This window comes from Hyaena hyaena, unplaced genomic scaffold (assembly GCF_003009895.1).
Source record: "Hyaena hyaena isolate Hyena2069 unplaced genomic scaffold, ASM300989v1 scaffold_153, whole genome shotgun sequence".
NCBI lineage: Eukaryota > Metazoa > Chordata > Mammalia > Carnivora > Hyaenidae > Hyaena > Hyaena hyaena.
Window position 1 is genome coordinate 443838 of NW_024080785.1, and position 112070 is coordinate 555907.

The 112070-nt window shown below is 35.9% G+C and overlaps 2 protein-coding genes across 2 annotated transcripts in view; both read right to left on the reverse strand.

Annotated features, from left to right (window-relative positions):
* Nucleotides 1–4144: 4144 nt before the first annotated feature.
* Nucleotides 4145–91821, reverse strand: DPY19L2 (dpy-19 like 2). Its single transcript, XM_039239128.1, has 22 exons — nt 91373–91821; nt 86711–86735; nt 85037–85124; nt 83069–83206; nt 71664–71784; nt 69070–69163; nt 63993–64050; nt 62275–62366; nt 61431–61530; nt 52887–52964; nt 52011–52097; nt 45409–45468; nt 40148–40228; nt 37898–37999; nt 36688–36759; nt 33612–33658; nt 21524–21548; nt 13264–13383; nt 12184–12358; nt 8992–9091; nt 7518–7643; nt 4145–5739 (listed from the first exon to the last, which is right to left on the reverse strand). Exons 1-22 carry the CDS (start codon nt 91728–91730, stop codon nt 5589–5591), a joined length of 2298 nt encoding a protein of 765 aa, XP_039095059.1. The 5' UTR covers nt 91731–91821; the 3' UTR covers nt 4145–5588.
* Nucleotides 91822–107816: 15995 nt separating this feature from the next.
* The window catches only part of TBX20 (T-box transcription factor 20), a 58854-nt gene continuing 54600 nt past the window's right edge, over nt 107817–112070 (reverse strand). The window contains exons 7-8 of the mRNA XM_039239127.1: nt 110031–110143; nt 107817–108256 (exon numbers count right to left, since the gene is read on the reverse strand). Coding sequence (XP_039095058.1) covers nt 107916–108256; nt 110031–110143 — 454 coding nt within the window. The 3' untranslated portion in view covers nt 107817–107915. The remainder of the gene's footprint in view (nt 108257–110030; nt 110144–112070) is intronic.

The following is a 112070-nucleotide window of genomic DNA, read 5'->3' on the forward strand; positions in this document are numbered from 1 at the left end:
GCTCTCAGTTTTTCCCCATTGAGGATGATATTTGCATTGGGTCTTTCATTTATGGCTTCTATGATCTCAAGGTATGGTCTTTCTATCCCTGCTTTCTTAAGGGTTTCTATAAAGAAAAGATGCTGTATTTAGTCAAATGTTTTCTCTGCATCTATTGAGAGGATCATGTGGTTCTTGTCCTTTCTTTTATTAATGTGATGAATCACATTGATTGTTTTGTGGATATTGAACCAGCCCTGCATCACAGGTATAAATCCCACTTGGTTGTGGTGAATAATTTTTTCAATGTATTGTTGGGTCTGGTTGGCTAATATATTGTTGAGGATTTCTGAATCCATGTTCATCAGGGAAATTGGTCTGTAGCTCTCCTTTTTCATGGGGTCTTTGTCTGGTTTTAGAATCAAGGTAATACTGGCTTCATAGAAAGAGTTGGGAAGTTTTCCTTCCATTTCTCTTTTTTGGAACATCGTCAAGAGAATAGATGTTAATTCTTCCTTAAATGTTTGGAAGAATTCCCCTGGAAAGCCAGCTGGCCCTATACTCTTGTTTTTTTGGGAGATTTTTGATTACGAATTCGATTTCTTTACTGATTATGGGTCTGTTCAAATTTTCTATTTATTCCTGTTTCAGTTTTGGTAATTTATATGTTTGTAGGAATTTGTCCATTTCTTCCAGATTGACCATTTTATTGGCATATAATTGCTCATAAGATTCTTTTATTATTTTTATTTCTGCTCTGTTGGTTGTGATTTCTCCTCTTTCATTCTTGATTTTATTTGGGTTCTTTCCTTTTTCTTTTTGAATAAACTGGCTAGTGGCTTACCAATTTTGTTAATTTTTTTCAAAGAACCAGCTTCTGGTTTCATGGATCTGTTCTACTGGTTTTTTTTGTTTGTTTCGTTTTTTGTTTTTTTGTTTTTTTTTGGTTTCAATAGCATAGAGTTTTGCTCTGATCACTATGATTTCCTGTCTTCTGCTGGTTTTGGATTTTATTTGCTGTTTTTTCCACCTTTTTGAGGTATAAGGTTAGATTGTGTATCTGAGACCTTTCTTCCTTCTTTAGGAAAGCCAGGATTGCTATATACTTCCCTCTTATGACTGGCTTTGCTGCATCCCAGAGGTTTGGGGCTGTGGTGTTATCATTTTCATTGGCATCAATGTACTTAATTTTCTTTTCAACTTCTTGGGTAGCCCATTCATTTTTTAGTAGAATGTTCTTTAGTCTCCAAGTATTTGTTATCTTTCCAAATTTTTTCTTGTGGTTGATTTTGAGTATCATAGCTTTGTGGTCTGAAAATATGTATGGTATGATCTCTTTCTGTGCTTGTTGAGGGCTGATTTGTGTCCCAGTGTGTGATCTGTTCCAGAGAATGTTTCATGTGCACTGAAGAATGTATATTCCACTGCTTTAGGAAGAAATGTTCTGAATATATCCCTTAAGTCCATCTGGTCCACTGTGTCATTCAGAGCCATGATTTCCTTATTGATTTTCTGCTTAGATGATCTGTCCTCTGCTGTAAGGTGTTGAAGTCTCCTACTATTACAGTATTATCATCAATGAGTTTCTTTGTGACAATTTATATATTTGGGTGCTTTCACATTTGGACCATAAATGTTTACAATTGTTAGGTCTTCTTGGTAGATAGAGCCCTTAATTATAATACCCTTCTTCATCTCTTGTTACAGTCTTGATTTTAAAGTCTAGAATGTCTGATATAAGTATGGCTATTCTGGCTTTCCTTTGTTCACCATTAGCATGATAGATGGTTCTCCATCCCCTTACTTTCAATCTGAAGGTATGTTTAGGTCTAAACTGGGTGTCTTGTAAATAGCAAATAGATGGATCTTACTTTCTTATCCATTCTGTTATCCTATGTCTTTTGATTGGAGCATTTAGTACCTTGATGTTTAGAGTGAGTACTGAAAGATAAGAGTTTATTGCCATTATGTTTCTCGTAGAGTTGGAGTTTCTGGTGGTTTTTCTCTGGACCTTTCTAGTCTTTGTTGCTTTTTGTCTTTTTTTTTTCTTTTTTCTTTTTGTCTTTTCTCCCCTCAGCGAGTCCCCCTTAAAATTTCTTGCAGGGCTGATTTAGTGGTCATGAACTCCTTTTTGTCTGGGAAACTTTTAACCTCTCCTTCTATTTTGAATGACAGCCTTGCTGGATAAAGAATTCTTGGCTGCATATTTTTCAGATCCAGCACATTGAATACATCCTGCCACTCCTCTCTGGCCTGTCACGTTTCTGAGGATAGGGCTTCTGCAAACCTCATCTGTCTTCCCTTGTAAGTTAAAGACTCCTTCCCTTGCTGCTTTCATGATTCTTTCTTTGTCTGAGTATTTTGTGAATTTGACTTTGATATGCTTTGTTGATGGTTGGTTTTTGTTGAATCTACACTTTTATCTGTGTTGATTAAGTCCCTGACTCTTTTCTTTCTTTTGGGGTGAATTCCTTTGTTTCTTCGTTTTGAAGGAAGAAAAGGAATAAGGTAAAAAAAAAAATCTCTCCACACACACACACATACACACACACACACACGGAGTATTATATACTATTATGAAAAATAGTCTCTGTAAAATACTTCCATATGTATTTATAAATAATAAAACATAAGTGTTTAAATTATGTTAAAACAAAATATGCATCCCTAATAGTAAAGTTGGAAGAAAACAATGACACGATTGTGTTTGTTGAGTATTTCCCTTCTTTCAAATTTCTTTATTCAAAATTAAAATTCTCAGTTTGTATATATCAAATTAAATATAATTTTTATTATTAAAATTAACAGGAAAAGTACTCAATGCATTTTGCTGTAGCATCTATTACTGGAAAAACAGTAGAAGACAGATCAGTCACTGAAGCTGTACATCAGAAGATGGATTGATAGAAGATGGAGAGGATGGTCGTAGCTTGTGTGCAACTCACTTCTAGCCATAGTTTCAAATAAATGTGCATATATATGATCACAGGAAATCAAGGGAAACACTTCATTGGATTGGGGAAAATCTACCTATGACTCAACCCACAGTGTTCATGCAGAGTCTTCACATTTCAAAAATATAAACAATAAAATATATGCGGGCAAGAGGCCAATAGCATTTGTACAAATGTAAGCTGTAGCCCAGTATTTCTATTTATTGACAGAAAATAAAGGTAGAACTATTTGAAATTCTGAGATGAAATAACTGACCATGTAACTTGATATTACTAAGTTGGTTATTTGGTGAATAGAAAGAATGAGCAATGGAAATAAAATTTTTGAGTGCATATCTGTAAGTGCCAAACACTTTACTACATTATCTTATATTACCTCATAATGATGCTACCAAGTAGGTAGTTTGAGTTCTGATTTACAGGTGAAGAAATTGAAGCTCACATTCATGTGACATGGCCAAGCTTAATTAGCACAGTGCCTGGCATATAGTAAGTGCTCAATAAATAACTTTTGAATGGATGGTAGGTAATACACCCAGTAAATACAAGTGCCAGGATTTAAAATTCGACCCAACTGGTTACAAAGCCCACATTACTTCATTCACAATACACTACCTTCTGTGTGAGACTGTGCAGAATTATTTTTAAATGGCAAAGAAAGATCATTGCCAATGTAAACATGGTTAATACATTTAAGAACCTATGATTTCTACCTTCATACCAGAATTATTTCAATGTCAAAATGTATGCTTAGTAAAGGATGAGAAAGATAGAAAACACACAGAGGATCTTCAAGGGCTTTTTTAATTTTTAAACATACATAGTACATGAAAGTAACACAAATCCATATCAATACATTATATTTGTATGAAACATTTAATTAGTTAATATTGTTCTTCCCTTTTTTGGTTTAACTCTACCAACTTCTTTAAAAATATTTTTATGACAATACCATCAAAAATGTGTTACTTTAATTTTATGAATGTTAGGTGTTATGTCTCTTTTCCTTCTTTGCCGTACACAGCAAAACAAATTATTTGAAAATTCTAAAATAGTAAAATGTGGCACACTTTCTTAGCTGCTTTGCATTTGGTGTCAAACTATTTGACAACTATACAAGTTGAAGACAATAAATCCATGTAAGAACACTTGTATAAAATATTTTATTAGGTAATACAGCTCTTCTTTTAAAGAAAATTCTACCAGCTTCTTGAAAATATTTCCTATGAAAACATCATCCAAAATGTATTTTAATTATTATGAATGTTAGGTTGTCCCATACCTAGGCCCAAATTACTTGAAAATATTGATAAAATGTGATATGCTTTCTTAGCAGTTTTGCATCCTGTATTAAGTATTTTACAATTATAAAAGTTGAAAAATAATTTTATTGGTTTTCTTGAATATAATCTGCTACCTACCATATATAAACTAATCTATGAAATTAAGTCATTTGTTATCTCAAATTTAGAGAGCCAAGAACATAAGGGAATTCTAAAGACTCTGAGGTGATTAATTTAAAGTAGATAGGTATGAAAATACTACAGATGTGGCATATTTACTATGTATCAAGCAAGACTGCATTTGGCAACATCTTCAAGATGACTATTTCCCACTGCCAAAGCATTATTGTTGCGTAGGTTTTATACTGGAGGAGAAGATTTATAAAACATCAACTTCCTCATCCAAACCCAAAAGTAAATGAGGATGTAGAAATATGTTATTATAAAAGATGATGATCGGAAAGACGGTAATCAAAAAGAAAGACTGTCTAATAAACTACAGGGCTGTCAAGATGGAAATGCCTTTGCTTCATTCAGGATCTAGAATCTTAAAATCTCATATGATAAATTTAACTGGATTTTCTTTTCTGATTATGTGTAACCCCAAAATTTGGTCACGCACCATTGCCATTTTTCCTTTACCTGGATGTTAAAAGAAAAATCACTAGATTGTAAAGATAGATTAATAACCTGTTGAACTTAGGTTGGGAACTAATCAATAGAAAAAGTTATCTGGTTGGGTAAATAAATTTCAAGAGATTCAAAACATTACAAAATAAGTTATTTAAAAAAATATTTAAACTGAAATGATAAAAAAAATATTAAAAGCTATCAAAGATCTTTCCCGAGGGCTAGTAAAAGCAAAAACAACCTTAAGAGACACATGGTTACACACAAATTTCTTCATGGAGGTATAGAAGTTGTGATCAGTATCAAGATTTTAAGGAAGTGTCATTTCAGAAAGTGCATTAAGTCTATCTGAAGTCGTTTAAAGAGTTTGAGCTGGTACATGCTGGTACTAGGTAAAATCTGAAGCAATTCACCTCGTTGGATACAAAAGGACTTACATATACCCTTGATTTACTAACTTTCATTGTTCCTTTACATATATTTTTCTTTAAAACGTTAAAATGGACATTTGTTTCTGCAGCATGAAATGATTTCATTTAAATAACAAGCTTAATAAGGCTGACATTCAATGGAAAACAATGAAATAATTTACCTTTTAGTAATCAGAATAACTAAAATATTTTTATTATCTTCTTTTTAAGGATCCCTTATTAAAGCTTGTGATTTTCATTAATGTAAATAAGACAAAGTGATTGATTTCTACACACCTCTTTGCATCACAGTGTGATGGGCAGTCTAGCTGTCAGTTAACCTTTAATACTCTGTACATACTATTTTGAAACACTGTGGTGAAGTAGGGCCTCGGGTCCTTGAGCAAGACGCTACATAAGGGAGGATTAGGTGTATTGGAAGGGTCTTCCACATCCCAAATTTCCAGCATGCTGCAACCAGGCCTAAAAAAAAAAAAAAAAAAAAAAAAAAAAGGCACATATATACCTGTATTAAAAATGCATTCAGATACAAGGGAAATAGGTAAATTATAAAGTAGCTCCAAGTTTTTTAGAGGCTAATTTATTTAATAAAGATTTTAAAGCATCATTTCAAAAAAATGTAAGTTCAACAATTAGAGACAGACACTAACTTATGGTCCACTTTCATGTTCCACGTACCCAGATAATCAGTATATTATTAATCCTACCAATAAAAGTCCAATATACATTCAGATATACATATTTAAATTTTTATTTTCAAAATAAAATTAAATAGATATATTTTCTAAGTGGTATCACCATCCAAACATAAAGCCCATGAGTAGTAGGAGACAAATTAAAGGAAAGCTAATCTGATTCTGGATGAATTTCATATTCTTGAGCTTAACCTAACTTAGACTAGCATGAAAACATATAGTCCAAGGCAAAGAAGGAAAGCTCTTTTATCAGATGTGTTCTCCTCAAGTCTTTCCTATTTTAGGTGGCTCTATGATTCAACTGTCTGGGATAATATTTCCCACTAGAGAATAACCCTGCATGAGAGTGAGGAAAGGGAAGAAGTCAGGCAAAACTGAGTTTTATTTTTTTAATTTTTGTTAAGTTTATTTATTTATTTTGAGAGAGAGAAAAAGAGAGCACATGAGTAGGGGAGGGGCAGGGAGAAAGAGAATCCCAAGCAGGCCCTGTGCTATCAGCACAGAGCCTGACGAGGGGCTCAAACCCACGAACTGCAAGATCATGACCTGAGCTGAAGTCAAATGCTCAACAGACTGAGCCACCCAGGTGCCTCCATCTTATTAAATTTTAAATTAATGTGATGTGCATTTGCATTATGTTTCTGCTTCTTTTACAAGATGCCGTATCTTCCTAGATATGTTTATTAGATATTAAAATTAGATATAAAAATTGGCTACTAAAACTTGTAAACCTAGTTTTTCAAAAATGTTTTATAGTCGAATTCCTAGTTATCTATAGGAGAAACGAGAATTTTTAATGTGAGGCCTAACACGACTAAGATTCCTTTTAGTCAAGGAATCCAAAAAAAGGCCTCAAGATAACCTTTCAGGATTTTGTGACTTTTAGAAATTCAAAATTTAGAAATTAAAAATTGTACTTAAGAATGTTTTTTTTTTACTCTGTTCTCTTGAGTTATCTGAAACTTTTCTCACAAGTCTTATAAATTTAATGTTATCCACCTGTAGCAACAGAATGCTAATGTCTCTATTGCTGTAAATTCAAATCTGTATTTCACACATCTAATAGAAATTATCATAAAAATTTGAAACACTATGAAAGAAAGCTACATTTATGATGCTAAATTTAAATGAAAACTTCTGGAAGCTAAAATACACTATAGTTTTTTGAAATTAGATTCTACTTAAATGACATTTAGTTTCATACATTCAATGATTTTAAAATACAGTATTTTTAAAGTTTATTTATCTTAAGAGAAAGAGAGAGAGCAAGCAGGGGAGGAGCAGAGAGAGCAGGAAAGAGAGAATCCAAAGCAGGCTCCACACTGTCACGGGGCTTGATCTCCTGAACCAGCAGATCATGACTCGAGTAGAAATCAAGAATCAGATGCTTAACTGACTGAGTCCCCCAGGCGCCCCTACCACAATAGTATTTCAATGGAATTTATTTAGAATAAAAATTCTTAAAGAATCATAGCTACTGTAATAAAGTAAAACAGTTGTTGCTTAAAGAGACTCCATATTATAGAGCATAGGGCTCATACTCACTTAGTTCTCACAACACACCACGCCTCCTCTAAGACGTAATAATTCACATGTAACTCCAACAGTTTATCTCTCACTTCTTTTGCAGATTTTCGACTATATGCAGAATAAACAATTTTTGTCCGGGCCCTTTACATTCAAAACACAAGTTGAATTTTTTTTTTTAAATAAATTATAGTAGAATGGACTAGAGAAATTTTGCTGGCAAATTAAAATCTTAACACTGACTGTGTGGAGCATTCATATATATGACCTCAAGCAGCAGGAATTGTTTTGGGGATAGCATAGATTACTTTTGGATAGCAGTTTCCACATTTCTACTTAAGTATGCATGTGCTAAACCTTACAGTGGTTTGAATTTTGTATGTACTGCTTGTTAGTGTTTACTGGAACAGACAGACATAAATTGGTTTAGAGTCTAGAGCTGGGTAGCAGGATAATAGTTCAGGATATAAAATTTGCTTTGCATAATGCATAAAATAATTAATCTGCTCATGGAACGCATTCAGATAAGAGGCTGAAATGAGTGGAAACATTTCAGTAGCTAATTTCATCTGTAGAAGCTCTGAAAAGCATCTGAGTTGAAATTGAAATGCAGCAAATCGAACATTCAGACGGAGGGCATCTAGGATAACAGTCAGGTAGAGAAAATATCTTAATGGAAGCTTGAGAAACAGGATTACTCACCAAAACACGGTACAAAAGATGATTTGGCCTTAAACGGGTGTTATTATGAAATCCCGAAAAATTATCATTTACGCATTGGGCATTTCTTAAAATTTCAAGCATATGGGATGTCCAATGTCCACAACCAGACATAAAACTTTAAGTAATTTAAAACGCTACCTCTAACAATAGGCCAAAGATGCATTAACAGGAAAAGATTACCCTGACAGTGACTAAAATGATTAACATAACTTTTAAAGTCAGTTATTTAAGGAAGACATAACTTTCACACCTCAGTGAAAACCTGAGTTCTCATAACTGGCTAACACCCTAAATTTACATTAAAGCACGTAATATAGCAAATTGCATGCACTTTTTCTGTTTTTAAAAAAGGCTAGTTATAGACCGCCAGTAAGATGGAGGATGGTTTCTCCAATCAGGCAGAGGGGCTGTGGAGTCCAGAGCAAGGGCTGGCAAACCACGGCCGTGGGCCAGAGCTGCCCCATCTGCTATTACTAGTACTCAGTAGTTCTACTGGAACAGATAGACACACACACAGGTTAGTCAGAAATATGTGACATTTCCACTTTGAGAATAATTAACCTGTTTTCATTCTTCGGAGATTTATTAAGCATCTTTGAGAGCCAACAGATACCTAATTATAATTTCTGGATGGTTATTATACATTTTTAATCTTCCATCATGAGTATGAAGATGAGAATATGTGCATGTGTATAACATTTTCCCTAATCCTAAGAGTCAATATAAGTTGTAAGCAGGTCTAGTTGAAACATTTTAATCAGTTGCCAACCTCAAGTCTGCATCCTCATAATGTGGGTGATTCACAATGGGGTGAAGGGTAGACAGCTTGACACTGGCCATTGTAGGCATGGCACCTGCAAAAACAGCATCTGGAAAAAAAGAACATATTCCTTAATGACATGTTTTAAAGAAAACCAAAGGTTATTTTTCATCAATAATATTTGAACTCAAGAAAGACAATACATTTAAATAATAACCATTGGCACTATTCTTTTTCTTTGCTCAATATTGTCTACTATAATAAGAGCCAATTTTGTTATCTCTGTACTGGGAACTGTGTGAAATATTTTTACTAGGATTAAAAAATCTAATTTGCACAACTTTATAAAATGGGTTATATGTTATTCTTGTTTTGTAAATGAGGAAGCAAACAGCAGAAAGTCTTGACTTGCCCAAGACTACACACCTTGGTAGTACTGGAGCCCACCCTCTTATCCTCGTTACTACAACTTTCTGCCATGTTCAAGGTCAAGGTAAAAGATGATACTAAGGGCACCTGGGTGGCTCAGTCAGTTAAGCGGCTGACCTCGGGTCAGGTCATGATCTCCCGGTTTGTGAGTTCCAGCCCTGCATCGGGCTCCGGCCTGACAGCTCAGAGCCTGGAGCCTGCTTCAGATTCTGTGTCTCCCTCCCTCTCTGTCCCTTCACTGCTGTGCTCTGTCTGTCTCTCTCAAAAATAAACATAAAAAAAAAAAAAAAAAGATGATACTAGGGGCACCTCGGTGGCTCAGTTGGTTAAGCATCCAACTTCAGCTCAGGTCATGATCTCATGGTTTGTGGGTTCACGCCCCATTTTGGGCTCTGTGCTGACAGCTAGCCCAGAGCCTGGAGCCTGTTTCAGATTCTGTATCTCCCTCTCTCTTTGACCCTCCCCTGCTCACGCTCTCTCTTCCTCTCTCTCTCTCTCTGAGAAATAAATAAAACATTAAAAAAAAGACAATACTACAAAAACACACAGGACCAGAAAGAACTGTCAAATTTTATATTTTATTTCAATAATTTGAAATGCTAAGAACTGAGAGACTGTTACAAAGGGCAAGTCTCATGCTACATCTTTTAAAATGACTTTCAGGGGTTGTGAACTATAGTTTCTTGGAAGACAAAAAGACCAAATGCTTACCTCCTGGCACTTTTGTATAATACATTATATAATTTTGAAGGTTATCATTTTTAATCAGCGTAATAAAATCACTAATAAGAACAAGACAGGTCATTCAGATCTACTGTAAATAACTATTTACTTGCAAATATAACTAAGTATTCTAAATTCTAAACTTCAAATGAAAATCTCTACATAGGAATTAAATTTACAAATATATAAATCAACCAGTGTAGACATGTGTATTTATTATCACAAGATTCAACAATTAATGATGGAAAGCTCTCAGGCTAGAGCAGTGGTTCTCAACCAGAGGCGATTTTGCTTCCAAGGGATATATGTGGTCAACTTCTGGAGACATTTTTGGTTTGCATGCTGTGCAGGATAGAGGTGCTACTGGCAACTGGTGGGTAGGAGGAAGGGATGCTGCTAAATCCTTTGTGATGCACAGGACACTCCCTAAAGCCAAAAGTGCCAAGGTAGAGGAAACCTGGGCTAGAGGGACTCAAAGCCAAGGGCCACAGTTCTCAGGAGGAAACGAGGCAAGCCTCTTCAGCAAGAGCTGTAATCACTAAAGAGAACCCATCTGTGGCAGAGATCGGGGGAGAAATACCCTGTACACTCTTCTAGGTGGTGAGATAAATATGAACACGGTGGCAGAAAGAATATGGTATTTTCCTATATGTATACTGAAGTCTCCATATACACTCGACTGACTATATTAGAAAAAAGTATCCTTTCTGACTTGACAGAGCTTCACTAATACATGATTAGACCATGGGCTGGATTTCAGTTCTTACTTGTTCTCTCAGCTGAGCACTTTTATGCAGTGCACAAACCAAACAATGCTACAAGGGGGACCTGAATGTAAGCACTAGTCTCACCCATGTTATAGAGTATATGCTGATTTTAATAAACATGCGGTAACCATAAGAGAACTCAAAATACAAGGATGAAAAAGACTTGTAAGAAGATCAAAGAAGAGCAGAAACTGTGCTGGGAGTTTGTGAGAGTTATCTTAGAGGAAGTTGCCAAATGTAGGCTCTCTCTGCCAGGAACCTAAGACAAACACTGGAACAAAAAAGACACACTAAAATATTTTAAAAGTAGGTACCCGGTAAAGCTTGGGAAAAATAACTAACTGGGAAGGGGTAAGGGAGAGTAAAGGGGGCACCTATACCTTGTACTTCTATAGGGAAAATTCACAAGAGGATTAATTTTAAAATTCTGACTAAATCATCTTGGCAGCTATAAAAGATCAGGTACTGTCACCTCTGAAAACCAAATATCTGAGTTGAAACTTATAAAACTTACTTAATGATGGCTAATTAGTAAAATGGTGACTACCAAATAAACGATAAGAGGAAACTGACCCAAGGAGTCACAGGATGGATTTAAAGAAGCCATAGTGATGAACTAGTGCCATAGAAAACTACTAAATATCAAAAATAGTCTGGGACAAGATTATAAATTACTTCTAGAAAATACTGTAGAATACACTTATTCTCTGGAAAGGTATTTAAACATGAAATACGTTATCTCTGCCTGACGTAGTTGTGGATAAAGACAAGGGGGGAAAAGGTAAGTTAAAAATGATACTTTGGAGGATTTATACTCATCTCTTTGAAATGATTTAGTGAAGAAAAAAGAGGATATGAGATTCTAACTCTTCTGTGTGGAAATGGTTTTACAGAGTTTGATCAGAGAGTCAGCACTGACTGAAGTGAAGAAGGGGTGTTGTTCACATCCCCACGGTCAGAAGTATCCTTTCCAAGTAGGAGTGAAATTTTGTTATTAAGGATTTCTTTTATTTGTCATCGTTAAGAGTTAAAATACAATAAGGATGTCAGGTTTTAGTATGTAACTGTGAACAATCATTAGTTCCTCACGTTAATTAAAATTCTTGACAGTCATCTAGGAGGTATTTAAAGAGGGCACAACAATGTTTTTTGAAAAGGTTTGATTTGGTGGACACTGCAATTAGCGTGCTCAGAATCTGTGAGCGTATAAATGTCACTCTGTGTGTGCATTGTTAAATGTGTGTATATTACTAACTATACATATACGCAAACAGCTACATACCTGGTCTAGTATTGTATTTGATCCATTGTATCAATTGTTCCTGAGGCAAATTGTTAAATTCTCCTATTATGCTCCATTGATTATGGAGGTTCACACAACCCTGCAGTGACATCATTGCTAGAAGGCCAAAGATAACATTCTCAAAGCGAACTCTGCAAAAAACCCAGCCAAAGAGCTGAAATGAAAGAAACCATTTATTTTTAATTCTTATATGAAGAGTGCTATAGGGCAAATAATAAACTCTCACCTTGCTACTTTAACCAGGGTGGATTACCATTTGATACTATTAATGCACTAATAATATACGGGACTACCATCACCTACTGTTTGAAAATAGCAAATATTTTGGAATTACAGGGCCAGTAAAAATGGAACTTTCTTTCCTTTCAAAAGAATTAAGGCAGAAACACACCTTATCTTTCTAGTATTGATTTACCACCAAGGATCAGCAAATCACAAAATTATGGAACATCCTAGAACTAAATCCTGTAACATCTGCCTTTTATGGCCATCTATGGAAACCCCACTAAGCAGTAACACATATATTCCTCTTGGGAAAATAAGCATTATGATATAATAAGACAAGACTCTTGTCATCAAAGCTAAGTAAGATGTTTCTAGAAGTGCGTCAGTCCCCAAATTCTAGCTGCTTTGTATATAACAATAACAGAACCCCAAAACTGACAACTTTTCTTAGGGGTTCTCTGAGCCACATAGGACAATATGAGAGCAATTAGCCTGCATCTCCTCTAGTATCAGAAGAACATCTGAGGACAGTCTTGGCGGACCAAGAAACTCTTTCACAGACCTAAACTCTAAATAACTATGTCTGCGGATAGAATACTAACAGAGAGTAAAGTGTGCCTCCTTTTTTGTCATAAAAGTATCAGTTAAAATCTAAGAATAATTTTCAAAGCTACTCAAAGTTGCTTTTGTTGTTCATAGTTAATCATGAAATAACATTTTAAATCATTTAAACCAAGTTTTCTTATGTTTTGGATTACTCGGCAAAACCATGGTTAACCACACTGCTGTTACTATAGTTGCTACAGTACAGTTACACAAGAATGAGCACCTTACCCGTCGAGAGCATATCAAGGAAGCTATAACACACATGTGAGGTGTTAGAAACAACTTCAGCCTCATAATTAAAATGGCAAGGACAGTGAATGCTAACAGTTGCAATATGTGAAAAATCAGCTGTAAAAACAAAACAAAATGACAATTTCACTTTATATATTTTTAAATTAATATAAACTATGTTAACACTATTATCATTCACTAGGACAAGGCCCTTTTAATTGAGTTATAGCCTGTTAATATTTATTCATTCATTCATTCATTCATTCATTCAAATTCAACCTATTTGCCAGGTACTGTTCTGGGGGCTCTGGATACAGCAGTGAACCAAACAACAGTGAGCCATTTCTGCCCTTGGGAGGCTTACATGTTTAGAACACTTAGCAAGGAGAAGCAAATATGGTCATAGCATGTAAATGAATCTTACAGAGTCTATCAAAAAGTGGTAAGTGCAGTGGAGGAGTGTACAGCGAAAGGAGCCTGGGAGCACAAGGTGTGGAGTGAGGCCCCAGGTGGGAGCAGTTGCGATTTCAAGTAGGATCATCAGGATGGGCCTCGAGGAAGAGGTGGTATTTGAACAGAACCCACACAAGGTAAGAGACTGAGCCACAGACATATAAACATGGAGCAGTTCACAAATTAGAGTGTCATTCAGTTGGCAACAAAACATGACTTTTAAAGCAGTGGAATGATATATATCAATATTTGTACTGATTAGTAGGACACCCCATTTTTATTGCTCAGTTCCACTGAGCAAAGGTTTTAGATGAAATTTTTCTAATAGACATATTTATAAAATATCAATCGATTCTTCACTAGAAAAATAGAGTTAATGCAACCAAAAGTTAAGTGGCAACTGAATATTAATGTTCTAACTAATTTTCAAATTAAATATTAAAGATAGTCTCATCTATAAAATATTAAATCGATACTGAGTGTTAGAGAAGATGCCATGAAAAGCACACTGAAATAGGTAATGGGTACATTTCTGTAATTTGGCAATATTTATCAGGAAGTTACTAAAGAGCCAACCCCCTCCCCATGACTTAAATTTCCATTCTAATTGAAGGGAAAATCAAGACAAAAAAATGCTTCTACAAATATTCATTGCAGTGAATTTTTAGCAGCAAAAATAGAAACAGCCTATGTGACCAATATAGAGGAATAAGTAAATCCCCACATTTCCCACATGTATATGGCCATTAAAAGATTACATGTTAGATTATGCAATGGCATGGAAAGTTTTCAGTATATTATGATGTACATACAAAATATTTTGTGAAAACTATCCATGTGTATATAGACATACATGGGGGGAAAGGCTATGAAAATATATACCTAAAAAGTGAACAGAGGTTATTCCTGAATGGTGATTTTTCTGAACCTTCTAAAAATTTTAAAATGTATTATTTTTATATCTAGAAATATATAATTCATATAAAAAACAGAATGCAAAACTGTTCCCAAAGCTGGTTTTTTCCTTTTTAAGTAAAGATGTTTAAAAATGAAATGTTAATTTTTTCATAATTCTTAAACCCAAAGCTGGAATGTGGAAGACTTATTTCAAAATCAATCCTTCAGGAGTGCCTGGGTGGGTCAGGAGGTTGAGCATGGACTTTGGCTCCAGTCATCATTTCAAACCCCACACAGGGCTTGCTGCCATCAGCATGGAGCCTGCTTCAGATGCTCTGTCCCCTTCTCTGTCTGCCCCTCCCCTACTCGCGCTCTCTCTCAAAAATAAACATTAAAAAAAAATCAATCCTTCATTTTTATTTAATTATTATTCTTAAAAAATTTTAAATTTATTTTTGAGAGAGCACGCTGGTGGGAAGGGGCAGAGAGGGAGAGAGAGACAAAGAATCTGAAGCAGCACAGGGCTGACAGTAGAGAGTCCAGGGCAGGGCTCAAACTCACAAACCGTGAATGAGATCATAACCCAAGCCGAAGTCCGCCGCTCAACTGACTGAGCCACTTAGGCACTCCCTTCATTTTTCTCTATTCGAACTCCTTTTTTGACAAAATCGGGGATATGATGCGGAGAGAACAGAAGACATCAATATACTTCACACCTGAATAGGTTCTTTTGTTTAGGACCATTAAATCACAGATTGGTAGATTACATGGGCCATCTTCTTTAATCATCTATCCAAAATAAAGATCTCTTCTGTAAGTCTAAGAACTGGATATTATTCACTAATTCTTGAAAAGAAATATGCCAAAGAGAGTACCTGTTATAATTATAATTATGAATAGCTGAAAATATTGGAAAATCTTTGAACCAATGTCTTCCCATAATTTCCACATCTCTGCAACTAGACAAAATTAATCTAAACCAATTCGGTACACATGACAATTTTCGATTATCCAAATACTATAATCATGACTTTGCAGTAACCCCACCTTCACCCTTAGAGAGCTTTCTATTTTTAAGCTAAATATTCAGAAACTTGGATTGTTAGTTCTGTGTTGTCACAATTCTGGTTGCCTTGCTCTGGACATGGTACAGACTACCCATGTTTTTGGTTAAAATGTGGCATCTAGAAATAGACTACCACAGGTATGGTCTAAGAAATGCAAGTACACATCTGACTTCTCCCAATATGCTTTCCTTTGGTTATTCTGAGCCACAGGATGAGACTATCATTGTCTCTCCTAAATCCCATCATTTCTACTTTATTTTTCCATCACTTCTACTTAGGACCAACTTCTCCTATGACCAAAATGAAATCCAAAGTAATAATTCTCCTTGATTTTACTCTATCATCTAAAGGCTGAAAGGACTTTGTTTTCATATAGAAACCTGAAAGATCCCTACCATTTCCTTATCTTCCCTGCATAATGTTTTTTGTGGGTGAAAGACCGAGAATAGCCATCCCACATGGCACCACTTATGTCTGTTTTTTATTGTCATCCACATGTTCAACCACTCTTCTACTCACTGGCCACTGACTTTCTATAGAGCTCTCTTGCCATAGTTATTTGATCTCCTAAACTATCAAATAGCTTTCTTTTTAACTACCAAATGGAAGACAGAAGTCTACAGTCAAAAAGTACAGTTCAGGGGGCACCTGATGGCTCAGTTCGGTAAGCGTCTGACTTTGGCTCAGGTTATGATCTTAGGGTTCATGGGCTTGAGCCCAGCATCAGGCTCTGTGCTGACAGCTCAGAGCCTGGAGCCTGCTTAGGATTCTGTGTGTGTGTCTCTCTCTGCCTCTCCACCATTCGTGCACTCTCTCTGTCTCAAAAAATGAATAAACATTAAAAAAAAATTTTAAAGTACAGTTCAGGCATGCCTGGGTGGCTCAGTCAGTTAAGCATCTGACTCTTGATCTTGGCTCAGGTCATGATCTCAGTTTGTGAGTTTGAGCCCTGCATTGGGCTCTGCACTGGGGTTTGGGGCCTGCTTGGGATTCTCTTTCCCTCCCTCCTTCTGCTCCTCCCCAGTTCTTTCTCTAATAATAAATAAACTTAAAAAAAAATACAGTCCAAAAATCTTTATTGTATGTACAGTTCATTAGTACCTCTTTCGACATAAGAAGATAGGAAAATCCTCGTAACATCTTTTAGAGGCTGGAAACTAGGAAAGAAGAGAAGCCCAGGAAACTGTTCATTACCCATCTTTGAAGGAAGTGAGCCAACTGGGTAAAGTGTAAGGTAGCAGCTACCAAGCATAAAGAAAACAACGACTAAGTACAGAAGGCCAGTCCAAATGGCAAACTGTCCCAGTCAAAACTACCTCCCACAACAGTGTAAAAACACCTTGAGAACATGATGGAGATGTCCTTCACTGGCACAGGTAACAGAGGGCAGAGTGTTAGCTGGAGCCCCTGACATATTGGTCCAGAAGGGACACAAATTTAAAAGTGGGAATTTACACAGCACTTAACTTACACTAGGTATTAATGTAAGTGTCTTACATGGAACTCATTTAATCCCATAGCCACCATTTGAGTTAAGAACTGTTATTAAAATTTTTTTTAATGTTTTTTTTAATTTATTTCTAGGAGAGAGAGAGAGAGAGACAGCTTGAGCAGGGGAGGGTCAGAGAGAGAGGGAGTCACAGACTGAAACAGGCTCCAGGCTCTGAGCTGGCAGTCAGCACAGAGCCCGACGCGGGGCTCGAACCCACGAACCGCGAGATCATGACCTAAGCGAAAGTCGGACGCTTAACCGACTAAGCCACCCAGGCGCCCCAGAGTTAAGAACTGTTATTATTGCTGTTGCTTTGGTTGTTCCCAAAAAGATGTAAAGCAACTTGACTAAGATCACACAGCCAGGAAGTGGAAGAACAAGGATCTGAGGCCAGCAAGCTCCTAGGTCTGTGTCTTTAACCACTATGCTTCCTTTCCAAACAATACACTATCAACCGCATGGTTCTAGTAGTCTGCGAACACAGACTTGCACAGACCACCAACTTACATCACTCAATCCATTTTCCAAAAGAAGTAATTCTTCCCCCTAATTCTGTATTACTTCACCCTTTCAACAGAGGTATTTCAACCAATACCTCCATATTGGTTCTGATAGCTTCAGCTGTATGTCACAGAAAACCCTCTGGCTGGCTGTAGAAAAACATTACTTGTGATACAAAACACAAACTCAACTGACTTAAAATATAAAGAATCAAATATAAACTAATGAAATTGGTTAGGGATTAGGAAAAGAGTGAAGGCTGATACAGGACTGACCATCATGGGCAAAAGGAAGTATGAGTGGGTCAAAAGAATATTCAGGAGTGAACACCCTCAGTGTTATCCCTTGCCTATCTTCACACTAGCTCCTCATTGATACTATAAAATTCTGGCATTAAATATTGCTACTAACTCTTTCCCCTCTTTTTCCTTCCTGTGAATTACTAGGCACTCCACCAATTTCTAAGCCCATAAAATAGAAAAATTGGTTAAAAGAAATGAATTTATGAAATAAATAAAATACAGACAAATATGTTAAATTGTAAAGAAAAATCACAACAGAATCCTTTAATCTAATAAACTTTATCAATTATCATGAGACTACTGAGGTAACTCAGGGGTTTATTTAGTGAGGGGAAGGTTGCGAACTGTCCCTGATTCAGAGGGTTGGCACAAAGCAAGGAATTTAGAACTTATCCCCTAATTATCCTAAGGAATCCTTACCTAATCCTGAAACAAGCTGGAATGTAGAAACTTCTGTTATCATATCACATCCAGAGTTAGATGCTCCCTGTACCCCTCCCAGGGCTTATGCCTTCCATACCTTATCATCCCTAAGGTGAAAACAGTCCTTGTCTCCTAAACCTTGTAAGGAGACAGATTTCTCGAGTGTGAGTGGGATGAGAAGCCAGCCAGACATAGGACCACATGGGCCCTGTTCAGCAATCTATCATAATTTCCTTCCAGAAAATCTACAGCTTTTAGAAATCTAATCTATGTATCAGGAGTTTAACATACTCTCTTTAGTTAAAAAAAAAAAAAAAAGTCAACACATTTGCTATCACTGTCTTTTAGTCTGTTTGACTTCTGGTTGCCTTTTAAAAAACTATCCTCTCTGTTGCCAACAGGGTGAAAATATCTACAGCTCAGATCCGACTATACCATCTCTTCTTAACAATAAAGTCCAGGAGATAGTCCAGCATCTTGGCATACAATGCCACCATAGTCTGAATGTGTGTCATTTTCTGCTACTTCTTGTCTTTTCTATGCATCAGCAATACTGATCTGCCTGCAGCTCTGAATTTATTACTTTGTGCCTTCTTCATACATGCGCATGCTTTGGCCGTGGTAAACTCCTCCTCAAACATCATTAATAAAATCTTTCCCTAACTACCCCTATCTCCTCTACACAGATTTACTCACTCCTTCTGCACTACTTTTATATCTACTTCCTCTGTCATAGCACGTATAATTATGTGTTCACATTGCCTGTCTTCCTCCACTATACATTAAATTCCAGAAAAGCATAGACCTGGTGTGTAATAAGCACATACTAAAGATTGAGCTGATTAATATACAGAACTAACAGAAATATTTTAAATGGGCAAAACAAGGATAAATGGAGAAATGAAAGACAATAAGAAAGCAAAATAATGTGAAAAATGAGGGCATAAAATTGAGGAATACTGTGTTTCTAAAAAGAGGTGGGTTTTTTATTTTTAATTATTTTATTATTTATCTCCTTTCAGTTTATTTATTTATTTTGAGAGAGCAAGCAAGCAGGGGAGGGGTAGAGAGAGAGGGAGTGAATAAGAAACCCAAGCAGGCTCCATGGCAGCAGTGTGGAGCCCAATGTGGGGCTTGAACCCACGATCTGTGAAATCATGACCTGAGCCAAAACCAAGAGTCAGACACTTAATGGACTGAGCCACCCAGGAGTATTGAGGTGGGTTTTAAATATAGTATGATAAAATATGAAGTATGAATGTGCGCTACTAAGTAAAAGTGGGCAATGTGACACGGCTGACTTGCATAAGAACAGTTCATGTTAGATGGGAGCATGTGGTGAGTGATTAACAGCATGGCGTTTGCTGCTACATGGCCTGGGTTCATGGCCTTTGGTTCCACAAAGCTAACGTCACTTCAGCTTTGCAACCCTAAGGTACTCAACTTCTCCATGCCTCAGTTCTCTCTCACCTGTAAAATATACAAAATTAATAGTACTTACCTCCATGGGTGGTTGTGAGAATTAAATTTTAAGTACACATAAATCATTTCCCCAAAATGCCCTGCACACAGGAAGCAGTGAGGGCTGACTACTACTTTGAGGGTATTGGAAATGGACTGCTAGTGTTCAAATGCAAGCTTTAGTACCATATAGCTGTAGAACGTATGAAAGCTACTTAATTTCTTTAGGTAAAGCCCAGACCTCTTTGCTTTTCTTCTCAGGCAGCCAGACTCCATTTCCCAGGGTCCTGGCAGTCAGGGGTGGCTGCCTGCCTGAGTTCCGGCTGCAGGCAGGAAGTTCACATTCCCATTTCCGGGCCTAGTCCTTACAAAACCTCCAGTGCACCCTCTTCCCTGTTCTCTCTCCTTTTCTGGCTCCATGCAGACAAGCACATCAGTCCTCCAGTGCACGGTCTTCCCTGATGCAGACAAGTACATGGGCTCGGGAAGCCACACGCTGAAGATGGCAGAGCTGTAAGTGGAAGGAACCTGGGTTCCTCAATCACTGCTTGTTGGAGGGCCACCTGCCAACCAGGAACTCCTAGTTTTAACTTTATGTGAGCAAAGAATTAGACTTCTACTGAGTTAAGTCATTGAAATGTCAGTGTTTGTCTCTGCAACGGCTACTAACATCTAATTAACATAATTTTCTTATTTGCAAAATGGGAATAATGTTATGAGAATTAAACAGCACAATACATGACACACAGTAACTACTATAAAATATCTGTTATCATTATAGGCTGTTTTTATTAGGTTCAAATTCAATTGCCTTCTCTTGTAAATTTGACCTTACCCTTAAGACTCAAAGTGATAATACTTAGGAAATCATATTTCTAGCCCCTGATGAACTTTCTTTTCTTATGCCACAAAATAATTTAGCACCATATAAAACATTGTGTTAATTGTATCATGTCTGTTGAAAAATTATACACAACTGAGGGCAGAAACATTGCTATTCCATCTTCTGTACCTGGGAAAACTGCTAAGATCATAGCTGACTGACCATCAAGCCTGTGTGTGGCAGAAGGCCACCAGTCACAGGGCCATGGGTATCCACCCTGATGGGCTCTAGCTGACTGGCTCAGTGGGCTAGGAATTAATGCTTCCATTGTTGAATGAATAAAAGAAGGTTTTTAATTATGCTCTGTGGTCATAAATGAGCCTTTTGGTTTTCAAATCCTTACTACTGTTCAAAAGAGCAGACAGAAGCATGGGAAGAGTCATACATACAAGGGTCATACAGACATACAGAAATGTATTACCAGTGCTGAATCACAGAAGCACGGCTGACAGTGCGTCAGCAGCAAGGCAATACCTTTGTGAATTACCCTTGAACTAGAATTTAATACACAAATATAGCAGAGATTAGGGGCACCTTGGTGGCTCAGTCAGTTAAGCATCTGACTTCAGCTCAGGTCATGATCTCACGGTTCGTGGGTTTGAGCCCCGTGTCGGGCTCTGTGCTGACAGCTAGCTCAGAGCCTGGAGCCTGTTTCAGATTCTGTGTTTCCCTCTCTCTCTGACCCTCCCCTGCTCATGCTGTGTCGCTCTCTTTCTCATAAATAAATAAAACATTAAAAAAATAACAAATATAGCAGAGATTAAAATGAAATCTTTACCTCACCATGTTCAAGGAGCTGTTTTCTGGAATAAAAAATATTCTGTATTTATTGAATGTCCATTATGATTACATAAAAATAAACTTCATTTGTTCTTAGATTTAAAAAAACTTGATTCTCTCTAAACTACTCAGTAACATAAATAAAAAATAAAAATGTTAGACAATATTACTAAAAATTACAGCAATACGAAGGCAGGATTGACAGTCATCTTATTTAAGGTATATAAAAAAGCCATGCTTTGGTTAGGATAAAATAGGTTTTACTGATGGCTGGAGACTGTACCTCTGGAAGAATTTTTAAAAAAGAATTTATATTAAATATTCAACCATGTACAGTATATACACTGCTTTACATAAGTACTGCTGGATTTTTGAGTTGCCTTTTTTTTTTTTTTTTTTTTTACAACTATATGTATCATGAACATCCTTGTACATAAAACTCTGAGCATCCCTGAGTATTTCCTTAGGATAAATTTCTAGAAGAAAAGTTATTGGGTAAAGCATATNTTGGTTAGGATAAAATAGGTTTTACTGATGGCTGGAGACTGTACCTCTGGAAGAATTTTTAAAAAAGAATTTATATTAAATATTCAACCATGTACTGTATACTGCTTTACATAAGTACTTCTTGTTTTTTTTTTTTTTTTTTTTTTTTTTTTTTTTTTTTTTTACAACTGTAAGTATCATGAACATCCTTGTACATAAAACTCTGAGCATCCCTGAGTATTTCCTTAGGATAAATTTCTAGAAGAAAAGTTATTGGGTAAAGCATATAAATATTTTTAGTTCCAGAAAAGTTTATGTCTAAAAGTTTACTAGATTTTTATGGTGCACCGACCGAGCTCTAGGCACTGTGGAGGGAACACAGCATGAATAGTGTAAATATCACCCTTCTCCTCTTCGGCTGCATGTTAGAGTCACAAGAGAGGTACCGAACTGCCTATTTCATTGTTCCACTGAGAAGATTGGAGACTTCAGTTTTACATGCAGAGAGGCCTTCTAATATGGATTTTGGGGTTGGAGAGAAAAGTAAGACTGTTCGAGTAAGAAAGTAAGAAGTAAGGGAAGTTCAAGGGCACACACAAATCCAGACACTTTTTTTTTTTAAAGGCTGGTCAGGGGAAGGCCTATGAGGAAAGCATTACAATCGCCAAATTGCTACGCCTCCATTGCGGCTCCTTCCTAACTTGAGCAGTGGAGGGAGGGGCCAAGGGGCGTGGCTTCCCAGGTCCTGAAATCTACTGGGCACAAGGGAAGGCTGCAGCGAACTACAGTGTGCAGACGAGAGGCCCTGACAGTAACTGTTGATGTGAATAAACCTAGCAGCTAATTTAAAATGTGAATATACAACCAGATCTGCAAATATAAAAATGAAATAGAGAAATTAAATTGATAAAAAGCAACAATAGATATTCAAAAAAGAGAGGCTAAGCAAAAGATGGAGAGCCTACAATTCTGAGATAAAGAACGATGTGAACGTTCAGATTTAAGTGTCTGAAGAACATATAAATACACACGCACCACACGTACATGTGCATATGCATATCTTAAAACTCTATAAATTTCCAGAAAGCAAAACTTTATATAAAATTTCTCATATGTAGGGGCACCTGGGTGGCTTGGTTGAGCATCCAACTCTTGACTTTGGCTCAGGTCAGGATCTCAGAGTTCATGGGTTTGAGCCTGAGATCAGGCTCTGTGCTGACAGCATGGAGTCTGCTTGGGATTCTCTCTCTTCCACTGTCTCTGCCCCTCCCCAGCTTGTGCACTCTCTCACACTCTGTCTCTCAAAAAAAATAAATAAACTTAAAAAAACCTCTCATCTGTAATGCTCAATGCTAGGAAACAATAAAGCAATATCTACAAAATGCTGAAAAAAATCCTAGAAATACCTATTAAACAAACCATCAACTTAATGTGAGGACTAAGTAAATGTATTTTTCAAACAAGAAAGCACTCAGAAACCCTTGGGAAGAACACCCCACAGCACAGCTGCCGTTGCACTACTCTGAAAGTGGCCCTGCTGTGCGTGTGACAGTGGCCCGCTGAAGTGGCAGTGGCGTGCTGAGGCGATGCGGACTCTGTGGACCTGAAGTTGCTACGTTCCCCAAATGCACTCGGGTTGTATGGCTGCTTGACCCCGGCAGATCTCGGGCTGTGACACTTCTCCACCTCCCCCATCCCCCACTCAACCCCAGGCAACAGGGAAGCAGCGACCAGTGGGACTGTTCAGGGCTATATACCAAAGCCCGCGGACTGGGACCTGGAAATGTGGCAGAGCGTGGGGCATAGAACTCAGCCCACCTTGGCTACATCCTCAGCACAGGGAGATTGGACCCGAAGAAGTGATTTGCAATGCTTGGTTGAGAAGGGACTGGGGCGACGCCATTTTTCTCCCTACAACCACCAAGGAGGGGCCTCAGGGAGGCCAGCGGACACAGTGGAGACAAGACCGGCCTACACCAAGCCATGCCCATCCCCTTCAGAGAGCTGTTTTGTTGTTATTGTAGCTGTTTTTACCTGAGCCTGAGTTTGCATGTTTATTGGTTTTGTCTGTGCGTTTGTGTACCTGTGTTCCCTCTGTGGTTGTCTGTTTTCTTTTTCCAGGGCTGCCTCAAGAAACAAGCCAAACTACACATGGTGGAGAGTCCCAAATACCACTACCAGTAAGGAAACAAAAAAACCAAAAGCTCAACAAGAGAAACAAAGAGACACCATCCAAAGAACACTTCCTGAACAGACAGGCCCTGAACAGTCAAAAGAGCCCTCTCTAACACAGCAGAACTCGCAGGGGCTGAGGGTACAACAAGCTTTTAAAAGTAACAAGAGATAGGAAGCTAACCAAAATGATGAAATGGAAGAACTCTCCTCCAAAGAAACTCCAGGAAGAAATGACAGCTAGAGAACTGCTCAAAACAGATATAAGCAACATAACTGAACAAGAATTTAGAACAATAATCATAAAATTAATTGCCGGGCTTGAAAAAAGCATGGAGGACATCAGAGAAACTATGGCTACAAACAATATGGAGCTTAAAAAGTTATGGTGAATTAAAAAATGCGATAAATGAGATACATAATAAACTGGAGGTGTCCAATGCACGGACTGAAGAGGTAGAAAGGAGAATAAGTGATTTAGAAGACACTATTAAAGAAAAAGATAAAAGTGGCCTTGCTGGTCGCGCATAAGCCTGCGCACAAGCCCTTTGCATATTAGGTAGAGAGATGTGGCTACTCTGTGTATATCGGCATTTCAGACCTCCATGGCTACTCCGCAAACACCAATGCCTCAGGTGTGAAAGCAGTGCTGCTGCAGGCTAGCCAGAACCCCACACCCACAGTTGCTTTATGAGTATGGCCACTTGATGCACACCCATGTCCCACAAATCGTCACCAATGTGAGCTAGCCAGTGCCCCACACCCTGAGACCATTGTTGCTCCATGAATGTGCATGCCTGCAGTCCCTGAATTGTGCCTGTTCTGTGTACACTCACATCTTAGGAACTGGATCCACCACTACAGTGGGCTAGCCAGAACTGCTGGAGCCCAGAGCTGCTATTGCTTGTCAAGCACACGAGTTCCAATTCCTAGCAACACAGCTGTCTCATGGTCACCCATGTAGCAAACACCAGTGCCACCACTACCACAAGGGCACCCACAAGACAAACCCAGTGCCAAAGGAGATGCCCTTTACCACAACATGAACCACGGGAGAAAAGAAGATCAAGGGGCCCCTGAAGTTTTACCACTGTAGATCCCAGCATATCACCCCCCATTACAGATATCCACAGCTGTGGTCCTTGAAGACGCTTGCAATCTTCACTGATGCTAACCTCAGCTGAGAGGGCTGCACAGATACTACAGTGTTGGGCCTTCCCCGGGAATGGAAACAGCACACCTTACCTGACTCCTTGTACCCACCTCTCCTCACCAAAACCAGACCCTAAAGTCTGAAAGAGGTGATTGCTCCATAAAATATGAAGAGACTGGGGCAAGGCTACAAGAAATGAAATATCAAGAAAGTATAATACAATCAAAGAACACAATAATTTTCCAGTAACTGACCCCACAGAAATGGAGATCTGTGAATTGCCAAATAATTGAAATAATTGTTTTAAGAAAGAGCAGTGAACTACAGAGAATACAGACAACTAAATAAAATTAGGAAAACATTATATGAATAAAACAAGAAGTTCAACAGCTGGGAATTATAAAAAAGAACCAAATTCTAGAGCCAAAAAATGCAATAAATGAAATGAAAAATGCCATGTACAGCATCAATAGCATACCTGATCAAGCAGAAGAAAGAATCTGGGAACTTGAACACAGATACTTTGAAATTATCCAGTGAGAAAAGGAAAAAAAGAAAAAGAAAAAGAAGGAAAAAGAGTGAAGAAAGCTTATGTGAATTATGGAACACCATCAGAAGAGACAATATTTACATTATGACAGTCCAAGAAGAAGAGAGTGAGAAAGGACAGAAATCTTATTAGCTAAAAACTTGCCAAATCTGGAGAAATATCTGGATGTCCAAGCACACAAGACTCTAGGTACCAATACAAATTAACCCCCTCAAAATTCATTAGACACATCATAATGAAATGTCAGAACCAAAGACAAAATATAATTGTTGAAGCAGTAATTATCTCATAAAAGGGAACCCTCCTCCCCAAGGCCATTATCAGATTTCTTAGCAGAAACCTTGCAGGTCAGGAGAGGATAAGAGGATATATTCAAAATCGTCAAACTAAATAAAAAATCTGCCAACGAAGCAAGGCATCTGGGTGGCTCAGGTGGTTAAGTGTCTGACTCTTGATTTCGACTCCAGTCATGATCTCATGGTTTGTGAGACTGAGCCCCACATCAAGTTCTATGCTGACAGTGCAGAGCCTGCTTAGGATTCTCTCTCTCCCTATCTCTCTCTGCCCTTCCCCCACTTGTGTTGTCTTTCTCTTTTTCTCAAAAATAATAAACCTGAAAAAAAATCTTCCAACTAAGAATATTTTACTCAGGAAAGGTATCCCTCAGATAAAGTGAAATAATAATTTTCTCAGACAAACAAAAGCTGACGGAGTTCATCACCACTAGATTTGTCTTCCAAGAAATGCTAAAAGGAGTTATTCATGCTGAAATGAAAGAATGCTAATTAGTAACCTACACATATGTGAAAGTATGAAGCTCACTGTAAAGTTAACTACACAAATTAGGAATACTCTAATACTGTAATAGTGATTTATAATCACTGAACTCTAGTATAAAGGTAGAAAGACAAAAGTATTTAAAAATAAATACAGCCACAATAATTTGTTAATGCATACCATATAAAAAGATTTAAATTGTGACATCAAAAGGATAAAAAGGGGAAGGGGAAGTAAAAAGGCAGAGATTTTATATGTGATTGAAGTTAAGTTTTTATCCACTTAAAAGAGACACTTACAAGATGTATTATGTAATAAGCCTCATGAGAACCACAATGCAAACAACTATAGTAAATACACAAAAAATTCACAGAAAGGAAACAAAGCATACCAGTATGGAAAAGGAAGACAGCATGAGAGGAAGAAATGAAATATGAAACAGAAAGCAACTAGGTAGCAAAACAACTCTTTGTCAATCAATAACTGTTTTAAATCTAAATGGATTTAATTCTCCAACCAAAAGACAGAGAGTGGCTAAATGAATGAAAAAAACAAGACAATTATATGCTACTACAAGAGGGTGCCTGGCTGGCCGTCCTAAAATGGTTGTTAAGAGCATATGACTCTTGATCTCAGAGTTGTGAGTTCAAGCCCCACATGGGGTGTAGAGATAACTTAAATAAATTTTTTAAAAAATTAAAAAAGAAACTCATTTTAGCTTTAAGAACACACATAAAGTAAAAATGGAGGGATGAGAAAAGATATTCCATTCAGATGGAAACAAAAAGAAAGTAGGGGTAACCCTATATATCATATATATGTTTATATGTATATATATATATACATATATATATAAACATATATACATACACACACACACATAAATAGACCTATCTATGATATCTATATGTCATGTGAAACAGACTAAGTTGACAATGTTAACAAGAGACAAAGAGTGTCACTATATAATAATAAAGAGGTCAATTCATTAACAGGATATAACTATTGTAAATCTATATGCATCCAACATCAAAACACCTAAATAAATTAAGCAAATATAAATGGATCAGAGAGGAGAATAAGAAAGCAATGCAAAAATAGTAGAGGATCTCAATACTGATTTCAACAATGGATGGATCATCCAGACAGAAAATAAATTAGAACATATTGGACTGGAACTACACTTTAGACCAAATGGACCTAACAAATATATACAGAACATTTCATCCAATAGCAGCACAATACACATTCTCCTCAGATGCATACAGAATAATCTCTAGGATAGGGCCTATGTTAGGTCACAAAACAGGTCAACAAATTTAAGAAGACTAAAATCATAACAAGTATCTTTTCTGACCAAAATAGTATGACACTGGAAAATCAATAAAAGATAGAAAATTCACAAATACATGGAAATCAAACAATCTAATCCTGAACAATTGATGAGAGAGATGAAAAGAAAATAAAAAATATTTTGAAACAAATGAAATAAAAACACAACATACCAAAACATGGAATGCAGTAAAAGCAGTTCTAAGAGGGAAGTTCATCCTGGCAAATTACTATATTAAGAAGAAATATTTCAGGGGCGCCTGGGTGGCTTAGTCGGTTAAGCGTCCGACTTTCGCTTAGGTCATGATCTCGCAGTTCGTGGGTTCGAGCCCCGAGTCGGGCTCTGTGCTGACTGCCAGCTCAGAGCCTGGAGCCTGTTTCAGCCTGTGACTCCCTCTCTCTCTGACCCTCCCCTGCTCACGCTGTCTCTCTCTCTCCTAAAAATAAATAAAACATTAAAAAAAATTAAAAAAAAAAGAAGAAATATTTCAAATATATAATTATATACCTCAAGAAACTAGAAGAAGAACAAACTAAGCCCAACATTAGCAAAAGGAAAGAAATAATGATCATGAGAGAAATAAATAAAATAGAGACAATAAACAATAGAAAACATCAATAAAACTAAGATCTGGGTTTTTCTGAAAAGATAAACAAAATTAATAACCCTTTAATGAGACTAAGAAAAAAAATCGAAGATTTAAATAAATAAAATCATAAATGAAAGAGGGGACATTAAAATTGATACCACAAAAATACAAAGGGTAATGAGACTACTATAAACAATTATACACCAACAAATTGGACACCTCAAGAAAAGGACATATTCCTAGAAACATACAACCTACAAAGACTGAGTTACAAAGCAATAGAAAATCTGCATAGACTTAAAACTAGTAAGGAGACCGAATAAATAACCAAAAATCTCTCCACAAAAAGAAGTGGAGGGCCAGATGGCTACACTGGGGAATTCCACCAAACATTTAAACAAGGATTAGTGCTAATCCTTCTCAAATTCTTCCAAGACATTTAAGAGGAAGGAACATTTCCAATCTCATTTTACAAGGCTGGCATTACCCTCATACTGAAGTAAGACAAGGATGATAAAAGAAAAGAATATTGTAGGCCAATATCTCTGATGAACATAGATGCAAAAAGCTCCAACAAATACCAGAAACCTAATTCAACATCATATTAAAAGGACCATACATCATGAGTAGGTAGGATTTATCTTTGTAATGCAAGGATAGTTCAATATATACAAATCAATAAATTTGATGTGCCACTTTAAAAGAATGAGTATTAAAAACCATATGATCACCTCAACAGACACAGAAAAACATTTGACAAAATTCAAAACCCCTCCATGATAAAAACTCTCAACAAATTAGGTACAAAAGAATGTACCTCAACATAATAAAGGCACACAGCTAACTTCATACTCAATGTTGAAAACCTCAAAAGCTTTTCCCCAAGATCAGGAACAAGACACAGAGGCCCACTCTATTTCCCTCCAGCACTGTACTGGAAGTCTTAACCACGCAATTAGGCAGGAAAAAGAAGTGAAAGAAATAAGAAAGGGAGAAGTAAAACTATCTATGTTTGCAGATGATGTGGCCTTACATACAGAAAACCCTAAAAACCCCACCAAAAAACTGTTAAAACTAATAAATGAATTCAGTAAATTTGTGGAATACAAAGTTAACATATAAAAGTCAGTTGCATTTCTACACTATCACAGTGAACTATCTGAATGAGTAATTTAGAAAGCAATCTCATTTATAATAGTATCAAAAACAATAAAGCATTTCACCAAGGAGGAGAGACCTGTACACTGACTACTGGAAGACACTGATGAAAGAAACTGAAGACCACACAAATAGAAAGATATCCTGTGTTCTTGGTTTGGAAGAATTAATGTTAAAATATTCATACTACCTAAAGCAATCTACAGATTCAAAGCAATCCCTATCAAAATGCCAATGACATTTCTCACAGATATAGAAAGAACGATCCTAACATTCATATGGAACCGCAAGGACCCACAATAATCTTGGGAAAACAGAATGAAGCTGCAGGTATTGTACTTATTGATTTCAAACTATATCACAAAGGTATAGTAATCAAAACAGTATGGTACAGGCATAAAAGTGGATACATGGACCAATGAATCAGAATAAAGAGGCCCCAAATAAACCTATGTGTATATGGTCAATTTACCTTTGATAATGGCACCAAAACAACATGGGGAAAGGATAGTGTCTTCAATAAATGGTGCTTGGAAAACTGGATATTCACATGTAAAAGAATGAAATTAAACTCTTACACCACTCACAAAAATTAATGGATGAAAGGCTTAAATGTAATCCCTCAAAAACTCCTATGAGAAAAAACTCCTAAGAGAAAAAACAGGGAAAAAGCTCCTTGATGATGATTTTTTGTCTGACACCAAAAGCACCAGCAACAAAAGCAAACATAAACAAGTGGGACGGACCACATCAACTAAAAAGTTTCTGCACAGCAAAGGAAACAATCAACAAAATGAAAAGGCAATCTATGGAATGGGAGAAAATATCTGCAAACTATGTATCTGATAAGGAATTAATATCTGAAGTAAATAAGAAATTCATACAACTCAATAGCAAAAAAATAAATAATCTGATTTAAATGTGGGGAAAAGACCTGAAGAGACATTTTTCCTAAGGAGAATAGGAAAAATGCAAATGTGCTCAATATCATTAATTATCAAGGAAATGCAATTCAAAACCACAATGAGATATCACCTCGCCGCTACTGGAATGGCTATTCTCAAAAAGACAGAAGATATATGTTGATGAGGATGTGGAGAAAAGGGAAACCCTGTGTATAGCAGGTGGGAATGTAAATTGGTACAGTCATTATGGAAAGCGGTATTGGAGGTTCCTCAAAAATTAAAAAGAGAACTACCATACGATCCAGCCACCCTACTCCTGGGAACATATCCAAAGGAATCAAAATCCATATTTTGAAGAGATATCTGCACTTCTATCCATGTTCATGGCAACATTATTCACAACAGCCAAGATACAGAAGGAATTTAAATGTCTGTCACCAAACAAATGGATAAATACCTGGTACATATAAGCAGTGGAGGATTATTCAGTCATTAAACAAAAGGAAACTCTGACATTTGTGACAACACGGATGAACCTGGAGGGCATTATGCTAAGTGATGCAGGTCAAAGAAAGACAAATCCTTTATGGTATCACTTAAGTGTGGAATCTAAAAAAAAAAAGTCAAATTCAGGGACAGAGGAGAATGGTAGTTGCCAGAGGCTGTGGAGTGGGGGCTAATGGGGGTGATTTATATCAAAAGGTACAAACTTTAGTTTTAAGATGAAGTTCTGAGAAACTAACATACAGAATAGTGGTATAGTTAACAATACTGCATTGTATACTTAAGTTTGCTGAAGGCATGATCACACACAAAAAGAGCATTCTCACACCACAAAAAGTAACTGAGATGTGATGTAAGTGTTAGATGTATTAACTTGATTGTGGTAATCATTTCACAATGCATATGTATATCAAGTCATTGTGTTGTATACTTTAAATATATACTTATTATTTGGCAAAAAATAAAAATTATGAAAGAAAGTATGTGGAAATAATGATTTTGAAGTATGTATTTCTAGGCAACAAATTAACACGGAAAATATGTACAATTGTGTGTGACTGTATAGAAATTCTAAATTTCTATAAAGCGAAGACCATTAACTATAAATTGACATCCTAGAAGAAATGTAATAGGCAAAAGGTTACTATTTATAATATAAATAAAAATACCCTACAAATCAATTTTCAAATGGACAAGATATACAAATACACCACAGACATTTGAAAGATGTAAAACTTCCCACCACCCCCCGCTTTTTTTTTTTTACCTGTCAGAGAGAAAAAGTTCAGTTTGATAGTACTGATGTTCATGGAGATGCACGGAAATGGACGGACACTCTCATCATAAGTTCTCAGTATTTATCAAATTATAAACATTTATACATTATGGGTCCAAAAGTCCCATTTCAAATATTCTAAATACTCAAATAAGTATGCAAAGAAATATGTACATAAATGTTCATTATTCTTAGCACTTGTTATGACAAGACGATAAATATAATCTTAACACCCACTGATGTGGGACCGGCTGAATACTTAGTAATCACTCATGATGAGGAACAATAAAAGGTGGAGACCACTGCAAAATATGAGGAAGATCTAGGGAGACACCCAAGATATGCTATTAAAAAAATTAAAAGTTAATAACAATAATATTGAGTCTATTTTTTATAAAACTATTGTGTTTTGGGAAGTGTTTTCTAGAATGATACATACAAAGTCACTTACGATCAGCATCAATGAGGAGTAGCTGTAAGGGAGGGAAATGTGCCCTCTTTCCTTGAAATATGATTTCATCTGAATGTATTACTATATGCATGTATTATTTTTGTAATTTAAAAAACTCCTTTGCCCATGCACACACACACGCACACTCCCCACCCCTCACCCCCCCACCCAAGGTTGTCACTTTTATGAATGTCAGCACCTCCTTCTTTTGAGCTAAATATCTTCCACCCTTTGGTTCCCTCAAGTCTGTCCTCTTCCACATTGCACCTTCTCAAATATTTGAAGACGGCTGCAGTATACTTCTCTATTCTCTATTACCCAATTAAATATCCCAGGTGCTATCATGTATTCTTTATGTGAATAGCTCCCACGGCTCTAAAAACATTCTTTTTACAATGTCAAGGCATATTTCCCTGGGCTCTATGTGACAAGAACAAAGTAGTGTTGGTCTAGTAAGCCCCTTGATTTGGATTTCAACAAATAAGGTTTAACCATTTCAACCACAGGGTTCTATTTAGCTCTTCTAGCAACCATATGAAATGCTTTACTGAAAATATAAGGATGGGATACGGGGCTCATGGAAACTCTCTGTACTATCTTCACAAATATTCCATAAGTTTAAAACTGCCCTAAGAAATAAATTTCATTAAAGACATCAAATTTAACGATATATCTATAAGTATAAATTTTAATTTAAGATTTTCCTCAGAAGGAGGTTTTCTTCACAATCTACTTCTCATGTCCTGTAGCAATGTGTGATTTGAGTTATATTTTTCTTACATATGTTTATGCCATAATTCTAGTGACTTCACTAAAACCACCAAAAAAAAGTGATATAGCAAATGGCTTTACAATAAATGGAGAATAAGCTATTTCTTGACTATGCAGAAAAATAATTCTGTTTTCTCTGAAAGTCAAAAAAAATTGCCCAAATAAAACTTAAGCTTACTTCTGTTTATGGACTTTAAATTCTAGTCATATATGAACGTTAAACTAACTTGTTTTAAACTTTTCATTAATTCAAATATCAGTGTCTCTAAAACAAGTCCAAATACATAAGAGAATCTCTAAGAATCTCTAAAAATAATATATTCAGTCTTTTTTTTAAAGAGAACATTTAAGATTGGTTCATGTCTTTCTTAATCAAAAAGCTGATTTAATATACATTCATTTAATATTACGGTAGTTATTTAGTAACTGAATATAGTATAATTTAAAAACAATTCTAATTACCTTTGATAAGTGTTTGCAGATAAGACACATGAAATATCTCGAGTAGCCTGTGAATAGAATAAATTAAACTTTTCTAAGGAATTATGTGACATTTAAAATGCTCTAATTCATTAACATAAACACCCCTACTAGGAAAAAGTATCTTAATTGTTAAAATGAGTCCTCAGAAACACTTTAATCCCACCTTTGCCCCAGGCAAATATTTTCTTGCAGTTCTAAGTTCCTCTGGTATTAAAAAAAGAAAGGAGTGTTGGAGTAAATCTTTTTTTTTTTTTAATGTTTATTCATTTTTGAGTGAGAGAGTATGCACAGGGGGTGGGTGAGGGCAGAGAGAGAGGGGGACAGAGGATCCAAAGTGGGCTCCTTATAGCAGAGAGCCCAATGCAGGGCTCAAACTCATGAACCATGAGATCATGACTTGAGCCAAAGTCTGACGCTTAATCGACTGAGCTCCCCAGGTACCGCAGAGTTGAGATAAATCTTTAAGGCCCATTTCAACTCTAAAATTCTAAGCCTTTACGTGCGGACAACTCCTTACTAGAGTTTGTTTATATTTTACTGGGAGGGAAGTGGGCTAAAAGTGGGGAACTGGTTTCCATTAAAGGGGGCTGCTTCTTCCATATACTTTCAGATACTATCTTAACATTCCAAGCATCCCCACTCCCCTTCTCCACTGCAGTCCATACTCCTGCTTCATTGAAACTTCTGATTATTATAAAATTAGCTATGGCATATCTGCTTCCCTGATCTATCTCAGCGACGAGTGAGCACTGGGAAGGCCAATGAGTACCTCTGACAATGTACCTCAAGATGGTGAGGGAGGAAGGAGGGTCAGAGGAGTGAAGGGGAAGATGGGGGCTAAATTGGGCCAAGGAGGCTTTACCTACAATCCCATACAACTTAAATGGTAAGACAAAAAACTTAGAGGGAACTTAAAATTTTACACTGTGCAGGATATGTGCTTTAAAACTCAGAAACAATGAAAAAATAGAGTGAAATTTGAACTCTCATTTAAAATTAAATCTAAGTTTAGAATTTTTAACTTCTCTCATTTGTTCAAGAGTATTTTTTATGGATGAATGTTTAAAGTGACATGAATGAGATTCTAGTCACTTAGGTAAGCAGGAAGCCTGTTTGGTAGTATAGTTGATAGAATACATGCACTTCGGAGAGTTTAAGATTTTGTAGTGTCACAGAAAAATCATACTATATATGCCTCCCTTCTATCTTCCCAGAAGCAACTTCACACAAGTGAAAACGTAAATTTAGACCAGAAGTATCCTTGAGGTGAAAAATAAGCCATAATGGGACAAATTAACACCAGGAGTTTACATGGAGGTAGAAAGGCGTTAAGCTGGGTGCCTGTATGCGCATGTGTGCATGTGTTTGCGTGTTTGCGTGTGTGTGTGTGTGTGTGTGTGTGTGTGTACTCATGCACGTGCGTGGTTTGAGCTGTGGTGTGTTTGGGGGCCAGTTTATGAGTCTTGGATCTTAGTAAAACAAATAGTAATAGTAGATCCAGCTCTCATCTTCTCCAACACTACCTATCTCCTCACTGAAGAGTTAATTCCTTCACTAACCATCTAACTGGGGCCTTGGAAGAGTACCACCATTCGCCATGATGGAATGGAAACAGGCTGGAGAGCTAGGTAGAGCCCAGGGGACATGGTGCGTAGTTTACCCATTCCTTCTCATTACCTCTGTCCTCTTTCCAAGTGATCCCTAGGGAAATGGATCAAGGGAGAAATAACAGAGATCAAGGTAGAGACAGGCTTCTCCTAACTTATTCACATTTTACATGAAAACACAGGAATGAGAAAATGTGGGAACTGCAACCACACACACAAGGTATGCACGGTGACTTTACGCACAGAAAACTGGTTTGACCAGGGCCACCCCTGGTATGGTGGTAGAGAGATGCTACTACTATCTATATGAAAGTATAAAATAAATACATATGGACTTAAGACAACTTGCAAACAGTATGACAAAGATGGCTCAAAATTGCAAAAAACTAAGACCCAGGTTCTTCAGGCTTTCAGATACACCACTTCCAGACCAAGAAAATCTGTCAGAGGTGTTTTACAATATTATTTCTTCTATTGTTAATAATATTTTATTTTATTGGGAAAACAGTGTACACACAGACAATAACTTTTTAAAGAACGTCTGTACAAGTTTCTCCTGTGTGAGTCTTAAAGTGGATTAAGACTTCCCTGAATGTGCTTTATATTTAAAAGCTACCAAACTGTTACTTTCCTTTTCCAGCACCTATAACAATTGCAATTCTTTAGTCATTGTGTGATTATTTGTTTAATGCCCCACACCCCAACCACCCCACTGAGACTGTAAGTTCCAAGATGTCCCATTGGGACTGACAATGTGACTATAGTTCATAGTACATAGTACGTAACTGACAAATTTCTTTTCAAAGAATAAATAAGTATATCTTTTCTAAGCCTAAGTGTCCATCAACAGATGAATGGATCAAGAGGATGTGGTTTATCTATACCATGGAATACTACATGGCAATGAGAAACAATGAAATCTGGCCATGTGTAGCAACATGGATGGACCCTGAGGGTGTTATGCTGAGCGAAATAAGTCAGGCAGAGAAGGACAAATATCATATGTTTGCACGTATAGGAGGATTAGGAGGAACTTGACGGAGGAACAAGGGGGAGAAGAAGGGTGGAAATGGTGGGGGAAAGGGAGAGAGGCAAACCATGAGAGACTCTTGAATGCTGACAAAAACTGAGGACTGATGGATGTGGGAGGGGGCGATGGGCATGGAGGAGGGCACTTTGGGGATGAGCACTGAGTGTTATGTGGAAACTAATTTGACAATAAACTATTTGTAAAAAAAATATCTTTTCTAATGAGGCTTTCTAAAAACCCCATATAATATCAGATAAAGTTCTGAGTAAGAAATTTGTTTAATGGGGGGGGGGGGGGTAGGGTTCATCCTAAAAATAAAATAAAATAAAAATAAAAATAAGATGGAATTCTGAACTACATTTCCATTACAGCCCTTATCTTGAACCCTAAAGCAAATAATAAACATTTTTAAATATACCTTTTTAAAGACAAAATAAGTAATCATCATAACAACTGGAAGCAATAATGTCTTTGTGTATCTCAATGGAGTCTGAAATAAAGCAAATTATTCAAAAGTCACTTATTAAATATTATATTAAATAAGTAAAAATCTATGTCACAATGAAATTTCATAAAGGTAAAAATGTTTTTGTCATTAATACTATATATTTATCAATCTTCACCTTCTAATATAAGAATGAAAATTATAAGTTATACAAATGTACCAATAGTTTTTAACAACCAATAGTTTTTAACAACCAATAGTTTTTAAAAACCAATAGTTTTTAACAGTAAAAACTATTAAGCAAAAAATTACCTATATATTATCTTTTCTGTTCTTTTGTTTTTATCTTTCCTTTAATTAAATAATATTAATTTTTAAATTTTGTGTTTACTGATCCCCAGGCCCTACATTATCATTTCCTGGGCAGCAAAGTTCCATTATTTTCACTGGTGAAACTAGAATGAACAAGGAAGAAAGCCAGCCTACATACTTACTGTAAATATGAATAAGTATGGAAAGACATTAGCAGCTAAATAATTCTCATGACCCATTAATGAGAATTAATTGGGTCAGTGGTTTACCATGCCACTAAATTAAATACTTTGAAGGTACGAATGAGGCGATTTTCCTCTTTGTAGTCCTACAGCAAACAGCCTCACAAATAATTAGTGCTCACAGTAGTTTTTGAGTAAATGTATGACTATGGATAGATAAGAGAATAATGTATGATTAATAGTATATCTTTCCTGGCAACATCTTGTTAAAGATTTTTATAATATTTGATGTATTAAATGAAATATAACTAAAGTTTTTAAAAACCAAAACAAGAACTTAGATTTATTTTTCTTGAGTAGTCCCATACTTCTATGTGACCTACACTGTTAAAGTAATTGAACTGTAATAATAGTAATTCACTGTGGATTAAATAGTATGGTAAGCACTCATACTGGATTATCTCATTCCACCATCATCAATAACTCTATAAGATAGGGGTCACTGTTTACTCATTTTACACATAAAAAAACAAATAAGGAATGCTGTATGAGTAGTAAAAATTATAGTAAAAAATGATAAAGTTGGTTGTCTCTGAATAAAAATTTGAGTTTCATATTAAAAGGAAAACAAGAGCAAAAAACCATCATACCTACGGACAAGAAAAAAAAAAACAAAAAAACGTTCATACCGCTTTTTCCATGAAGTCAAATTCAGGAGCACATGTGTAAATCAAGGTATCAAAATCTGTATACCTTAAGATTCTGGCTGCTATAAGGTCACTCAGGCGAATCTGGGAAGAAAATAAAGTAAAATAAATTAAAATTATACTAATAATTATGGTCAATAATTGATTTGTTTTAATACTAATTAAGTCTACAGAGCAGGTAAATTCATGGGTACATGGATGGCCCTCAAAGAAAACAAACCAAAAGAATTGAGTGAACAATACATTGTTATGTACTGAATTATGAAGAAAACTGAAAACAAAGAGAAATATCAAAAGAAATGAAAAGCGGAAAGAGGTCAGAAAAATAAGCGGAGATGATAATATAAAGAGTGAGTTAAGATCAACACTCACTAGGCAGAAACCACCATGCAGTTAATCATCGTTTATCAAGGAGGAAACAATCTCACATCAACCCCTTTCACCACAGAGTGTAAATCATGAATGAATATATTTTCTATGTGTTGTTATTTTCACAAAGCTTCATATACTGATTACAATTTTTGGTGTTTCTTGGACTTTTCAGGCATACACTCTAGCCATTAAATATAACAGCTATTCATCATAAGAATTATAACAACTACACATAGCACTTTGATTTAGTTACTTGATCTCCAAAGCCTTTGAAATAAACACCACCAACCAAACTCACTATAGAACTCCTATTTTCAGTTATTTATTACCCACTGTCAGTGAGACAATTATTTTTCCACTGCATTCTCAGAAGGCCAAAAAGGAGAAAATATTTGGCACGTAAACCTTAATTCAAATTATTTTACAGGAGCAAAATTATTTTATATGAAGTGTAATAATTATCTGTGGCTTTCATTTGTTTATGGTTCCCCTTATCTACCAGTACCAAGGATAAATTTAGAATTCACTTTATTTTTCTAATTTTGACTAGGCCTGATGCCTAATAATAATTTAACTAAACCACTTTCTTTACAAGTCTTTCTCACAATTGTCACATACATGAAGCCACTTAGGAGAACCAAGGGGATATGTGTTTGTGCATAAGATTTGTAATGAGTGGGTGACAACGTGGAACAAGGCAGAAAGAAATCCCTAGACCAACTTAACAAATAAATGACTTAGGAGGCCTCAACAAAGTTCACCATAAAATGTTCAGCCTCTACAGAATAAAAAGGGAAATAAAAAAGAAGTATATCAGAGATACCAGAGAACAGCAGCAACAAATAAACCTAATAAATCACCATGCAGAGCTAGCAATAAATGGCAAATAAATCCTTACATTTTGAAATTTTATTTAACTTGAACATGTATGCTAGCTCAATTCTACAAGAGAGTGATAGCACTTGACTATTTAGAGAGTAAGGACCATAATCTGTTGTTAAAGATGAAGAAATTTCAGCATTAAGACAGGGCTCTAATTGGATAGTGTTAGATGAAGTACATTTCAGAGTAGGTTATTGTGTGATTCACTCATATATGCTCTCATAGCCAATATCCAAACATAAAGTGTCAAGGATCAAAAGTAAATTCCTGCATTGTTTTCTGCCCCCTAAACTGGTTAGCTAAGTAGGGACTTAAGCCCTTTGACAAGGGCTATTATGTAAGATATTGGCTTTAAAACAAACACACGCCACATATGAGGGATAGGTCCATATATTTTCTAGAAGATGAAAAGATAAAGGATTTTTAACATTTCCCACTTTCCTTTTACATAACAAGAAAAGCTTTAAAAATATCAAGTCACATCTTAATTTTAGTCCATAACTATACATAAACTACATTAAAATTTTGACTTTAATATTTAAAAGCCGAGTACAGACTGCTCATATGTTAACATTTTCAATATCTGAGTAACTTATTATTTAAATAAATGATGATTTATATCATTTTAATCTTTTTTTAAGATTTTATTTTACTCCTTAAGTAATCTCCATTACTTGAACCCACCACCCTGACATCAAGAGTCGCATGCTCTACTGACTGATTTAGCCAGGTGTATTTTAACTGAAATATAAACACACAACTACTTAAGATATTATTAGTTTTTTTTTTTTTTCTGGATGGCTACGTCAGCATTCATTGATATGGTTTTTTCCTAGTGGGTTGAAAAGATCACTGAACTGTAGGGTTTTGTTACTAGTATGCCAAAAACTAACTCCAGGACCTTGAGAAAACTATCTCTAGAAACTAGAGAGGTAAAAATAGATGGTTTTACAGTTTTCATCACTAGAAAGTACTTACATGATCTGAAACACCTAATATTTTAGATGTCAGGAATTTCAAAAGAATTGTTCCGCACAACCAGCCAAAGCCTTGAATCAGCTAGAAAGTAATTGAAAGAAATAGAAGTCAGACACTACAAATCCTAAGTTACCCAGATACAATATTCAATTATATCAGTAAGTGGTATGGGAAATTTTAATCATGGTATGGAATAATTGTATTAGTGATATAGTCTAGGAAAGGTTGCTTCTTTAGAAAATTTTGATTAAAGGCAAAGAATTGAAACAGATGACATTGGTATAAACTACATAACAACATTGGAGTTATACAAATTCTAAAAAAATTTTTTTCAAGTTATTTCTTTTCAATTTCTGTGAATAAAGGAGTTATATGTTTGGTTCCAAATATGATTTCCTAGCAGAAAAGTTATTTTTTCAAAAATAGGATTAAATATAAAATATTCTTCTACCATTCTTTTGGAAATATAATTATATGACTCCTTTTTCAAGAAAGGAAAATTTCAAAACTTAGGCTTTCATTTTAAGGAGAGAAATAGAAACTAAAACTCACGTAGGGGTTTCTGTTGTTTTGTTTTTTGGCTAACCTTGATTAGAAAGAGCACAGATGTGGACTTCTAGGTAGCCTGAGGAAAATTATAGCAGCCTAAGTCCAAATCTCTCCACACTCATCCAACAAGTAGGACAATGCAATCATAAATATAAAAAACAGGTAACAGTACAAACTTCAAATTACCTGTAAATAGAAAGAAACAACACATACAACAAACTTAAACCTCAATTTCCTGATTTAAGCCTTTTCAGAGAATGAAGGGAATCTCAAAATCATGCAGAAGAGGGGAGAGGGATGTGAGGAGTCCCAAAATGAACTGAAATAACCAGAGGGAGAGGAAGTCCACCTTAACATGTGGGAAGAGCTGGGTAGTCTGAAGAATGGACTACAGAGCAGGGGCTTAAAGGGCTCAGTATAAGAAGAACTGACCTCAGAAAGGCATTACTTCTGGAAAGAGAGGACAGAAAAAGAGAGAGAGAAACCCTCTGTAGAATGTGTGGATAAGAAAATAAGCAAGAAAAGAAAATCAAGTATCCATAAAAATAACTGAGAACCGAACAAAAGACAATCATACAGTCACTGAAAGAGGAAGAAGATAATAACTGACAAAACCAAATTTTGTTACACTGACAAGAGGCTGCATCTGGATTAGAAAACACCTGCTCTGACCAAAAAATAATTAGATGAAAGATGTCTCTATGATCTATAATGTAGCTTTTATTAGAAGGTAACAAAAATGAGAGTCAAACATTTCAGCTGTTGATATTGATTCCAATGAGTGATAAAAATCTTATAAAGCAGAAAAAACAACAATACAGAATTAAAAACTGAATTAAGTAAGCTCAAATAAGCATTCAGAGATATAAAAAATTTTAGCTAAGAACAGAAACGGACAAAATCAGAAAAAAATTGAGAGTACTTATTAAATATAGAAAAGAAATGGAAGAAAAAGGGGAAACCATTGAAAAATGAAGACAATCTCAAGGCAACCAAAGCAGAAGAGATTTAAATAAAAATTCAAAGTAGAAGATAGGCAACATGTTTATAATTTGAGTCCCTGACAAAGAAAAACTGAGCAATGAATTGGCACTAGTATTTAAACTACAATCCAAGAAATCTTCCTAGAAATAAAAGACCCATACTGACATGTGGAAAGGAACCACCAGGTATTGGAAAAATTGACCAGTATGGTGAACTACCTCAAGACAGAGCCTAGTAAAAGTTAAAAATGAAGAAATATTTCATAACTCTTCTAGGCACATAACTTAGAAGGCAAGAAAATTTGGCCTGTGTGATATATGTTAAAAGAAACATAAAAGCAAATAAACAGTGTATAAGCATTTTCAAAACACTCCAGGAAGTGGGATGTAAGGGCTTTACATCTAGTCCATCTGTCATTCAGGAATAAAGATTACAGAAAAACAGCTGCAAGTATGCAATAATTGAGGAAACAACTTTCCTATAGAAAGTTAAAAATGAAAGAGAAATGTGTAATGAAGTATGTAAAGAAATTGTAAATACAATAAAAATAACATAACATTTACATCATCAATAAAAATCTTCAAATTCTCACAAAACGAGACTTAACCTGTGCTGTACAAAGATGTACAGAAATAGATTCAAAAAGGTGACCAAAAAAAAGTGGCAAAAATGCACCAAAGCTAATAAGAAACTAAAGTTTATAATCCTAACATCACTAAGTTTCACACCAAAAAAGCATTAGATACAGAAATTATTTTGACACTAAAAGACACAATTCATGAAGAAAATATAATAAGTATGAATATCTCCATACTGCAACCATCTTTATAAAACAGAAGTTACTAGACATTCAAGGAGAAATAGAAACACACTAATACTAAAATACTTAAATACACTTTTTCAATACAAGAGAGGTCAGTGGGCAAATAAATAAATAAAGATATAAAAGACCAAGACATTTAAAAATAAATTTTGTGAGTAAATTTATCAAAATATGTCTTGTTAATAAAGGATACACCTTCATCTGAAGCACACATAAAATATTCACCAAAAAATAATCATCCTTTAGGTCAGAGAGGAAGCATCCAGTAATTCCACAAACTAAAAATATTACAATCTTCTCTCATCATGTAATAAAACTAGAAATTAATAACAAAGTCAAAAGACCAAAAGGTTCTTCTTCCTCAAAATTAACAAACTTTCTATTAAAGCAGGTCTTAAGTGAAAGAGTAACAAATTTTTTTCCCAAATATGATCATGAAAACTATATATTAGGAATGAAGAAAGTCATGTAAAACAATGATCAGAAGAAAATCCATGCCCTCAAAACCTCACATCAATAAAAATGAGAGAAAAAGTAAATTAATTAAAAGTTGACTCAAACATCTAGCTAAAGAACAATAAGCCAAGAGAAAACACATGAAAAACTCAAGAATAGTCTATTACATTTACTCCTTTATGCATTTATTTTTCCTTCCTGATGTTCTAAGATTCCTCTGGTCATTTACTTTGTGCCTCAAGAACTTCCATTTACTATTCTTTAAAGATTGCTCTGTTAGCAACAAATTCTTAGTTTTCCTTCATCTGAGAATGTCTTTTATTTCCCCTACACTCTGAAAAGACACTTTTCCTGGACATTTAATTTGCAGTTGACAATTTCACCAGCATTTGACAAATGTTATACTATCTCCTTATGGCCCCATAGTTTCAGATGAGAAGGCTAATGTAATCCGAATCAGTTTTGCCCTATAGGTAACACATCATTTCTCTCTGCTTTTCAGATTTTTTGTCTTTAGTTTTCAGAAATTTAATCATGATGTGTTTTGGTATGGATTTTGCTGGGCTTATCCTACTTGGGATTCATTTGGTTTCTTGACTCTGTAGATTTATGTCTTTTACCAAATGTGGGTAGACTTTCAGCCATTACATATTCAAAATTTTCTCAGCCCCACTCTTTTACCTCTTCTTGTATAATTTCAATGATACAAATATTAGATGTATGTATGTATATGTATCTATATGTATGGGACTAGAAGCAAGAAAACAGTGGTAGCAATGAGAACGCTCAGCATTCAGACCTTGGTTTCTAAATACCACATGGAGTAAGATATACAATATAATCTTTATTCCACAGGTATGAAAGAATTACTTGGAATAGTAAAATGCCAAGATTTTTGGTGGGGAGGGGAAGGGGGTTGCAAGAAAAAGTGTTAGTTCACAAAATATCTTTGCTTTTCCTTTTTGACTTTTATGGGAAATAAAGCCATAAAAGGCCAGAATATCCTTTGTATTGTTTAGAAGACTAATAAGATTTGTTTCTCTCTTTTGCAAAAGACTAACAATATCAATTATAAAACTAGAAATTAATAACAAAGTCAAAAGACCAAAAGGTTCTTCTTCCTCGAAATTAACAAACTTTCTATTAAAGCAGGTCTTAAGTGAAAGAGTAACAAATTTTTTTCCCGAATATGATCATGAAAACTACATATTAGGAATGAAGTTTTGAACATTAATTATATCTCAACTTTTTTCTCCTGAGATTTTTGTTTCTTTGAAATTCTTGAGTTGAAAGCTTAAGTTTTACTCTTTCCAGTCTAAAACTGAAAAGAAGACAATAAATCTTCTTCCTAGTACACCTTTGGCAGAATTCCCTAAATCTCCATAGATGCATTCTGGTTGTTGCCATTTTCAATAGTTTCTAATGGAAAATTTAATTTTGAGTTCCGTTATTAAATGAAGATCTTTGAATTTTCCATTGATTTCTTGGCTTAATCTTCTAAAAATTGCTAATTTTTGTGAAGTAAAAAAAATCATATATTAGAAGAGTCATGGTCATCCACTAATTCAAGTACACAAATATTTCTATACTTGAAAGTAAGATATACCCTAATTTCCCATTAGGGTTGGGAAAAAGCCTCAAGCAGTGAGTAACTGGCAACTGAATCCAATTTGTCCTTTTGCATCCTGAGTAGAAATCTACCTTATCTTACCATAACTTCTCCAGCATTCCCCTATTAATATATTATATGTAATCACATAGTTCTTCAATATGGCAGGTTTTATTTTTTAATAGGTGTACATCTACATCAAAGATCAAGAGATAAAGAAGGACTGTCATCTGTCCAGTATTATAAGAATTAGTATTTGCAGTACCTACCTAATAGTATACTACGTTTACTTGGAAACAAAACATGCAAACACAGAAGTAACATGGGCCATCCATTTATATATGTGGGAAGAAGTGAAAAGAAGATTGGGCGGTGCCTGAGTTGAAATAAGAAAGGTTGGGAGACTGTAGGGAAAATGTTACAGGGACAAAAAATAATAGAGTATAATGTGGGAAGCAGAAGAACAAATAGATAATAGATAGATGTAGAGAAAAGTACAATGGAAAGTGGGGGCAGGACTACATACTAGTTATTTTGAAGAGAAGGTTAATAAATCTAAAGGGAGAAACTCAAGGCAAATAGAAATTTAGAAAGCAAGGCAGTAAGGGTATATACATAGCAGGATGAAAAGGGAAGAGAGGCGTGAGAGTGGTGCTGAAATAAATTAATTCATTTCTTGATAATGACTTGTAGATATTGCTGAGGACTATTTCTTGCCCTATATTAGTAGGTATTATAAGATTACTGTCTATAAGTCATTCAAGTTTTAAAGTATACTGTCTGTATTCAGTTTCTAGAAATAAAAAGTTTGAAAAAATAGTTAAAATTTTTTAATCTTACCCAAAAGTTGAGCTCAGATACTCTCAGTTTTTGAATTTGATTTCTCTTTAGAATCATCACCTAAAATGCACATGATATAAAACAAAACAATTAACCAAAATTGACATTTTACATGAATGATATATTTTAAAAATTATCCAGCCACCGCCTTCCATCTAGGCTCTCACCAGCCGTTTTCCTTTTTAATTGTTGATTTTTCAAAATTTGGACATGGCAAATTCCCTTGTAGTGAGAGCTCAATGCTTTATGTACCAAAAAGTTGCTGCCAGAATCAAGTTAATTCCTCACTGAATTAGTTGGGATGCCTTGTGCAGGTCACTCCTCTGAAGGTGTAGATGGTTTGTGGGAGGTGTGTCCATGCAAGGATATATGTTAAGTCACCCAGCAAAATTAGTGGTCTAAAATAACATGAAAATTCTTCCTCCCCAAATTCCTAAATAAAATATTTTTAAATGTTTTAAAACTGCCTAACTGGGGGCAGCTGGGTGGCTCAGTCGTTTAAGCATCCGACTTTGGTCATGATCTCGTGGTTTGTGAGTCTGAGCCCCGCATTGGGCTGTCTGCTGTCAGCAGAGTCTGCTTAGGATCCTCTGTCCTTCTTTCTCCCTCTCTCTCCTCCCCCATTTGTGTGCTCTTTCTTTCTCACTCTTTCTCTCAAATAAACAAACACTTAAGAGGTACCTGGGGGTGGAAAGTACACAACTATAGAAAAACAGATGATGTTAGAACTAGAAAGAAATTTAGATGAAAGAGGACGGGGGAGAAGGGCTCTAGAGTTACTATGGGTGCTAGATGCCAGGCATTGTGCCATGTGGGTTGAATATTGTAGTGTGATGCCATAAAAATAAAAATAAAATATTTTAAAAATACCTAACTGAACTTAAGAAGAAAGAAAATGAATTTTCCAAATGCCAGAAAAAGCAGATGACCTTAAAAAAAACAAATAGGAGAAAACTTAGGGTAGTCTTCAAGGAGAACTGCAGAATAAAGTTGCAACTAGGGGCTTACATCAAAAGCAGAAAAGGGCCTGGGACTATGGAAGGTCAGAAGCTGGACTTGAGACATGCATAAAGCTGGTGTCTTCAAAAATCATACCCTTCAGTGCTATCAAGTAAATGTTTATGTCCCCCACCAAATGCGTGTGCTGAAACCCTAGTATTCACTGTGACATAATGGGAGCTGAACCTTTGGGAGGTAATTAGACCATGATGGCAGAGCTCTCATGAATGGGACTAGTGCTGTTATACGAAGAGATACGGGAGAGATGTCTCTCTCGACCATGTGAGGATACAGTGAAGACATATGTCTGAAAATCAGGAAGAGAGCCCTCAATAAGAAACAAATTGGCTGGTATCTTGATCTTGGACTCTCCAGCCTCTAGAACTGTGAAAAACAAATTTCTGTGTAAGTCATCCAGTCTATAGTACTTTTACTGTAGCAACCCAAATTGACAGAGACACTCAAAGACTAGGAATATTCCTCCTGTCATTGCTACAAGCTGATAAGGTATTTGTTCAAGTTTGGTTTGGGAACAAAAAGCTTCCTATAAGAAACTGAAATCTTAGACCTTTGTATTACTTATATTTGGAGTTGAATTTTGTAAGCATCTAGTTAGTTAGTTCAGGATGAGCCAGGATTCCTAAACTTCCAACAACAGGAAAATATAAATGTACCAAATTATATACTACAACCTGTTTGTAAATGCAAAATATAGGAAACAATCTAGATGTCCAGACAGGACAGTATTTGAAGCATCTATGGAACATACTCAGTGTAGTACTATGGAACTATACAAAGAATGAAGAAGATCTCTATGAAATTATATGGAGTGATAACCAGGATAGGTTGTTACGTGATGTCTACAATAGGCTGACAAACCAAAGTGCAGAAGACCATAGTATTCTACCTTTCATGTAAGTAAGAGGAGATATAATAAAGAAATATATGTAATATTTATTAGTGCAAAAAAGAAAAAAAAACAACTAAAGGAGAAAACTAGAAAACCAATGAGATATCTTTCAAGAAAAGTAGGACCAAGCTGAAAAGAAAATTGGAGAGAATAGGGTAGAAGGAATGAGAGGGAGTGACATTTTCTGAGTACAACTTTTTATATATTTCTTATTCTTAGAAACATGATAATATTTCACCCCCAAAATAAAGTAAGTAATTAAAATCAATCAGGATGGAATTGCTACTTCTGGTCCAGTTGATATAACAGGAACCATACATACTCTCCCATCTGAAACAACTAAACTCAAGCAAAATAGATGATAAGAAACTACATGAACAATTAGATGCTAACAAATTGGATTACATAGAAGAAAGAGACACATTCCTAGAAGCATACGATCAAGACAGAATCATACAGCAACAGAAACTCTAAGCATACCTATAACTAGAAAGAATATTGAATAAATAATCAAAAACCTCCCAACAAAGAAGAGATCAAGACCAGATGACTTTGCTGATGAATCCTACCAAACATTAAAAAAAATTAATGTTAATCCTTCTCAAACTGTTCCAAAGACTGCAGAAGAGGGAATACTTCTAAACATACATATTAAGGCCAGCATGACCCTGATACCAAGGCCAGACAAGGACACTATGAGAAAATTTACAGACCAATATCTCTGATGAACATAAATGCAAAAATACTTAACAAAATATAAGCAAACCACGTTTAACAGCACACATTAAGAGGACCATACACCATGATTAAGTCAGATCTATCTTGCAATTCTAGGATGGCTCAACAAATGCAAATCAGTTAATGTAACATGCTGCATTAACAGAATGAGCGATTAAAAATCACAAGATCATTTCAATAGATGTAGGAAAAGGATTTGCTAAAATTTAGTATTCTATCATGATAAAAGCTCTCAACAAACTAGGATGAGAGGGAAATTACCTCAACACAAGAAAGGTTATATTTGAAAATCCCACAGCTAACATCATACTGAATTGTGAAAAACTAGACTTTTACTTTAAGATCAGGAAGAAGGCAAGGATGCCAACTTCCACCATTTCTATTCAATATAGTACTGGAAGTCCAACCTTCAGCGATTAAGCAAGAAAAGGAAATAAAAGGCATAAAACTTTGGAAAGAAAGATGTAAAATTATCTGTTTGCAGATGATGTGATTTTTCTACATAGAACACACACACACACACACACACACACTTGGAATAAATTCTGTAAAGAAGCACAACACAAAATCAACACACAAAAGTATGTTGTATTTCTACACAATAACAATGAAAACTCTGAAAAGGAAATTAAGAAAACAATCCCATTTGTAATAGCCTCAAAAACAAAAGTATTAAGTAATAAACTTAGCCAAATAGGTAAAATACTTAATACACTGAAAACTACAAAACATTACTGAAAGAAAACTAAAGACAAATTGAAAGATAGTATTTGTCTTTATCTTATTTTACAAAGCATGATGCCCTAAAAGTCCATCCATGCTGTTAAAAATGGCAGGGGGGGGGCACCTGGGTGGCTCAGTCCATTAAGCATCCACTAGAGTGGATTTTGATCCACTTGATTTCGGCTCAGGTCATGATCTCGCATTAGGTCATGATCTCATGGGTTCATGAGATCAAACCTTGGCAAGGGCTCTATGCTGAGAGCACAGAGCCTATTTGGGATTCTCTCTTTCCTCTCCGCCCCTCTCCCACTCATGCACACATTCTTTCTCTCTCTCAAAATACATAAACATTTTTAAAAATGGCAGGAAAACCTTACATATTTACCTTTAGCTACCATTGCCTGTGCCCTTCATTTGTGTACAGCCAGACTGACATCTAATATATCATTTCTTCCATCTGAAGGACTCCACTTAACATTTATTTTAGTGAAAATCTGCTGGTCATAAAGTCTTTATTTTGTGTTCATTTTTGAAAGATATATTTTCTGGGTATAGAATTACAATTACAAATTCACCACGATTTTTTTTTCTTTTAGTATTTTATAACAATGTTCCTTGACTATCTTATTGCTTGCATTTTTTTCTTATGAAAACTCTTCTGACACCCTTACCCTTTGCTCTTCTATATTTAATATGTCTTAATTCTCTGGCTATTCTTAAGATTTTCTCTTTATCACTAATTTTGAGCAATTTGATTATAATGTGCCTTATTATAGCCTTCTCTCAGTTTCTTGTACTGGGATTAAACAAGATCTTTTATATCTCAGTTGGTAGTTCTCATCAAATTTGGAAAAGTTTTGGCCATTATTTCTTCAAATATTTTTCTGCCTCCTCCCACTTTCCCTCGTTTGGACATGTGCTTTTTTTTCCTATATGAACTGTAAGTGAAGGATTGCTATATCACCATTTTAAAATCCCTATTTAATTAGCGCTCTGGTACTAAGCATTGATGGCTGCCACCATAAAAAGAGAGGCACCAGATATTATGTGCCTCCTGCTGAGAAACCATACTATGGACTTGCCAAAGGGATCACATCTGCACCTGTCCAAGTTTTAGATCCAATTATTAATAAACAGTTGAACCTGAAACAACACAGGTTTGAACTGCATGTGTCAAGTTACACTTGGATTTTTTTTGATAAGTACAGCACAGTACTGTAAATGTATTCTCTCTTCCTATGATTTCCTTAATAATACTTTCTTTCCTCTAGAGCTTACTTTAAGAATACAGTACATAATACATATAACATACAAAATACATGTTAATCGACTTTCTATGTTATCAGCAAAGCTTCCAGTCAACATTAGTTACCAGTGGTTGAGTTTTTGCGGAATCAATAATTATATGTGGATTTTTAATTGCATGGGGATTTAATATCCGTAACCCCTGCGTTGTTCAAAGATCAAATGTATCATAAAGAAGGCAAAGGAAGACATACAGCTACACCATTTGCATTCAAAGAGCAAAACCTAGACCACAGCACCCTCCTGTGGTATGTTCATGACCTAATTCTTTTATTAAATTTTTTAATTTTTTTAAAGTTTTTTTTAATGTTTATTTTTGAGAGAGAGTGAGAAAGAGAGAAAGAGAGAGCAAGCGAGCGAGCATGAGTGGGGGAGGAGCAAAGAGAGGAGGAGACACAGAATCCAAAGCAGGCTCCAGGCTCCAAGCTGTCAGCACAGGGCCTGATGTGGGGCTCGAACTCTCGAACTTGAGATTGTGACCTGAGCTGAAGCTGGACGCTTAACTGACTGAACCACCTTGGCGCCCCTCAATGACCTGAATTCTTAACAAATAAATGTCTTGGGAACAATATCAGGAAGATATATAGAAAAGCTGTAGATAAAAATAGAAATTAACTGATGAAACTATAAAGGAAAGCTAGGAATAATTACCATAGTCAAGATAGTTATTCCTGCTTAAGAGCAGTGCAAGGGAGTTATAATGGGGCAGGGCACATAGAGAGCTTCTAGAATGGTTAGACAAGTTCTAATTTTGACTTGACAGTAGCTTAAGTTAGTTTGTCAAATAACAGTTCACAAAGCAGTATTTAACAGTACTAGTCAGAACTAAGTACATAAAACATTTGTTTTATGCAGTTTTTTATGTGTGTTATATTTCAAAACAAATGCTTTCCTAAAAAGGGGTAGATGATTGTAAGTACTCTACTTTGCAATGTTGACAAAATTTAACAAAATGTTGAAATGCTTTTGGGGAGAGAGAAAAAGTAGGGCTTACTTACTTTGAGACACACAAAAAAGGCTTAGGGAGCACAATACTAAAATATAGGGGCAATCCCAAGAGTCCATCTACGCACCATACATGGAAAAGTGCCGTATTTTGGTATTACTGTGGTTCATATCATTTCTAATCATTATCCCAGAAACATTCCAGTGGAGGAAAACACTCCATGCCCTGGTTCATGAATATCAGAAGTGTGACTCTAAAGTAATAAATCGAATTTACTGAACCCACCATTTGAAATACATATCCAAATGAGTGTTATCCCATGAAAGTAAGTCACATGCATTATTCTAATAATGTTGCCATTGCTTAAAACAGTCTGAAACTCCTCTTTCTAAACTGCCTTCAGAGAACATTTATTTCTTTTCAGAAATAATTTAGCTATGGTGCAAGAAAATCAGTCTAATTACTTTATTGTCACACCATATTTTGATCAAGATCTATTTTACCCAAGATCAAATCATGCACCTTGTTCACAAGAGTTTGGTCATTTCCAAAAATTAAATCTACGCTTGAAAGATGAAGATTTGCCACCATTGAGGATATTCAAAAGAATGTGCCACCCTCTATGTCTGTGAAAGCATTTCAAAGGAGTTCAAAACTGCTTTGGGCAGCGGCAGTGTCACTGTAATAACTAGTGTACTAAAGTGACTAATTTTTATCATAAGTGATGGCACATTTTTTAAGTCTTATTAGCTTATGATTGTTTTTAAAATATTTACTTGGGCATTCCCTTAAAGAGGTAAGTTTTGGATTGTATTCATTTTTCAAGGATGAGATAGAGAGAAAGCATTATTTGGGAGGCAGTTTTTAATGTGAGCAATAATCAGGGTAGGGTGCTATTTATTCTGCTGAGCTTGTATCACATGGGTAAACCTAATACTTGACAGGTAAAAACAAATCTTCATGAGCTTAGCAAAAACTTACCCATGTCATTAACAAAGATGATGAATAATAAGAAGATAAATACATTGGATTTCCAAACATTAACACAAAACAAAGGAGAACTGAAATCTGAAAATGGAGAAAAAGAAACATATGTTTTATTGTTCTTAGATAAACAGTATAATGCATACTTTGTCTACAGATATAGTCATTTTTAATATAAACTTTATGGACATAAATAAGATTAATAAATAGATAAGATAGATTCTGGCCAAAAGATAACAAAATTTCAACATACTGATAAGTTTTAAGTATTTTTAACACCATAAATTATATACAGGAGCATTTCATTTTATTTCTCTATTTGCTACTTGCTATAAAGAAAACAGAAACCCCCCCCCCACTATTGTTTCTATTGATTCAATAAGGGAATAATATAATAAGAAAGACACTGGTAAGTATTAATTTTCTAATCTTATTTTTGTTGGACTACATGAAGATTTCCATCACTGACAAGGCCTTATTTTATTTTTTATCTAAAAGATATGTATGTATTTGGAAAGTAAGGTTTAAAAAGTGCAAAAACATAAAATTTACAGGGTAATATTAATACAAAGCTTTAAAAATCTCAGGTGTCATGCAGAAAAGACAGTTTAAAAAGTAATGATAATAATAAAACATTAAAATTTTTGAAAGTTTCACAGAAGATAAAACATCTACAGTCTAGTTGATAGAGTATAATCTACCTGATGCTATAGATATAGATATATATAAGTGTAATCTTTCCTTCTGGATAATAACAACATCATATATATTAAATACACTTGGAAAAGTTACCCCAAAAAACTGAGTCAGTTCTGTTTTATCAACCTTGAAATCTTATTTTAATATTTGACTTATAAATGTTAAAAATGTTACCATGTTCATGTAAATGATCTTCTGAAATTTGTTTGGCTCAATGTATCCCACAACATACATGGGAAATAATGAAGCTATCTGAAATAAAAATATCAAAAAAGCAAAAGTGAAAACAAGTAGAAAACAAACACCTTACTATTCATAAGAAAAGTAAATACAAGAGTAAAGTTTATTTCAAATAATGATAATCAAAATAATTTGGCCAACTTTATCATTAAGAACTAGAATAGCTAGAAAAAATATTTCTAAATCTGTATGAAAGCCACATATTATTAACAAAGCAAAAGAGAATTAGGAAGTTAAAACCAGAGAAGGGATGAAAATCTAGTGATAAGTATGACATTTGGGGGTGCTTTTATCCCAGAAATAGCTGCCAGTTCCAAAAGAAACAGATTCTAATAGAGGTAGTTGGGAGATTTCAATGGACTCTGTACTCAGGGCACACAAAGAATGAGATCCCTGCTAAGTCCCCAAGCTTTGGTTTGGGATATAAGGGAGAACCAGAAATCTAGCACCCCTCAGAAAGACTGAAGCCCACCTTTGAATCAGCTCATTCTCTAATTGCATGAGGGTAATAAAAGATTGGTAGTGCCTTTGTCTGTCTACTGGAAGCAAATTTTAATCTTCTCTGGAAGAAGTTAATATCAACCTAGTCCCAAATTAACTCTGTGACTGTTCATGTGCAATATCCAATACCAGATTAAAACTAATCAGGTAGAGGAGATATCTATTATCAGTATGATAATAGAAGCAGATACAAAAGAATTTGCTTTATGGGTCAGTAAACTTTTTATGTAAAAAGCAGCTAGTAAATGTGCTATGCTTTGTGGGCCATGTACAGTCTCTGTTGCATATTCTTTTTTAACAACACTTTAAAAATGTAAAAACCACTCTTAGCTTGCAAACTATTCAAAAACATGTCTGGTATCATCAAAAACAGACTTTCTTTTTGATATGTGCAAGCCAATAATAGATAAAATTAAGAATTCCTGGGGTGACTGGGTGGTTCAGTTAGTTAAACATCCAGCTTCAGCTCAGGTCATGATCTCACAGTTCATAGGTTAGAGCGCCCACATCAGGTTCTGTATTGATAGTGCAGAGCCTGCTTGGGATTCTCTCTCTCTCCCTCTCTCTGCTCCTCCCACACTCATGCTCTCTCTCAAAATAAATAAATAAACTTTAAAAAATTTGAAAATTCCAAGAGAATACTGAAAGCCAGAAGAGAAATTGAAATATGTAACCAAATGTTATAATAATCAATACTAAGAAAGGTGGATTTAAAAGCAGGTTAAATACAACCAAACAAAGAAGAGATCAATTGGAAGGCAGATCAGAAGAAAACATTTAGCAAAAAGAATAAAATGACAAAGGGATGAAAAATATATGAAAGAATATAATAGACACAAAATATACAGTGTAAAGGTCTAATATATTATACTTCATATCTCAGAAAAGGATGAAGGAATGAAATAAAAACTATATTTAAAGAGATTATATCTGAGAAGTTCTCAACATTTATAGATAAAAATGAAGCACTGATTTATAAAGTATTACAAATCCCCAACAAGGGAAAAATTAAACCAAACGAAACTTGACCATACTTGGCATATCATGGTCCAAATTGCTCGAAACCAAAGGCAAAGAAAAATTCTTTTAAAAATCTGGACACTAACTGACTTTAAGACTTACTATAAAGTTTCAGTAATCAAGACAGCATGGTAATGGAAAAATAATAAGACAAATTAAACAATGCAATAAAATAGAAAGCTCAGAAACAGATCCATACAATTATAGGTAAGTGAAGTTCGACAAAGAAGCAAAGGTAATTCAGTGGAGAAATGATAGTCTTGTCAACAACTGGGGATGGAAGACTTGACATCCATGCCCCCACCAAAAGTGAACCCAGACCTAGACCTTACATCTTTCCAGAAAAATTAACTCAAAATGGATCTTAGGTCTAAATTTAAAACACAGATTATAAAACATTCAAAAGATAACAGAAGGAGAAAATCTAGGTGACTTAATTTGAGAATGAGTTTTTAGATATAAAACCAAAAGCATGACCCATGAAAAAAATTCATAAATTGGACATTCTTAAAATTAAAAACCACAGCTCTGCAAAAGACACCATTAAGAAAATTAAAAAACAAGGAAGAGACTGTGACAAAATCTTCGCAAAACCCGTATCTGATAAAGGTCTGGTATGCAAAATATATTGAGAATTCTTAAAATTCAGAAATAAGAAAACAACCCAATTTAAAAATGGACAAAAGATCCAAACAAATACCTTACCAAAGAATATATACAGAAAGCAAATAAGCACATCTAAAGATGGTAACTGTAAATTAAAGCAACAAGGACCTACTGCTACACACCTGTAGAATGGCTGAAATCCAAAAACCTGATAAAATTGGCAATTTCTTACAAAACTAAAATATAGTGTTTCAGTACAATCCACCAATCAGACTCCTGGGCATTTACCCAATTGCGTTACAATCTTATATACATACAAAATGCATATGCATTCTACAAATGTTTATAGAATCACCGAAGCAACCATAATGTCCTTCAAAAGGTGAATGGATAAACAAACTGTGTGAATCCATACAATGAAATACCATTCAGTACTATAAAAATATGAGCTATCCAGTCATAAAAAGACATGGAGAAATGTGAACGCATATAGCTAAGTGAAAGAAGCTATGGTGAAAAGGCAACATGCTCTATGACTCCAATTACATGACATTTTTGGGGGGTCATATTTTACTCAATTAAAGATTGCAGAGCTCTACTACAAATCACAGTATTGCCATTTCTTATATTTTAGAGGACTGTATTCACAGTCATTATTATGACTGGGCCCAGGAATTCTTTAGTTTGGACCTTTCAACAGAAAAGTCCTATGGCAATTTAACATTCAGTAGTAAAGAGGTTAGGAGTTCATTGTATGTACAGTTTCAAAAAATAATTTGTAAGCACATAAACAATGGGTAATTCATTCAACAATGCCAAGGAGATGTTTGTGTTAAATGGCTAAAGATGGTAATACTTTCAAGTACTAATCAATTTACCTGCATACAGTTTCCCAGTGTTTTATCATACCTTAGCTGCTTGAAGCCTCAAATACAGTTGTTGCTGTTTTTTTTTTTTTTTTTAAAGACAATCCTGTAAATTCAAATCCTTTCAATGGATACTAGAGTACCAATGCTATCTCCACCCTCAAGGTACTTACTTGCAGGTGGTGTGGAAAAAAAGGCAAGGACACAAATAGCTCAGCAAATCTCTTTTCAACACATTATCAAGTGCCTCATAAAGCAAGCTAAAGCACAGCAGAAAGCTACTGTCAAATCTCAGAGTCAAAGAATGCATAAATTGTTACAAGTTTATTCTATACATCAACTACCCAGAATTTGGGAATATGAGGCTGATACCTTACTCACAAACCCTTTGTCATTTCTTGTTCTCTCAGCCTAAATACCTTACAACCCACCTTCTCCCCCAAAATAGGCAGGTAGAAAATGGTTCCAAGTAATACCAGGTAATGGATAATCAGAACTTAACTGCACTTAAGAACTTTATCCTTTTTATTAACTCTACCAAAGATCCCCCTATTTTTTCCAGATTTATTAAGATATAACTAACTTACAACATTGTGTAAGTTTAAGGTGTGTAACATGTTGATCTGACACACCTATATAATAGGATTACTACTTCATTGTTAGCTAACACCTCCCCCTATTATGTTGCAAAATTCCTATTTCATTTTTGTAGTAAGAACATTTAAGATCTACTCTCCTGGCAAATTTCAAGTATATAGAACAATATTGTTAACTATAATGACTCTACTTTGTATTAGATCCCCAAACTCAATCCCCCAACTTCTAGTTGCAAGTTTGTGCTCTTTTGAACAATATCTCCCTATTTCCCACCCACCACATACTGGTAACCATCAAACTATACTAGTTTGGCTTTTTTAGTTTCCACATAAAAGTGACATCAGACAGTATTTGTTGTTCTCTGCCTGACATATCTCATTTAGAACAGGCCCTCAAGGTCCATCTATGCTGCCACAAATGGCAGGATTTCCTTCTTTCTCATAGCAGAATATTCCAGTGTGTGTGTGTGTGGGGGGGGTGTGTGTGTGTGTGTGTGTGTGTGTGTGTGTGTGTGTATCCCATCTTCTTTATCCATTCATCCATTGACAGTCACTTAGGTTGTTTCCACATCTTGGCTATTGTGAACAATGCTGCAACAAACATGGAAATGCAAATATCTCTTTGATACTCTGTTTTCACTTCCTTTGAATATATACCTAGAAATGGAATTGCTGGATCATATAATAGTTCTATTTTTAATCATATATAGAGCCTCCTCTTTTCCATAGTGGCTGCACCAATTTAAATTCACATCAACACAACACAAGGGTTCACTCCATTTCCACTACATCCTCTCCAACTCTAATTATCTCTTATCTTTTTGATATTAATCTCTTATCAGATGTATAGACAAGTAAGATTGCATCAAACTAAAAAGCTTCTGCACAGCAAAGGAAACAATCAACAGAGTAAAAAGGCAATTTATACAATGGGAGGAAATATTTGCAGACCATTATCTGATAAAGGCTAATATCTAAAATACTTACTATTGAAAAATTCCTAACACTCTAGGAAAAAAAAAAACTAATAATGCTATTAAAAAAATGGGCAAAGGGCTTGAACATGTATTTATCCAAAAATAGGCAAATAACTAATATATATACACAAAAAATGTTTAATATCACTAAATCAGTGAAATACAAATCAAAACCACAATGACATGTTATCTCACACCTGTTAGGACAGTTATTATCAACAACCAGGCAACAAGTATTAATGAGGATGTGGAAAAAGGGAACCCTTTCACATAGCTGATGCATATGCAAAATTATACAGCTATGAAAAACAGTATGAAGCTTCCTCAAAAAATAAAATATAGAATTATCATATAATCCAGCAATCACACTTCTAGATGTTTATCTTAAAAGAACTGAAAATAGAATCTTGAAGAGATACTAGCACTCCCATGTTCACTGTAGCACTATTCATAATATCCTAAATGTGGAAATAACCTAAATGACAATCAATGGATAAATGGATTAAAAATGTATCATACACATACAATCTTTACAAAGATGGAAATCCTGTAATATGGCACAATATGAATGAGGACATTATGCTAAGTAAGCTAGTCACAGAAGGACAAATACTGTGTGATTCCACTTATATGAGGTATTTACAATAGACAGACCCATAGAATCAAAGAATAGAATACTGATAGCCAGGGCTAGGTTTGGGGGAAGAAACCTAATCATTGCATACAAGGTTTCAGTTATGACATATCAATAAACTCTAGAGATCTGCCGTACAACACTGAGCCTATAGATAACAATACTGTATTCTATCTATACTTAACAAATCTGTGAATATGGAATATCTCATGTTAAGTGTTCTTATCACACACAGATGCCTTAAAATTTTTTAAGGCACAGGGGTGCCTGGGTGGCTCAGTCAGTTAAGTGTCTGACTTTGGCTCAGGTCGTCATCTCATGGTATGTGAGTTCAAGCCCTGTTCAGAGCCTGGAGCCTACTTTGGATTCTATGTCTCCTTTTCCCTCTGCCCCTTCCCTACTTGTGCTCTGTCTCTCTCCCTCTCAAAAATAAACATTAAAGGGGCGCCTGGGTGGCTTAGTCGGTTAAGCATCCGACTTTCGCTTAGGTCATGATCTCACGGTTCGTGGGTTCGAGCCCCACGTCGGGCACTGTGCTGACTGCCAGCTCAGAGCCTGAAGCCTGTTTCAGTCTATGACTCCCTCTCTCTCTGACCCTCCCCTGCTCACGCTGTCTCTCTCTCTCTCTCTCCTAGAAATAAATAAAAACATTAAAAAAAAATTTTAAAAAAAATAAAATAAACATTAAAAATTAAAAAAAAATTAAGACACATTACATAAAAATAAAAGGAATATTTAACAACTGTGCATATCAAATATTGTATCAAAATATTTAAAGTAAGAATTTACAGAACTAAAAGTAGATATTGACCAACAGTTAAAGTGGAAGATTTTAACACATTCCCCCTCTAGTAATTGAAATAAGCAAACAAAAATAGTAAATATCTATAAACTTTGAATAGCAAAAGTAACAAACTTATGTAGAACTATATACCTAACAAATATAAGATACCCAATCTTTTAAAATGCATCAAAAATTGAAAATACCTGGGAATAAATCTAATGAAAGATCTGTAAACTCTCTAAAAATCTCTGTAACATTATTAAGGAAAATTAAACAAGGACTAATTAAGTGGCTATATATCATGTTCAGTGGTCAGAAAATACAAAATTTTAAAGATTAAAAATTTTTTTTACTAACATGAATCTTTTTTTTTTCAAAATGAAAAGGAAAGGAATAGTTATGGAACCTCCTGAAATTTCATCTAAATCTGGGGGAGAAACAAGCCTGGAACATAGGTTTTGAGTGGCATCAGGAAAAAAAAATGCAGTTGCTTTCTGCTTGTCTCTTGTTGAGTCCAGCTCATTTAATATGATACAGTTGTTAAAAGGAAGTTTATAAATTCACTTGTGAGGAAAATTAATCTTGACACTAATTATGAAAAATGTGTCATATAGGTACTTATATAGAAAAGCAATTAGATAATAGAGTACACTCAATTAATTATAGTTTCACAAAAGGTACAGAAATGTTCTTTAAATGCATATTTCTTTTATTAATGCTGCATGAAAGCCAGAAGTAAGATAATACAGCCAAGTGTGCAGCTGTCAAAAGTGAAGAGTTCAAAGGCCTTAGATATGCAACAATAATAAACTGGAAAATGCTGGAGTTTTGTAGTTGGATAGACTTGATTTTAATTTAATCTTTGGCCTGTTTTTATCTGTAATACCCATCTGACTGGACTCCTTGAGGATTAAATAAAATAAACTCTAAATAAACTCTAAAACTGAAGTCTGGCATATGTTAGTTTCCCTTTCTTTCCTCTCAGAGACCAATATTATTAGGATATGCAAGCTGGACCACACTTATTAAGTATCACAAATAAGCTTTGGGTAAGAGAAACTCTGAACGGGTAAAAATTCTGCTCAGTCGCTGAAATGTTGCTATTTGAATTGCTGGTTCAAAAGAGAGCCCTCTCATTTAGATAAAAGCAGCAGAGTCGACATTCTGTTGTAAAACTGTAGAAAACGAACTTCTTTTCTGAAAGCCCCCAGATGAAGGTTTCATCATGATTCTGCAGACACTAGCCTCAAGGTGAGTAGGTGTCAACACATTGTACACTTTAGCTTATAAAATATTACTTGTCAGGGGCACCTGGGTGGCTCAGTCGGTTAAGCGCCCAACTTCGGCTCAGGTCATGATCTCATGGTTTGTGGCTTCAAGCCCCACGTCGGGCTCTGTGCTGACAACCAACTCAGAGCCTGGAGCCTGTTTCAGATTCTGTGTCTCCCTCTCTCTCTGACCCTCCTCTGCTCATGCTGTCTCTCTCTCTCTCTCTCTCTCTCTCTCTCTCAGAAATAAAGACAGTAAAAGAAATATTAGTTGTCAATTATATCTTAATAATGAAAGAAGAAAAAAAAAGAAAGAAAAGCCTATCACATCTTTTGAATGGACCGAAAATCATTAAAGCAATATCAAAATTACTCAAACAGCTACCTAAGCAGTCTCCTCAGCACCAGTGGATTAATAAATGTGCTTGCAAGGAAGCAAGGCACATTAGAAATCTATGTTGGCACATGCATATAATGGAAGCCAGACTCTCTGTGTTACAACCTGAAAGGGCCAACTCTAAGAAGTAAAGCAGAGAGAATACTTTAAACATGTGGCACCAATTAAGCTGAGATTATAATTTCATTCCTTGTAGATAACGGGCAGCACAGTCTTCTTGGTACAATTTCTTATCGGCAATAGAGAACATTATTATTATCAGTGCTGGTTAGTTAGGTAGAAAGGAGCTCTAATGGAAAATTCGGGTATCATGAAATTTCATCAAAATTGACCTTTTACTCTCTGCTCAGTATCTTGCTATTAGTTACTTAATGGCAGGATATGGCCTCAAATTCACTCAAATAATACCATGATTGAAGCTGAGAAATGGCGTCCGGTAAGATTCTGCTCTTTAGGACTTAACAGCCAACAGTAAACTAGATTAGAAGCAGATACCCCCTACCATGAAGAGTAGGATTGGCCCTTACCATGTTGTGTAGCTTGGCATCCAAAATGATTCCTAAGATAAAAGGAAAATCTACAGGCAAATTTATAGAGATCTCAAAAATAAATAAGAAAAATTGTGAATTAAAGTGACAGTAAAAGGCCTTTTGCATGCTGATCATTAATATCTGCCTGACTAACCCAATACATTTATAGAAGGTAGAACTATAATTATTCCACATTTAAAAAATCTATTAAAGCAGTATCATAATGATATTTTAAAACTTCTGTAAAAGTAACCAAGTACATCTTGCATTCAACTTAAATTAGTTTAAAATCATCTTACCTGTGTAAAAAGTATAAACTGAGCAAACTGCCAGGGAAGCAGAAAAGCAACATTGGAAAGACAAAGTGCAATAAAATGCCTTCTACTATTGTTCGAGGTCCTTAATAGAAAAAATTGATATCAATAAGTTTTACCATTAAAGTTAAGCCTATCACCAAACAGAAAAGCTAACTGCAAAATGATGAAATCTAATGACTCCTTACCTTTGATATAAGGCAACAAAATATAGATAAACTTAAAAACTCATTAAAAAGAACTTAAAATACCTGTGTTATAAAAATGCTTAGGACAAAACAATCTAAGTTAGAGGTTTAAATATTGTATCCAGTTTACCAGTAAATAAAATACTTTTAACATAAAAGTTTATTTTCCTTTCACTGTGCAAGGCATTAGAAATTTAAATATTTAATATTCACTGCATAGCTCAAGATAAACAAAATAAAACAAAAAACTGACCCTGCATAGCTCAAGCCAAATAAAAATGACTTTTAGCTAAAGTACAGAGTACATAATACAAGCACTCAAGGATATAATCCTAAATGTTGTAGTTAACACATTTCATTCCATGAAACCCTGAGTGGTCAGACTAAAAACATTTCAAAAAAATAAAAAATAAACCATGTCTCTAGGAATTTAGATCACGTAAAATCTGTAGTCTAGACTCAAGTGGAAAGCAATTGTTTGCGTAGTAATTTTAGATTATTCTCTCAACTGGATACTCAATTTAATTTTAAAGTAGAAATAAAAGGAAAACTAAACTGGACAATTATAACTTAATAAGTTGAAGTATATTTTAAGAAAGTTAACATAACTTACTTAGATTTGTTTTATAAGTAAAAATTACCTGAGAATCAAAGTTAAAATGCACATCTGAAGTACAAGAAATGGATATGAGAAACTTTCCCGGAGAGGTGGTGTCCACATTACACGGGTAGCCTGAAATCAGTAAAATGCTTACTTTATGTTCCATTACAATAAACATTATTAATCTAAAAATCACGGGTAGGTTGGTTTTAATAATTTTAATACCAGGCTCATTGATTTCTGAATAGCTGGGATAGCTTCTCAGTTTTTGGAGCTCGCTTAATGGGCATACAGGCATTAGGTAGGGAGCCATTACAAGTCCAGAAGCAAGTGAATGTTGTATCATGCCAAACATAAGAAAACCTGAAGGACAAACAAGATAGATGATAGGCATAGGAGCAGTGAGGATTCTGGGACAACCAGCTCTGCATTAATGATCCTGGCATCCCAGGGCTGTGGCCCAGAAAAATATCTAACCAAATGTCACCTAGGGCATTCACAAGCACCAAGAGAGTTTACATGTAACAAGTTTAATGAGTACAGACACACATACAAGTAATTAAGATGGTCTCTGAATTTGTGAAATATACCTTTAAAAGGGTTAACTGTAAATTTCTAAAAACAACTGGAAGTATTTGGAAATCACTAATGTGATGCATAAATGAAAGTATTAACATTTTTATAGGCTTTAAAACTAATCATTTCTAAGACATGAGTGAGGTATTATAAAAGTTTTATAACAAGAAGTCTAAAATGCTAGAGAAAATCAAAACTCTTATAAACTTTTAGTACTCCTCTTCTAAGAAACCAAAAATGTAAACTTTGGAAGCTGGATTATGGTATAAGAAAGTCTGGCATACTCAAAGAAACGTTCTTGCCTTTATATTAACACATTGGTATTTGTTTTAAGTTTATATATTTAAGATATTTATCTATAATTTTTATGATTCCCTTGTCTAACTGGTTTTCTAAAAATCACCAAGTATTTACCTTTCTCAGTAACAAAAACTTCAGCCCTATGTAACCCATGCCGAAACATATATATTTTGCTTCCCAAAGCCAGCAGTCATATTCTCTCACTTTTCACTGCCACAGTCTCAGCATCAAACAGAATCTGGCATAGGTCATATACTCAGTATTTTGTTGAATGAATCTATCATATTCTAAATAAGTTTCTATGAGCTTTTTGTAGGTAGACTACATCCCATTGGACTGAGTTAGTAAATTTCTAATTTGAATTCAGCATTTTGTGTAACTGAAAAAGGGAGCATGATGTAATAATAGAAAGAAGCAAGGTTTTAGAGCAAGACAGATGGAGAATGGGAAACCTAGCTTCATCAGGTACTGAAAGTGGAATCTTGTATAAGTAACTTAACCACCCTAAATTTCAATTTCATATCTTCTACTCTGGGGATAACAACCACCTCCCAAAACACTGTGGTATGAGTAAATGAGATAATGTTTATAAAATGCCTGAACTCAACAAGTACAGTATTTGCTTTTTCAACAAAACAGAGTATTTGCTTTTTCTACAAAATACAGGTACACTAAAAATCAGGCAAGATAGTTCACATCATAAATTCAAATTAAGTAAAAATGTGAATTAACATGATTAAAATATCAACTGACAACACAAATTTCTTTAAAATATTGCGAAGTCCTAAGTAACATGAAATTACATATTGTTTTGATGAATATATTTCCTTGTTCCTATACAGCCCCTTCTATTTCTTAAAAATTATTTTCTAGAAAACAAACCTCTCCATGGTTGAAAAAGTAGCATAATACTGTAATTAGACCTCCAAGTTGAGTCCCACTGTTAAAAAAAAAAAGAGTATACATTCATAATTCATGCAAAACATAGTAAGTTTTTCATAAAATTATCTCTTACAACTTAAAGTCATATTTAAGATATCACAGTACTAAACCATATAATAGTACAAATTTCAAAAGTAACCATGTAGTTAATACTTTAATCTTGATGTATAAGTATCCATATAAAGAAATCAGAATTTTTAATTTATTGTATTTAAAATATTTTCTAAATAAAATACATGTGAACATAAAATTTTTTTTACCAGGCCAGCATTTCAAAGTCTATATTGCATTGTTTGAATTGTCTGAATGGAGGCCAGTTTTTGTTTTTTGAAATTGGATTTCAGTGACTGGGAGATGAAGACAAGAGATCAACAGTTTTGCTTAGCAGTAACTCTGAACTGTCTAAACTACTGCAAACATTCTTTTGCTGAGTCCCAAAGAAACAACAATGCAAAATGCAAAACTTAGATCCCGATGGCTGATAACCATCAAAGATTAAGAACAGTTTCTTAAAGTTGCCTTTTCTTTGTATGTTGTCATCACTGTAGCCACAGCTTCACACTTGGAAGACAATAAATATCACATGAATGACTGAAGACAGAAATGAACTAAAAACAATAAGCAGAGGAAAATTAAAGGGAAGTGATTTACCATCAATAGATTTCCATCAAGAAAAATTCAAAGAATACCTTTGAAAAGAAAGAAATTGCGAGGAGGAAGGTGTGAGATGCAGAATGACTGCAGCATACAGAAAGTAGGACCCTGTGGATATAAATCTAAGCAAGATTTGACCACATAAACAGCAATAATATTGACCATTATGGAGGGGAAATAGAAGCGCTAAACTATGGTAATAATTATAAGGTATGAGGAGCTGTTTTGAAGCAAAGTGTCCTCAAATTCCTTGTATTGATCAGAAGAAGGAGAAATATCTGAATTAATTTTAGACTTGATAAAGTCAGATATGCATGTTAACATTTTATTATTAACCACCAAAAGAATAGAAATGGAATAGCTGCCTTCCAAGTTACCACCAACAGGGGAGGGTAGCCAGGGTAAGAAATATAAAATTTACCCCCACTTCCTATTTATTTTGTTTCTCATATGCCATTGTTTCCAAACTCCTCACAGTATTGGTGACACTTTTTTCCCCTTTTTATTTATTTATCTACTTATCTATAATTTATTGTCAAGTTAACAGACATACAGTGTATATACAGTGTGCTCTTGGTTTTGGAGGTGGACACTTTCATAGCCAACATTTGTAATATCTATATATCTTTCTTTTCAAAGACTGGAGCCGAATAATGTATTTGATATTCCAGAACTGTATAACCAATTCAGGGAAGACTATGACTTCTTGGGTAGTTCTCCCAGTGAAAGATATTAATCCTAAAAAGTTTTAGTCTTGTATAACATTTTCCATATAAAAAAAGAGTAATATGAAATAATTTCAAAAATAGAACATTTTGAAGCCTGCCAACGTAATCTAACGGTAATCCTTTCCCATCAAAATACTGATGAGCTTATATTTTCCTATAAAGCATATATTAAAAAGTACATAAAATTTTGTTTCTAGAACAATTATAAAGTGAACATCCTTGCAACCACTATATATCACTGAAATAGAAAATTGATCACACTCTGAGTCCCCACTTGACACCCCTTCAAAAGCCACTATCCTGATTTTTTATGATTATTAATATGACCACATCTATGCACAGATCATACTATGATTTACTTTAATCTGTTTTTAAACTTTATACAAATGGAAGTATGCAGGCTTTCTTTAATTCTATGCTTGCCTTCATTCATTCAACATTCCATTTGTAGGATTTGTCCATGTTGATGTGTGTAGCTGTAACTCATTCATTCCCAATGTTTCATAGTAGTTCACTATTAATAAACTGTAATGTATACATTTCTCTGTTTCATAGACATTTGAGTTGTTTTCAGCTTTCAGCTCTTACAAACAATACTGCTGGTGTACACGTGCAATACATACTTTCTGGTATATACATGCAAAAGTTCCTGAGGCATATGTATACACATATATCATTATATATATATAGGCATAATTTGCACAAAATTATATTAGTTTCAGTTCTACAACATAATGATTCAATGTCTCTGTCCCTTATGATACGCTCACATGTGTAGCTATGATCTGTCACCATACAACACTATTACAATACCATTGACTATATTCCTAATGCTGTGCCTTTTCTCCTTGTGACTTTTTCATTTCATAACTGGAAGCCTGTATCTCCCATTCTCCTTCACCTATTTTACTTATTCCCCATCCCCCTCTTTAGTGGCGACCACCAAGTTTGTTCCCTGTATTTACAGGTGAAGAGTTAGAAAGTATCTACACTTTCAACTTTACTAAATTAATGCACACTGTTTTTCCAAAAAAGTTGTACTAATTTTTATGTCCACCTGCCTTGGAAAAAAGTTCCTTTTGCCAATCTAGTAGATGTGAAATATCCTTGCGGATAAAATCTGTATTTTTCTGAAAACTAATTATGGTAGCCAACTGTACATGTGTTGGAATTCTTCTGGTGTATGTCTCATCATAAGCATTTTGTGCACTTTTCTATTGAGCTATCTTCTGAGTCTTGTCTACCCTCCAGGACATAAATTCCAAGAGGACAGAGGTTGTTTTGTATTCTTGGCATCTAGAGTAGTACTTCTGGGCACAGTAGGCATTCAATAAATAGTTATCCAATTAATAATTGCAATGTCTGGATACTATGTTGGGTATATGCTTCGCAGTATCTTTTCCCAGTTTGGAGATTATATTTTCATTCTGTAATGCCTTGAGGAATTTAATTCTTCCCATCAAATATATTAGTTTTCTTCTTCATGGCTAAACTTTTGTTCCTTGTTTAAAGAAATCTTTTCTTATCCCAAGTTACTGATATTCATTCTAAGCATTTTATAATTTTTCTTTCATGTTTTTTAATATAACTAGGACTTAATTTTCATACAGTTTAACTTCTCTTTGTTCCTTATGATCTTCCAGTGATTTCAGGACCATGTGTTGAGAAGCTGACCTTATGGTCCTTACCTACTGATGGACAATATCCATTCTATCATATATCAAGTGTCTTTAAATCAGCCAAGTGTTTAAGGTCTGAGACCTACTTTACTTCACTGATCTACCTGCTTATACCCATGCCACAATCACATTGCCTTATTTACATCAGATTTATAATACAGAAATGATTACTAAAGCAAGTCCTCCTATCTTCTTCAAGAATGTCTCCACTATTTAATTTTAGGTCCTTTGCATTTCTGAATAATTTAAAAATCAGCTTACCAATGAAAACAAAATTGGGAATGCATTGAATCTATAAATCAATTGGAATAACTCTATCATTTTAATATTGTCTTCTAACCCATGATTTATCTCTAGTTATTTAGATCTTCCTAATAGCCTCCCAACAAAGTACAATCTTCCCAAAAAGGTCATATATATCTCTTGTCAGATTAATTAATGCTTTCAATGTTTTCATGCTTTCCATGCTTTCAATGATTTTCTAAATGGCATCTTTTTAAATTTTCACTTAAAAAATCAAAGTACGGGTTTACAATGTCTTTGTGTTAATTTTTGTATTCAGAAACATTGTAATTTTTTATTATTTTAATATTTTACCCATAGATTTTTTTGGATTTCTTCATAAAATCATGTGATCTACATGGAAGGACAGATACTTGTTTCTTTTTTTCAAGTTTTCCAATTCCTTATACTTACTACTACCATTTCTTAGCTGGATAGGACAGCTGGTATGTTGAATATGTCACAATTTTTTATTTGTACTATGCTAGTATTTTTATGCTGAAAATTTTCTAAAACAAGAAGTGTGTATATATTAATCTCTACATAGACATAAACCCTAGGAAAATGCAATGCTTACTGCAAGACTAGATCTAGATTTTTAACATTATATCTTTTTTAATGTTTGTACATTTTTGGCAGAGAGAAAGACAGAATGTTAGCGGGGGAGGGACAGAGACAGAGGGAGACAAAGAATCCAAAGACTCAGCACAGAGCCTGACATGGGGACTGAACTCACAAACTGTGATACCCAACCGACTGAGCCACCCAGGTGCTCCTAGATTTTTAACTTTACACTCAAGAATCACCTTATAAAGAAAGCTGATGATCAGTTAGGAATATATTTTGCTGTAGGAAACAAAACCTAACAAAAGTGGCTTAAACAACATGGATGCTTATGTCATTTAACTAAAAAAAAATGAAAGAAAGGTGTGGTTCAGCAGAAAAAGGATGTTAGGGCAGACTTGGTGCTATATCTATGGCCTTTCCCTCTTGGTCACAAGATGACTACAGCAGCTCCTCACATCACACTCAAGTTTAAAAGCAGAAGATAGAGGAAAGGACGTTGAAATCTATCCTTTTGTCAGAAAGACAAATGCTTTCCTAGGTATGAACAAGAATAATTTCACCATATTTTTTCACTGAAAAAAGTAACTTATTTGCCCAACACAAGAAGCAATGGAGAGTGGGAAGCAGAAGACATAACTGTCGTAATCAACTTCAGCCTATCACCTGAGACTGGACACACTGCTACCCTAAACTGTGGTACCGTTAACAAGAAACATAGGCTATCAAATGTAAGTGTCTGCTACAGTGATACATGTTTTCTTTTATACTTTCTTAATTTCATATGCACAGACATTAAAATTAATCAGTCACTAATGCCAACCAAAGATTGTTATAATAATTTGACATATGGCCTAGTGGTATTCTCATTAAAGGCTTTAAGGAATCTTAATTCGTCTTAAAAAATGCAGAAGGATAAAAGAGAGAGCTTTAAAAGTGACAGCTGTAGTTTCTGGTTGCATGATATTAACTAAGTTTTTGGAAAAAAATGTATAAAATTACCTATTATTAATCAATTAATCTCATAATTATCTTTTTCATTTAATCAGAAAATGTCAGCCAGTCTTTATAAGCCCACTGAAAGATCTAGTAATACAGTAATTTTCTTACCTCAGGTATGCACCATACATGAAGAACAATCCCATCATTACTCCATTTAAAATAAAAATTACAGCAACATAAAAGCAAGCAGGGTCTCCCAGTCCTTTAAAAAGACACAGATTATTCAGTACTTCATGAATGAATGACTATAAAAAAATTGGGCATAACTATCTCAGTGCTTTGTAATCAAGTGTTCAGAACTTGCTGAAAACATTTGCTTTTCAGATTGCTGCTCAACTTAAGTTACGTAAGTACTTTCCCCTTTCATGAGGTATTGCTATATATTTTATACTTTAATGTAGTTACATTTATACTTTCTCTTAATGAAGTTTTATTAGACACAATGATTATTGGTGGTGCATCATTTTGTTTAGGTGATGCTGCCATTGTTCAGTATCTAGAATTCTCTGTAAAGTCACTTGACGCATTAAAGGAGAAAACCTACTACATTATTTTTATCCTTTGCAACTTTCTTCTTCCTATATGTATCTAGGCTGATAGGCACTTGACATCTTCACTTTAAGGTCTCCCAGGTACCTCAAACTAATATAGCAATTCAAATCTGCTACTTAAATTTTTTTTTAATGTTTATTTTTGAGAGAGAGAGACAGACAAGTAGGGGAGGGGCAGAGAGGGAGACACAAAATCCGAGGCAGGCTCCAGGCTCCAAGCTATCAGCACAGAGCCTGATGCAGGGTTCGAACCCATGAACCATGAGATCATGACCTGAGCTGAAGTCAGAAACTTAACCAACTGAGCCACCAAGGAACCCCAAACCTGCTTTTTTTTTTTATAACATTTATTCATTTTTGAGAGAGAGACAGGGTGTGAAAGGGGGAGGAGCAGAGAGAGAGAGAGAGAGAGAGACATTGAGAATCTGAAGCAGGCTCCAGGCTCTGAGCTGTCAGCACAGAGACTGATGCAGGGCTCGAACTGAAGAGCTGGGAGATCATGACCTGAGCCGAAGTCAGATGCTTAACCAACTGAGTCACCCAGGTGCCCCCAAAACCTGCTACTTTTAAAAAGTTTTTTTACCATTCTAAGAAACTCGATTACTCAAGCCAGAAACCAGTGTTACAGGATTTCATTCATTTTCCCCTTCCCCAACAACAGATTACCTAATCTTGCCAATCCTACTTCCAAAATCCCCCAAATGTCTGCATTTCCCAGTTATCTTTCCTGCAATCACTTGCTGAGGGCTCAATAGTCTCCTTCTGGTCTTACTAAACCCACTTTTGTCCTTTACTAATATATTTTCCATGTAACTGTCAAAATAATGTTTTTAAAATGTTAATCTGCTAACATTCTTCAATGAATAAAATACAAAATCCTTAACAAGTGGCTTTTTGTTTTCTGCTCCTTGCTTACATTCCTAGCATCATTTCACACCATTTTTTCTTCTTTCTTTCTCTGCTCCCAGAAGTCTAGCCTTCTTTCAGTTCTCTCTTGCCTCAGGACTTCTAAATATTCTGGTCCCTAATCTTGAAACACTTCTCTTTTACTCCTAACCTCAGCAGCCTTATTTTCTTATTTACAATATCTATCACAATTGTAGCCACTAACACCCCTCTTATGTGTAAACTCTATGAGGGTAAGGTTCCTGCCTACTTGGTTCATCTGGGTTCCAAGTGCAAACAGTAATCTATAGCTTAGTGGAAATTAATATGTATATATATATATATATATATATATATATATATATATGTTTTCTCATTTTAAGAAACATTTTCTTGATTCCTTTACTTCCTATAAAAGTAAAGTCTAATTACCCCTCATATATCTTCTATCAATGCTATTTTAGATGCTATAAAGGTCAGCTGAGAAAATTAGAAAAATATAAGGGAAATACAGAAATACAGACTTAGTAAATATTCCAAGAATTAACTGTTATATAAACAAATCTAAAAAATATATTTATAAAATACCATAAGTAGTCATGTTGCAGAAAATGTGAATAAAAAAAAACCCTGTGTAAATATTATGCGAGTAGATATATGTGACTTTGAATAAAGTTCTTAGATTGTAAAAGTGCTAAACTGCAAATATGTTAAATAGAAGTGACAGTGACAGATCTTGGGAAACAAGACTCCAAAAGGGGTTCTTTGACAAAGGTGCCAATGAAGAAAATGTATAGAGAGTTCAGTTAGAACGATTCATGAACTGTGAGAATAGAAAACAGTATTTCCAAAGCAATCTATTAATTGTATTTTGATTTTTAAGTATGCTTGCATAACTAGATTTTTACATAAACTATTACAGGTAGATATTTGTTTTCACTCTATATTCCAGAATTTGATATATTCAAACTGCCCCCAAAATTTTTAAAAATCTTTTTATTATGAAAGGGAAGACTAACTGAAATTCAGGATTGTCTTATATTGGGGCATATTAATACTCAAATGCCAAATTGATACTCATATTAGTAGGTACACAGTCTTTCAGAAAATCACTTTAAAGGGCAAATACTCTTTTAATCAGCTCTACAGTGTTATAAAGAAAAATTATCAATCACAGTAGTTCATAATTCTTAAAATGAGTCACAAAACCATAAAACATTTTTGTAAATATGAATGACAACATGTAGCATTTAGAAAGAAACATGCCTTCACAACTTTGAACTTCATTTAAAGGTTCTATTCTGGTGACATTCCAGCAGGTCTTAGCTTCTAACCCAAATAAATTCAGTATTCCCATAAATATGCGATACCAGAAGGCTATAATCACCTACAAAGACAAAAACAAAAAGAGATGATGGGAGAAAATATCTTATCTTCATAAGAAAAATTTTTCCAAAATACTATTTCATGATGGTTTCCTTTGACATTATAAACTTTTGACAAATTTAAGTCATTTTATTTGGAAAACAATGATTTTAAAATTATATATATACACATAATAAACTAAAGCTGTATATTACTAATTAATGCACATCTACAAAAATGTATGCTATGATCAATATCTCTGTAATATGTCCTTGTAATCAATTCTACAACATAAACAACAGTAGCTGCAAAATCAAGCATAATAGTATATAATTAAAATATAGTGTTAATTAATAGCCAAATACAATGTTTTACAGGAATATTTCATAACATTTCATTTATTGAACTTATTTTCTTCAAAGTCTACAAAATATAAAACAACTGCATATGGAATAATAGCTCCTGTGCCCATTAAAACTTGAATCAAGCAGGGGCACCTGGGTGGCTCAGTTGGTAAAGTGTCCGACTTTGGCTCAGGTCATGATCTCACAGTTTGGGAGTTTGAGCCCCACATCAGGCTCTGTGCTGACAGTTCAGAGCTGGAAGCCTGCTTCAGATCTGTGTCTCCCTCTCTTTTTGCCTTTCCCCCACTCACACTCTGTCTCTGTCTCTCTCTCTAAAATAAAATAAAACAAAACAAAATAAAATAAAAATTTTTTAATGTTTTATTTTATTTCTAGGAGAGAGAGAGAGAGAGACAGCGTGAGCAGGGGAGGGTCAGAGAGAGAGGGAATCACAGACTCTGAAACAGGCTCCAGGCTCTGAGCTGGCAGTCAGCACAGAGCCTGATGCGGGGCCCGAACCCATGAACCGCGAGATCACGACCTAAGAGAAAGTTGGACGCTTAACCGACTAAGCCACCCAGGCGCCCCAAAATAAAATAAACTTTAACCAAGCAGATTTAATTAACCAATTCTTCTGAATCTGCAATCCACTTTGTGAAATTTAAAGACAAGGGAAAAGAACAACAACAGGAAAACAGCAAACAAAATGCTCATGCTTGGGAGATTTAAAAACAATTATTTTATAGATTTGGGAAAAATAATATAAGATCATTGGGAAAAGAAATAAAAAAATTAAGAGTTCAAAGTGAAAGTAAAAATCACTTAGCTCTATTTTTAGTATTTTGGTGATCATCCCTCCAGTCTCCTCCTTGGTGTATAAAAACACATAACATAGCTAGAGTCATTCAGTATTATAAAATATTATCTAAGATGCTAATGTAATATGCATCACCAAACATCATCAACATCTTTCCATGTACAAAAAATATATAGATTTACTATTTTATCACTTACTTTTATAAAACTGGCCTTATGCAAAAAATTATAATGTATATTCTTAGGTATTTATCATCCATGTACAAAAACTTATTACATTAAATGTATGTGCTAAATCTAAAATTATATTCCTTTCTGGAAGGTAGCTTGATATAATAGGAAAGCATTGCTTGAAAGTCAGAATTAAACTCCAATTCTGATTCTGTAAGTTATGGTTTTAATGGTTTGAAGTAACCAATCCTCCAACGCCTGAACCTCAGCTACCTTATCTCTAAAATGACGTTAATGATAAGCATCTTGCAAGAGTAACGGGAAATTAGAAATTACACACTGGCATATAGTTAAGTATTAGATGATCTGCCTTAAAATTTTTTTAAATGTTTATTTATTTTTGAGAGACAGAGTGCAAGTGGGGAAAGGGCAGATTAAAAGAGAGAGGGAGACACAGAATTCAAAAAAGGCTCCAGGCTCTGAGCTGTGCAGGGGTTCGAACTTGGGAACAGTGAGATCATGACCTGAGCCGAAGTCAGATGCTCAATTGACTGAGCCACCCAGGTGCCCCAAATGTTTTGCCTTTTTAAAACACATTGTTCCAAACTTAACACTCTCAGCTTTAGGTGAGAAATTAATCTCCTTATGAATACAAAAGTATGGAAGTCCAAGGCTGTGAGCATCTAGACCTCCACGTTGTATCTATGCAACAATGAGATTGAATGACTCCTTGTTGCCTCATCTTTTATAATGCTATCAAGTTTATGTTATTATCATGGATACTTCAAGGAAACTGAAAACTGCCAATTATTCAATAAATATCTTTGAATGAATAAAAAGAAAAAAATTAGCTAATTGGAAATATTGGAATGATATTGGAATATTAATGGAATAAGAAACAGATTTTACTATATGAGGTTCTAAATATAATCAAAAAGGTAAAAATAATTATCAAACACTGGAAGAAAGGGAGCTAGTGTAGTAAGTTAAATCCTCATCTTACATACAGAGTAAGTCAACATTAATTAAAGTGGAAGATTCAAGAAACAGGCTGTCTTTTGATTTTTGCATTTATGCTATAGTTACACAAATAACCACAGGAAATAAGAGTGTCTCTGAAGAGTAAGCTGGGAAGTAGATAAAGCTGGTACAGAAAACTGTTTCTTTCATCTTAGATCTCAGACAAGTCCACACTATACAATTTTTACTATTGCAAATTACATTGAAAAGTACTTATAGAAAACAAAAAAGAAGAAAGAAAGAAAGAAAAAAAAAAAAAAGAAGGAAGAAAGGCAAACAAATAAATAAATCTGGGAAATTCCCAAGTAATTGGAAATTAAACAATCCAATACCAAATATCCAATGGGTCAAAAAAAATATGGGAAATTAGAAAATAACTTTAACAGAACAAAAATGAAAAAACAGTACATAAATATTTAAATACTATGAATTTCTGTTTTGGGGAAGATGGAGCAGATGTACTTTTTCCTATTTCACTGAGACTAAAACTCTTGGAAATTATATAAATCAAATATAAGAAAACTTTGAAAGGCAGAGAAAAGGCAAACTAGCCAAGGATTTTAGGGTTGATGACCTAAGGCACAAAATAGTGATGAGTTTTCAGGACTTTCTTTTTGTCTCATTTTCTCAGAATTGGTGTTAAAGATCTTGTCAACAAAAACACCAATAGGCAAAGACACAAAAAAGACAACCAAAGACTTTCTCTCTAGCTAAAATGCCAGGAAAGCAGAGGTCTAGGAATACATAAAAATTTTATAGACAATAATAACTCTCAACCAAATGCCACAGAAAACAACAATAATAAAAACATGTGGTCCCATTCCCACCAACAAAGGTCAAATTGGGAATTAGAGACTTCAACCTTCTCTAGGCTTTCTCAAGTCACCCCAACTTACCCACTGGGATGTTGTAAGAAGAAACCACGTAGGAAGTTCTCTATCTCCATGGTATCAGTATAGACCATGGTACTCTAACCAGCAGTAAGTCATCCTTCCCTTTCACAGTGGGGTAATGTCGGAGGGGGACTAGTGAAGAGTCAGGGCTTTCATTACTACCCAGGGGTAACAAGGCCATCCACATTATGTTGTCTGTAGAGATCACAGAGTTAGTCAGATTCTGAACCCTTCAATGAGGAATATGCCCACCTTGGGGTTAACAGAGGCCAGGGAAGGAATATGGACTTCCATACCTATCTGGCAGTAACAACATGGCTCCAATGAGAAATTATGAATGTGTTGAAACAAATAAAAATCCAGAAGGTCTTAGTAAAGAAATTGAAAGTTTAACAAAAAAGATAGAAAATATGAAAGAAACAAAAAATTTCAGAAGTGAAAAATATAACCCAAATTAAAACTCAATGGATGGGCTTAACAGCAGAATGAAGGGGATAGAGGAAAACAATCAGTGAACTGGCAGATAAAACAATAGAAACTGCTCAATCTGAACAACAGAAAAAAAAACAGACTGAGAAAATAAGGTTCTCTACAGACCTCTTGGACTATAACAAATCTTGTTATCACTGAATCTTGAAAAGAGGAAACCAAAGCTGAGCAAACAAAAAATAGGATAAAACCCAAGAAATCCACACTAAGACACATCACACTTTTGAACACTTGTGAAAACTGAAAAAGAAAAATATTGAAAGCAACGAGAAAGAAAACAAAAATCTTACCTAAAGGAAAAAAACAATTCAACTGACAACAGATTTCTCATCAGAAACCATGAAGGGCCAGAATGAAGTGGCACATTTAACAAACGCTGAAAGAAAAAAGCTGTCAATCTAGAATCTTATATCTAGCAAAAAAAATAGCCTTTAAGAATTAAAGGGAGCTCGATATGAAGTTGGAAAAAAAAAAAACTAGGAAAATTGTTGCTAGCAGACTTACCCTAAAAGAAGACATCTTGGAATATCAGGAAGGAAGGAATTAAAAAAAATATTTTTTACGTTTATTTATTTTCAAGAGAGAAAGAGAGAGAGTGAGCATGGGGGAGGGGCAGAAAGAGGGAAAAACAGAATTGAATCTGATGCTGGCTGTCAGCACAGAGCCCAGTGTGGGCCTTAAACCCATGAACTGTGAGGTTATGACCTGAACCAAAGTTAGACACTTAACCAACTGAGCCACCCAGGTGCCCAAGGTGGAAATATTTTTTAGAGTAAAATAAAATAGATTTCCCTTCTCAAGTTTTTATGAAAAAATAAGTTTGAAGGTTAAAACAAACATCTAGTACGGTCTGATGTAGTTTTAAATGTACATAGAGGAATTATTTAAGATAATGATTTTATAAAGGGAGAAGGGTAAAGAGATGTAAAAGGAGGTAAGGTTTATGCACGATTTGAACTAGTAAAATGATAACAGCAATAGACTGTAATAAGTTATCTATATGTAATACAATATCTACAACAACCACTAAAAAAGCTACATAAGGAGATATATTCAAGAAGTATAGACAAATCAAAATATAATTTTTAAATCTTCAAATAACCTATAGGAAGACAAAAAAAGAAAACAGGGAAATGAAAAACCAGAGACAAACAAAAAACAAAAAATAACAGACTCAAGCTGAAACAAATTAATAATTACATTAAATGTAAGTGGTAAAATACAACAATGAAAAACCATTAGATTGACAGATTAAAAAACATAACTAACTACAAGAAACTCACTTCAAATATGAGAAAGGCAGATTGAAAGTAGAGGTATGAAAATAGATGCTATGTACACATTTTTCAAAAGAAAAAAGTAACTATGTTAGTATCAGGAAAAGTAGACTTCAGAGCAAATAATTTATAAGCAAAGGGGGTAGGGTTATTATGTAATAATAAAAATCCAACCAAAAGACATAGCAGTCCTAAATGCATATGTACATCACATACTGCTGTAAAATATATAAAAAATAACTGATAGACTTAAAAGGAGAAATACATGAATCCACAATTACAGTTGGAGCCTTCAGCATCTCTCAGCAATGGATAGATGAACTAGACAGAGAGTCAGCAAGCACTTAGAAAATATCACCACCACCATCACCCAACAGCATCTAATCAATATTTATAAAATACTTCACCCAATAATAACACAATACATGTTTTTTTCGACTGCCCACAGAATATACATCAAAAGGACCATATTCCAGGCCATAAAACAAACCTGAACAAATTTAAAAGAATCAAAATGATACAAAGTGTGTTCTCTAAACAATGAATTTAAACCACAAATTAGTAGCAGAAAGATAAAAAGGAAATCTCCCAACACTTGGAAACTAAAAAAGTCACTTCTAAAACATCCACGGATCAAACAGGAAGTCTCAAGGGAAACACACACACACACACACACACACACACACACACGTATGTGTGTGTGTGTATATATATATATATATATATATACATACATTAAATTGAATAAAAACGAAATACAAAGTTTCCAAGTCCAGCATCTAAGAAGCTTATAAGTTGCTATTTCATCCTAACAAGTAAAAAGTTGAATGGAAAAAGTCACCAATTCTTCTTAGATGCATAAGAGAAGTTAGATCACAAGGCAAACTCTTGCTCCCCAAATTGGAGAATTGATAAATTGAGAGAATCACAACTTAGTGGAACAGAAACTCAGAGCGAAAACCTCCAAAACCAGTTGGAGAGTAGGAAAAACTAAACTGTAATTGATAAATTGCTGGAGGCACAGGGTCAACAAGTCTGAGAATCAAAAACTCGAGGGAGACCCAGTAATAGGGGTAGTGCCAGCACATTTATGAGTTTTCCTTCTAGGAGCTCAACGGTGAATATCAGAGAAAAATCTCCTCCCACCCCTGGCAGGGGGAGTGGAAAAAGGACCAGAGCACTGTGTTTTTCTTAACAAAGCCTGTCTCAGTAGAAATTATTTTACTACAGCCTAACCTGCTAGGGTTTTACCAGAGCCTAACACACAGGGAAGCAGGGAAATACCCAATTTCAGCCCCTTCTAGCCATCTCATTACACCTCAGTAGGAGGAAAAAACCTGAGAAGCACTTGAGAAGTTCACAGCCCAGGGGCACAAGTTCATAAAAGATTGACACCTAGTAATAGGATTATAGAATGTCTCTTATCACCACATGACTAAAAGCTATTTACAGCAGTTCTTATTACCCAGGGCATCAGGTCCAGGTATTAAGAAACAATTACAAGGCATACTAAAAGCCAAAAAAATAAGTTTGAAGAAACAGAACAGCATCAGAACCAGACATAGCAGGGATGTTGGAATTATCAAATTGGGAATTTAGAATGACATTTTTAATATGCTAAAGGTTCTAACGGATAAAATAAATACCATGCAAGAACAGATGGGTAATGTAATCAGAAAGAGAAATTCTAAGAAAGAACTGAAAACAATGACTAGAGATAAAAAAAAAAAAAAGTAACAGAAATGAGAATGCCTTTGGTGGGCTTTTTAATAGACCGGACATGGCTGAGGAAAGAATCCCTGAGCTTGAGTATATTTCAATAGAAACTTTAAAACTGAAAAGCAAAAATAAAAAAGACAAAACAAAAAAAATTTAAAAATCCACTAACATTCAAGAACCGTGAGACTACAACAAAAGGTGTCCCTATATATGATGGGAATACCAGATGGAGAAGGGAGAAGGAAAAAGAAGAAATATCTGAAATGATTCAGAATTCCCTCAAACTGATGTCATGGAGAGCCTGAGTGGCTCAGTATGCTATGTGTACGACTCTTGGCTTCAGCTCAGGTCATGATCCCAAAACCCACATCTGGCGCTCTGCTGACAGCGCAGAGCCTGTTAGAGATTCTATCCCTCGCTCACTGTCCCTCCCCCACTTTTGGGCATGCTATCTGTATGTCTGTCTCTCAAAATAAATAAATAAACATAAAAAAAAGAATTCCCTCAAACTGATGTCACACCTCAGACCCAGGAAGCTCAGAGAACAAGCATGATAAAAGCGAAAGAAAGAAAGAAAGAAAGAAAGAAAGAAAGAAAGAAAGAAAGAAAGAAAGAAGGAAAGAAGGAAAGAAACAAAGAAGGAAGGAAGGAAGGAAGGAAGGAAGGAAGGAAGGAAGGAAAGAAAGAAAGAAAGAAAGAAAGAAAGAAAGAAAGAAAGAATGAAAGAAAGAAAGAAAGAAAGAAAGAAACTACACCTAGGCATATGGTGTTCAAACCACAAAAAAATCAAAGATAAAGAAAAAATTCCCAACGAAGCTAGAACTAAAAACACATCTTACTTATATAGAAGTACAGCTAAGAATTACATCTGACTTTTCCTCAGAAACCATTCAAACAAGAGGAAACTGGATTGATATGTTTAAAGTGCTGGGAGAAAAAGAACCCAACTTAGAATTCTGTATCATGTGAAAATATCCTTTAAAAGTGAAGGAGAAATAAAGATTTTCTTAGACAAATGAAAATTGAGAGACTTTGTAAAACAGTTCTTTAGAGGGGATAGAAAAAGATATAGATCAGAAACTTGAATCTACATAAAGAAAAAAAAGCATCAAAATAAGAAAAGTCAAGATAAAAAGTTTCCTTTTATGATTCTTAATTGATCTAACATATATGTTTTGTTCAAAATAGTAATAGCAACAAAGTATTCAACTATGTATAATTATGAATGTGTGTAAGCTTATATATAGGTGACATGAATGACAGAAAGGATTCAGTGGTTGGGAGGGAGGAATTACCATTATCTTGTTATTATAAGGTACTGGAAGTACCACGGAAGTGGTTTAATCTTATCTGAAAGTGATCTTGGATTAGTCATAAATGTATATTGTAAACTCTAGGGCAACCAAAAAAAGTATTATAACTCATATCCTTTAAAAGGAGAGAAAATGTAATAATATAAAAGCTCCATAAAAACCACAAAAGGCATAGCAAGAATGTTGGTCAAAACAGAAAAAAAAAAAAAGGCAACAAATAGAAAACAGTAACAAAAATAGATTTTTGTATATACTAATTTTATATATACTAATTTCAAACAGAGCAGATTTTACCATAAAAACTTGTCAGGGGTGGAGAGTGGTATTACATTATAATAAAGGGGTCAATTCTATGGGACATAATCCTAAACATGTGTGCATCTAACAATAGAACATCAATAAAATTGGGAAGTCTTTAGCCAGGTTAACTGAGGGGGAAAAAAAGGAGAGGGCACAAATTATCAGAAAGGAAAAGGAACACATCACTACAGATGCAATTGATATTAAGTGAATAATAAAGGAGCAACCCTATGCCCATAAGTTTCACAGTCTAGATGAACCAATTCCTTAAAAAGACACAACTGCCAAAACTCACACAAGAAATAGGCAATTGGAATGGGACTATATCTATTAAATAAATTTAATGATAATTAATAACCTTCCAGATCAGAATGTACCAGGCCCAGATGGGGTCACCAGTGAATTCTACCGAACATTTAAGGAAGAAAGTATACTATTTCTAGAATGTCCTCCAGAAGATATGAACTCATTTGTTGAGGCCAGCACTTCTAGTTTGGTAACCAGAAAAAGATATTACACAAAAACTACACTACAAACATCTTTCATGAACACAGATGCAAAACTCCTCAAAAAAAAAAAAAAATCAGCTTACCAAATCCAACAATGTATAAAAAGATTTATATACCCTGACCAAGTGGGATTTACTGACAGTATGTAAAGCTGGCTCAGTATTTGAAACTGAATTAATATAATCCATCATATCAAAAGGTCAAAGAAGAAAAATTACAAGATTATATCAATAGATGCAGAAAAAGCAGTTGACCAAATTCAACAACTGTTCAAGATTAAAAAAAAAAAAAAACCCAAACCTCTCAATCAACTATGACTAGAGGGAACTTCCTCACCTTGATAAAGAATATCTACAAAAACCCTACAGCTAAAATTATACTTACTGATGGGAAACTTGAAGTTTCCTACTAAGATCAGGAACAAAGCAAGGATGTCCCATCTCACTACTCCTATGATGAGACAACTCAACAGGGAAAGCACGGGAACTCAAAGGAGCGCACGGGAACTTCTTGGAATTATGAAAATGTTTCAGAATTCAATCATAGTGGTTATACATTTTACACATTTGTCAAACATATTACTTAAAGAACTGTACTCTCGAAATGAATGTATTTTATAGCATGTAAGTTATACTTCACAAAACTGATTAAACAAAAAGTAGCCAGAGAGAAGATATGTACAGCACATATTACTAAGGATTACTCTACAACATATATAAATTTTGGCAACAAAGCAATAAGAAAACATCCATCAAGTGGTGACAGAGATTAATACGTGTTTTTGATAGAATAAAATATCCAAACTATTAAACATGAAAATATTCTTAGCTCCACATATAATAAGGGAAGTACAAATTAAATAGCATATCATAGCAATTAGAAGAGCAAATTCAGAAATTTTGATAAATCGAAATCTAATAAGGATAGATGAAAAGTAAATACTACTACATAGCAGTGTGAATTGATTTCATTTACCCCAGAGAGCAATTTAGGAATATCTGATGAAGTTGACTACACATACTCTGTAACACAGTAATTCACTTCTAGAATATATCTTACCAAAAAGTCTGGCACATATACACAATTATAAAACCCATACAAGAATATATACTTTGGGATGATTTAAAAATCTAGAAACAAATATCCACAAAGAGGGTAATGGACGAGTGATTTTGCAATTCATAAAATGGTTAAAATTAAAGAAAAAATATGCACATACACAGGGTTCAAAAATATAATGTTGAGGAAAAAGTTGTAGAGTCCTTTATTCAGTGAGAGCATTTGTTTGGATTTACAAAAACACATGAAGCAATCCTTGAAAATCAGGAATAATGGACACACACATTACACTCATGATGTGGATACTTGTAGGAGTGGTGAAGGAGCAAATCTGACTGGGAAGCAAACTAAAGATGACTCTAACTGTATTTATGATGCTTTAACATACCTGAAGCAAAAATTACAAAAGAATAGCATTATTTATTCTAAGTGGTTGATCACACATTTGCTTATTTTCTCTAAATTCTGTAAATTTCAACATTTCAAAATCAAAGGAATAATAATTTTTAAAAACTATAAAATATGAAGGCTTAAAGAGCACTAATTTTAACAAATGTGCTGGATTCTGAGATAACTCAGAAGCAGTGGATACCATGACATCAAATTAGCATTTATCTTAAGAGTTTAAAAATTGAACTCTCGGGGCACCTGGTGGCTCAGTCGGTTGGCCATCCAACTTCGGCTCAGGTCATGATCTCAACATTCATGAGTTCGAGCCCCGTGTCAGGCTCTGTGCTGAACGCTTGCTCAGAGCCTGGAGGCTGCTTCAGTTTCTGTGTCTCCTTCTCTCTCTGACCCTCCCCGTTCATGCTCTGTCTCACTCTCTCAAAAAATAAATGTAAAAAATTAAAAAAAAATTGAACTCTTAAGTTCAAAATTTTGAATAATTTTTGTTGCCATTTTTCCAATTTCTAGAATCTGCATACTACCATAAAATCCATACTCTTTTAGGCTAAACATTGGAAGATATTCACAGAACTCTGAATATATAACTAAATAAATCTTGTGTTATTAATGTAACTCCAAGGTCACTGTTAGTGTTCACGACTTTCAGTGTCCTTTCATGAGACCAGAATTGCCCATTTGCAGGGTCTCCCAAGCCAACAAACGATCTCCATTTAGAACACAATTTGACTCATTCCCATTTGGCTACTCTAATTATGCTGGTCATTACTTCCACACTAACATTCATTTCTTTGAGTTTATGTCAGCTTAGTATCTGGAGTCTTTAAAATTTAGGAGAGGAATTTTTGATTCTCTGCTTAACTATAAGGACACATACATCAGTAAGCCTTAAAGGTCCCTTCTTTTTTTATGACATCATTATGGTTACTTACTATTTTTATCTGATTTAAAAAAATCATTCTACAAATATTTTCTCCTGAATAGTACTCACCTCTGGATAAAGATGGAAGCGTTTTACTGTATTAATTACAAGGGGATATTCAGTGAGCCTATCATTCATAATCATCCACAGTCCTTCCAAAAACGAAGGTGCTTCAATAATGGTCTTGAAGTAGGAATAATAAAGTCCCTTAAAAATGTACAAATTTTTGATGTAATTAAACATGAAAGTTTTTAGAACAATTTCTTCTGAATAAAAGGGAAAGGTAAACAGTGAAACTTCTTAATTTCTCCTTGCAACTGCATTCTTGGGCTCAAAAAAGACATGCATTTTCAGGTTATCACTGTGCTATTCTTTCATATTTTCTGTATGCTTGAATAGAGGTGGAGGGTGGTTAAATGTTGTAAGGAATTTTTCAGACCACGGTTTAAGACAGGGATGCAATATATCTGAATTCCAGCAAGCCTGTTTTGCCCCCACATTATAAGATACCTAGAGGCTGAGATTTGATGGATTCTGGCATAAACAGAGATGCCTTCATCTCCTTGTACAACTTTGCATGCACTTTTTTCCACCTCTTAATAACATACAATGATCACAAGCAAAAATGAGCCATGATTTCACGCTTGCAACTCACTTCCTAGCTCCATCTAAGGGCTCTGCACAAAGTGAAAGCTAACTAAATGTCAACTGACCATTGTTCATGACACAAATGCAGTCCTGAAAAGGGGATTATCTGAGTGTATTATGCTAGCACAGGAAAAAAGACTTTATTAGGCCAGCAAAAGTGCTGTTTAGTTAAAATTCAGAGATTAACAAAAGCATGTTGTTTCATATTACTTCCCTCCATCAATTTCCTGCTTTTCTTCCTTAAATCTAAAAGCAAATAAAGGGCCATACTGCTCGTAATACATGCTCCCAAAAACATTAAAAATAATTTTCAACTCTACACTCACTCCTGCCTCATAAAACTACTTTGTTATTAACAGATTAAGCAATGCTAGAGGCTACTAGATTGAAGTTCTGTTTTAGCTGACGTCTGAAAGAACACTTCCCCATAGCTTTGAATGGTAAAATAGGAGTTCATGTATGGATTGCTCCTTTCTGCTTAGAAGGAATGAAAGAGTATTTAATATGCATAAGTCTATACTTAGAGACACAGAAAAATGAGTTTTTGTTAATATCTGTTGTTTTTGTGCCAGGTACTGTGTTATATGCTTCATTCATTATCTCCCTTCATATTCAGTAAAATCCTCTAAAATTGGCATTATTTATAGACGACAGAGGAGATTACTGAGAATCAGAGAGGTTGAATAGCTGTCACACAATGAAGCACAGACCTGCTACCTGAATCCAGTTATTGTCACTAAAGCCCACACCCCACCACAACTACACAATCATTTAATAATATTTTATATCCTCTCTTTGGAAACAGTATGTATAAAATATTAAAATTTAAGTGCCATACAAATGCTAATGTATCCAGTTCTTCAAAGGTTTAAGGGAGCTCTTAGGATGAGATTTTAAACAAAGTGGGTGAGGTAAATGTTGTATGCAGATAAATCTGCAGAGACAGAAAGTAGAACAGAGGTCATGAGGGGTTGTGGGAGAGGGGCATGAGAAGTTGGTGTTTTAATGGGTAGAGTTTCTGTTTGGAATCATTTAAAAGTTCTGGAAACGAATGGTGGTGAGGACAAGCAATTTCTGACAACATTTGGCATCCCTGTATCACTTCTTAAATGTTATCTTTGTTTCCCTTCTTCCCCTGCTCGTCTGATTGATTCTGTCTTTAAAAGAAGTGTTTAGAAGAGTAGGGTAATTATGTAAGTAAAAGAATCCTAAAACATTTCCTATTTAAACACTAAACCTAAGTTATAGCTTGAGAAACAGTGCAATTCAACAAAAATTCATTTCAGTTTCTATTTCATTTCAGTTCCTGATACATTTCTACCTTAGAATACATTTCTACCCTATCTTACGATTCTTAAACTACAAATTAATTTATTATAAGAAACTAACCATTTCAGTTCGAAAAGTCATCTCCCGTTCTAAAGATGAGAGGTGAGAAAAATGACGATCATTTTCAAAAAGTGTTACTAAATGCATCCTAGAAAAAAAAAATGATGCACCATATTCTAAGAATAAGAACATTTCAAAACAATCAGTATTAAAGTACTAAAACCATGAAAAGAAAAAATAAATTTTTGTACTAAATTATGAGATAATTTTATAAGTTGCTTAATAATTTGTATATTTTTAGGCATTTATAATTGTGTACAGAGGTGAAATTCCTTAACTTCTTGGTTCTTAACCACAATTGTATATCTAAAACTCCCTCTCTGCCCCACTCCCCCCTTCCACTCCAGGTCTCTAAACCAGAACAGAGTCAAGTTTCTGTTTAAGTTTCACAAATGGTTCTAATGTGCCAGGTTTCGGAAATGCCTCCGTAACTGTAGAAAAGCATGTGGAATATAATTTTTAAAAATTAATTTAAAGCAGTTTTCTTTTAATTTTTTTAAATTTAATTTTATTTTTTTTTACAGTTTATTTATTTTTGAGACAGAGAGAGACAGAGGATGAGTGGGGGAGGGCCAGAGAGAGAGGGAGACACAGAATCTGAAGCAGCTCCAGGCTCTGAGCTGTCAGCACAGAGCCCGATGCGGGGCTTGAACTCACGAACTGCAAGATCATGACCTGAGCTGAAGTTGGACACTTAACCGACTGAGCTGCCCAGGCGCCCCAATTTAAAGCAGTTTTAAAATAAATAGAATACTATAAAAGGGATCAACTTTCAGGTGCCGAAGACACAGAACTGTATTTTAAGATATTTTATTTGAGAGATGCAAGAAAACAGCCACAGGAAGTGCAAACAGGAGCACATGGGATAAGTAAAATTAGTCAGCAATTCTGCTATTCTTAAAACTTACAGAGTTTTTTTTCCAAATTTTTCCAAATACACAGAGAGCAAACTTCCATGTATCACCCCTGTCTTCCACTTACCTTGACTTACATGTAAGACATATGTCAGGGTACCTATAGGAAATATTTCTTACCATTATAGCCTTCGTTCTAAAATCAAAATCTCCCTGCAGACTAAATGGCCAGAACAGCACTGACCCAAAAAGATGTGAGGTAGTTCCCACTCTTCTTAAGAGTAAAAATTCCTGAGCTCAGGTAGAAATGAAAATATATCAGAGGAAAAATATCAAATTACATACAGTTTTTACAGATAGATCACTTGTGTAAAATAAGGTACATGTGCATGCTCATTTAATTCTGGATTACCACAGTGGCATCTTTATTTTCATTTTTACCTGATTTCCAACTGACAAGTGCTGTTAAAACTTTATTTCCAACCTTATGTCACTAATAACACACAATTACTGTAAAATAAGGGAATTTTTTAGATGAAATAAACACGCATAATACTCTAGAAAAGCTAGATATTTAAGAAACATAGTGGTGAATCCTTTGGTAACACAAAAATACTTTAATTCATAAGTACTATTCCCTTAATGCATCTATTTTGTAAATGCTGCTTCACATATGGCTTTTTAAAAAAAATAATATGTTAAATTAGTGTACAGGTAGTCTATTCACATAGCAAGCAGTTACTGTCTTATTGTTTGTATGCAAACAGCTTAATTTTGAATCCAAATGTTTTTATTTATTTAAAACTGTAACAAATCTTACCAGTGCAAAACTCCCAAAAAGGCAGCTGGAAAAACAAACAAAAAAGTCATTAAAAGCTGATTTATCATACCTCTAAAACAACTATTTCAAATGCATTCCCTTATATGCTTAAAGACAGAGCACACACTAGCAAGATGGCTAATTCTATCTATATAAAATAGGAAAAATTTACAAACAGACATAAAACAAATTGTGAACAGTTCTCACCTCTGTAAGGGAGGGCTGAGGAGCAAAGGGAGATTTGGAAGACTATGTCTCATTGACATTAATTGCAAAAGAGTGATGAAATTATTGATTTTGAGCTTCCTTGTGATTTTCAGTTTATTCTCTCTTCTCCCTCTTATTCTCTATTTCTTTACAATAAAAAACTTAAAACAAGTACATATATACACTATGCTCAGCTCAGTCCTTTCAGGAGTGAATCCAGCCTACAGGAGCCGCTCTAGACCACTTTCCCCCATGCTCATCAGAAGACTGTTAAATGTAGGAAACGCCTTCCTCAGCAGCACACCTGAAAGCCCCTATTTATGGAGCTCTGATTGCCCACAGATGCCTGGCCTGGAAGACTCATCTAGAACTGCCTTGTCTGCACCCTAGGAATGAGGCTTTATCAGAGGGTGTGGAGACAGGTCAAACAGTGACACTCCTGTGGGTATGGGTTTTTTTGAGGAGCTCCAAACACTGTCCATCTTCTCTGGTGGCTGGAATACTGCTGGTTTTCAAGGACACAACAGAGCCTGGGAGGGGGCGTGGGAGGAGGCCTAATTAACATGCCACCAACTGCTGTTCTTACAGAATTGCAGTTTTGTTGAATACATGCTCTCTAGAGTGCGGTAACCCTTTGGTTATTTTGTAAAGTTTTAAAAAGTTGATTCTGACAATTTCCCAAGTATTTTTTTTTAATTTTTTAATTTTTTTTATTTCTAGGAGAGATAGAAAGAGAGTGTGAGCAGGGGAGAGTCAGAGAGAGAGGGAGTCACAGACTGAAACAGGCTCCAGGCTCCGAGCCGGCAGTCAGCACAGAGCCCGACGCGGGGCTCGAACCCATGAACCGCGAGATCATGACCTAAGCAAAAGTCAGACGCTCAACCGACTAAGCCACCCAGGCGTCCCCCCAAGTATTTTTGTTACTAGCACAGAGGAGTGAATTTACTCAGCTATTCCTAACGTCCTGTCTCCCCTCCAAGATTTTATAATAGCATTTCTTATGGTTGTCCCAAATATGGTTGGCAAATCATTTTAGCAAACCACCAATTTGAGCCTCTTAAAAATTCAAGAAATTACTCACCTCAATTAACAAAATAAATGTAAGTCGATAAAAAACTAATAGCAATAAACTGCAATTTTGAAAAAATTCCCAGCCATGGTTCTCCACGTTCCTAACCATCTGGTCCCTACCACTCTTCAATGCTTCTAAGATTTATAGCCCATGGTCTGTTTTTGTATTGTCCACAAGCTAAAACTTCTTGTTCCATTTTTAAACAGTTGTACAGATATGGAAGAAGAACAGGCAATGGAGACTATAAGTGATCTCTGAAGCCTGAAATATTTACTACCTGACTCTTTATAGAAAAAGTACATATTTACTACATATGTTAGTTCTTTCTGTCTCATATGTAATCTACTCTGAACCACTTTGAAATTAAACCTATACCTTCTCTCTCAACTTAAAACAGATGCTCCTTTGACAAGCTTTCATTAGCCTTAAAATACATACACATTATCTTATTCAAACATATTTGTAATCCCTTTCTCACTCTCTTGGCAATTACGTATACTGCCAAAAACTCTTAAATAATGATGTTGAAGGGAAGGGAAAAGATCAAATATCCTACTAAAGCCATCTAGCCTTCCAAAAATCTTCAAAATATTCTTATGTCTCTCATTCCCTCCCCTTATCCCACATTCCACACCTGATAAAATGATAAGGTGTAATGATGCCAATATTCTAAATGCATGAAATGCTTATCACAGCTCCTTCCAAAGTTGCGATAAAAAGCATGTCTCCGAACCCTGTATCCTGTCAATTTCACCTCTGAAAGTGACCTACCCTCATATTTCACTGAAACAGAGATCATATGATGCCAGCACTCTTAACTTCTTTTATACCCACTTTAACATTTCTGTATATACTAATCCTTGCTTTTCTATTCTCTACCACCTGTCTCAGCAAAGGAAGTATCTCTTTTCCAATTAACTACTCAAATTTGTGTCTCTAATCTCACCTGTCTCAAAGATTCCAAGGCTTTGTTCCATCAATTATTTCCTCTCTTGGAACCTGAATCTCTCCCTTTCCCCTTGATCTTTCCCTTCAGTCTTCAATTCTCCTAAACCCTAAAATACTTCCATTTACCGAACAGCCCTTCACTTCAAACTATGACATATTCTCTCCCCAACCCATAACCCCATTTGCTGACAAGATTCTCAGACAATTTCTTTCTTCTACATTCCTATAACTCTTTAAAAATGACCAATGGATGGGGCGCCTGGGTGGCTCAGTCGGTTAAGCGTCCGACTTTCGCTTAGGTCATGATCTCGCAGTTCGTGGGTTTGAGCCCCGCGTCGGGCTCTGTGCTAACTGCCAGCTCAGAGCCTGGAGGCTGTTTCAGAGTCTGTGACTCCCTCTCTCTCTGACCCTCCCCTGCTCACACTGTCTCTCTCTCTCTCTCCTAGAAATAAATAAAAAAAAATTTTTTTTAAATAAATAAAAAATAAAAATGACCAATGGCCTCTTTAAATTCTTATGCCTTTCAAACCTCTCTCTAGCAACTGACCAGATTCTTGGATTTCTTCATCTTTTATCACAGTAACTCTTAAATTCTTCCATGTTTCTTATCTCTGTTTATGTATGCGTATCTGGCTTTTCCTTTTCCTCTCCTCTCTGGGAACTAAGTAAAAAGGGGTTTTCTCAAGTATCTCTGGTTTGCCCACTTTTCTCTCTTTGGGAATCTCAATCCTCAAGTTTCAGCTCATTTCTACATGGATGATTCCCAGATAAATAATCCTCATCGCTGAACTTTCTCTTCCCCTTGTCCTCCTGCCTGGTCTACCTCACCGCCGACCCCACAATATGCTTCCATCGAGTCTCACCTCTGTCCCGTCCCCTCCTCTCCATTCTTGCTGTTGCTACCCTCGCTGAGACCACTATTGCCTTGATTCTGGCATTCCAAGCATGTTCCTCTCTTCTCTATCCATCTTGGGTCCATTTTACAAACCACTGCCAAGTCAATCATGTCACTCGATTTTAAAATAATTCAACGCTAATAACACCGTTAATGTCCTAAAAGCCATGGAATTATTCACTTTAAAACAGTTAATTTTATATGATGTGCATTTCGCCTCCTTAAAGTTGTTGTTGTTGTTGTTGTTGTTCCTTAAAGAATCCATCAGTGCTTTTCACAGAATGAAGTTCAAATTCCTTAACCCGAGTTTTAGGTTAGACTCTCCACTGCTGGTCCCAGCTGACCTTGTGAACTTACTTCCCACTTTTGTCACTTTCCTTTTCAGTCTTATGTCACCTTTATATTTCTTACTTCCTCCACGTCAATTATGCCATTCTACGGGCCTCTAATACCTGCTGTCCTCTGCCTCACATACCCAAATGTCAAGCTTCGAGTCAATTCTAACCCCAAATGTTAACCCTCGAGTCACAATTCTAATCCCACTTTTTCCTAGAAGTCTTTGCTGACCCTATTTCTCACTTCCCATCTTAAATTACTTTGCTCTTCTGAACTCTCCTAGCACTTCATATATTCAGTCCTTCTTTCACCCAGCACTCAGATAGTGCCTTCAGGGGGCCAGCCATGGGTGGTCAGGAGCTGGTGTTTGGGTTGGCGAAATAGCGTGGTATCCAAGACCATGAGGATTCTGGAGGCGGGATGTATCGATGTATCTGCGGTCACAATTAGACATCTGATAATATGTAAGTGTGAATTCCCTCTATTATTCCACTAGTATTTCTAACACGCCACATGTGGAGGCCCACTCCTTAACATCAGCAGTCACCTTATGATGAAAAGAAATCACAACAATTTACATTAGCGGACATTCCTCCATGTTTCCACCTATTTCAGTAGCCAGTCTGACCAAGGACTAGGCTCAAATCAGATTTTACTGAAAGAGCAACATTTAAATTAACTCTTAAACTACAGAAAATGAAGAATGTAAATAAAGAAAAAAATCAAGTGCTTAAAAAAAAAGTCCCTACTTCCAAGCAGCGAGGCTCCACAGCAAGATGGAAGTAAACGGGTACGGACGTGAGGCAACATATTGCCTAATCTGATACTAATAAAGGTTCTCAGCGAATTAAACCAACACTTTATTTTGCTTGAAGATACAAGAGGAACATGTGTGCCCCCAAGAACTAGCCTATCATTTTTAGAACCCGTGGTAAATGACTGCCCTGATTAAAACGACATTTTGGTGGTGACACAGGGGGTGATACTATGCTCCGCCACCCCCCCTCCCCCAACCGGGAATATGTTTTGAAACAAGAACCAGGTGGGCTGGAATTTTGGTCAGCGATCTTCCAGAGCCTGGCCCTTGTCATTAGGACTGCTAAGCTTGTTAAACTGATCGTTACGACTCACGCAAACCACTTCAAACCCGAGGCTCCGAGGCCATCGGGCCTTGCCACGGGCTCTCCCGCCCGCCTCTGCTCACCCACGCCGAAGGAGGTCCTGCTGTTGATCTGACGTCTCCGAAGCTGCTGCACCTTATTTCGGAGCTGCTCCAGCAAACAGCCGAGGAACTGGAAGCGGCCGAGGAGAAGGGTCCTTGCGACCACTTCCATGTGCATGCAATTCTGCGCCTTCAGGTTCCGGGTCCTCCGCGGCGAGTAATCCCGGGAGCCCCCCGGCAGGTTCCCCCTGCCTACGGGCAGAGGCGGCTGCGGCTTTTCCGCCTCCGCCTGCAGCTCCTCGATCTCCGGCTCCCCGGCTCCGGTGGCCTGGCGCCTCCGCCTGGAATGCACTGGCTCTGAAGCCGCTTCTTTAAGCTTACTCCTCGTTTGCCGGACCATTTTCTCATAGTCTCTGTTCAGGTGGAGCTGGGTCTCTTCTCTGGCGCGGGCCCAGCCCAGCCGGGCGAGGTCCGCTGGGGCCTGGCTCGGGTCGCAGCCTCAACGACTAGTCCGCGCAGCCGTTGCGGGCCGCCCGGTCGTCATGGCGACCGGGAAACCAGGAGGGAGGGGCCTGGAGTCCCCCGCGCACCGCGCACGGTCCACGCGCGCAGCCCACGCGCGCAGCATCCCGCGTGTCCCCCAGGCGCACCCCTCGCCCCCGCCCCAGCCCCGCACGCAGCACAGGCTCCCGGCCCCGCTCAAATCCCCGCGCGCGTCCTGGGACGCTGGCCGCCCTGCGCCCACCTTGACTCTACGGTCCTGTTGGCGCGGAAGTAGGAGGAATTCGGATTTAATGCTTTTGTTCCGGCTCAAGGTTAGCTTTGTCATTCTAACCTAAAGTAATGGGAGCGATGAAAAGGGAAAGAGAGTTGAAAGAAAGAAACCAAAGAAAGAGAGGGAGGGAAGGAAGTGGTGTACCTGGAACATCTCTCCTCCCACCTATGCACACCTCGCATTGGACAGTAAATGCCTCCTACAGAGGGATTGGTCGAAGGCCATCGGCGACCTGTGCGAGAGCAGGCTGGGCCAGTTGAGTCTAACCTCAAGGCCTCGGGGTGGCAGGAGTTCAGTGACAGTGCTGCTCCCCTTGGAGGGCAGCATTTTGTGAATGCGTTCTTGAAGTATGTGGACCTTGAAAATTAAAGTTATTTTATCAGCAAAAGGAAAAAAACCCAGTGGGTTTATTTAGGGATATCAGAGAAACGCAATTCAGGACATGCAAGCTATAGGCAAAACCAGAGGAAGTACAACAGAGAGGAACTTACTAGGAGGCAATTGGGAGGGGGTATTTTCAACATTAAGAGTGCAAGGTGATGGGGATCTCTCATTGGCAGACTTGCTTGCGTTCCGACGTTCTTGTGGGAGATACAATGTGCATCTTTCTCTGTTAGTACTTGTAATTGAGGATTCTTTCTTATTGATGAGTCTTCTGTCGGGGTCGGTAATTGACCTCCAGTGGTACAGCGTGGTAGCTCCCCCTTCTGGCCTTTAGACTCCGTTTGAACAAGGTTTCCCCTCATTAATTTTCACAAGTGAAAGTGTGTATCCCTAGTAATAATTGTTTCTAAGACAGAATTCCTTGGGCATAGACTCCTTGTCCTCAGTGCTCTCACCTTGCTAAACCAGACCCTACCCAGCCCCACAGTCACTACGTAGCCAAACGCGATGCCACAGCGTCTGGCAAAGATGGACATGATTCATTCACATTTTCATGTCCTCTGGCACCTTTGGAGTCCACACATCTTCACTTCCCATCTGTTTTATGATGGATCAGATTGAACTCCCTGATCCCCACCTCCCCCATCAAATCTATGGCTCATTTTGGCCAGATTGATTTTCCTGATGCAACATCCCTCAAAAATGTTCATGGTAGAGGTACCTAGGTGGCTCAGTTCATTGAGCGTCTGATTTCTGCTCAGGTCATGATCCCAGGGTCATAGGATGGAGCCCGAGTGGGGCTCAGCACTGAGCGTGGGGCCTGATTAAGATTCTCTCTCTCCCACCACAACCCTCTCCTCTGCTTACATGAGTACAGATTCTCTCTCTCTCTCTCTCTCTCTCTCTCTCAAAAAAAAAAAAAAGTGTTCATAGTTTCCATAGCCCACAAATGAAATGTAAACTTCTTGGCTTACTCATCAGTGCCGTCAATAATCTGCTGGAATCTGCCTTTTCAACTTCAATTTCCCACTTGTCTGGACACAAACCTTCCGGTAATTATGAGTGAGGTCCGGAGCATGAGACTCCATAACTATCTAACCGTTTGCTCATAACAGAAAGCCATCCCCTTGCTTTTTCATCCATTTCTCCCTGCTTATCTGAATTCTGTTACCTTCCAAGCCCCAGCCCGCATGAATTCCCCTTTCTCTGAAGATCTAAAGCCACTACTGACCATAGTGTTCCTCTTGTCACTTATTTAAATTCAATAAGTACTGTTATTAATTTGTTGTTTTGTAAGTTTTTTTTTTCAAAGAGCATTTCTACATTTCTGACACTGTGTGTGGTGCCTAAAATAGTTTCTTACTTAATTCATACAATAACTTTGTACAAATTAGAAGACTGAGGATCATGAATACAGTAGTTTGTCCAAGGTTTAACACTTAGTAAATTGTCCAATACTGAGTTTAAAATGAGAGGTATTTATGGGTGGTTGATAAAAATGCTATTGAATAAATATGCAAACTCAAAATACCTTAGTTTTCTGAATTTTCATTTTTTTTGAAAACAGTAAGTGAAATGCTATGATTATTTTTTATTAGAGTTATATTAGATTTATAAAATGAACTGGGTGGATTTGTACCTTTTTGTCTATACTAGAACATCTCGTTCGGAAGTCTTTTTTTTCTTTTATCTTTCAGTTCCCTTCATGATTATTGGTCTATTTACATTGTCTACTTCTTGAGACAATTTGGGAAATTAATTTTTTCCGATAGACATTTCAAGTTGGATGAACTTTACACCGTGTTTTACCTGAAATTGATATGGCTACGTGTGCTTTAAAAAATATTGTGATTACTCAATGAGTCTGTTTATCCTTCGACTGTTATTTTAATAGATGTATTTCTTTTGAGATATGTAGTTGAATATTTTTAACATAATTTGAGGGTCCTTGTTAATAGATTATTCATTTAAGCGACTTTATATGCTTTATATTTTTGTTTTTCATGAGGGTGGGTATTTTTGTGGGAAGGAGGGAGTGGATGCTACTGGAGTGTTGACCTGATGTCATTTTCAGTGTTGTTTTCTTGGACAATTCTGAACTGAACTTTCTGATTTTTATTTCCTACCCTTCAGTTTCTTTTGCTTATTTCCTATTACCTATGTTACACTTTTTGGCCAATTTGTTCATCTGTTTCCTGGAGCTTCCAGTTGCCTTTTGGATCAGTCAGTGTACTAACAGAAAAAGCATATTCTTACTCTTGGTTTAGCCCTTGAAAGTAAAATCTGGTCACTTTTACCATTTAAAAAATAATTTTTATAAGAATGTTCATTGTGTTATTACTTCTATGAGTGAAAATTAGAAATAACCTCAATATCAAATAATAAATGATAGAATAGTCATGCAGTGAAACACTCCTAAATTGACTAAAGTCATTTGAATGAATGCTTAATAATATAGAAAAATACTCAAGATACTAGTGTTTAAGGTATAAGAAGCAGGACATATAAGTTTTAAGCATATAGTAAATGCATACAATTAGCTATATGCCAAGCTCCATTTTAAATTTTTTTTAGTGTTTTTATTTATTTGTGAGAGAGAGACAGCATGAGCAGGGGAGGGTCAGAGAGAGAGGGAGACACAGAATCTGAAGCAGGCTCTGAGCTAGCTGTCAGTACAGAGCCTGACGTGGAGCTTGAATCCACAAACCATGAGATCATGACCTGAGCTGAAGTCAGCCGCTCAACCGACTGAGCCACCCAGGCACCCCCAAACTCCATTTTAAATCCTTTACATAGTGGGCTCGTATATGGAAGATTACTATGGTGTGACCTTGAGCTAGTAACTTAGCCACTCTAATATTTGTGTTCTCATCTGACAAATGTTAAAACACGTAAAACATAGTACATTTTAAATTTAAATATGTTTCTATATCTTGCTCTAGATTGAGCATATTAGAAGTGTACTGGTAAGTATTACTTTCCATTAATATTTGCTAGTCTGGATTCTTTTTCATTAAATTATATTTCTGTATAGTCGTATTATTAAACAGTAATATGACTTCTGGGTTCATTAGCTAATGCAAAACAGTGGGAGACAATTGCCTAAATAATTATGCATTCTCTTTTTTTTTTTTAATGGTTTTTTTTTTTAAATGTTTTATTTATTTCTAGGAGAGAGAGAGAGAGACAGCGTGAGCAGGGGAGGGTCAGAGAGAGAGGGAGTCACAGACTGAAACAGGCTCCAGGCTCTGAGCTGGCAGTCAGCACAGAGCCCGACGCGGGGCTCGAACCCACGAACCGCGAGATCATGACCCGAGCGAAAGTCGGACGCGGGCTCGAACCCACGAACCGCGAGATCATGACCCGAGCGAAAGTCGGACGCTTAACCAACTACGCCACCCGGGCGCCCCTAATTATGCATTCTCTTATTTACTAAGAAGGAGAACAGATTTGTGTATGGGAGGGAAACCACGGCACTTAGTTTTATTCAGTTGAGTAGAATCATGGCACATTTTCATCTTTCTATAACTTCCAACAGCAATCACTTGTTTTACCTAGTTTTGAACAGTTATTTGAGTTGTATTTTAGCTACATGATTATTAATTATAATAACTTAAACCAGTATGCCTGATATTTATTCTATGATGAACTGACAATTGAAATAGCACATTATAATTTGATTCAATGCAATATATTCTTACATTATTGTATCCTATTAATACAAAGATGCCTCACATTGTAGCAAATTATGTCTTTTACTTAGAGATTTCTAATTAGTCTATATCTAAAACTCCTGTTTTCTCTTAGTATAGTAAAGCAATTGGTAATTTTTACCCCAAAAATGCAATGAATCAGAATAACCAGCAGATGGCAGTAATGACTTGTAAATCAGAATTTTAAAAATTTAGGTATTTTTAAAAATTTATTTTAAAAAAATTACTGTTTTTATAATAAATCCATTTACTAATATGAAATGTAGGGAAGTTCCAAATGTAATTCCACATAAAAATGATTATGTTTCATATTTCATATTTCAAATAATTAAGATACTCCTCATGGCCAACATTTGTTTTTCCAAATAATAATGACTTAAATTGATTCAAGTAACTTTTATATCAAATTTAAATGTTTTATGTTTTTTTTTTTTATTTGGGAGAGAGAGACACAGAAAGAGAGTTAACGAATGGAGTAGAGGAGAGAGAGAGAGAGAGGGCAAGAGAGAGAGAACGCATTCATCCTAAGCAGGCTCCACACTCAGAGCAGAGCAAAACAGTAGGAGCACCAACTCATGACTTTGGTCTCATGACCGGAGCCAAAATCAAGAGTCGGATGATCAACAGACTGAGCCACCCAGGCACCCCACCAACTGAAATGCTTTAACTTTGCACAAATACATAGATATTAATTGGCATGGATAGCTTAGTGCACATCTTGGTTTTATGGACCAGGAAGGACAGAGGTAGAGGTAGTTCTGAGAACATCATTTTGAAAAGGTTAAATTTTCCACTATAATTTGATAATTTACATACTAATATCACTTTAATTGAAGCTCTTCTGCATAAAAGATGTTTTTGTTTTTTTTTTATCAGTGTTGTTTCAGTGTCTTACACATTAAAGTACTTTTTTCCCCTCTGCTGGCATGAGGAGTTGGAATAGGCATCAAAGTGTGTATCTCTAGTTTATCACCATTAGTTAGTCCCAAAGATGGTAGCAGAGTTTTTAGGATCTCATAATGATGTCAACTATAATTGAACCACATATCCAAGATTCTTTTGGGACCTTTCAAATTTGTAATTGTATTCATTTCAATTAAGAAGTTTTAAAAAGGTGACCCAAATGGAATTCATTTTTTATATTTTTTGCAGAACTTCCTATAAATTTACAAAGATGAAAACAAATGTTGTTTAATCACATATCTCTATATTTGTCTCCAAAAAATAGGCTAACCATAGGTATGTGCTTCTTGGTGGCTATGTATTTTCTAATTGGTTCTGTTTTTATATTGAATAGAAAGATCTATTCAAATTCTTCTTCAGCAAGCTGCCTCTAATAAATTAAAGAAATGCTTTTGCACATATGTATTTTATAAAACAACTACTTCCAAAACCATTACGTATCTTGGATCGATTCATTTTTAAATACTATATTTGCTGCTACTGAATTACTTTATAGAGCCTGCTTAAATTCTAGTTGGATGCAGGTGCTTCTTCATAGGAGAAAGTGGAAAGTCACCAGGTGTCAGTGAAGCATGCAGCTTGAATGTAAATACATCTGTATGTAATGCTTTGCATACTGCTGCCTTTTCATCCAAATGAGAAAGGTACCTGTGATAAGTTGGAATTTCTAGGAGTTCTAGTCTATTTTCTGTGTCCATGAGGGGCCTATTCTTCTTTTAAAACTGGGGCTCCTGGGTGTGCCTGGGTGGCTCAAATGGTTGAGTGACTTTTGATTTCAGCTCAGGTCATGATCCCAGGGTTGTGGAATCTAACCCTGTGTTGGGCTCCATGCGGAAGATTCTTTCTCTCTCTCTCCCTCTGCCTCTCTCCCAGCTTCACACACTGTCTCTTTCTCTAAAAGAAAATAATAATAATAATAATAATAAAACAAAGACAAAACTGGCGCTCCTTCCACCACCCATACTCTGGTCAGTTGTTACCCAGGCCTATAGTAGATGAAATGAGATCTCTTTGATCTTGAATAGCCTTATATAGGCATATTTCATTCAAAAGAAGGGGGGAAATCCATGAATTCCTTCACCTACCCCCATGCCACATGAAGACACTGCCTAATGGCATAGTATATACACACTGATTTGAGCAGAAAGGTACTCAGTAATCATTGATAAATGGCTTAACCTATATATACGTATATACACATATATACACACATATATACATATACCACACTGCCCAAAAATCTATTTTTCCATGAACCCAGTGATGGTAGTTCCATGTACAAACTCCAGTATACTGAGATTATTTTTATTTACCACCAAAGTAACTATTACAAGAATTACTACATTCAATATATAACCAAAAGTCTTAGAATATATTAAAGAGTGAATTGTAGAATACATGTGGGCAGATTAAATGCAAAACATAGCAAAACAGCAATGCTACATAAGGCATGTGTGTGCTATGTTTTATATTACATAATATTTTAGATATTAAGATTTAACTTTGATTATGACATAGTGGTCTAGAAATATCACTGTACTGGGGCCAGTATGTTTTGGACAATTAATTTTACTTCTCTCACTTTTATTTTCCCAACTATGGAATAAAGACTTTGGACTACATGGCCTTAGTACAGTCTTTTATTTGATTCTGGCTAGTATTTGTACATATACTTAAGAAGCTGGAAAAATATACCTGTTGAGTCATTTAGTGTCTTGTACCCAAGTCCCTTCTTACCAATGCTTCCCTTCTCTCATTTGTGTCCAGCTATGTTTGGATTCCACCCCGAGGGTCTTCCTCTCTGCAGTCTACCCCGCAGTGTATCCCCATCCTGTACTCCAGGTGCTACACTTCACCACCAACCCAAATGAGCTAAGCCTATCTCTCTCTAACCTGTTCAGCTCAGCCCCAACCTGGTCCCTGCTCCATCATCCCTGGTCTTTCCTTCTGATTCCTCTCTGACCCCACTTGCTGTCTAGTCGTTTAGTGCAGTGGGCTTCATTGTTTCTATTTTCTAATTACTTCTATGCTCTAGCAGAACTAACTTGGAACCAGAGTTTAAGGGAGGAGGAAAAGTGTCCCTAAATGAGTACTAAGTGTTGACATCAAGACCACCAGACTCTTGTTTTGGGCAGCAGAGACTGGCTTTCACAGGTATTGACCCATCCCCAAAAGATAAATGTGGACCTCTAAACTTCCCTCCTGTTCTTTGCCATAATTTCAAACTCTTCTTGAGACACTTAACCAGTGACAATTATATAACCTACTGCGAGAAAATTTATGGGGTCATGCAGCTTTTATGTTTCTTGATTAAGGTTCTGTATGTGGGTTTAGTAAAGGCAATATGTAGGCTTTAAAATTTTTTTCTTTAAATTTAGAATCATCTGTGGGGTTATCACAGTGTCTCAGTTATGAGTACAGACAGGATCTGAATCCTGCCTATCTCACTGAGGTAGGTTCTGAACACTTAATTTCTCTCCCCCCTCAGCTTTTTCATACCTCAAATGGAAATAATACTATCTCCTACCCCAGAGAGCTGTTGCAAAGATTAAGTCAGATAATATATATAAAGTGCATAGATATAGCAAATGTTCTATAAAAGGTAGCAGTTATTACCATATCAAGGCTTAGGTTGGATAGGGAATTATTCATATCATCTTTTCCCCCCCAGGGAGTCCAAAGAACTAGCTATGATTCTTTCTAGGAAAATAAAACAACAAGGGGGAGGTAAAAATAATATAAATGGAGAGCCTAAGGCCACACAATGCTATCAAATAGGCAATATTACCTTCTTTCTACAGATTAAAAAAAAATGAGGTAGGGAGAAGATTCTAGACAGCCCACTCAACTCACAAGTACAGAAGATTTACTCCCCTGGAAGTCCTCAAAGTTGGCAAGTTGGGCACTAAAGACTGGAAATAAAAGATTTGCTGCATAGCTTTTTATTCATGTTTTAAAATAACAGGGAGCTATAATTCAAACACCAAAGAAGACAGTATTTTAAAGGGTAGAATTCAGTGACTTTAGTATATTCAAGAGATGTGCAACCATGACCACTAATTCTGTTTTTACTACCCACAAAAGAGACTCCCATATCCATTGGCATTAATTCTCATTCCTCCTACCTTCCAGACCTGACAACCACTGATCTGCTTTCTATCTCTATGAATATCCCCATGCTGGGTATTTTATATAAATGGAATCATACAATACATGGTTCTTTGTGTCTGGCTCTCTTACCATGTTTTCAAGGGTCATCCATGTTGTAGCATTTATCAGTACTCCATTTCTTTCCATAGGTAAATATTCCATTGTATAGATATGCCAAATTGTATCCATTCACTGGTGGAAAAACAATTGGGTGGTTCCCACTTTTTGGCTATTATGAAAAATGCTGCTATGAATATTCATGCACAAGTTTTGTGTGGACATATGTTTTGTTTTCATTTCTTCTAGGTGAATGCCCAGGAGTCGAATTCCTAGGCCATATGGTAACTCTTGTGTTTAACCTGTTGATGAACTGCCAGACTCTTTTCCAAACCAGTGCACCACTTTCCCAACACCAAAGTACAAGGTTTATTTTGTAGACTATTGTTTTGTTAATCTACTTGTCTACTATTTCACCATACTGTCTTGATTACTTTAGCTTTATAGTAAGTTTTGAGGTCAGCCTCCAACTTTGTTCTTCTTCAGTATTTTGTTGACTTTTCTGGGTCTCTTGCCTTTCCATATAAACTTTAGAATCAGTTTGTTGAGAGCCATAAAACTTGCTGGGATTTTGATTGGGACTGTGTCGACTTTATAGATTAAGTGGAAGAGAACTGACATCTTGGCAGTATCGAGTCTACCTATCCTCAAGCAAGGAATCTCTCTATATTTATTGAGATCTTTGATGTCTTTCATAAGAGTTTTCGTTTTCCTCATAGATCTTGTACGTATTATATTTATACCTAAATATTTACCCCTTTTTGGGTGCTGATACAAATGGTATTGTATTTTTAATTTCAAATTTAGATTGTTCATTGGTGATATATGGGAAAGCAATATGCTAATTAACCTTGCATTCCACAACCTAGATAGAATTTATTAGTTCTATGAGGTTTTTGTGGAAGAACGTTAATGCGGTATGTTTTATTCTTTTTAATTGGTAAGAATGAGAAGGGGAAAAAATCCTTCCTTAAAATTAAAAGCAACTGGCTGGCTTAGTCAGTAGAATATGCAACTCTTCATCTCAGGTTTGTGAATTTAAGCCCCATGTTAGGTGTAGAGCATCTTACTTTAAAAAATAAACTAAATAAATAAGTTTATCATTAAAAAAAAACCCACCAAAAAAAAAAACTGTAAGCAACTAAATAAGTGAACCCAGTTGTATTGTGAATGAATAATATAACCACATGGGAGGATGAAGAAGAAAATGATCTAACAGCTAAACATGCGATTTGACTGTGTTCCCTTAGTAAAGGAGGGGGTAGAAGGGGACCAACTGCCAACAAATTCTGAACTCTTTTTAAAAGGTTTGTTTATTGCCATTTTATGAATGAAGCAAGATGAAATTATTTGGGGTATATGGTTGAATTGATTAATTAAGTATGTTGATGCTGGGAGCCAGGGAGGAGGTACGTGCAGATATGGAACGGGGCTAAGGAAAGGGAAAAGGCCCCTGTGGGAGTGTACTGCAATTGGAGATAACAGCATAGACTCATGATTTCTAGTACATACTGTGTACACACACACACACACACACACACACACACACACACATATGTGCTTATATATACATTCCCAATTCTGCTGGCTGAGAGGGCCTAGAAACAAACATATCCTATATGGTTCATAGCTGGTACCCAGATCTTGGTTTCTAATATATTCCCCAACTAAAAGGAATCTGGGCTCCTTAAAGAAGTGGTTGGTTCCAAAAAAGGTATGAGATGAACCCTGGACAATGTGTTAGAAACTGAAGTGCTAAAAAAAAAAAAGGAAAAAAAATCAAGCAGGGCATGTCAAAAGGACACAGGAGCCAGTTTAAGGGGCTCCTGATGACCAAATCTGGGGTGATTTCAGCATCAAGATAACTAAGAATAGTAATAAACTCTAAAACATTGCAAGATAAGAATTCTTTTGCCATGAAAGGCACAGAAAGGCTGAGGAACTGTATCAGCTTAAAGGAGACTGCAGAAACAGGGTAACTCCATGCAATACATAATCCTGAATAGGATCTGTACTGAAGGAAGGAATATGCTACAAAGGACATCACTGGGGCATCTGACAAAACTGGAGTCCAGAAGGTAAATCACAGTATTTTATCACCATTAAATTTCCCCAAATTGCTACTTCTCCTGTAGATATTTAATGGAATCTTCTTGGTTTTAGGATGTACACTTTGAATTACATAGGGATAACAGGGTGTGATGTGTGAAGCTTACTCTCAAATGGAAGAAAACAAATTGTATATATTGTGTGTGTGTGTGTGTGTGTGTGTGTCTGTGTGTGTCTGTGTGTGTCTGTGTCTGTGTGGGCGCTGGGAGGGGGACTACACTACTCAGTGTGCATGTTAATTGTAAGTCAAATGGGGCAAAACATTAACAATGGGTGAATCTGGGTAAAGAACATACAGCGTCTCTTTATACTATCCTTGCAACTGTTCGGTAAACTTGGAATTATTCCAAAGAAAAGATTTTGAAAAGGTTGGTGTTCAGCATGCACAAAAAATTAAGTGTAATAGAGCAGACTTCTGAAAGCACAAGATATGATAAAGTCAAATATTCAAAAGGACTGTCATGTGGAAGGATTAAGACTTTGAATTTGGCTAATCTTATTTTGTATCAGCCTGCTTTGTGTAATATCATTACAGCACATGCAAGAGTTTATGGCTAGAATGAGAGGTAGATCTTTAAGCTTTATGGAGTCTTTGGTATCATTCTGTACAGAGAGGTGTAAATCCCATGATTTTAAGATTTCATCAGGTGGAATAAATGAATGAAGGGGACTAGGTGTAGGAAAATGGGAACCAGTGGGGACTTGAAAGCAGTGTTTTCTATAAAGGCTTCCAAATACAATAAAGACAAAACCCAAACCCTGTACAGTAATCCAGTTGGCTGTGTCTGGCCTGGGAATGGCCAGCTATGACCCCTAATCTTACATAATCCTCCTTTTTTTTTTTTCAAGGTGAGGAAACAGGTACCAAAAGTCACAAAGCAAAGTGTGTAAGATAATGAAAGTGTAAATGTGTGCATATATATCAAAACACACCATTTTTAATGAAAGAAATTAATATCCACACATTTGTACTTCTGTACAATTTTGGGTAATATATAATTTTAAGCTGTTTACAAATAACATGTAATGCTTCAAATATTACATAATGTTGATAATACATTTCTAGCAGAAATAAATATATTGCACTTAAAAAGAACTTCGTTAGGTGTTACTTCATAGTATTAGGCTTATAACTTCTTTTTTCATAAAACATTTCCCATGCCCTTCCCCCCACCCCCAACACACACACTTCATTACAGTGACTGTTCTCACGCAATTCATTAAGCAAATGGACACAGCAAACGATGTAACTGTGATAGAGTCTACTAAAGAGGCTATATCCAATTTTATCCTCTAGGAAATAAAATAATTTTTAAGGTTTCTGAAAATAAGAAAAAAACAACTAAATACATATTTTAATGTATTAGAAGTAAAATACAACAAACTGTATTTTTTGTCAAGATGTATTATTTTATCAATGTTTTTATTTTCTTATTATCAGGGAAGGGCATTGGAATTGAGGGAAAGATAAAGAAGAGTGAGAAAATACTTACAGATTATTTGCCTATCAAATATTTATAAATGAAACTTTGCATATTTAAGTATGCTAAAGAAAGAGAAGTATTAGAGTATTTTATAACTGGCATGGAATAGTAGTGAAGAAATTATTTTATGGTGTTCTAAACGTTTAAGAATTTGTAACTTTCCCTTTGCCTGTTTACATAAAATCTTTGCATCCTGAAATAATATAAAAACATGTAAAATCCATCCTCCATAAGTCTGTCTAAAGTAGCCAACTGAAAATCTTTTCTGTCCAGTGCTTTGTTTCTTTCCAGCCTAGATTTAGGGTGTAATATTGTTTTGTTTCAAATAATTATCAATGCTATACGCGTTTTAATAATGAAAACAATTTCCTTACTTAGTCAATGGAAGATTGAGTAAAAATATTGTTATCCTTGCAGTATGTGACCCTGGCACATTACATAACAAAATTTTTCTAACTTTAACTGCTGAGTCATGGCTAAGCTTGACTGCATATTTAATGGGGTGATAAAGTCATTCTTGAAGCTTATTTTTCTCAATACAATTCAGCTCATATAAGCAAGACAGCCTGAAGAGCTAACATGAACTTCAGATGTGGGTTAAATATCCCAACATCTCTCTGAAAAATTCATAGGTATGGGAATGTTGATCCTTTTCTTCTAAAAATACTTTTTTCTTGGGCTTTTGGAGGGTGTCTTTTTTTTTTTTTAATGGGGGCAGGGGATGCTGTGGCTAGAGAAATGCAATGAAAGAGATGTGGATGAGAGCGAGGGAGGGGAGATCTTGGAATACCCCAGAAGTTAATGTAACTCCTATACCATAGCCCTACATAGGGTTTTTCTCAATATCTTCTTAATATCTCCCATTCTGTGCCTACCTACTAGGAATAACAATGAACCTTCATTATAAACTCAAAAGGACAGCAGTGCAACCTAAAATCATTAATGCAGACCTTATAACCTAATAATTTGTGATATGATAGACCCAAGATGGATATACTTTACTTACATTCTGCTAAGGGTCGATGAAGGAGGGGGAAGACTTGGTAAGTAAAAGAAGTAACTGAACTTACTCAGCGTTATTGATAAGTGTTTTAAAAACAAATCATATATGCAGAAGCTACAAAGTTATAAATTAATTCCTTCAGGTTAGAGAAAGCAATTCTGGAAGGACCTCTTTGCAACAGCATTGCATGTTAGCCATGCTTTTTGATACAGTAATATACCCGGGGTGGGGGATGTGGCTGCATTTATTCCAAACATACTGTAACTCCTGCTCTTAACTATTCAGTAGGCTTTCCCAATAACTGTCTAGTTTGTGCATTTACTTTTGGTAGAATAGACCTTAGACTTTAACATCTTAAATACTGAGGAGAGTTAAGTAAGAATCAGCAACCATAATAGTTTAGAAAGACCCGGGGGTTGGGGTAAATTTGTTCCCTTGGTTCTCATGGCTATGGTGACTTTGGTCAGGTTAAGCTCCATGTCACTTGTGCTTTTTCTTTCTCATTCAAATAATGCCAAATACTTAAAAAAACATATCCAATTTAGAATTTCAGGTGTTATTTTCCAAGAGCATGCTTTGGTATCTTAGTCTTTCCTTTTCTCTAAGCACTCTCCTTATTTTCAGTCTTCTATTGCCTAATTACAAAATAAATTTATGAAGTCAGGAAATACTGGTGTAAAGCCATATTACAAAAACAAACCTACTTTTAAGATATGTCAGTTGGGGAAAATGTCTAAATGGTATTAAAATGACCTTTCATTCTCACTGAAAAGAAAACTCAGATACAGATTCACTCTAGTAGACCAGTAATTTACCAGAATATTGAGTAGCATGATGTTAAATAGCATCTAGTTTTGTTATTCCTGCTTTAAGCAGCAGTACTGTGTATTAAACAGAGCACTGGCAACAGGCCAACTATTAAGTATCAAATCCCTATCCTAAGCTCTATGGATACTTAAACATTACTCATAGCTGCTTTTTTTTTTTTTTTTTTTTAAATAAATGCACATCTGTGCTGTGTTTGAAAACAAACTACCTGTGGATACTATAGCAGAGCATGCAAGAAGTTAGAAATTAGCCTACAGTATCTGCCATAGGACTTTGAGATGCTGGGGTAGCATAGTCCATGCTTCTCCATAAGTCAACTTTGGGACACAGTGGAGAAAAACAATTGCAAAGTCCAGCAACAATGGCATCACATAGACAGGCTATGCCATTATGCCTTGTTCCATAGACTAGAAATGCCCAAGAAAGGCATTTGATATGGAAAAGCATAACAAAATAACTAAATAAAACCCCATGCACTCTGATAAGTATATTGCATTTACTCCCACCTCTACTCTCGGCAGTGATATTTACCATCTCTTTTAACAGATTCAAGACTTTTGCAGTCAGACCAAAGTAGATACAAAATTTAATTAGGATACAGTAGAGTTGTGGGGAGTTTTGTCAAGAAGACAGGTTATATCTTACAGCTAGAATATATTATAAAGTTGAAGGACTATAAACTTTATTAAAGCTGCAAAATGCCAAATACTACCCCGACTGCAAATGCTTAGATATGTTATGTGTTGCCCCCTAAATATAGAGATTATATATAACTAAAATATAGTTAATTATTAAAAATTAAAGAAAGGCTTAAGAAGACAATAAGAACTCAAAGTGGATAAGTACCTTGGATTGACTTATAAACACTACCAGGGTTTCAGCCAGGGAGTCACTGAGTTGACATACAATTTCATATAATGGACTAGGAAAATGATAAAGGAGTCACTGAACGGAAAAGTAAGAAAGAAGGACAAACCAGATATATGGACACATAACTCCTCGGGAACATAGGTTAATTGGTGGCTATATGGGCATTCAGAATGGTCATTCATAAATCTTTGTCAATTAGTGGTAATAGCTAATCTAATAATAAAGCAGATTTACCAAAAATGAGAATGTGGCCCAGTGCATCTTACCATCCATAAGGTCTCCTGAAGCTGGAGTAAAAATAAAGGACCTCTGGTACCCATGGCAGAGAAATCCCTTTCAGGACAGGGCAACCATCTTGTTATTGCAGATTGAGAAAAAGCCTCACGTGTCATCATTTAGAGTCTTTAGAAGTGTTCCTCAGTGAAGGAGTCAGTAGTGCACTTAGAATGCAGCCCAGAAAAATACAACCTCAGTTTTATAATGTAACACATACAGCCTCTTGCTTCAAAATTGTGTATAGGCTCTTCCTACATAAATGGCAAGTAATTGCAAGAAAGAGAATTAAGAAGACAAGACTGAGAAAAGGAGCTTGTCAGGTACTGGCCCTTCAGTATTATAAAAAGAGCTTTGTAAGATCATTACCATCTATTCATCCACAAAATAGGATGCATTAGCATTATCTCAGCCCTTTCCCCCAGCAAACTAATACAAAGGAAAACTAAACATGCTTAAGCTACAGCACTACAAATATTTCTCTGTTGGCGCTCATTTTCTATAGAGAGAAACGGACTTAGGTTAGTCATTATGCATTATGGTCGGTATATTATATATACTGCCTCTTTGAAGATTCTTTAAACCTGTGGAAAGCAGAAAGATAACCTCTACACATTGATTTTATACATTACTGCACTGACACAGCAATTTTAACCGCTAGGTATAATGCACCTTAAGATTCATCTGCCCTGTGTTCTTTTCTGGGTAAGTTAGTATCCTTAAGCTGGCTAAGAACTTGAAACTGATTCTCTCTTGAACCCAAGAGCTATCCCCGATCTATACATGAGTCCTGGTCTGGTGCTTTCCCTCAGCGGTAGGCTTTACTGTGAGTCCAGCTCTCCTCTTTAATAGGTCCCAGATCTCCTGGAGAGCCCCTGCTCCACACCCTACATCCCACCCACCCTACCCCACCCCATCCCACATTTCCATACCCATTTGCACATTCTGGATCTGGATTCTCCTAGGTTTAGAAGAGTCATACAAATGGTGTCATCACTGCAGAGGAATGGCGCAGTCCTTGGATAGCAGCATAGGGCCCCTGCTGAAAGTAGTGATGGTACCGGGGCATGTGGAAGGAGGGGAATGTCGGGCCGCTCCCCTGCATGGAGCCGGCAATGGCCGATGGGGTCAGAGGCACCCCAAGTCGGCTGTATGGCGGCAAAGAACCCTGTATAGGGTGAGGAATGGGTGTTGCTATGGATGCTGTACTGGTGCCGAGAGCAGCGAGGGACTGGGGGTGCTGAAATCCAGGAAAAGTGGAGGAAGAAGAGACCCAGGAGCTGAGGGACAAATTATCAGATGTCGTAAAGGCTGACCCTGAAACAAAAAACAACTCATTAGACTAGAAACTCTATTTCAGTGTGCAAATCAAGAATTACATTATCTGTATGGATTTATTTTTTTAAAAAAATATATAATAGATCTGCAATTTAAAAAGATGTGCACATCATATGAGTCAGAACTACCTTTCCAGATAAAAGCATATCATTTATACCATAAGAAAGAGAGAATTTACTAAATAGAAAAAGACTTAGCTCATTAGATGGCCTGTATGCTCCTGGAGAATGGTTAAAACACAAGTATCCTGCCTGAAAGGAATAAATGGATTCCCTTTAAAGGAGCTTCAGGGGTACCTGGGTGGCTCAGGTGGTTAAGTGTCCAACTCTTGATTTAGGCTCAGGTCACAATCTCATGGTTTGTGAGATCAAACCCCACATTGGGCTCTCTGCACTAACAGCACGGAACTTGCTTGGGATTCTCTCCCTCCCTCCTTCTCTCTTTGACACCCCCCCCCCCCGCCACCTAAAAATAAATGAAAAAGAAACATTAAAAAAAAAAGCAGCAGCAGCTCCAAATAGCTGGTATCTGCTATTTGGATAGCACCCCTGTAAGGAAGACGGACATATGAGCCTCAACAAAGCTAGTTGGTTTTCTAAAACGAAAACCCACAGAGTGTTTTTCTTTTTCTAGTTTCCACAATTCTTCAATAAATATTTGACAAGTTGCAAGAATGAGTTTTCCCTCATCACAGCATCCACAGATTTAAACAAAACTTGACACTGGATTTGCCAGCTATATAATTTACCAGTAGTTCACTTGGATTTATTTATAAATCCTGTAAGACGTCCTATGTTTTGACAGATTATGCTGTTCCATAAAAAATATGGCAGAGGGCTCTCTCCCCACACGAACATCCCTATGCCCAGCATCAGGCACCATCTGGTTTCTTTTCTCTGGACTCCCAGGTGCAGAGGGCTCCTCAATGAGCCTTTGGGACAGAGGGACTTTTCAGTCCTCCCCTACTGTCACTGCTGAGGCCTCTACATAATGCCCTTCAATAGCAAAAGTTTCTTTTTAAAAGAGTTTTCCATTTTAGTCATTGATCCTAATGAAATATTCCTGGAACCTCTTCTAAGTGGAACAGATATACTCCCTGATTTGCACTTGATAAAACTGAGGTTCAGTAAGACTAAAGGATGGCCCCCAAGTCCAATAGCTCTTTGGTGGTAGATCACAGACAAGTGACTCCTGAGCCCTGACGCAGAGGCTTGCTGTCCTTTCACTAGAAAACAAACTACAGGAAACCATCAAGCAGAACTATCACTTAAGACTTAGAGGCAAGGGCACCTGGGTGGCTCAGTCGATTAAGCATCTGACTTCAGCTCAGGTCACGATATTGCAGTTCTAGAGTTTGAGCCCCACATCAGAAGCTCTGTGCTGACAGCTGAGGGCCTGGATCCTGCTTCAGATTCTGTGTCTCCCTGTCTCTCTACTCCTCCCCTGCTCACGCTCTGTTTGTCTGTCTATCTCTCTCTCTCTCCCTCTCTCTCAAAAATAAATAAACGCTAAAAATTAAAAAAAAAAAAAAAAAAAAAAAAAAAAAAAAAAAAAAAAAAAAAAAAAAAAAAAGACTCAGAGCCAAAATAATGATCTGTATGAAAATCGGGCTCGGCGGCTGCCCCTTCCTCAGGAGACTCCTGTCATACTTTGGGGGCAGACTGCATGCTGACGACTAGGACTCCCATCCTTCCTTTTCTTCATCCTGCGCGCTCTTGCTCCCAGCAGCTACATAGCCCAGAAGCGGCCTTACCTCTATTCTGTGTTGTCTGAACCTCGTCCCCCAGCACATCATCTTCTCCTCCATAGGTACGGATGGGTGAGCGGGCATAGGAATGCTTCTGGATCAGACTCTCCACACTTTCCCTAGGTCAGAGAATGACACAGCCTGAATAAACTAAAAAGTACTCAGAGGTGGAGATGAGTCTTAAAGATGATTTACTAGTCAGTAAAATCATTTTTTCAGACAAAAGACCCCACTTCAGGAAAGATGACATTCAAAACATGTATATTTCTGCCACTGTAGACTCCCTGGAAACTTCAGGCATATGAATACAAGCAACCACTGGATAAGATAGGGTCAATTCCCTGAAATCCTACAAGATGAAGGACAAAGAGGTGAACAAGGAACTATGACACCAGACTATAGGAATGTAGAGAGTAATGAATGAAAAATGAGTGAGTGAATTTCCTATAAGGAGCTGCAATAAATCTCTGACTTCATCAGCTAATGAGTATAAAACAAATACTCAACTGATATGAACTACACTTATTCTTTTTTTTAATGTTTTCTATTTATTTCTGAGAGGGAGAGAGAAAGAGAGAGAGAGAAAGAGAGACAGACAACGTGAGCAGGGGAGTGTAGAGAGAGAGGGAGATACAGAATCTGAAGCAGGCTCCAGGCTCTGAGCTAGCTGTCAGCACAGAGCCCGATGCGGGGCTCGAATGCACTAACTGTGAGATCATGACCTGAGCCGAGTTGGACGCTTACCCGACTGAGCCACCCAGGTGCCCCAAACTGCACTTATTCAACATCTGATGAAATGCAGGCCAGAAGTTCAGAATATCATTAGTCATGAAAAGATTCAATACTCACTAATAAACCTAGGAAGTACACAGACTATATGATAGTATGGGTAGTTGGGATAATGGACTTTTTGAGATTCCTTTTGCTTTAAGATGGAAAATTATAGAAAACTGCAGAAGGACACATAAAACAGCCATTAGGAAATTGAGGCCCCCCCAAGTAAATTGATCTATTGACGTTGAAAGTGGTCTTCCCATCCAGATGGCCAACAGACACATGAAAAGATGCTCAACGTCACTCATCATGAGGTAAATACAAATCAAAGCCACACTGAGATACCACCTCACACTAGTCAGAGTGGCTAAAATGAACAAATCAGGAAACCACAGATGCTGGCAAGGATGTGGAGAAACAGGAATTGTTAGTGGGAATGCAAACTACTGTAGCCGCTCTGGAAAACAGTGTGGAGGTTCATCAAAAAATTAAAAACAAAAATACCCTACCACCCAAAGGAATTGTACTACTAGGAATTTGCCCAAGGGATACAGGCGTGCTGATGCACAGGGATACATGTACCCCAATGTTCAGAGCAGCACTTTCAACAATAACCAAATTATAGAGAGAGCCTAAATGTCAATCAACTGATGAATGGATAAAGAAGATGTGGTTTCTGTTGTTTCACATAGTGCTGGAAGTCCTAGCATCAGCAATCAGACAACAAAAGGAAATAAAGGCATCAGAATTGGCAAAGAAGTCAAACTGTCACTTTTTGCAGATGACATGATACTCTACATAGAAAACCCGACAGACTCCACCAGATGCCTACTAGAACTGATCCATGAATTCAGCAAAATTACAGGGTACAAAATCAACATACAGAAATCGGTTGCATATTTATACACCAACAATGAAACAACAGAGAAATCAAGAAACTGATCCCATTCACAATTGCACAAAACACCATAAAATACCTAGGAATAAACCTAACCAAAGATATAGGAGATGTATATGATGAAAACTATAGAAAGCTTATGAAGGAAATTGAAGAAGACACAAAGATATGGAAAAACATTCCATTCTCATGGGTCAGAAGAATAAATATTGTTAAAATGTCATTACTACCCAAAGAAATCTACACATTCAGTGCAATCCCAATCAAAATTGCACCAGCATACTTCTCAAAACTAGAACAAACTATCCAATAATTTGTATGGAACCACAAAAGACCCTGAATAGCCAAAGTAATACTGAAAAGTAAAACCAAAA

What these genes read in the sequence shown, in the direction of transcription:
- DPY19L2 (XM_039239128.1), bottom strand. Translation starts at nt 91,730, where the DNA reads ATGGTCCGGCAAACGAGGAGTAAGCTTAAAGAAGCGGCTTCAGAGCCA. An exon ending in ATGTATGGTGCATACCTGAG is followed by an intron (nt 64,051 to 69,069) that starts GTAAGAAAATTA and finishes TTTTTTTAACAG; the next exon opens with TGGGACTCAACTTGGAGGTC. An exon ending in TCTGCAAACACTTATCAAAG is followed by an intron (nt 21,549 to 33,611) that starts GTAATTAGAATT and finishes TTTTTATTCCAG; the next exon opens with AAAACAGCTCCTTGAACATG.